This window comes from Eucyclogobius newberryi, unplaced genomic scaffold (assembly GCF_026437365.1).
Source record: "Eucyclogobius newberryi isolate DKJ021-1_F unplaced genomic scaffold, fEucNew1.0.hap1 SCAF_1, whole genome shotgun sequence".
NCBI classification, from domain to species: Eukaryota; Metazoa; Chordata; class Actinopteri; order Gobiiformes; family Gobiidae; genus Eucyclogobius; species Eucyclogobius newberryi.
In genome coordinates, this window is record NW_027315723.1 from 32191477 (window position 1) to 32308485 (window position 117009).

Here is a 117009-nt window from a genome sequence, read left to right on the forward strand (position 1 = left end):
GATAGAGACTGTTCTCTAGCTAAAGACTGCAGGAATCAAACAAAATAACAATTTGGGCACATATACGAGGTACCAATAGCACTGTAAGAAGGTTAAAAGCTCAGAAAGGTGGATTTAGCATGATATGGGCCCTTTAAATGATGTCTGTGCTTGTTGGTTTTAGCTCCTATGACCCAAGCCCCGTCACAGTCCATGATAGGATTATTCTCATTAATAATATGGCTCGCAGCTTACAACCGAAACATGTCAAGGTCATTTGTATTTGCTATTTCATAATGAAAGCTCAAGAAACGGAGGGCTGTTACTTTTTTTTTTACTATAGCTTTTCATGTTTTCGTACTCTCTCCTGTGAAAGGAGCAGTATGTAGCCTGCACTCTTACTGTTTTAAACACACAACTGAACCTGGATTGCCTGTGCCTTAACCTGCAAATAGAGGACACATCTAACATGTTCTCATTCTTAATTTATGGACAGGCCATGGCCACAGCTCATGTTCACAGCTCCTCCTCCTCCTCCAGTATGATATCACTGAGCTGCAGAAGCTGCACTAGCACTGTCATGACTGGAGCAGGTGCTGGACTTCAGTTAGTGACCATTCAGATCAGAGAGAGGATGCAGAGGTTTAAACCAACTGAGACTCATATGAGGCTCATTCTGCTTTCTGATTGCAATCAAGCAATTCTTTCCAACGTTTTTGTGATTAAACATAAATCTGTGTTACAGCTGGTATCAGTAAAATATATCTTAGATTTGAACATATTTACCACACATCTGAGGAACGATTATGTTTATGATTTTTTTTAAATAATCTTGCATACGGTTCCTTATAAATGGCACCCCGAATGAAACTTTTTTTAAATAGATGGTAAATGTAAACTGTCTGTAATGTCTATGTCTCTGTGTTGGCCCTGCGATGAGTTGGCCACTGTCCAGGGTGTACCCCGCCTAAGGCCCGAAGTCACTGGGATAGGCTCCAGTCACCCGCAACCCCGAAAGAGAACAAGCGGTAGAAAATGGATGGATGAATGGATGGTAAATGTAAAAAACTATTGATACTTGATTTTCCTCGAGGAAGCTGCATGGGCTTCTTGTTGGCTTTGGAGGCATGGTGAAACGTGATGATGTGCTGGGAAATATATATATATAGTATGAAATATATGAGGAGAGTGAACTAAAAGTATGAAGACCTCTGAATATGTGTTCATAATATTGACATGTTTACCTTTTTAAATGAGAAAAAACTGATGAAAGAACAGGTTTGGAGTCTGCTTTGTCTTTTTGAGCTTTGTACATGTACTGTCTGTTTGACACCATTACAAACTGCTAGAATAAACTATATGAAAAGAAATTAAGTTGAAATAAAATTTAATTGTTTGACATATTGGGTTTGTTACATTTTTCTGTTTCTCAGTGAATATGAATCTGATTATTCTCATCAAGCTGTGTAGAACACATATGTGGAGTCAAAACTGTGCCTTGTGAAGCATCTGTGTGTTTGTCTCTTCTACCTGATGTGGTGCTGCATCATCATCCTCTCACTACTAGTGAAAGCATTCTCAATCACAGTACGGGATGATAAACAACTACAAACACTTGGCTTGCTCTCTGTTTATTCACACCATGATGTAGCTTACTACACAATTGTGCAGGCATTCTACCGTCTGTCACGTTCTCTAACTCTCACACTTTTCCTGGTCTGGACACAGTCCACCAGATTATGTGGGCCCCCTCTAAAATAGCTTTTTGCAAACCCATGAGCTGAGAAACATTACAAGTGAGAAGACTATGGGATCCGTGGTAAGTTCTCACCTAGACGTCATGCTCAGCAGAGTCGAAGAACAGCCAAACTTTTCTGTCACTGTGAGACAAGAAGACCTTCTGTGGTGCAATCGCAATCACGTTTAGGTGTTTCAGCTCTTGAAGCAGCTACAAGACAAGAAAATGAATAATAAAATAACAGTTTAGTATTTTTTTTCTTTTGTTGCTGATCACAGATGATCTCATAAAAGTCTCATAGACGCAGCTTTTTTTTGGAAGATTTTGGGCAGGACAGTGCAGCGTGGTGGGTTGAATAGTGAGAAAGACAATAAGGAACGGAACTCACCACACTGTGGCAAATAGGCATGTCATGCATAGAGAAAATTTTACCGGAGAAGAAATAATGCATATCTTTGGTATTGTACAAATAATAAGTGTGTTAGCAAATAATAATCAATTAGATATGTAATGGTGCTATGACTATTGTATCTGAGACATGTCCCTATTAAGTGAGAGGATATAGTGGAACATCCCAAATCTACCCTCACGAGGACCATTGTTTCAACCATAATCTCTTACAATCTCATCTTAAAGTCAACAACCTGCGGCTCTTTTCATCTCTGTGCATGGATGAAAGACTTCCTGACAGGCCGACCTCTGAATGCCACGTGTCTTCCACACAGGTACGCCTCAGGGATGTGTGCTCAGTCCATTGCTGTACTGCTCAGTCCATTGCTGTACTGCTCAGTCCATTGCTGTACTGCTCAGTCCATTGCTGTACTGCTCAGTCCATTGCTGTACTGCCCAATCCATTGCTGTACTGCTCAGTCTATTGCTGTACTGCTCAGTCTATTGCTGTGGATGAAACCATTCTGATTGCCCCAGGTTAAACAGTAATGATTATATCAATGGGACAAAGACCGGACATCTTAACATCTTGGTGGTGCAAAGACATGCAGGACAAATACCTTCAACACCATAAAAAAACTATTAATACAAAGAGTAGCCATGGAGTCACACTGCCCAAACCGGTAAAGTAGGCGTGTGTTTACTGAAAAGATTAAGCTTCTTGTTGCATCAAAGGGTGGAGTAGATGATTCAGCGAGTGGTGGAGGAAGGTTACATTGTCTGGGTTGATAATAGAGCCGAGCGACCTTCACATTGACTGTTGACAATTCTGTTTTATTTTATTTTAGCCAAACAAATTCAAATGTTTCAATGTAAATTCCCCGAACATAAACACATATTTTTAATCAGCGACAGTGATAATCTAAAGAGGATTGGCTTTTGACTTGCTGGATGCATCGGTTAAAAAGTCCTAAGCATATTGACAATTTACTATCCCATTATAGAAGAAAACAACAGGGCAATCTCAAGCGAACCCTTATACTCATTGTTTTAGTTTTGGGCATGTATATTGAAAGCTACTGAAAGATTTAACTCCAGTTCATAGACATGGGGTTAAAAAATGTTGCGTAGTAAATAGAAACTGGTCAATGAAAATCTGCTGCTTGCTATGGTGAAATGCCACGTGGTAAATGCAGAGCCAGTCCAAGCTTCACGTGCAGAGATTCTGGCTCTGGCAATTTGCTGAATGTTCTTCCCTAGTCTCATCCCTGTTTCACGCTACACTGTCTTGTGTAATAAAGCCTACGGGGCAAAACATCCTTTAAAAAAAAAAGATTCCAGGGTCACAGCAGTGAATCCGTTCTGCAATTTTGAACAGGAAGTTAATGGACCCATTTCTATGATTAAACCTGCTCAATGTTGACGTTTAAAATACAGTATTTTCCAAATTATAAGTCACACTTTTTTCATAGTTTGGCTGGGGTGCGACTCATACTCCAGAGCGAATTATATGTTTTTTTCCTTCTCTATTATGCATTTTTTGGCTGGTGCGACTGACACTCCGGAGCGACTTACAGCCCGGAAAATACGGTAAATAAAATGTAAAATCATGATCTACATAGTATATGATAGTTTGATACTAAATACCAGAAAAAGCACATATATTCTTTAACAGGCGTAAATCATCCCAGCTTATCTGCCCCCAAACATCATAATTGGTATTTGAAGTGTCAGAAATGGACTTCTCTCTGCAGGCCGACCCGAGAGATCCCAGTCCCTTCAATCTTTCAGTTTCAGTGCACACTTCTCATCTTTCCTGTAGAGTGGTAAAAAAGATCATGAACTAAACTGCAATAACAATTTAAGTAAGCAGTAGGGAGTGCTTCATGAATAAAAAAGTATGCATGCTTATGTGAAGTGGGGGGTAATTCTTTCTGCTTACTTTTACGGAGATGCCAGTGAGACGGCAAGGACAGGCATTCTTGACAGTATAAATCTCACTGGCAGCTACTAGTTTTGTAACCAATGCAATTATATTTTGGTTTGGCTTTGGCTGATTATTCAGGCGTTATCTCTGTAATCAAAGTGACTCGAGGCTATCCCATACACTGCAGAGGCAAGTAGGTCAATGCAGCCCAGAGAAATGTGTATTAAAAGTTAAAAGAAGTTAAGGAGCAATTTGTTTATTTGAACCATGCCTCCATCAACAAAAAAGTTTGCGTTATTTTTTACTCAATAACGCTTCTCCTTAGTATTATTAATAATAATATTAACATTTTATAGTATTTGTTTCACGGGAGGCATTTCTTATCCGATTTTTTGTCATTCAAGGTTCTTTTATTAATATTTTTTGTGTGATTTTGCTGTTGCTTTTGGAATTCCTTTGTTTTGTAGTTTTTTTCAGAATTTGTCGTCAAATTTGTAATTCTTCGTATCATTTAGATAAGTGGTGCCCAAAGTGGGGGTCGGGACCCCCTGGTGGGTCGCAAAGCATGAGCTGGGGGTCGTGAGTGGTGAAATTAGGTCAGATAACACAAAAAGCTACTAAGATAAATCAAATTAAACCTAATTTGAAATGCTTTACAACTTGAAACTATTACAGAAATCAATTTAATTTATCTGTAGGGGTCCTGAGTTGGTGTTGTGGTTATTTCGGGGGTCCCGGTCTGAAAAGTTTGAGAACCCCTGCCTTATTTTAGTATTGCTGATTCAATTGCATTGTTTTTCATTGTTTACAATTGTACTGATTGTTCAGAGACAAATTATCACTCTGAGGTAGCTTACCTATTAACAATGGTAGAAGGCATACAAGTTCTGAAATAACAATAAAATAAAATAAATAGTTGTTCAATAATGGTCAAATCTACCTTCAAATTGAAATTATGCATGTCTATTGGCTTGAGTCGCGAAGGCTTGTGACTTTTGAAATATGGGTCCCCAGAAAAAAAGTTTGGGAAACACTGATTAAGATTGGCGGAATAGTGCACACTATTCAAACTACTAGTTAGAATAGTGTTTTAATCTGATATATTTCAAATCAAAACACATTATTAGACCATTGTGACAGGATACTCTGGAGAAAACCATTCTGCATACTCATCACACCCCATTATACATAGGCAAGATAAGTGTCATGCCCAAGGACACAATGACAGTATGCACTGGTTTAAGCAGAATGGTTTTCTCCAGAGTTACAATGGTCTAATAACGTGTTTTGACTTGAAATATATGAGATTAAAATAGAAATAATAATCTATCACACCAAAAGTGATGCAATGTTTGGCAAATGGCAAAATGCAGTGGTACAGTAACACTACGTGCTCCCACAGTCTGGCTAAAGTGAGCACAAAGCATCTAAAGTTGCTCTGCTGTGCTAATGTACGATTATTATCTCATATCGCAATTATATTGTCATAAAAAAATACAAAGTCACGTGCGAAATGACGTCACATGAGTGAAAGGTCTCCCAGCCAATCGTTGCCGTTAGAACGAACAGCACTGCGGTGATTGGCTGATACGGCTCATGACGCAGGCCCGTGTGTATAAATACACCACACCGCCTCTGCCCGGTGCTCTTCACAGTATGGCCGGCGACATTAGCTAGCACTCGCTAACGGTGTTCTCTGCAAAAGGGAAGACGGCAACTCAAGAATATTAACACCTGGATTGCTTCAAAGGACTGTACCTAATAAATAATATCTGCTCGAAGAAAACAAGATTAAGTAAAGCGTTATCATCGACTAGCGACTGATATTGTTGTTGGGTGTCTGTTGTCTCACGATGGAAGATAACGTTGCACATTTCTTCGAGGGGACTGAAAAGCTGCTGGAGGTGTGGTTCTCCCGTCAGGACGAGTCCAAAGGAACCGGAGACCTCCGCACCATCCCGAGGTTTGTTTGATTTGCGGAGGTGTTGCCGTGGAGCCGCGCGTGCACTGTAGCGCGACCCCCAGAGGACGCTCGCGCACAGCGCCTCTGGGCCACTATACGACTGTTCTTCTTGTTCCGTGGGTCTCGAGCACGCGGTGTCGGGCTTAAGGCCATCGTCACTATTTACTTGAGTAATTGTGAGCTGACAGAAGGCCCACGCGCTGTTGTGTCAGTGGACCTGTCATTTAGGCCCGTTAACAAGATGGCCCCTTCTGTGCCGCTGTTGCGTCTGTGACTGTGATCGGGCTGTTGTCCGTGTCTGTTGTTGAAACTAGCCGCATTATAACGCTCGGAAACCCGCTGTGTCGTGTCTCTTACGCAGTTGTCTTAATTCATTGCAACACATTCTTAAGTTGCCTTGTCACCTCCACGCGCACTTCCCCGCGGGGCCAGAGGCACAGGGCCTACACCTCCCCCATCGCCCCCCATCACCCCCCAAAGCTGACTAAATACAGTTTTAACCTCGTCAGTCTTTACTAATCCCGGTGAGATTGACTGACTCATTGTGTTGTGACTGAGATGGGCTCGTGGCTATCTTGACAGTCTCTGTAAATACATTCAGGTTGCTGCTGTGTTACTTCAGTTATTACTTTTATTATCAAAGAAGCCTTTTTGTGTCTTTTAGATTTGCATACAATGGCTCAGAACTTGTATCAGCCCACATTGGTTTGTTAATAACATGTAATAAATCATGTGCGCACTTGATAAAAGTTCTCTCTGGGGAAGAGCAGAGCTTAAACGGCTCACATGGCCATGGAGACGCTGCGTTTCTTTCATACTTCCAGGGAGGAGCTGGGAGACCGCGTGGTGCTCATACATTCCGGGAATTGGAGCGGGAGACTGAAACTTTGCCCCCTGCGTTTCTGTCTGGGTGACATGAGGTCACACACGAACACGTCCATGGTCGTGGTTCTGGGCTGTAACTTGCTCAGGTATTTGCTCTTGTTAGAAGCTGGTTTGATTCTTGTGCCGTTGCAGTTTCCTGCACTGGTCACGTTTGCAGCCATGAAGCCGCTTCCCTCCCTGCGCCTGTGATTGGCTCTGAGGGACCCTATTGCTGGTGCTTATTCAAATGTGCTCTCGGTCCTTTGGTTTCTTATTCTGGGCCGCGTTGACTGACACTCGTCTCTGGTCAGACATGGCAGAACGCAGTCATTTTGTGTTTCACATTGACAGCAGCTGACTGATGTATGATGCAGCTGTGATTCGCACATTCTGTGATCCTCTCAAAGGTGTGTCCTCTTACAAATAGGAGTAGAGATTTGCCTAGTCCTGAGCTTCACTGTGGCACTAAAGTCTAGAGGGCAGATTAACAGCTCGCCCGGACTGTCAGTGGATCAACCTGCTGGACGTTTGCCAATGTCCAAATAAGTCCACAAGGGCATCGGCTCATGTTACTCCTATATCAGGGCTTTTATTATATAATCTGTGAAGAACCTTTACATTAGATGTAGACTATATAGTGAAATGTTCGTTTTTCAGTTCAGTCTGGAACATGGGCTAATATTTTCTCTTTGAGGAAAATGGTATCCTCCTGAGCCTCTAGAAATAGCATGTGCTGTGTGTGTTTCTCTTGGAAACGCAAGCTGATCCTGCTCCAGTTCAGCAGCAGGTCCAGACCCAAGTGACTTCTGAGTTTCAATGAGATGCAAAGAATTCTCTTCCATCAGGTGTCATTATTTAACCTTCTTCAGTTCAGGGGGGAAACGCGTTGAAATGCACCTCTGTAGACACGGGCCTGTCAGGACGGATGATTTCTGAACCTGTTGTAGTAACTTTTGTAGACACACTTTTGCTGTTTTGTATTTGAATGTGTTGTCAGAAGATCTGACCTGTCGGATGGTTTAAAAGAGCAGTAATTGTGGTGTGTAATGTAAAAACGTTAAAGAATCTTGACCCGTAGTTAGACGCTGCTCTTACTACACAAATGTTTTCAGTGCGCCTTTGGAAGGCCAGAATGCGTGTGACGCAGCACCAGCTCACTGCAGCAGATCATGGGGGAGGGGGCACTTTGCAGCACTCTGCTCCTGTCTGTCCCAGCGACTCAAACATGCTCCCATCACATGCCAGTGTTGGCAGCCTTCTGTGTTTTCTAGACATGGGCTTTTGACTTAATCTGTGCTTTTAAAATGGGAGGTTCACCACAATAGCTTGCATTTTGTCCTTGTCTGTTTGTGTTTTCACTTCTCAGTACTACCAGAGTAGTAGATGCATTTTGTATCTCTTACAGTACAGTAAAGCACATACTACTTACATTGTAGATTAATTCAGCTACATTTTGTTTTCACTTTGGCACTCATTAATGAGTTAATCCAGTGCTAGGTTTTTATTTTTCTCTCCTCTGTTTCAGGTTTGAGTGGGACAAACTTTTGGAGAATGTGCATTGTTTGATCATAAGTGTGACAAAGACCGACAAGCAGGAAGCTTATATACTCAGGTGAGTGTGCCGTCAGTTTATTAGTGGCTCTGACACGTCAAAGACATGATTTTAAATAAATAAGAAGTTTTAGTTGGAATAATCTACCAAATCACATCATTTGTGCTTGCTCTGGTCAGGCCATGCCCACAGATTTACCTTATTCTGGGATTTGACCAATCAATGGATGGAACGTTGACCCAGATTGTCCTTAAATGTTGGAACTTGCATCTATAGACCGGTTGTTCCATAGTTAAATGAGAATTATTGTTGCCTAATGCCCTTGTGTTTTTACTAAAGTCGTGCACCAATGGCATTAAGAGTCATCTTTGTGTATTCCGCTCCACAGTGAGAGTAGCATGTTTGTCTCCAAGAGACGTTTCATTTTGAAAACGTGCGGAACCACCCTTTTGCTGCAAGCGCTGGTCCCCCTGTTGGAGCTGGCCCGGGAGTACAGTGGCTTTGATGCCATTGAGGTAAAGCCGGAGTTCCAGGAAGTGATGAACAGATTTGCATCTCTCTCTGGCATTCATTTGGACTAATACTTTCTGTTGCAGAATTTCTTTTACTCTCGTAAAAACTTCATGAAGCCAACCCACCAGGAATTCCCACATCGAAACTTTCAAGAGGAGGTGGACTTTCTCAGCGAGATTTTCCCAAGTATGCTCCATAATATGTTGCTTTTGAAGCAAGTGCCAAATGCATAGACACTGACATCTGTGTGTTTGTAGATGGTGCGGCCTACTGTATGGGGCGGCTGAACTCGGACTGCTGGTTGGTGTCTTGTTTGTACCTCTGGGTGGTGTTGTGTGGCTGTAATAACTCGAGCTGTGTCCAGGTACTTGTTCACCCTGGACTTACCCGAGTACTGGGAGAACAAGCACGCCGACCAGACCCTGGAAGTTCTGATGAGCCACCTGGACCCAGCCATCATGGACCAGTTCTTCATGAAAGACGGTGTTTCCGCAAGTGATGTCACTCGTGTAAGAACTCGGGTCACACGTTACGGGTCAAGATGGTTGGGAACTTATGGTCCCTTGTTTCTTTGCAGATGAGTGGAATTCGTGACCTGATTCCAGGTTCTGTGATTGATGCCACATTGTTTAATCCATGTGGCTACTCCATGAATGGCATGAAGATTGATGTAAGTTTCTTTTTCTCACCGTCTTGTTCGTAGTATTTTAACTTTTGACACAGCTTTGGAAGGTGGAACCACTTCAACTTCAACAGGGTTCAACTGGTTCCAGAGCCTGCTAAATGGCATCGCTACAACACATTTACTTTGATTGTTCTTTATGTGCACAGGGAACTTACTGGACCATCCACATTACACCAGAGCCAGAGTTCTCCTACGTCAGCTTTGAAACAAACTTGTCCCAGACTTCGTACGATGACCTAATTCGCAAAGTGGTGGAGGTTTTCAAACCGGGAAAGTTTGTTACAACCCTTTTTGTTAATCAGGTAATGGACATCTTGACGTAGTCATCTACCGTGCATTCTAGGACTTATTTAATAGTCTTATATTTTCTGAGTTGTATCGATCTGAGACGTAAGGTGTATCTATAATTAAAGCCTTGTGTGTGTTTTTGTGTGTTCCTTATGTGACATTGTGAGGAAGCTAAATACTGATACGATTGTGCTTTTCCCACGGTGACTCTCAAACTTTTCCACAGAGCTCCAAATGCCGCAGTGTCTTCTCTTCAGCTCAGAAACTGGATGGCTACAAGCGACTGGATCGGCAGTTGGCTCAATTCAACGATTATAACTTTGTCTTCACAAGCTACGCCAAGACGTGCCCGCAGAGCCAGAAGAGCTGAGGGAAGGCCCCCGTAGTGTTGTCCCCGTGCTGCCCCTGCTCTGCCGTCCTAATGGTGCGGCCGGGCCATAGTTCAAGCCCCACTTTGGCTTGTCGTACCTGTGACCTAGATTTATTGCATGAAAGCTCTTTTCTCTGTTTCGATATTCTAGCTCACTCTTGCTGTGATGAAGTGCATGTAGAAGATTTGGAGGTGTGCTCAGTCCACTCCTTTCCCTGCAGACGGGGCTGGACCCTGGTATGCTCGGAAAGCTGGCCTCTTTGTGACCCTCCCCATGGGGATTCTTCCTGAGCGCACTTTACATGTACACGGTCCCAACAGAACGAGTGAATGTAAATGTAGCTGTGCACTTTGGGCCAAAACCAAAGCCCCTCAGTGGCTGCTCTGCTGGGCTCGTCTGCTGCCTTCTTCCTCTGTCCTGACAATCAAATGTAGCTTTTCAAAGCCTTGCGTGTAGAGATGCATAAAAGAATTATTCTATTTCATACAGTGATCTGTATCTATGGGAATCTTCTGGAAAAGTCCCTATCCATCAGTCATATTCAGCTGATTTTTCTGCTTTCACACTAGTGAGACAAATGGAAATTTAGTCAGTCCATACCTCCAGAGAAAAGTCTGGATCTGGTAATGGCTCCCTCCGCTGGCTCTGTCTCAGTGGCACCAATTTGCTTAGCCCAGCGCTTGCCCAGCAAAGCATTTTTCTTTTGGCCGCATTATAGCCACGTCTGTGTCTTTCTGCCCCATACATAAATGTAGAGGCACAATAGAGGCCCAGCAGTCTGAGCATGCCAGGGTGATCCCGGATCATTCCACACATCACTGTTGCAAAAACTGCCGTTTTATTCCATTTATTGAATTGGTCTCATTGTGGTTTTTCTTTGTGGGGCCTGGCCTGTGACTGAGTGTCTATGCCCCTGGCTCCTGGTGCTTCCTCTGCTGTGCCCAGCGCTCCACTCCTGAAAAGCACTGAGCAGCAGCAGAAAAGTGGCAGAGTTGGAGCATTACTAAGGACCAAGACATAATGCTCAGTTTTGAAAGATGAAGTGTTTCTGTTAAGGGAATAAGCCACCACTCTTAATTGAATGCCATCTTAGGTTAGCTTCTGCATTGTTAGGGTGGCATAGGTCAATTCTTTAAAGCCATCTTCGTATGTTTACAGATTTTATTTTATTTTTTACAAATTAATTTGTATATCCACACTGCGGACCAATCCATTTGTCTGTGGGCCTTTGTGTCCAGTGTTCAGTGGTGAAGTAGGCACGAGTGAGTGAGGGAGACGCACCGCTGCAGGAGCCAGGGTCATAAATGGAAGCAAAACTTTGCTGTTCACTTCTTTTGCTGTTCTTTGGATGGTCAAGATGTGCTAAATATCTGTGTTACCACCTTGGGGCTTCAATAAAAAAGTACTTGTCAACTAGTTTTATTGGTATTTATATACATTTAAAAAGAAATGCAATAAATGGGTACTGAACACACTGGACAATAATGGAGTTCTTCTCATGCTTTTTATTCTCTGGAAGCATCGATTTCTATTTAAATGTTGAAGTTGAGCCAGAGATATCTCACGTTGAAACTGAGGAGCAGGTCTGTTATTGGCCTCTAGTATTTAATGGGCTTAGTTGGTGAGAGATGGAACTAAAGATGGTTAAAATAAAATGCAAATCTAAATTAAGGCAGAAAACTATACCCAACCGTGCTGTAGAATTATATTTTTACTAGCAATCTTACTTTAATACTTTTTTGTGAAGAAAACCATTGGATGTGTAGCCAGAGATTACAGAGGAGCATCTTGGTTTATTAATGGCAGAGTTTGTGGGACGATCAACACAGTGAGGACTTGCTTTTGATATAAACCCCTCTGCATCACACGAGCGCCCTCTTGTGGCGAGGTGTCGTGCAAATGCTGTGGAAGAAACGCGTGAGTGACGTAGAAAAGCGTAAAGAACTTAAAAGTAAACGTGTGTGGACTCTGTATCATCAAAATATTAAATTGCGATGATATTACTTAATTGTGATAAAGTACAGTGCTGAAAAACGGTGAATGGCGCTAGTTTCCTTCACTCTCCTGGGCAAAAAAGAACTTCAAACCAACAAATCAATATGTAAACACGTTCAATGACAGTAAAAATATAACTAGACTAAAGACTCATCTCAAAATAAGTGTACAGGACAATATTTTAGACATCCAAATTATCCTGGAATTAGAAGTTTTTTTTAACTCATTCCTCCAATGAATACATCCTACATTTATGCATGTAAGGATTTGCTGATAAAACAATATTAACCATTGTCAATAAGACTGTCGTTGATAAAAGTGCCAAACCAAATATAATTAAGCCAAAAAAACAGGGCATGGGCACATTCGCACTTAGAAAATAATGATCCAAATCCTCAGAATGTACAATTACCCACATCCATTTGAAATCTACGCCTTAAAAAATCATTTACCGGATACATTTTGGATCATTTTAAATTTCTTTTGTTTTGAAAAGTACAGGAAAAGAAAAAAATATTTACAAATTATCTTTTTAGCCTGTTCCTTTGTCGAATATTTGAAGAAGGGAGTTTAAGGGAGTTAGTGAGGCCATAGTCAACAGCTTTGTGTATATTTGTTATTACATTTATAATCCAATAACATTTATAATCCAATAATAAGAGATGGTGAGAGTGCTTCTCCACTGGAAAGGTTCAAGATTAAATGTGTCAATCTATAATAAGAATGACTTCCGAGTCAACCCTGTGCTGGAAAAGTACTCACGAAAAGGTTATTGTGCCATGTTGGAACAGAGAATGTAATGAAGCAGTTAAAAGGAGAGAAGAAGCTTTCAGGAAACTTCAGAACTGTATCGCTCAAGAAAATGCAATTAAATGTCGAATGAAAAAGTGCCGAGCAGTGGCCACGAAGGTTGTTAAGGAAGCAAAAAGGGAAAGCTGGAGGGCGTTTGTGGTACTTTAAGCCCTAAAGCTCCAGTCAGACAGGTTTGGTCAAGAATCCACAAAATGTAAGATGCTTCCTCAGAAATTCCAGTTTCTAAGGATGGGTGCAGAGAGGGCGTTTCCAGTAAAGAAAAGGCTGATGTTTGTGTTCTATATATCTATCTGCTATAAACCTTTGTAACAACTGGATGTAGAGGTATTGCAGGAGATTCCCTTTGCTTTTTAATTACATCTGGGAGACCGGATCTGTGCCAAAGACCTGGAAACATGCCATTGTACAGACTGCTTTAACATCAGTATTGTGTAATGGAGGATGGAGAGAATGGAGACTAATAGACTAGTTTATATTTTAGACGTGTTTTACTGTCAGTCATCAAAATGGTTTCAGAATGGGAAGGAATAAAACAGACTCTGCTGCCGTCATAAGAACATAAGACGTGCTATACTAATTAAAGATAAGATAAGATAAGATATTCCTTTATTGTCCACACATGGGGAAATTTCATTGTTGCAACGCAGGTAGATACAGAGGTAGATACAGAGGAAAAGAACAGATCACTTATAGGAAGTTTGAAAAACACTCCAATAGACAAAACCTCCCATTTCCCAACAAGGGATGGAGGGGAAAAAATAATAAAGATAAAAATAAATAAATACCATTGCATGTGATCACGACTAATTGCACATGAATATGTGTCACGACAGTAATTGCACATGAATCACAACAGTAATTGCACATATGACGGAATTGCACATGGTTAGGTCAGTATTGCGAGTGTTCAGTACTAACAGTTTTTGTTATAAAGTCTGACAGCAGCAGAAAGGAAAGACCTACGGAACCTTTCCTTCACACAGCAAGGGTGGATCAGTCTCTCACTGAAGCTGCTCTCCAGAGCGGACAGAGTGTCCTGCAGGGGGTGAGACTCATGGTCCAGCATAGATGTGAATCTAGCCAGGACCCTCCTGTCCCCCACCTCCTGCACCGAGTCCAGAGCACAGCCCAGGATGGAGCTGGACTTCCTCCTCTCCCTCTCTGTGATGCTGCTGCTCCAGCAGGCCACACCGTACAGGAGCTGATGCCACCACAGAGTCATAGAAGGTCTTCAGGAGTGGCCCTGTCACTCCAAAAGACCAGAGTCTCCTCAGGAGGTAGAGCCGACTCTGGCTCTTCCTGTACAGTGCGTCTGTGTTATGAGTCCAGTCCAGTTTGTGGTTCAGATGAACACCCAGGTACTTGTATGAGTCACTCTCTCAATGTCCCGTCCCTGGATGTTCACTGGTGAGGGGGCAGTGGGGTGGCGTCTGCGGAAATCCACCACCATCTCCTTGGTCTTCCCTGCGTTGATGAGGAGGTGGTTCCGCTGACACCAGTCCACAAAGTCCTGCGCCAGTCCTCTGTACTCCGCGTCGTCGTCGTCCGTGATGAGTCCGATGATGGCAGAGTGGTCAGAGAACTTCTGCAGGACACAGCTGTCCGTGTCATGTCTGAAGTCTGCAGTGTAAAGGGTGAAGAGAAAGGGCGCGAGGATAGTGCCCTGGGGCGCCCCCACACTGCAGGTCCGAGTGTCAGACACACAGTCCCGTGCTCTCACAAACTGGGGTCGGTCCGTAAGGTAGTCCAGGATCCACTCTGCCAGGTCGTACTCCACACCAGCCGTCTCCAGTTTGTCCCTCAGGAGAAGCGGCTGGATGGTGTTGAAGGCCAAGAAAGATCGAAGAACAGGATCCTCACAGAGCTGCCAGGCTTTTCTAGGTGAGAGAGAGAGCGGTGCAGCAGGGAGATGACGCCGTCCTCCACTCCGATGCCAGACCGATATGCAAACTGCAGCGGGTCCATGGCTGAGCTCACGGTGGAGGTCCAGGACCAGCCGTGTCTTCAAAGAGGCTGTAGTAGCAGTGTTCATTGATATTGAAGCGGTCTATGACATCAAGTGGATGGAGGGTCTATTGATTAAGTTGTATAATGTTGTGTTCAGTGGCCGGATGTTCCTTGGATTAGAGACTATTTAAGAAACAGATCTTTACAGGTTAGTGTAAAAAAGGAGAGCTTTCTGAAGTTCCAAGGCTTCTGAACGGGACCCCTCAAGGTTCAGTCATCGGTCCTGCTTTATTTAACGTTATGATAAATTATATTTTTCAAGATATCGATGCTGGATTTGGGAGATCGCTGTTTGCAGATGACGGGGCCATTTTGAAGAGAGGTAAGATTACTAACTTCTTAATAACACAGACCCAGGAGGCCAACAAGTGGGGATTTAACATATCAGTATCAAAAAAGTGATGCCATGATATTTTTGTCTGAAGAGAAAAAAGTTCAGTGTTGTCTCTGAAAAAATCCCCTTAGAAAAGTTGAAAGTATTGAATTTTTTAACAATGTGGATGGAATAAAAACGAACATGGCGCAAGCATGTTGAAAAAGTGGTCTCTTTACTTTAGCTTGGCAGGTAGTGACTGGGGAGGAGATGAAAGGTCATCGATGCTCATGATATACAGAACGATGGTCCTTGGATTATGGCAGTTTTGTTCATGACGCGGCTTCCAAAACAAACCCCCAAAATACTTGATAGAGTCCAGACAAGAGCCCCGAGAATCTGCAGCGGTGCTTTGAGGACTGGGGAGGCACCATTATATGTTAGAAGACAAAAGCTTGGGCTCCAGTACTGGGCAAGATTGACTGGATTAAAACACGATTCAGCTGCAAAGTGTCTTCTGAATGATTGTTGGGAATTTGAAGGAAGGAAGGATAAGTGATTCAAAGTGTTGTTGACCGTTTGTGGCAGAATGAGTGGAGTCAGAGGAAAGCACTATTTTAGTATCCAACCTTCAATCAGGGATAAAAGACTTAGCCTACTTGAACGTGATTGGAAAACACTCAAACGGACTTTGCAGCAGCTGTGGACAGCAGGAAACAGCCAAGCATGTGTTATTGTTTTGTAAGGAAAATGCACCTGAGAGGGAGACCTGAGACTCAAAGCTTTTTCAGTTACCACAATGATCTCTGAATCGATTGCTTCTCGCTCTATTGCTCTTTTCTTTCTCTATTGCTCTATTCCTTCTCTTTTGCTCTATTCCTTCTCTATTGCTCTTTTCCTTCTCTATTGCTCTTTTCCTTCTCTATTGCTCTATTCCTTCTCTTTTGCTCTATTCCTTCTCTATTGCTCTTTTCCTTCTCTATTGCTCTTTTCCTTCTCTATTGCTCTTTTCCTTCTCTATTGCTCCTTTCCTTCTCTATTGCTCTATTCCTTCTCTATTGCTCTTTTCCTTCTCTATTGCTCCTTTCCTTCTCTATTGCTCTATTCCTTCTCTATTGCTCTATTCCTTCTCCCTCTGTTCAAGTATTAAAGCGTTAACTAGTAGTAACTGGTCTTACCTGTGGGTGGCAGCATTGCACTTTTCCGCGTACCTGCCGGAAATGATTCAAGAAAAGAAGATAGAAAGAAGAGACACTTCCGCTGCACGTGTAAACTGAGCGAGCTGCCCACGAGCTGCCGCGTTGTTTTTAACAAACCAGAGGAAAAACGACAACAAAATGACGCAGCTGGACCAAATCACGTAAGTTTTGTCCTTTGCTTTAACATGGACAGGAAGTGTTTATAGTCTGCGCTGCACTCAGACCGGAGGCTCGCTCCAGAGCAGCCGGACTGCGCAGGTCTAAACGCACATGTTACTGTTGTGTGTGTTAGGTGTGCTAGTGTTAATGCTTGTGTTGGTGTGGTGGTGATGTTAGTGTGATGTTACGATTGTTGTTGTTGTTGGTGTTGTGGTGTTGGTGTTGTTAAGATTATGGTGGTGGTCGTGGTGGTGGTGTTGTTGTTAAGGTGGTGGTGGTGGTGGTGGTGTTAAGGTGGTGGTGGTGGTGTTAAGGTGGTGGTGTTAAGGTGGTGGTGGTGGTGTTAAGGTGGTGGTGGTGGTGTTAAGGTGGTGGTGGTGGTGTGGTGGTGTTGTTGTTAAGGTGCTGGTGTTAAGGTGCTGGTGGTGGTGTTGTTGTTGTTAAGGTGCTGGTGTTGTTGTTAATGTGCTGGTGGTAGTGTTACTGTAGTGGTAGTGTTACGGTAGTGTTACGGTAGTGTTAAGGTTAATGTGGTGGTAGTGTTAAGGTTAATGTGGTGGTAGTGTTAAGGTTAATGTGGTGGTAGTGTTAAGGTTAATGTGGTGGTAGTGTTAAGGTTAATGTGGTGGTAGTGTTAAGGTTACGGTAGTGGTAGTGTTAAGGTTACGGTAGTGGTAGTGTTACGGTAGTGGTAGTGTTAAGGTTAATGTGGTAGTAGTATTAGTGTTTTCAAACTTGGGGACATCACATTGACTTTAGAGATTATTCCTACATTGACCTTTTTATTTGAATAGATCCATGGCTAAACCATTCTAAGCATTTCCATACAGAACAGTATCAAGAACTAAGTCCCCATGATTACACAGTCCCTCATTTGTCCTAAGTCCCTCAGTCCGCCTCAGGCCATTCAAATGAAGGGTTAGCACTAGTTTCGATGTTGGTTTAGCCTGTGTTTAATTCTGCTTTAGACCGGTTTTGATTCTGGGTTAGTCCTGGTTCAGACCTTGTTACTAGTTAACTTGTTAACTTGTTACTTGTTATTAGTTTAATTCTGATGGGTTATATCCCACAAAAATCTAATCTACAATAATGTATCAGTAATTATGTTATTGTATTAAGTGATTATTGAAACAGTGTTGGGGATATTTCATGTTACATCAGTGGCGTGTTGTGCACCAGAGGCCCTTGGTCACCAAGACATGTTCCTATGTTTGAATTCTGTTCATTGACAATGAACCCTTTCTGATTCTACCCAAAAAAAAATCCGGGTTTGGAACAAATACATGAACAATGATCCTACAGTGCAAAAAAAACCTATTAACATGCCTAACCCTAACGGTCAGACCTAAATTAATCTATATTTAAGTTTTAAACCATGTCATTGATGGATTTAGGACCTGTTTTTTGTCCCATAGGCCAGGCAGGTCCCAGGAAGTAAGTCCACAGAGTACAGCTCAAGGATGAAAGGACTGTTTAAACACGTTATACACCATGTGGATAAATGTAACGAGTGATTCTGGAGCCAAATTGTTAATGCATTTTATTTATTAATTTATAGAAAACAAAATTATTATGTCCATTTGTATAAGGGGATTTGTTTTTATACTTCAATGACATGGTTGTAGACTCAAGGCTTCCATAAAACAGGATTGCCTAAAACAAATCTGTCTTACTCCTAAATATCAAATACTTTGGTGGGATCTATGGTTATCGCAAAAGTAACATTTATTTTATATTTTAGTTCATCTCCACCTTATCTGAGTAACATTATCCTCACTTTATTGATTATCTTACACATTTTATTACTTTCCCATTAATTATCTTTAACGTTTTTGTCTTTATGCTGGTGTGATGTGCATTTGTTTCAACAGGAAACCCAAGACAAAGCGCTCAAAGCGTTTTTTGGAGAGCAGAGCCTCCAAACTGAGTGAAGACTTGAAGAGTGCCATGATTATGAAAGGAGGAAACACCAGTGAGACGGTCACACAGGCTCTGAAAGACATGGTACTGTCCTCTCAGCACTTCTGCTCTTTGACATTGACAGTAACCTCAGATAACACAATCATTTATGAGATATTTGGTATAGTATACATGCGCAAGAGAAATCTGATGTAACTGTTTCATGTCAATAATCTGATGCTCCAGAAATCACATACTGACCAGAGTTTTGAGGTGCATGTAAACTGAGACACTGAAGGTTATCAAGGTTATGGAGCTGTAAATGAACACATTTTGTAATTTGTGTCCTTGCAGTATTCATTAAAGAAGCCCAATGCTGTGCTGTATAAGAAGTAAGTGAAGTCTAATCTTTTCTACGAGCACACAAAGCAGGTGAACACGGCCTAATGCGTGTCTGTTGTTTTGCAGAAAGAACATCACTCGACCTTTTGAGGACTCCACATCACTGGTGAGCAAAAGCACTGCTGATCTACTGCTGGTGCTGGATCTTTGCTAACCATTTTCTATGTTCTGTAGGAGTTTTTCTCCAAGAAGACGGATTGCTCGCTGTTTTTATTCGGGTCGCACAACAAAAAGAGGCCCAACAACCTCATATTCGGTACGACAGCCGTTACTCGGACCTGCATCACTCGACCACATCGTGACATTGTGTTTCTTTTATGCAGGTCGAATGTTTGACTTTCACGTTTTAGACATGGTTGAACTTGGCATTGAGAAGTACGTTCCACTCAAGCAATTTAAGGTATGATTGGCAGAAATCTCCACTGACGCACTAGTAAATGCATGCTTTAGAATGTAATGAAGAGTTTATGTTTCAGACTGAGACGTGTCCAGAAGGCACAAAGCCCATGCTCGTGTTCGCGGGAGAGGCCTTCAACATGGACTCTGAACTCAAACGCCTCAAGAGTTTGCTCATAGGTATGGAGTGCAAAACTACTACTAATGTATACCTATAAAGTATTCAGTTAAATAATGTATACATATGATTGTATTAATTCTAACTACTAAAATTACAAGTTTAAAATTCAAAGTTTGCTACAGTGTGACTAATTTCAAGAGCCTCTTCTTAACCCCAGGAAGAATAACTTTTATTAATGGAAAGACAAATGGCTTTCAATAAATGAATATGACTCAATGCATTAGTGTGGGCTTCAATCTGATCTCACGTAATTGCTTTGTGGTTAAAAAAGGAGGCTGGGGGTCTGTGGATATGACACACCACTGTTTAGTGTTTAGAACAATTTAAAACAATATATATTTTACTTACTGGAAAAGAGTCCTCAAAGTGTTGTGTTAAAAGAAAGCTGAACCCATCAGGGACTAACCCCTGACAAAAGTTGGGAGGCTATTTAAATGAATGGATGCTTATTGCTTCTCTGGTCTCCTTCAGACTTCTTCAGAGGTCCTAAGGTGGAGGGAGTGCGTCTCGCTGGGTTGGAGCATGTGCTACACTTCACTGCTTTAGACGGCAGGATCTTCATGCGCAGCTACAGGTGTGTAACTGTCTCTGAGCTCAGCACCTTCTGGGAGATGTGATGGAGCGGATGTGATGGGAGGAGATGTGATGGAGCCGATATAATAGGGCGAATGTGATGGAGCGGATGTCATAGAGGAGATGTGATGGAGGAGATAAGATAAGATATTCCTTTATTGTCCCACATGGGGAAATTTCATTGGTGCAACGCAGGAAGATACAGGGGTAGATACAGAAGAACAGATCACTTATAGGAAGTCTGAAAAACACTTTCAGTAGAAGATCTCCTATAAATAAAAAAAAAAAAAAAAAACTCCCATAGACAAATAAATAAATACATAAATACCATTGCATGTGATCACGACAGTAATTGCACATGAATATGTGTCATGACAGCACATAGATTGCACATGAATTTCACAGTAATTGCACATAAGACAGAATTGCACAAGGTTAGGTCAGTATTGCGAGTGTTCAGTACTAACAGTGTTTGTTATAAAGTCTGACAGCAGCAGGAAGGAAAGACCTGCGAAACCTTTCCTTCACACAGCGAGGGTGGATCAGTCTCTCACTGAAGCTGCTCTCCAGAGCGGACAGAGTGTCCTGCAGGGGGTGACACTCATGGTCCAGCATAGATGTGAATCTAGCCAGGACCCTCCTGTCCCCCACCTCCTGCACCGAGTCCAGAGCACAGCCCAGGACGGAGCTGGACTTCTTGATGACTCGGTCCAGCCTCTTCCTCTCTGTGATGCTGCTGCTCCAGCAGGCCACACCGTACAGGAGCTGATGCCACCACAGAGTCATAGAAGGTCTTCAGAAGTGGCCCTGTCACTCCAAAAGACCAGAGTCTCCTCAGGAGGTAGAGCCGACTCTGGCTCTTCCTGTACAGTGCGTCTGTGTTATGAGTCCAGTCCAGTTTGTGGTTCAGATGAACACCCAGGTACTTGTATGAGTCACTCTCTCAATGTCCCGTCCCTGGTTGTTCACTGGTGAGGGGGCAGTGGGGTGGCGTCTGCGGAAATCCACCACCATCTCCTTGGTCTTCCCCGCGTTGATGAGGAGGTGGTTCCGCTGACACCAGTCCACAAAGTCCTGCGCCAGTCCTCTGTACTCCGCGTCATCGTCGTCCGTGATGAGTCCGATGATGGCAGAGTGGTCAGAGAACTTCTGCAGGACACAGCTGTCCGTGTCGTGTCTGAAGTCTGCAGTGTAGAGGGTGAAGAGAAAGGGCGCGAGGATAGTGCCCTGGGGCGCCCCCACACTGCAGGTCCAAGTGTCAGACACACAGTCCCGTGCTCTCACAAACTGGGGTCGGTCTGTGAGGTAGTCCAGGATCCACTCTGCCAGGTCGTACTCCACACCAGCCGTCTCCAGTTTGTCCCTCAGGAGCAGCGGCTGGATGGTGTTGAAGGCCAAGAAAGATCGAAGAACAGGATCCTCACAGAGCTGCCAGGCTTTTCCAGGTGAGAGAGAGAGCGGTGCAGCAGGGAGATGACGGTGTCCTCCACTCCGATGCCAGACCGATATGCAAACTGCAGTGGGTCCATGGCTGAGCTCACGGTGGAGCGGAGGTGGTCCAGGACTAGCCGCTCCAGTGTCTTCATCAGGTGGGACGTGAGAGCCACTGGCCTGAAGCTGTTGAGGTCTTTGGGGCGCGGTGTCTTAGGCACAGGTACCAGACAGGAGGTCTTCCAGACCTGTGGTACCACCCTCAGCTTCAGGCTCATGTTGAAGACATGCTCCATAACTCCACACAGCTCATCTGCGCAGGACTTAAGGAGCCTGGGGCTGATGCCGTCAGGTCCTGCTGCCTTCCTCACTTTAATCCTCTTCAGCTCACTCCTCACCTGTGCTGCTGTGACAGTCAGTGGTTGGCAGGGGGACTGTGTGCTGGGGGGATGGGTGAGTCCAGGCGAAGTGGGGAGCTGATGGTCCGGGGCAGATAAGCGAAGAGGAACAGATGCAGGGCATTGTCCAGCTGTGGAAGAGGGAGCATGCAGCTGTGCAGGGGGAGGGGCGGGTGACCGATCAAACCTCAAGAAGTGAGCATTTAAATCATTCACCCACTGTACATCCCCCTCTGTCTGGGCAGGGGGGATTTTGAAGCCCGAGATGGTTTTCAGGCTCCTCCACACTCCCTGAATGTTCTTCTGCTGCAGCTGCTCCTCCATCCTCCTGTTGTAGCCGGCCTCAGCCTGCCTGCTCTTCCTCCTCAGCTCCTTCTGCACAGTCCTCAGCTCCTCCTTGTTCCCTGACCTGAAGGCTCTCTTCTTCTCCTTCAGCAGAGCCTTCAGTTCACGGTTAATCCATGGCTTGTTGTTTGGAAAACACCGCCGCACCTTCCGGGAGGGAACAATGTTCTCAAAACAGAAGTTGATGTAGTCCGTGATGCACTCTGTGATGGTGTTGATGTCCTCCCCATGTGGGTCATAAAGCTCAGTCCAGACAGTGGTGCTGAAGCAGTCCCTCAGAGCCTCTTCGCTCTCAGCAGACCACATCCTCACCTCACGGGACACCACTGGCTGCCTGCGCACAATGGGTTCATACACAGGCCTCAGATGTACAAGATTGTGGTCCGAGCTGCCCAGGGGAGGGAGGGGGGAAGAGAAATAAGCCTCCTTGATGTGATGGAGCGGATGTAATAGGGCGGATGTGACGGAGCAGATGTGACTGTTTGTGTGCAGGTCTATGCTGAAAAAGTCAGGCTGTAGGACACCAAGGATCGAACTGGAAGAAATGGGCCCGTCCTTTGACTTTGTCATGAGGCGAACACATCTGGCCTCAGAGCAGCTCTACCATTTATCTCTTAGACGACCCAAAGCGCTGAAGGTAAGTGGACATTAAAGGTTTACAATGTAAAGGCTCTGCCACTTGCTTGTGTTCATGAAGGTATTATTACTTCACCTGGAATCAGGTAATCAGGTACATGCAAGTGGACCATCAGAAGACATTTTTATAAAAAAATAAACTCAAATTAAATCACACAAGAATGGAATACTATAAATCAGTCTTTAATATGCTGGTAAAATGGAGTACATTTACATTTTAATTGTACATGAATACGTATGGCATTAAAATGCATTTACAGGTGTTTTTATGGCTGGAAAAAACAAAATGGAAAACATGTATTCATCCTGTGACTCGACCCTACTTCGCCTTTGTTGTTGTAGTTGACCTTCTTCTTTGGTGTCATATATGGCGGTTGGTATGCAAGTGTTGCATCGCTAGACAAGTTGAGACTCTATTCTTCAGAAGCGCAGGAGTTCAAAGCCCAAGAGTTCAAAGCACATGAGGTCCTCCCCTTCCCCCTCCCCCAACGACCGCCACAATGAGCCCCCGGAACCTGACCGCAAACGGGGAGCCCGACTGCCCGAACGGGGAACGCCCTGACTCTCCTGCAGCGCGCTTTGATTCCCACGCAGCGCGCCTTGATCCCCACGCAGAGCGCCTTGATTCCCGCGCAGCGCTCCTTGATTCCCGCGCAGCGCGCCTTGATTCCCACGCAGCGCGCCTTGATTCCCACGCAGCGCGCCTTGATTCCCACGCAGCGCGCCTTGATTCCCACGCAGCGCGCCTTGATTCCCACGCATCCACGCGTTTTCTATCTCTGCCCACTCTGAACTTTTAGTTCCAAGGTATTTCCCTGCAGCCTTAGCGATGATCCTGGTCTTTTCAGATATCTTATGCGTTTGACCAGTACAGGTAATAACTTCCAACATAAAGAGTAGAAAATCCCTCCTCTTCATAACCAAGATATCCTCAGCACTCTCGGAGGCTCCATCCTTGGAGGCCCCACTCTTGGAGACCTCCTTCTGGCTGTGAGCAGTGCTGGCATCCCTCACTGTATCCACTTTCACCTCTCTATCTGACTCTTTCTTGACTGCTTCCGCATAGTATATGCCTTGAGAGTCCTTAACTTTCTCCACCTCAGCAGCCCTTTTGCTAAACCTGCATCCGCTGTAGGCAGAGCTATGGTCTTCCCCCCAGTTACAGCACTTCAGTTTAGCGCCTTCGTCACACTTCCCATACTCGTGATCTCCAGCACATTTATCACATCTTTGCTTCCCTCTGCAGAGTGCTGCAACATGCCCAAAGCGCTGGCACTTGAAGCAGCGCAGGGGCGATGGAACATATGGCCTTACATCATAGATCATGCATCCAATGAACACCGTACTAGGCAGGCATTTACCTTCCAGTTCTATCATTACCGACAGGCTGTCACATCTTTCTCCAAACCGGGTCGTCTTCAGCCGCCTAGCATCCACAACCTTAGCTCCAGTTAAATATTCCTTTACTTCATCCACTGTCACCGTAGGAACTGTGATAACTCCTCTGACTGTGTTTCTTTCAGCATCAGACACAAGAATATTCTTTCCACCCAGACTTTTAATCTCAATCGCTTTCCTTTGCTGAGCCGCGTCTTTGCACACGACCAGCAGCGAGCCATCTCTAAGGACACTCGCTTCCTTGATCTCTCCCACAGCCTCATGTAGGCTCCTTGTCAAGGCCAACGGGTCCCACTTCCTAAAGAACTCATTTTCCTGCTCAAGCTTCATGATCACCTTACACCCTTTGCGCTCACTCACGATATTAGCAGCTTCATCCTGCTTCTCACTGCCAGAACCTTCCGACACAGATGAGCTAAAGGACATTTTACGTTTCCGGGTACCAACAGCCACAAATGTTCCTCCCCGCTGTAGATCGCTTACTGTACGCCGCATCCGCTGAATTGTAATTCTGATTCTGCTTCTTCTGCTTCTGCTGCTGCCGCTTCTGCTGCTGCTGTTGTTGCTTCTGCTGCTGTTGTTGTTGTTGCTGCTGCTGCTTCTGCTGCTGTTGCTGCTTCTGCTGCTGTTGCTGCTTCTGCTGCTGTTGCTGCTTCTGCTGTTGCTGCTTCTGCTGTTGCTGCTTCTGCTGTTGCTTCTGTTGCTTCTGCTGCTGCTGTTGCTTCTGCTGCTGCTGTTTGCTGCTGCTGCTGCCTCTGCTTCTGTTGTTGTTGCTGCTTCTGCTGCTGCTGTTGTTGCTTCTGCTGCTGCTGCTTCTGCTGCTGCTGCTGCTTCTGCTGCTGCTGTTGCTTCTGCTGCTGCTTCTGCTGCTTCTGCTGTTGTTGTTGCTGCTGCTTTTGCTGCTGCTGCTGCCTCTGCTTCTTCTGCTTTTGCTGCTGCTGCTGCCTCTGCTTCTTCTGCTTTTGCTGCTGCCTCTGCTTCTTCTGCTGCTTCTGTTTTCCAAGCGTTACATTACCGCCAGACTTTATTCTTTAGACTTTATTCTTTAGTTCAAAGCCCATGAGTTCAAAGCCCATGAGTTCAAAGCCCATGAGTTCAAAGCCCATGAGTTCAAAGCCCATGAGTTCAAAGCCCATGAGTTCAAAGCCCATGAGATCTTCTTCTTGTTCTTCTTGTTCTTCTTGTTCTTGTTCTTCTTCTTGTTCTTGTTCTTGTTCTTCTTCTTGTTCTTGTTCTTCTTGTTCTTGTTCTTCTTCTTGTTCTTGTTCTTCTTCTTGTTCTTGTTCTTCTTCTTGTTCTTCTTCTTGTTCTTCTTCTTCTTCTTCTTCTTGTTCTTCTTCTTGTTCTTCTTCTTGTTCTTGTTAGGCCCGAGCGCCACAAGCTGGCGAGAGGCCTATTAATCTCGTAAGGCCGTGCGAAGCACGGCTGCGAAAGTGCGCACGTAGTGCGGACGAAATCGAGCGCGAAGCGCTCGCCCACTTCCAAACACTCACTAACGCACTCATGCACGCCCCGTGCATACTAATTAGTAGTAGGAAAATGGAACATTACCGTTGTAAACGGGCGAAGCCCGTGCAAAAGTGCGCACTAAACAAGCACTTTACATTGAGATGACGACCGCCATATAAAGCACTCATTTGCGCTAAGTACCTCACGAATACGTTCCCCATCTCTTGCATGTTCCGTGCATATAAGCATGTAATGCAAAAAATGAACATTATTACTGTATAGAGGGCCAAAAACACAAAGTGGGCGGAGCCCACTCAAAATTAACGAAAGTACCCGTCAGTGACCAGGGACCCACACCATGAGGTAGGAAAGCGCGAGCGCTTTCCGAAAATGTATAGTTTATGACATTTGAAAAATGGGAAACATTGTTTTCGCATCGGAATATTATTCTTTCTTCTTCTTCTTCTTCTTCTTCCTCTTCTTCCTCTTCTTCCTCCTCTTCTTCCTCTTCTTCCTCTTCTTCCTCCTCTTCCTCGGGACCAACCCCCCTATTTTTCACCCAGTGAACATTGACGAAAAGTCACAAAAATGTTCACACCTCTAAAAATCGTGCCTCTCTACATTCTGGCTATTTCCCTTTTCTAAAATAAAAAAATTGGCGCGTCAGCGCCCCCAAATGTACCAAAAATGCATTGAGAGATGGGCAATGACCCAAAAAAAATCTGATCGTAGAATCATGAAATTTGGCGCAGAGGTAGATGGTGACAAGAGAAGTAAAAAATATTATTACGGCAACGCCGTCCGCCCAACCAAATGTCGGCCATATTGCTTCAAAAATGGCTAAACATGACTTCGGAGTTTTTCCAAACGTCGTACTTTTACGAACTCCTCCCAGGGCGTTGGCCCTAAAAAGCTGAAATTTGGTGAAAATGCTACTGAGGAGTGGGACATCAAAAGTTATCCAAATTACATTGATACCTCTCACGGTCTCTGTGCGGCGAAGCCGCAAACTGTAGCTAGAATTTCAGAAATCTCCCATATTTAAAATTTCTGCCGTTTGCGCAGATAAAGTCCGAATTGCGTCAAATTAGAATCAGTTGTTAAACTCTTTGCCTTAAACCTACTCGAAGTGAAATAAATTCATTTGGCGCCACAGCGCCCCCTACAGATTTTATATGGAGGTTAAATGTTTAGTTTTGCGAAATTATATGAAATTTGACACACAACTCAATTTTAGCATCCCCATCAAAAAAGTCAATGAGACCCATGTCATAATTGTTATGGCGTTGCCGTAACGATGACCGAAACCTTTCATGTTATTCCAATGGGGAAACCGCCAGAACATGTTTACACTTTAGACTTTCACAAACTCCTCCCAGGGCGTCAGCCCTATTAACCTGAAATTTGGTGAGACTCATCTTCAGGACCATCAAAAGTTATCCACATTTTCATTCAAAGAGTCACGGTGTCTGTGCGGCAAAGCCGCACATTTTGCCAAGAATTCAAAATAAAATTGCTTTTTGATGGTAAAACAAAGGGGAGAAGATGTGACAGCGTCACAGATTCAGCAGTAGGCGTAATAAAAGGACAATTGGGGCGCGTTAGCGCCCCCTCTTGCGGCGTGGCGGCGGTGTGGCGAGGGCCGATCATTGCCGCTTGCGGCTATATTTCTTGTTCTTCTTGTTCTTGTTCTTGTTCTTCTTCTTCTTCTTGTTCTTGTTCTTCTTGTTCTTCTTCTTCTTGTTCTTCTTTGCTGTTGACATTAAATGTTATAGGTAAAGAGTTATGTTTAAACATGTTGGTGTTTATTATAAGTCTTAAAACTCATTAAGTCTAAACTCAAAATGATCATCTGAACATTGATCATTTATAAACGACCAAACATGAGCAGCACATTAGTGAGTGAGTTTTACTCTTGAGCCTGTTTATTTCTGACAGTAAAATACAGTAGTAAGTGATTTAAAGTTTGCCTGTTCACTCACTTAAAGGCGCAATGGGCGATTTTTCGGCGATTTGAGAACTCAGGCAGAAGTGCGCATTCCCCCGTGTGGACTGATACAACACACACGTGCGTTTGTTTATTAGCGCGATGGATCGCATCGCGTCTCCCGTAGATTTCCGTCTACTTCTGAGTCAGCTCGAACAGTCTTTCTCTGTCTTCATTTTGCCCCGTACACTGAGGGAACTATATTATGATAGATCAATGCGCTTAGACACGTGGAAACTTGGGGACGAGCCACACGCGGCTGCAGGTGAGCGGTAGGTGCGTTTTATGATTGATACGTGGCAGGACTAATCGGCAGTCCACGCCACGAGGAAATGAGACTCAGATTTGGGCCAAAAAAAAATCGTCCATTCAACCTTTAATTCCTCTCTGTCTGTATGTTTTACCCATCGGGTACATCCAGTGCAAGTGCAGTCCTGTTACTCCAACTCCGATGCACTGTGAGCCGTATCTGACGCAGACTAGTTTAGTGTTAGTTTATTGAGACCGGGACAGAGCTCCTTAACAGGAGAGATGCTTTGTACCAGGCTGTAGCTCGAGTGCTAATTTCCACCTGTCGTCCCTGTGTAGGCCGACGTTAGTAAGTCCCACTGAGATGTAGCATCTCTTTTTCGTGGAAGGAGCCTATTGTACAAGTTTTTAGTGGTGGAGGAAACCTACACAGGCAGAACATGCAAACTCCACACAGAAAGACCCGCACCACCCGGGAATAGATCCCAGGAGCTTCTTGTATGAACCCGTCCCAAGTTACAATTATGTAACGATGTGTTGAGGGTCTCGGTATTTGTCGTGTTTACCTCTTGTTCTTTGCACAATTGGGGAAATGTTTGATGTTTTTATTGTAGTAAAATTAAGTTTGAGCTGTAGATGGTTGAATTAGTAACTTCATTGACGTATTATAGTTACAAATTTACATTCAAGTGTTCCATTCTGCTTTTTATTTATTGCAGCTCATGTTTTTTAACGTAAATGTAAGAATGTCATTACCCCTTATTTGAAATGACTTTATTACACTGTACACTTTCCATCATTGTTTTGGGTGGTCCATGTAGAGAAAACGACATTATCAAAAGCTAAACTAAACCGGCTGCGTTTTTTTTTTTTTTTTTCTTCTCATTTCAGCTTAGGAAAAAGAAGAATATTTCACGTGACGCCTTTGGCACCAAGTTCGGCCGAGTGCACATGCAGAAGCAGGATCTGACCAAACTTCAGACGCGGAAGATGAAGGGTCTGAGGAAAAGGAGGAGCGACGTAGCAGCAGCAGCAGCAGACCAGGCCGCTGCCCCAGACCAGGCCGTGGCACCAGACCAGGCCACGTCCCCTAAAGTCCTTAAAGAGAGCTGACGACCAACTGCTCCCGAGCCCACAATTCACACGGCATATTCTGGATGACAATAAACCAAATTCAAACTCTTAGCAATAGTAATTGTTTCTATTCTACTGCTGTTCCCTAAGACCACCATCTTCAGGAGATCTAACACTCTCACAGGGTCTGACCAGGGTACTACCAGGCTTTGGAGTTGTGAGATGATTAAAAACGCATGTATACATACAGTTTGATGTGAGTAAATGTATGAGAGAATATCACAATTCTTGTTCTTGACATATACAAATTAGCATATTGAGTGCATTATTGTTTATAATGAAACTTAAAAATGACAAATAAATAGACTAATCTGTCACATCTAATCTGTGTAATGTGATATTTCTCCAATTCTGGTCCATTGTGCAATAGTTTAATCTGAGACACAGTGTTCCGTTCCTGGAGCCTAAATTAATTGCTTTAATATCTTCTGAATATTGTTATTGAGACAATGCATAATTAGGCCCGAGCCCCAGCAGGGCGGAGGGCCTATTGCTCCCGCAACGCTGCCGAAGGCAGCGTTGCAACTGTCTGTGCCCGCATGTTTGGTACCCCGTCGCCCCTGGCAAGTACAGTGAACTAGCCCATGCCGAAGGCATGGATCATGCATACTTACTCCTGCTATGACAGAAATAGTCAACAATTAGTGAATGGGCTACGCCCATTCACTAATTGTTGACAACAGCAGCGCGAAGCGCTGCATTCCTCCAAAAACCCTCCTGGCATCGTCCCGTACGCGAGAATCTATGCCGCAGGCATGGGCCATGCTTGTATCTGCTCAAATCAATGGAAGTCTATGGGGAGTGGGCGGGGCATCCCGACGGAATAGGGAGTGACGAGCGCGTAAGCGCTCGTAATGATGATTCCACCCCATGGCAGCATCGGGAAGGCTTAGAGCTTTCAAACGATGTATAATTTGTTGTTATAGTGGAAACGGCTATATTGTTTTTGCTAAAAATATTATTATTTTTAGGCCCGAGCGCCACAAGCTGGCGAGAGGCCTATTAATCTCGTAAGGCCGTGCGAAGCACGGCTGCGAAAGTGCGCACGTAGTGCGCACGAAATCGAGCGCGAAGCGCTCGCCCACTTCCAAACACTCACTAACGCACTCCTTCACTCATGCACGCCCCGTGCATACTAATTAGTTGTAGGAAAATGGAACATTACCGTTGTAAACGGGCGAAGCCCGTGCAAAAGTGCGCACTAAACGAGCACTTTACATTGAGATGACGACCGCGAAGCGGTCGTCATCCCCATATAAAGCACTCATTTGCGCTAAGTAGCTCACGAATACGTTCCCCATCTCTTGCATGTTCCGTGCATATAAGCATGTAATGCAAAAATTGAACATTATTACTGTATAGAGGGCCAAAAACACAAAGTGGGCGGAGCCCACTCAAAATTAACGAAAGTACCCGTCAGTGACCAGGGACCCACACCATGAGGTAGGAAAGCGCGAGCGCTTTCCGAAAATGTATAGTTTATGATATTTGAAAAATGGGAAACATTGTTTTCGCATCGGAATATTATTCTTTCTTCTTCTTCTTCTTCTTCTTCTTCTCGGGACCAACCCCCCTATTTTTCACCCAGTGAACATTGACGAAAAGTCACAAAAATGTTCACACCTCTAAAAATCGTGCCTCTCTACATTCTGGCTATTTCTCTTTTCTAAAATAAAAAAAATTGGCGCGTCAGCGCCCCCAAATGTACCAAAAATGCATTGAGAGATGGGAAATGACCCAAAAAAAATCTGATCGTAGAATCATGAAATTTGGCGCAGAGGTAGATGGTGACAAGAGAAGTAAAAAATATTATTACGGCAACGCCGTCCGCCCAACCAAATGTCGGCCATATTGCTTCAAAAATGGCTAAACATGACTTCGGAGTTTTTCCAAACGTCGTACTTTTACGAACTCCTCCCAGGGCGTTGGCCCTAAAAAGCTGAAATTTGGTGAAAATGCTACTGAGGAGTGGGACATCAAAAGTTATCCAAATTACATTGATACCTCTCACGGTCTCTGTGCGGCGAAGCCGCAAACTGTAGCTAGAATTTCAGAAATCTCCCATATTTAAAATTTCTGCCGTTTGCGCAGATAAAGTCCGAATTGCGTCAAATTAGAATCAGTTGTTAAACTCTTTGCCTTAAACCTACTCGAAGTGAAATAAATTCATTTGGCGCCACAGCGCCCCCTACAGATTTTATATGGAGGTTAAATGTTTAGTTTTGCGAAATTATATGAAATTTGACACACAACTCAATTTTAGCATCCCCATCAAAAAAGTCAATGAGACCCATGTCATAATTGTTATGGCGTTGCCGTAACGATGACCGAAACCTTCCATGTTATTCCAATGGGGAAATCGCCAGAACATGTTTACACTTTAGACTTTCACAAACTCCTCCCAGGGCGTCAGCCCTATTAACCTGAAATTTGGTGAGACTCATCTTCAGGACCATCAAAAGTTATCCACATTTTCATTCAAAGAGTCACGGTGTCTGTGCGGCAAAGCCGCACATTTTGCCAAGAATTCAAAATAAAATTGCTTTTTGATGGTAAAACAAAGGGGAGAAGATGTGACAGCGTCACAGATTCAGCAGTAGGCGTAATAAAAGGACAATTGGGGCGCGTTAGCGCCCCCTCCTCTTGCGGCGTGGCGGCGGTGTGGCGGCGGCGTGGCGAGGGCCGATCATTGCCGCTTGCGGCTATATTTTTTATTGTTCTTCTTCAGCGCTTTGAACTCTAATTTGACCCCCTGAACATGCTCAAAAACTCACCAAACTTTGCCCAAAATTCAGAATCGGCGAAAAATTTTATTTTTTCTGGGCCATTTTTTTTTTCGTTAAAAAATGGCGCGACAGCGCCACAGACAAAAGTCAAAATACATTGCGCCTATGGGAGACGCCCCGAGGTCAACTTTGGCGTAAAGCTACGAAATTCGGAACACGCATTAGGACCAAATTTGAATCAGGTGTTAAACTTTCTAGTTTGGACCAGTTTATGATGACAAAATTGAAATGGCGACGATAGCGCCCCCTACAGAGTGACCTTTAAATTAACATTGAAGGTCAAAAATTAGTTTTACCAAAATGTTCTAAACTTTACCCAAAATTCTATTTGGCCATCCCGATCAAAAAAGCCAATGAGACAAATGCCTTAATTTTTACGGCGTAGTCGTAGCGATGACAGAAACCTCCCATGTTATCCCTATGGGAAAACCGCAAAATCTCTCAAATTACCACATTTTTATGTTTTACACTTTAACAAACTCCTCCTAGTGCGTTTTGCCCACCAACTTCTAAATTGGTGTACGTCCTCTAGACAAGTGGAGCATCTAAAGTTATCCAAATTTTAAGGATAACTTTTACGGTCTCTGTGCGACGGAGCCGCAAACGTTTCCCTGAATTCTGACTATTTGGCCTTCAGAGTGGCCTATAAACAATAGAGTTTTTCCAAATGACATGATATTTTGAACAAAATTCTAATTTGCCATCCTGATCATAAAAGTATGAGAGCCAAAGTCATATTTTGTACGGCGTAACCGTAGCGATGACAGAAACATCCCATGTTATCCTTATGGGAAAATTGCAGAATCGCTCAAATCACCACATTTTTACGCTTCACACTTTAACAAACTCCTCCTAGGGCGATTGTCCGATCAAACTCATATTTGGGGAAAATCATCTACACAAGCGGGGCATCAAAACTTAGTCATATTTTGATTTTAAGTGCTACGGTCTCTGTGCTGTGGAGCTGCAAATATACTGTCACAAATGGGAAAACGCCAAATCTTTGAAATGTTCACATTTATGCTTCACACTTTAACAAACTCCTCCGTGGGCAATAGCTCGATCAAGCTTTACTTTGGGAATATGATCTACACAAGCGCGGCATCAAAAGTTATCCATATTTTTATTCCAAGTGCTACGGTCTCTGTGTGGCGGAGCAGCACATTTGACTGACACTTGTGTTGATTTGCACTGGATTGGCCATGTTCAATGTGTCCCCGTCTGTCAAGTTCTTTTTTAATTCAACACACAATAAGGGCGCCATCTTTATCAAGTCGAAAGCGCAGAGTCGGAAGGCCGGCGGCCCGCGAGGGCCGTTGGATGCCGCTTGCGGCTTTAATTATATTTGTTTTTGTCAGTATTGGCCACTCATAGAACACTTTGTGATCATGGTCCCTCTGATTTGTGTTTAGTTCACATGGCATTTAATGAGAAGTCCCTGTGTGATCTACAAAACTGTGTTTGGTTCCAGATAGTGGATTCATCTAATTTTTCTCCTACACAACAGTGATATTATCCATTATATCTGTATTAGAAATAACCTTTTAAACAGAAGACATCCCAAACAAGGGTTTAAAGTGATATTTAGGCCTTTTTGTGGTTAATTTTACTGAATGACCCTCAATAAGACATTTTATAGCCACCTTTTGTGAAAATATTCTTGGAGAGATGATGCAAAAAATATCGAAATATTCATTTTTGTCCATGTTGCTCTCCCCTAATTAAAAAAAAAAGTAATTCTAATAAACCAAACGGAACTCGTGTAGATATATTACAACAAACTGTCAGGTAATAACGGTTTTAAACGATAGAAATGTAACTCGTTAACGGTCCATTGACGCAACTAGTTCAGTAACAGTAACGCACCTAGTAGTTATCCAGCCAATCAAATCCATGGCCACGCCTCTTCCATCTATATTTATACGTTGCCACAGCTGTTTTTTTCTCTTCTCCTTTTTTTCTTCTTTCTTTTTCTGACACTGTCATAAAGTCTGAACAGCTCAAAGTAGCGGACTTCTCCCCGCGCGCGCTTCTCTCGAGGTGCAGACTATTTATTATTAAAGAATATACACTTTAATAATAACTTTGGGCCCCGTCATTCACGCGCATAATGACAGAAGATAACGGTGAGCGCGCGGCGGAGAGTGAAAGCGAAGCCGGGTCCGCCACCACCGCCGCCGCCGCCGGGTCCGCCACGGAGGACAAGCCGGTGTCTGCCGCGGAGAATAACGGGGCGAAAAGCGCGGATGAGGAGACGGAGTTCACGCACCCCGAGGGCGGCTGGGGCTGGGTGGTCATGCTCGCGGCCATGTGGTGCAACGGCTCCGTGTTCGGGATCCAGAACGCCTTCGGCATCCTGTTCCTGTCGCTCCTGCGCGAGTTCGGCTCCGAGACCGACGAAGACCTCAAGTTCCGCACAGGTAAAACGCGGGCGTCGCCGGGTCCACGGTCCCGCTCCGCGCCTCAGCACACACTTGGGACCCCGGGGAGCGCGGCTGGGAAATAAAACGCGCGCCGCACACGCAGACCCCGTCTCCAACTAAGGACGTGTGAAATAATGTCCCGTACTGTAGTTGATATTCATATCTTAAGTGTGGCTAGGCTAAAGCCACGCGCGTGCAGACGGGTAATTTGATCACTTATTTCCTGTTGCGCGAACGTAGCAGAAACGCACGGGCGAATAAAAAAAGTTAAAATGTAACTGGTGTAGAAATGTTTTGTGAGCACATTATTATAACCACAATAACAGTTTAGTCGTGTTCTAATAATGATTTGACTGTAACTTCTCAGTGGCTCGCGCTGATTGATCCTCCACACGAGCGCACAGGCGGACGCACGCACGCGCTTTCTTGTGTCGTGTTCTTGTGGTATGAAAGTGAACCTTCTCGTGAATTGTCATGTGTTAAATGTTCCTCCAGTTACAGAACCTCTTCTGAGGGGCCGCAGATCACATGTTTCGAGAGTGTTTGTGAAAATCACGTTTCCTTGAATTGACGCGACCCCGAAACGTGCACGAGACAGAGACAGAGCACGTTGTTCCGGGGCTTTTGGACCATGCTGAGGGAGTCAAACTGGGACTGAGGGAGTCAAACTGTCACTTAGGGAGTCAAACTGGGACTGAGGGAGTCAAACTGTCACTCAGGGAGTCAAACTGGGACTGAGGGAGTCAAACTGTCACTCAGGGAGTCAAACTGGGACTGAGGGAGTCAAACTGGCACTCAGGGAGTCAAACTGGGACTGAGGGAGTCAAACTGTCACTCAGGGAGTCAAACTGGGACTGAGGGAGTCAAACTGTCACTCAGGGAGTCAAACTGGGACTGAGGGAGTCAAACTGGCACTCAGGGAGTCAAACTGGGACTGAGGGAGTCAAACTGTCACTCAGGGAGTCAAACTGGGACTGAGGGAGTCAAACTGGCACTCAGGGAGTCAAACTGGGACTGAGGGAGTCAAACTGGCACTCAGGGAGTCAAACTGGGACTGAGGGAGTCAAACTGGCACTCAGGGAGTCAAACTGGGACTGAGGGAGTCAAACTGGGACTGAGGGAAGGGGCAAACGCTACAGCTGAAAGGGACAAAAGAAGAATAATCTAACTATGCACAAAGGCTGTTGCAATATTCAGATACTGTAACCAATCCCTCTGTGGTGGATATCAAGTGATGTCACAAATCAACTGATAATTCTGGGCTGATAATTCTAATTAGCAGTTGTAGATTATGCCTGTTTTATGCTTAATATCTCTGTAATTACTGCAGTGCATATCCACAAAACATGAAACACTGCTGCAAAAATAACTACATGATTAGATTAGATTCAACATGTGTTGAATACTTTCTCTTGACACGTGCCTAACCTGCATTTCCCTGCCCTACTTCTGACATTTTCACTTCATCATTTGAGATTGTGAACGCCTCCCATTGAAGAAGAGCGGCCTTGAACCTGCTCTTCACCACAGGTTTACTTTGGTCTAAATAAACACCAGTGTGATCCAGGTTTGTGTGTTGGCACAGTCGGGACACATCACAGCAACAAAATCAAGCAAAAACAACGATGTTGACAAGAACAATCTAAAAAATGAAGTAAGTTACTAGTCCAAATTGGTAAATATAATTACAATAGACCGATTGATGGTTGGAAGTTCTGCTTGTTGTGTTTAATGTTTCTGAAGAAGCTGAAAAAGTTCTGTTATTAACTCATAAAAGTGCAGTACTGTGTGTGGATGTTACTGTGTTTTCATTTTGTTACCTGCTCTTTAATGTCAGGCCAAGAGTCCATGGGAGATCAACTGTCTATTTGAGGGCTGATTCTGGGTCAGGTGATCATAGTTGACATTATCCCTTGTGTGACTCCTCCCCTCTTGCCTGTGTGAACGGGCATCTGGAGCAGCAGACACATACCTGCACACCGGCCTCTGTGAGACCAGGTCTAGTATCAGTCGTGTCTCTCGTGTGTGACACAAAAGACTTCCTAACGGTCTCTAAATTTGCAGTTGTTTTATTGGCGTTTCCTGCTGACCCTGTGTGTGCACTTGAATATGTATGTTGATGGTGCACGTGGTTTACGTTGCACCTTGGCCTCCAGAGTACCTGCGTGTGTGATGCACTTTGAACTCCTGTGTTTGCTCGTAGTTCCGTGTGGACTAACTTTGTACACACTCGAATCATGTTTATTTCTCTTTGTGTACCAGAGGGAAGAGTGAAAAATACCTCGATCCAATGACAGGCTTGGAGTCTAGGTGTGGGTGGGGGGGGTTCAACCACATGATTGCTCCTGGTTCTGGCGTGGGGCCTATGGTTGTGGTCAGCAGGTCAGCATATCAGGGATCAGAATGTGGGTGTCACTCATAATGCAGGGCATGTGGATACGATGCCCTTTGACTGTGCTGAAGTAAATATTTGACAGTTTATTGCTGGTGTTTGCCCAGAGAGTTACATGTGACGACTCTTCACTACCCGAGATCACCTGAGTAGAATCTGTCCCCGAAACCTCCCGTAGATACAGGCACAGTTAATAATCTCACACGGATTGTTGTATTTGAAAGTATTATCGGTTTTGAGACACCCTCCTCCTCCTCCTTTCTCACAAAGCATTCACTTTCCATAGAATGTTCAGATGTGGTTTAACACCATCACTTAAGCTTGGACCTGAAACGGGGCGGACAAAGACTCCACCAATCAGAAAGCAGCGCTGCCCTCTCCCCTGACTCCCCTCCCCGCTAACAGCTCTCATCTGGAGCTCCTTAGGTCCTAACAAGAGCAGCAGCGCATGTTTCCTCCACGTTTTCAAGCAATGCCATAAATTATATTCCCCCCACCACCACCACCGTCTCATTTCTCGTATGGAGCTGAACATTCTTGTGCTGAACCGTGAGGCGCCAGAGCCTGGCCATGTATAGTGTCCCAAAGCAGATATGTCGTGATGTGCTGGGTTTCTGTTCCACTCGATCAACGTCTTCAATTTGGATTGTAAATTTGATTTTTATATGCCAGATGCCCTTTCTGAAACTCCCTTGGAAATGGCCCTGAACGACATTGGTCCGTAAATCGGCCTTTGTGACGAATGATGTAGAATTATAAAGAAAACAAGGATACTGGCGCAGTAGAAGGGTACGTTTTGAAAAACCTGTGCGTTGATGGCTCTTTAATGAAGTCCAGTTCTTTGGGATCAATATAATATTTTCCAACTTATAATGGTACGTGTGTTTAGGCTTTGATATAACGTTTGCTCTGCCACAATAAACAAAAGCGACTCTAGATATTTCACACGTTCGAACCGTGATGGATGCCTCATCATCACTGCAGAAGCGCTGTAGATGGAGCTGTCTCTGGTGTGTGCTAAAAGACTCTCCGTGTTTGCTCAGGGTCTCACTAATGGCTCAGCACCTGTCCTCCAGTAGTTTGCCCTTTGTGTTAACCTGGTGCACGGACGCTCGCATGAGAATAAGATCCACAGACAAAGCAGCAGAGGTTCCTGCGCGTCAACAGACAATCATAAAACCACTGACGATTTCAGAAGGCAAACAGCACTTTCTACTGTGTCAAGTTGTACACAAGTGTGAATATGTGGGAGACTGTTGAAATACTCATGAATAAAAGCTGTGTTGTATCAAAAGAAGACCGGGTTTGTGGTTGTAGAAGTTGAACTGAAATGGTTGAAGTTGAACTGAAATTGTTTTAGTGCCTGTGGGAGCCAAGTTTAGTTATATATTTATGTTAATTTGGAAAACTTGATATTTCGTTATAGATGTGTAAATTTACGTTTTACTAATGAATATTTTTGGTTGTTTGGATTATTCGATTACATTTGTTATATTTGTAACATTTATTAGTGGTAATTTGCCTGCCCTGGTGCGGTTGGGTTCCCGTCGCTTTAAGAGGGACAGCGCTCAGGGGGCGTGGCCAGGTACACACGCAAACCAAGGACACAGAGATGGAGGAGCCATATGGTTTTCTTATCGTAGCGTTTTGTTTTTGAGAATAGCCAGCTTTGGATTTCTCCTGTAATTTTTGTTCAACTTGTGGAATAAATGCTCAGAACGATTACACCGGAGTACGTGGGGTTATTGCTCATCTACAAGTGCACGAGTAACACCATGGACAATTCAGGACCTTAGCACCCACAGTGCCAAAAAGTCCCCGGAGGCTCATGATCTGGTAGAACTGCTGCCTATTATTTTTTTTATTGAACAAGCACCCTTTGTGTGAATATTTTTTATTGTTTATGATTTTTAGAGTACAAAGATAAAACGGGAACAAGACAAAAAAATAAGATAAAAAATAATAATAGTAATAGTAATAAATGATAATAAAGGCACTATGACAGAACATAAATAAAATGACGGCATAAAAAAGTCCAACATTTAAGTCCCTTTTAGTCCAAAGTTTTACAATTTTGTTCATTTTCCAATTAAGTCTGAATGTCTGTAATAAAGTCAGTCCAGTCCTTGATCATTGGTGATGTTTATGTCAGTCATTTCTTAGTGATGGCGTTCTTCCCTGCCGCCAGAAGTACGTTCTATCCATAGCAGGAGTTTTGAGGCCCAATTACATAGTTTTAAAATTTTGTGGGATGGAAATGTCAAAAACAGTCTGCAGTGCATTGTTAATTTCAGTTCAATATCTTTGAGCCACAGGACAAAACACGTGATAGTGGTTTGCCTCCGGGCTGCCACAGTTTCTCCAACAGTTAGTATTTCCTTGTGAATAATGGGCACTTTGACAAAAAAACTTGTGAATAAATGTAGTGTTTTTAATGGTAAATGCTATCAACTAAATATTGATCACCGCCCCAAATCTGCTTGCCCGTTCATGAAAGTCACTGCACAAGATGTTTGCGTTTGTGCACCAGCCGCCACTGTCAGATTGCACTCTTTTGTGACGCTGCTGGTGTGTGTCTATGTGCAGCCTGGGTGGGTTCTCTGTCCATGGGCATGATCTTCTTCTGCTCTCCGATCGTGAGTGTCTTCACCGACCTGCTTGGCTGCCGGATCACAGCTGTGGGTGGCGCCGCGGTCGGATTGGTGGGACTCCTCGCCAGCTCCTTTGTCACGTGAGCCACACACATAAATTATCTGTCTCATATTTTGCATGAAGAATATTAACAGTTTTATTTGAAATTAAGGAACAGTATTCCAGTGGGACAAAAGTAGTTCTACCCTGCTAAATATTTGAGAATGTCCAACAGAATGTATCAGCATCTGTGTGTTAGGATTGGATCACTGACAGCCTCATAAGCCTCTGTCAGCCCTGAGACTCCAGTCGTTTAGCACTATCTCCTCATTTCCAGGGATTCTGTACATCCTTGCTTCTACATGTCAGAACGCCCTCACACAGCACAGGCAGCTCCTGTAACGCCCTCACATAAATGCTCAACACAAAAATGTGAGACATTACAGCTAGAATTCACTGTCCATCTCCTGGTCCTGTGTAGTTCAGTACAAAACCAAAACTTTGCGACCTCTAGGCAACCTCTCAGATGCGATTGAGTCCTAGTAAAGGTGTTTTTCATTTTATCTCACTGTTATGCTACAGCATGTTTCCAGAAATGTGCAACCCTAGAAGTCTGTGTGTTTTTGTGTCTGCAGGTCGCTGGGCGCCATGTACTTCACTTACGGCATAGTGTTTGCATGTGGCTGCTCATTCGCCTACCAGCCAAGTCTGGTGATCCTGGGGCACTATTTCAAGAAGCGCCTGGGCCTGGTGAATGGCATAGTGACAGCAGGCAGCAGCCTGTTCACAATCACCTTGCCGTTTGCTCTTTCTGGGCTGCTGGAAAAGGTGGGCCGTCAGAACACCATGAGAGTCCTCTGCATCCTCATGTTTTTGCTCATGTTAGCTGGCTTAACCTACAAACCCCTGATACCTACTAAAACCAGGAAGAACACTGGCAGCCGCTGTCCACGCATGGGCCAGCTCTTCAATGTGAACATCTGGAAGTCCCTTGGTTATCGGATCTGGGCCTTCGGAGTGCCTGCTGCACTCTACGGATACTTTGTGCCATATGTTCACCTGGTAAGCTACATTTTATTCACGCCGTAGCTCATGAGAGACCGGGGCAGGTTTTGAGTTGGGGAACGTGGCGGCTTGGCCTCTGCCAAACAGCAGCAGGTCAGAGCAAACACTCTGCTCTCCAGCTGTTCGTTCCCAGTATCTCAATATCATGTTTTGGATTTTCTCGATGGTTTACAGATGTTTTGAAGACAGTGGCAAAGGTCACCAAAAGCTTCACTACATTCACTGAATCAAAACAAACAAGAGGAGCTTCAGTCAGCCTCACAGCAGTGTTCATGGTCCAGGACACACATGTCTGTGTGTACTAGGGCTGGGTATTGCCAAGACCCTCACGATACGTATCCCGATATTTGTATATTCCGATACAATTCCCTCATTACGATACATTTCCCGATACATTTTTGAAAAAAGGGTCTTAAAAATGTACCAAATGGGTAATGTTTTTACTCTGAATAAGAAAATGCATGAAATTTCATGTTTATCCACAAAGCACTTATTTATAAACCCATTATGCTCTAATAACTTTATACATCCAACCAACTGATCCAAATATAAATATAAGGAACACATCCTAGTAAAGTCAGACCTGTTCCCAGTGCATGTTGGACTCCGCCAAGGCTGCTCTTTGTCACCGCTTAATTTTTATGAACAGAATTTCTAGGCGCACAGACCACAGGATGCCATCTCTGCTGTTTGCAGACGATGTTGTCCTGATGGCTCCATCAAACCCAGACCTGCAACATGCACTGGGACGGTTTGCAGTCGAGTGTGATGCGGCTGGGATGAGAATCAGCACCTCCAAATCCGAGGCCATGGTTCTCGACCGGAAAAAGGTGGCTTGCCCTCTCCAGGTGGGTGGGGAGTCCTTGCCCCAAGTGGAGGAGTTCAAGTATCTCGGGGTATGGCTCGGGCATCTGTTCCAGATGCCTCCTGGGCGCCTCCCTCGGGAGGTGTTTCGGGCATGTCCCACCGGGAAGAGGCCCCTGGGAAGACCCAGGACACGCTGGAGAGACTATGTCTCTCGGCTGGCCTGGGAAAGCCTCGGAATCCCCCCGGAGGAGTTAGAGGAAGTGTCTGGGGAGAGGGAAGTCTGGGAGTCCCTGCTCAGACTGCTGCCCCCGCGACCCGGCCCCGGATAAAGCGGCAGAAAATGGATGGATGGATGGACATCCTAGTAAAGTATTGCATGTTTCTTGCCAAACAATTGGCCTGGTCTGAACAAGCTGCAGCAGCATCTTCTGCACAGATCAGCTTCTGATCAGGTCCACAGCTCCTTCTCACCTCGGCCGAGAGGAGCGCAGCACAAACAGCAGATCAAAAGTACTATTCCACCTCGTTTAAAGCCTACGGGCCACACAAAAAAAAATATATATATATACATATATATATATTTTTTTAAAATTAAAAACAATATCAATACTGTATATGGAGTCCGTGACGATATATCGCCGTATCAATATTTTGAACACAGCCCTAGTGTGTACCAAGTTATTACACTATACATATAACAATGATACAACTGTTTACCATTATCTTATTAGGCCCGAGCGCCACAAGCTGGCGAGAGGCCTATTAATCTCGTAAGGCCGTGCAAAGCACGGCTGCGAAAGTGCGCACGTAGTGCGCACGAAATCGAGCGCGAAGCGCTCGCCCACTTCCAAACACTCACTAACGCACTCCTTCACTCATGCACGCCCCGTGCATACTAATTAGTAGTAGGAAAATGGAACATTACCGTTGTAAACGGGCGAAGCCCGTGCAAAAGTGCGCACTAAACGAGCACTTTACATTGAGATGACGACCGCGAAGCGGTCGTCATCCCCATATAAAGCACTCATTTGCGCTAAGTACCTCACGAATACGTTCCCCATCTCTTGCATGTTCCGTGCATATAAGCATGTAATGCAAAAATTGAACATTATTACTGTATAGAGGGCCAAAAACACAAAGTGGGCGGAGCCCACTCAAAATTAACGAAAGTACCCGTCAGTGACCAGGGACCCACACCATGAGGTAGGAAAGCGCGAGCGCTTTCCGAAAATGTATAGTTTATGATATTTGAAAAATGGGAAACATTGTTTTCGCATCGGAATATTATTCTTTCTTTCTTTCTTTCTTTCTTTCTTCTTCTTCTTCTTCTTCTCGGGACCAACCCCCCTATTTTTCACCCAGTGAACATTGACGAAAAGTCACAAAAATTTGCACACCTCTAAAAATCGTGCCTCTCTACATTCTGGCTATTTCCCTTTTCTAAAATAAAAAAAATTGGCGCGTCAGCGCCACCAAATGTACCAAAAATGCATTGAGAGATGGGAAATGACCCAAAAAAAATCTGATCGTAGAATCATGAAATTTGGCGCAGAGGTAGATGGTGACAAGAGAAGTAAAAAATATTATTACGGCAACGCCGTCCCCCGAACCAAATGTCGGCCATATTACTTCAAAAATGGCTAAACATGACTTCGGAGTTTTTCCAAACGTCGTACTTTTACGAACTCCTCCCAGGGCGTTGGCCCTAAAAAGCTGAAATTTGGTGAAAATGCTACTGAGGAGTGGGACATCAAAAGTTATCCAAATTACATTGATACCTCTCACGGTCTCTGTGCGGCGAAGCCGCAAACTGTAACTAAAATTTCAGAAATCTCCCATATTTAAAATTTCTGCCGTTTGCGCAGATAAAGTCCGAATTGCGTCAAATTAGAATCAGTTGTTAAACTCTTTGCCCTAAACCTACTTGAAGTGAAATAAATTCATTTGGCGCCACAGCGCCCCCTACAGATTTTATATGGAGGTTAAATGTTTAGTTTTGCGAAATTATATGAAATTTGACACACAACTCAATTTTAGCATCCCCATCAAAAAAGTCAATGAGACCCATGTCATAATTGTTATGGCGTTGCCGTAACGATGACCGAAACCTCCCATGTTATTCCAATGGGGCCAGAACATGTTTACACTTTAGACTTTCACAAACTCCTCCCAGGGCGTCAGCCCTATTAACCTGAAATTTGGTGAGACTCATCTTCAGGACCATCAAAAGTTATCCCATTTTCATTCAAAGAGTCACGGTGTCTGTGCGGCAAAGCCGCACATTTTGCCAAGAATTCAAAATAAAATTGCTTTTTGATGGTAAAACAAAGGGGAGAACATGTGACAGCGTCACAGATTCAGCAGTAGGCGTGATAAAAGGACAATTGGGGCGCGTTAGCGCCCCCTCCTCTTGCGGCGTGGCGGCGGCGTGGCGAGGGCCGATCATTGCCGCTTGCGGCTATATTTCTTTCTTCTTTCTTTCTTTCTTTCTTTCTTCTCGGGACCAACCCCCCTATTTTTCACCCAGTGAACATTGACGAAAAGTCACAAAAATTTGCACACCTGTAAAAATCGTGCCTCTCTACATTCTGGCTATTTCCCTTTTCTAAAATAAAAAAAAAATTGGCGCGTCAGCGCCCCCAAATGTACCAAAAATGCATTGAGAGATGGGAAATGACCCAAAAAAAATCTGATCGTAGAATCATGAAATTTGGCGCAGAGGTAGATGGTGACAAGAGAAGTAAAAAATATTATTACGGCAACGCTGTCCGCCCAACCAAATGTCGGCCATATTGCTTCAAAAATGGCTAAACATGACTTCGGAGTTTTTCCAAACGTCGTACTTTTACGAACTCCTCCCAGGGCGTTGGCCCTAAAAAGCTGAAATTTGGTGAAAATGCTACTGAGGAGTGGGACATCAAAAGTTATCCAAATTACATTGATACCTCTCACGGTCTCTGTGCGGCGAAGCCGCAAACTGTAGCAAGAATTTCAGAAATCTCCCAAATTTAACATTTCTGCCGTTTGCGCAGATAAAGTCCGAATTGCGTCAAATTAGAATCAGTTGTTAAACTCTTTGCCCTAAACCTACTTGAAGTGAAATAAATTAATTTGGAGCCACAGCGCCCCCTACAGATGTTATATGGAGGTTAAATATTTAGTTTTGCGAAATTATATGAAATTTGACACACAACTCAATTTTGGCATCCCCATCAAAAAAGTCAATGAGACCCATGTCATAATTGTTATGGCGTTGCCGTAACGATGACCGAAACCTTCCATGTTATTCCAATGGGGAAATCGCCAGAACATGTTTACACTTTAGACTTTCACAAACTCCTCCCAGGGCGTTAGCCCTATTAACCTGAAATTTGGTGAGACTCATCTTCAGGACCATCAAAAGCCAAGAATTCAAAATAAAATAGCTTTTTGATGGTAAAACAAAGGGGAGAAGATGTGACAGCGTCACAGATTCAGCAGTAGGCGTAATAAAAGGACAATTGGGGCGCGTTAGCGCCCCAATTGCCGATCATTGCCGATCATTGCCGCTTGCGGCTATATTTATTAATTATTGATGTAGCTCACATCACAATCACATACATGCTAACTGTCAAAAGCAGCATTAGAATCTACTGCCCCGCACTTATCTTTGATTTATGTCTCAGGCTCTGAAGGTAAATAACTCCTGACTCAGTTATAATATGTGCCAAAAACTAAGCTCCTGTACAAAAGCAAGATTAAGCTCCAAATTTCCAACCAAAACCTATGGAGTTCAGCAGAACCAGCCCACGAGAAAGGCAGAAGTGAGAGTGTACTACTCATGAAAACAAGACAATGGAAGCTCACTTTATGTGGCACTCTGATCGATGTTACTCTGTAAAAGTAGCTGGGTTTGCAAGCAATGGATTACCACCACTAGAGCTTTTCTGTCATTACCTTTATTTATATATGATATATTTATATTATATTGAATATGCCAAAACAGTAACTTGTAAGTAGCTCTATATAGTGACGAGTCAAACTTAGGAAGGAGCAGAGGCAAGAGGGAAGGAAGCCCAAACACATGCACTACTTGTTTTTGGCTCCTTGACGTTTTCTGAGTGCTTCCTGTTGAAGTGCTGAGCTGTGCAGCTCTCAGCCTTCCTCTTTTCATACAGTCGGTGGTGGTACGCAGCTGGCAGGGGCAAAGTCCTGTAGGTCTATAAGCACACCTTTCCAGATACTGTTCTAAACTGATACGGCGTGCCTTATAATGCATGTGTTGGCTCACCAAGGTGAACTGGACGGTTCAGGGCGGTTTCTATCCACTGACTGCAGAAGAGCAGACACATAGTAGCATTTGGACACATTTTTGTAATGTCACTAATCACGTAGGCTCTTTGTGTTCACAGATGAAGCATGTTGAGGAACGTTTTGGCAAAGATGCCAACAAAGAGGTGCTGCTCATGTGCATAGGCATCACGTCTGGAGTGGGTCGGCTCATTTTTGGGAGAGTGGCTGACTATGTGAATGGGGTCAACAAGGTTTACCTGCAAGTGAGTGTTTGTAAAACCATGCTTTTATACATTGTGCTGTGGGATAAAAGTGAACAAAAGGCAATATCCATACTGTCTCATCAGCATCTTGATATACCTGTGAGGGGGATGGATTATGTGCTCACTAACATACATTTTGACAGATTTGTGAACAACATTTGAATGAAATGGGTCTTTTGTGAACAATGTATTTATATTTTTGAGTCCAGCCCATGGAAAATGAAAACAACACACATTTTGTGTATTTTGTATTACAGTGTAATTTGCTTCACATTCTAAAATTGTATTATGTCATAATTTCAGATGGAGTGCAAGGGAAAGTTTAATGCTGGCACATTTACTGTTTTCTGAAAGAAATATCTTATAAACATATGATCCACAAAAGCTGTCCCTTTGTGAAAGATGTAGACCGGAGTGGCTGGGATCTAGTGAGCAGCATAAGATGAGACTGAGGCAGGATTCGCGTTTTCCACGTCTTTTAAATAATTTTCCATACAAAAGTATCAAAGTACACAACAAAAAGTGCAATGACGTGCCTGGAGGATCAAGAGCAGATCTTCTCTCCAGCAGCAGAACACTGAATGTTCTATTGGGTAAAACCAAAACAGGTGTAATTTTAACACTCCACAAACGTGTCATATTTTACTTATGACTGACCATTCATAAGATGTCTATTCAACTGACAACAATTATCACCTCTTTGGGGTTGAGCATGGGCACCGCTTGCTTTGGCTATTGTATTACAAATATTTTTTAAAAATAAATGTTTATTTATGCTGAGAGAGAAGATATTCAACTTTGTGCCAGTTTTTGTTTCATATGAACCATAAACCAGGTCAACAAATCTGCATTCTGACATTGGAACAGCATATTCTATAAATGTCTGATGTCTCCAGCTCAATGTAAAACTATAAGGATTCTTGCCACCTATTGTGGAAACATTCATGATTATATAATTAGTCCATTTGAGCTAAACCAGGCTTACAGGTTGTAGTTAACCAGACTAACTTGTAGTGATATGCACTTGCAGCACAGATGCTAAAACTCATACCTAATGACATGCTAGACTGTAATATTTGCTAAAGTACGTGCTAAACAAATACTAACATGTGCCGCAGGTCTCATCTTTCCTGGTCATTGGGCTCATGTCTATGATGATCCCTCTGTGTGACATCTTCGGGGGGCTCATTGCCGTCTGTCTCCTCATGGGCCTCTTTGACGGTTGCTTCATCTGCATCATGGCACCCATCGCGTTTGAGCTGGTGGGAGCGGATGACGTGTCCCAGGCTATTGGCTTCCTGCTGGGCCTCATGTCAGTGCCCATGACTGTAGGACCCCCCATAGCAGGTAACCTCACTGTGGCTGTACTGCTGTACAAACAAAAACAATTTTGTTGATCTGATCAAACCATGTGTCTTTTCTTCCCCACACAAAATGGGATAGCTGTTTTTTTGCAAATGGGTGACCACTATTTTTCAGTATATTGGGAAGGCGTTTTCAGTATATTGGGAAGGCAAAAATATAAATCTGAAAGTGTAAATATCTATAGAATGTTTCTATGTCGTTACTGTGCACAAATACGTCCCCTGCTATATTTGCCAAATATAATTTTTCTCTTAATACATTTTGGATGCCCTGGAAGGTGAGAAGTTATATTGAGAGAGTGGGACAGGGAGCGTGTTCAGCGAGAGCGCTCTCTAAGCACGTATTTAGAAATGTTTTCATAAATATTCTTGCTCTCAGAGTAATATTATTTTTTTTATTTTGCATAATATTTAAACAAAAATAACGGAATGCTATTTGCAGTGGTGGAAAGTAATAAAGTACAACATTATTTTCTTATGGTTTTAGACCTGCTGAAATTGGCTGAGGAGTTACTTTTTAGCATGTTTATTTTAGAGTTCCAAGTATTGTCATTGAGCAAACAAAAATAAAGGTCATACATGACCAGGACACTGTTTCCTCCTCTAAAAACAACACATAGAACAATAGAACAATAGAAGAGGAGCCTCGAGTGTGGTTGGGTTTTGGTCAAGACACTAGGTGAAGCTAAGATGATTTTCTGTGTGCCCCAGGCTTTCTTAGGGACCGACTTAAGAGCTACGACATGGCCTTCTACCTTGCTGGCATCCCCCCAATGGTGGGCGGGGCTGTCCTATGCCTCATCCCATGGGTGGAGGCACGTCGCAGACGACAGGAGGCCCAAGATCAGGAGAAAGAAGTCACCCAGAATATGCTGGACTCAGAAAAGGCTCAGAGACATGGTGACCCCAGAACAGGCGAGTCTGTCCTGTAGACAGACAATAACTGGGAAAACACAAGCGTTTTATGAGAACATGATTTTAATCACATGGAAGAAGTCTCAAAATGACTGAAGGTGAACGGAGAATTGTACATTTAATTTGTGTCCAAAGGGAAGCAGCTCAGTTTAAGTCCTGCACCATACTGGCGTCTGCTGGACTCTATACCAAAATAATATGATTGTTTATTATATATTTGTGTAATTAATGAACTAACTGCATTTTATGTCAACTTAACTTATAAGCAAGTTAATTTTTTTTACTAAATTGTATTCTCAATACATTAACCTTTCTATATAGCCCCAACACTACAAGTACAGCTATAGTATTAAGCTGACAAAGTGCAAAGGTGCTCTGAGTATAGGACTTGACTTTTGGATTCAAATATCGTGTATTCTGGAGTAATAAGTTGTGTTAATACTTTGTTACAGAGCCTTATTTACATTGGGATCTTCTCCATGGGTGGCCTACTTAAATATTTAAGAGACAGGCATAGCCAGCTGCCCCATGCCTGACTTTCAGGCTATTCTGTTCTATCCTTTAGTTAGTTTCCACTTTATGTCAGAATACCTCCAGTACAAGTCTGTGCTTTGCAGTCCATCATTTGGGAGAAAAGTGAACTAAGCCCAAATACATATGGATATTGTTATTACTCAGAATCTGATATCTGGCCATTTAAAAGTACAGTCACAACACTATGAGCCCTTTATTTAGGTTCATCATCTGTTGGAATTTTACCACCACAGTATTTTCACACTAATGTGTATGTGCATATGTATATTAGATGTAATAACAGCCTACCTTTGTCTGAAAAAATATACATTGAAACACACACTGTGCCTTAAATCACATGTTTGTAGAGTCTAGACTTGTGACAAACTGGTAGTTTTTTTTATTGTGTTAAAGAATAATTTGCCCTTTAATCTTAAACACATCTTATCTGTACATTTGATTGCTTTGTGTTTCTGTGAAGTCCAAAGTGCTGCAGGCTGTAAGCAGGACTGACATCTGTCTCGTCTGCTGGCCTGGGAAAATCTTGCCTTTCACATGTTGCCTTAACTTCTTTTCTTCCGTGTTGGAGTTTACTTGACTGTGCTGTAACCAATGTGCCTCATGTCTCTTCTGATTCCGGAATGCTGGAAGTTCAGAGACCTCTATTTGCGTTGTGAATTATGTTTTGTTTTATTGTAACAGTGTTTGTAGAGGCTTACTTTTTATATCTTTTCTGAACATATTTCTTAACATATTTTGAGCCCAGTAAAATGATTTGCATATAGTGTCTTTGTCCAGTTATTATAGTAGTTTGGACTGGAGGGGGGCTCACAAAATCTACAATGCATATGCAGAGCCAAGGGTGGGCCGGGTTCACATGAACCACAATATGAAAGTCTGCTGCCTCACGCAGGACAGTACCAGCTCTACACCGCCACTGACACCGCTGGTGCCCCTTTAAACGCAATGAGCAGGTGAATTGTTCACATTCTCATGATTGTTCGACAGAGTGTGCACTTACTATACGACTACCCTCTCTCCTCTCACTCTCTTACCTACTCTTATAGAGTTTATGCAGAGCAGCCAAGATGCTTTAAAAGAAACACTCTTATTTACAGCAGTTATATGGACGGAGAATATTGCTTATGATTATGTCAGTATTGCACATGATTATATCGGTATTGCACATGATTATGTCAGTATTGCACATGGGTATGACAGTTACACGTGTTCAGTACTAACAGTGTTTGTTGCAAAGTCTGACAGCAGCAGGAAGGAAAGACCTGTGAAACGTCTCCTTCACACAGTGAGGGTGGATCAGTCCCTCACTGAAGCTGCTCTCCAGAGCGGACAGAGTGTCCTGCAGGGGGTGACACTCATGGTCCAGCATAGATGTGAATTTAGCCAGGATCCTTCTGTCCCCCACCTCCTGCACCGAGTCCAGAGCACAGCCCAGGATGGAGCTGGACTTCTTGATGACTCGGTCCAGCCTCTTCCTCTCTGTGATGCTGCTGCTCCAGCAGGCCACACCGTACAGGAGCTGATGCCACCACAGAGTCATAGAAGGTCTTCAGGAGTGGCCCTGTCACTCCAAAAGACCTGAGTCTCCTCAGGAGGTAGAGCCGACTCTGGCTCTTCCTGTACAGTGCGTCTGTGTTATGAGTCCAGTCCAGTTTGTGGTTCAGATGAACACCCAGGTACTTGTATGAGTCACTCTCTCAATGTCCCGTCCCTGGTTGTTCACTGGTGAGGGGGCAGTGGGGTGGCGTCTGCGGAAATCCACCACCATCTCCTTGGTCTTCCCCGCGTTGATGAGGAGGTGGTTCCGCTGACACCAGTCCACAAAGTCCTGCTCCAGTCCTCTGTACTCCGCGTCATCGTCGTCCGTGATGAGTCCGATGATGGCAGAGTGGTCAGAGAACTTCTGCAGGACACAGCTGTCCGTGTCGTGTCTGAAGTCTGCAGTGTAAAGGGTGAAGAGAAAGGGCGCGAGGACAGTGCCCTGGGGCGCCCCCACACTGCAGGTCCGAGTGTCAGACACACAGTTCCGGGCTCTCACAAACTGGGGTCGGTCTGTGAGGTAGTCCAGGATCCACTCTGCCAGGTCATACTCCACACCAGCCGTCTCCAGTTTGTCCCTCAGGAGAAGCGGCTGGATGGTGTTGAAGGCGCTGGAAAGATCGAAGAACAGAATCCTCACAGAGCTGCCAGGCTTTTCCAGGTGAGAGAGAGAGCGGTGCAGCAGGGAGATGACGGCGTCCTCCACTCCGATGCCAAGCTGATAAGCAAACTGCAGTGGGTCCATGGCTGAGCTCACGGTGGAGCGGAGGTGGTCCAGGACTAGCCGCTCCAGTGTCTTCATCAGGTGGGACGTGAGAGCCACTGGCCTGAAGCTGTTGAGGTCTTTGGCGCGCGGTGTCTTAGGCACAGGTACCAGACAGGAGGTCTTCCAGACCTGTGGTACCACCCTCAGCTTCAGGCTCATGTTGAAGACATGCTTAAAATGAACTTTGTTAAGTATAAGTCTAAATAGTATTTATAAAGTAAACTAAAAGTAAACTATAAAATTATTAGTTCAAAAATAAGTATACTTAAAATACACTTAGACATACTACTTTTTGGTAAGGGCACAGCTGCTCTCCCAGCAAGTAATAACAAGTTTAACTCAGTTGCACAAAAATACTGTACATCCCTACTAATAAAACTCACATTTAGGACTATATCCTATAATGACGTATAAAGGAAGGCACACAGCAAACTTCAACAACACATGTTTACATTGATTAAACACACAGAACACAAGACAATGGAAAGAATGATCCAACAAGCATTGGTTACCTCACTAAACTAAACTTTAGTCCAACTAATCTAATCCAAGCACTAGAGCGAACTTTATGCAACTTCTCTGAACACCGTCTGACTCTCTGAGCTCAGCCTGTGATCCGGGGGAACAAGGGGGAACACAGCGGATCTGAGGCCATGTGGATCCGGGGCTTCCGCCCCCGATAAACATGCCTGGTGACGCCCATGTTGCATCTGTTTCTTTATTTTTAATTTAGCTGCTCTGAAATCTAATGTCTTGTCACCCTGAACAAAACATCAAAACGCAGCAGTTACATTTAATTATCTATATTTTTTAGGGAGCAAAGTGCAGGTATTATTACATCGTGCGTCATCTGATCAAAATATGAGCCTTTTGGCTTGCCATAGTGTCTGATGGCGAGTGACTCGGATCTGAAGCGCGTACGCTTCTCCGTCATGGAGGACGATCACGAGGAACACGGGGGCGACACGTTTGACAGGTGTGAAGAGAATGACAGGAGACTTCACACTGCGTTGAAGAAGCCCGGGAGAAGCTCCAGAGGCGCGGGCAGAGCAGAGGAGCCCTCCGCCGGGGAAGGTCGCTGGCTCACCACCGCGGCGCTGTGCTCTTCTTTCCTGGGACTGGTAACCACCGCAATAATAGAATAGAGCCATGTTTATATTGCGTTTTGCTGTCATTTTCTGTGAATGGATAAAACCACAGGCCAACCCAACTTTCATGAAGGAAAACGACCTGAATTAACACTGGTTCAGCTCTACATCAGTGATAAGAAGTTATTATTATAGTGCTATTATGAATTACACCAGCATGTCACTGTCTGACAGGGAGTTCCTTTAACTTGTTTGTGGAGCTTCCGCGTGTAGCTTTAGGGTCATCTGAAGGTATCAGCGGGTCCCCGGTGTTTATGGTAACGGATATTGAAACAATACAACCATCACGTGTGCAAGTGTGACAAAATTAATATGACAAGAGACATTGTCATTTGTTGTGGTTGGTGTTCCATTAAAAACATACTCAATTAATCTTGACCTGAGATAGTAATTTAATTCAGTTTAAGAGACAATGCAATGTATATATATGTAGTATACATGAAACACATGATGCAAACACGCCGGATTAACCATAGGCTATTGTCGTCCTCTCTCTCACACACATATTTTTATTGGTAGTTTATGTGGCTGTTAAGAACATGTCGTTTTCATTCAAATTGCAACAAACTTGAGTGTTTGATATTTTAATGTTTTAAGTGAAATTATAAGTATTTTACATCACGTTATCTTTGGGAAAGTGCTGTGAGAAATAACTCAAAAGAGTGTGAGATGCTCCGCTGCTTAGTGCTGCCCTAAAAATCAGTTTGAAGTGCTGTGTTGTTGTTGTTTTTTTCAGGGGATGAGTATTGCAGTTATTGGCCCCACGTTTGAGGATCTGGCTCTGAATGTCCACAAAAACATCAGCAACATCTCATACATATTTGCGGGCCGCTCTGCTGGGTACATAGGTGGGTCCCTGCTTGGGGGTACACTCTTGGACTATTTGGACCCGTACCTGCTGCTAGGTAATGCTGTATGCACAGAGCACCATGCTTGCCCTCTGTGCCCATTAACGTGAGCTGTGTGTTCAGGGCTATCCATGCTGCTGACAGCACTGGGGATGTGTGCAATCCCTCTGTGCAGACAGGTGCTGCTCCTCACCGGCTTCATGGCCTGCATCGGCATCTCCATGGGCGTCCTGGACACAGGTGGTCAAGTACACAACTCTTTCACCCCTGCAAACATTTACCTCACTAAATCTCTTTTGTATTGAAGGGAAATGCAATACAGGCTACAATGAAAAACACATCTGTTGGCCAAAGTGAAACATGATGAAATAGATGTAAAATGGTGGCTATATAGTGTTTAAGTGCATATTTTCTTGATTTCATTTCATTTAAATTATTAGCTCTGATAAATATCATAGTTTCACATCAGTCAAGTGGCAGTTGGTGAAGAAAATGTGAAAATGAAAGGAAGTTGCGCTGAATTTTAAAAAGGAATTCCTCAACGTCATAAAGTGGGTCATACAGTCTCAAAGACCCCTTTACATTTTCCACTCCGTTCCGTTCCGTTGTAGTCATCTGGACTCTCATCCTCCGGGCAGGGCCTCCTGATAAAGGGAGTGTCTGGTCACGTGACACGGCACAGTTGCTTGTTCCAAATGTGCTGCAGGTGGCAGGACACTTGACTCTGCTTTGGAGGAGAGCTGCAGAGTGGCCTTTAGATGAAGGATCCTGTTTGCAGACCATTGAGGATGACGCCGAAGACTCTTGACCCACTGGGTGGGATGGATGGTGGAGTCGAAGGGAATAGATAGAGAAGCTTTTTGGTGCATGTGGACTAAGTAAAAAAGTATAGAAAATCAGATTCTCTTTAGAGCAGGTATCAATACTGGGGGGAAATACTGTCCTTCAGGCAGAGGGCGATTGGGGAAGAAGGGTCAGAGATTGGACTAGGTGTCATCTAGGTATCAGTGCAAAGGAGATTGTGTTTGTGGAAGGTGTGAGCAGGTGGGAGGATGTAGATGAGTGTTGGGATCACACCAGTAGAGAAAGGGAAAGTTTGGGACTTAAACTGGATAAAGCTGAGGTGTGTGGGAGATACCAGTGGACGCTGAGCTCGGTTAGAGGATTAAAATTGAGGGAAAACAGAGTCAGATTTGGAGTTTGGAGTTAAGAGTTACCATCGCATTGTTAACCTACTTTGCCTCTGCCCAGGGACTTGATTTTCAAATAAGCTTATAGCCATTTTGGTTTATGTAATACATTTATTGTGCAATGCCTCTGTCAAATACATGAATAAAAATAAAATTATATATTTTGGTCTTGAGCAATCCAGATAATACAAATACTGAATACAATATCAGAATTACCCATGAAGGTACATTCTAGGAGTATTGAATAATGAGTACTGTTTGTTGTCCTTAGGAGGGAATGTGCTGGCCCTGAACACCTGGAGAGAGCAGGCTGGCCCTCACTTGCAGGCGCTTCACTTCAGTTTTGCAGCCGGAGCCTTGGTGTCACCCATCATTGTGCAGCTCCTGTTTGGAGCTCCTCAAAACTGTAATTCAGAGGCTAAAAATGTGACAGCCCAAGAGCACAATCTGGTGCAGGAGATCAAAAGCTGGACTGACCTGCGCACCATGTGGGCTTATGTGGTCATCGGTCTGTTTGTTTTCCTCTCAGCACTGCTTTTTTTCTGGATGTACTGCTGCTCTGCCGGGTCAAGGGACAGAGTCCACTCCATGTCAGAAAAACCCCAGGTGGCCAAATACCACACAGCTATTGTGATCCTGCTGTTTTTATTCTTTTTCGCCTATGTGGGGGCAGAGGTTGCGTACGGATCTTTCATCTTCACCTTCTCCAAAGATTTTGTGGGCCTGGATAAAGCTGGGGCAGTAGGAGTCAATACTCTGTTCTGGGGAAGTTTTGCAGCATTTCGTGGCCTGTCCATTCTGCTGGCGACATACTTGTCTCCAGGAACACTCATCACTCTTAGTCTGGTGAGCTGCTGCATATCCTCTCTGCTGCTCAGCCTGTTCCCTCTCCACCGAGCCGTGCTGTGGGCTGGCACTGGTCTGTATGGTGCATCTATGGCAGCGGTCTTCCCGAGTGGTTTATCGTGGGTGGAGCAGTACACACCTGTGACTGGACATACAGCAGCTGTGCTGGTGGTGGGTGCTGCAATGGGGGAGATGGTGTTACCTGTTCTCCTGGGTTTCCTCATGGGACAAGTTAGCGGTGAGCCGTTGCTAATGTACCAAGCTCTTGTCTGTGCCATCTTCTGCGCCATCCTCTTCCCCGCCATGTACCGGCTGGCTGTAGCCTCTGGACCTCGCGTCCAGGGTGATAAGGAGAATGAGTTTTGCCAGGCACTGCTGCAGCCTGAACCAGAAGACGTTGATGTTTTTGAGATGGACACTTCTTTTAGCTCTCCTCACTAACAGAGTGTCTTATCCTATTCTGCATTCCCCAAGATAGTACACTTTATGGAGTATAGTACTAGAAATTGTGCAATCATTTATTTGTTGTTATTTAATGTAAAGAATGTATGTTTAAATACTTTTAAGTTCTAAAATGTGATAAAAGGATAGAATGTTCTTTTTGTATTGTACTGATTAACAAAATTAAATATCTTTGATAATAAGTTTGAGTCTTGTTTAAAGGTGGTATGGACGATTTTTTTCAGCAATTTTTTTTATCATATTTCCTCGTGGCGTGGATAAATCATTTGTCCTGCCACGTGTCAATCATAAAACGCACCTACCGCTCACCTGCAGCCGCGTGCGGTTCGTCCCCACGTTTCCGCGTGTCTAAGCGCATGGATCTATCATAATATAGTTCCCTCAGTGTACGGGGCAAAATGAAGACAAAGACTGTTCGAGCTGACGCAGAAGTGGACAGAAATCTACGGGAGACGAGAGATGCGATGCGCTCCGTTGCGCTAATAAACAAATGCACGTGTGTGTTGTATCAGTCCGCACGGGGGAGTGCGCATGCGCACTTCCGCCTGCGTTCTCAAATCGCCGAAAAATCGTCCATGCCGCCTTTAAGGTACAAGTTATCACACAAATGTGAATGTTTTTTAAAAACTTGCTGAAAGGCACATCAATTATTTAAAAACTTGAAGTCAGAAATAATGTCTGATTTGCTGTGTCAAGCCCTTTGGATTTTGCTGTAGTTGTAGTTTTTTTTAAGCCTTTTCTGGTTCAGATGTTTGCTCAGGACACTCAATGTTTACCTGTGTATATTAGTTAGTACAAATTAGATTTTTAAAAGACACCCGACTTTGCTACACTGGTTGAAATTCAAGGCTCTACTTGTCCGTCTAAACGTATGATGTGACATAACTTACAAACTATATCTTTGTCAATTTATTACTTCTCTGCACACAGTGCCCAATACAAACAAGTCCTTCACAAGTCTTTGTACATTGGGACTCCTCTTCAAACTGAGGTTGTTGAGCAGAAATGTCTTTTACAGAACAACTTACGCACGCACAGTAAAATAGTTGTTTTATGAGAAATTATAGGCATTATTGCAACAGTCCCAGGCTTAAAAGTTCTTTTCACGTTCACATGTCTCCTCCACATGAACAATATTTACAGAGCACAGTTAGGTCCAAGCACCATTCAATTGGTTTATCATGATGCGAGCTTCTCAGAATTGTTCCAGCAGCTGTCGGAGGTATGGGGCCCTTGACAACAGTCTGTTGACCCGGGCCAGTTTGTAGAGGACGGGACAGTCCAGAGAGACGCAGGGCATTTGTCGCTCGGCGCAGCCACTGCAGTTCCGGCACATCTGAAGGACAGAAGATTAGAGGTTGTTCAGACCCTCAAACATGAGGAATACAGTAACTCACCTGCAGCAGTCCGTCCTGTTTGCTCTCACTGTCTCTCAGGTCAGAACACAGAGTGACTGCAACACGCTGAGGCTGGCTTCTGCAGCTGGAGCACACGCCCAGCTGTGTGAGCTGGTCACACACTGGACAGTGCAGCGTAGTGAAGTACTGAGAGATGGTGCCTTTCCTCCCGGCCTCTATTGAGCCGCCTCCTGCAGATGAGCACCACGCCTTCTGGACCTACACAGAAGCCACCAAGAGACGGACGATGATTTGGGAAAAGCAGTTTTTATACAGAATAAGACAGGATATTTTGTTGTTAATGGAGAAAATGACGGTCCTTGAAAAATTGCGCCCATTGAAATTGCAATTTTGATTTGATTGGGATAATTTTTCAGGCCTACTCTTGTATATGTTCAGTGTGTGGAAGTTTTGTTCGAGAGGTTAGTGCTTTGATCGAAATGTTCCACAGGATGGCATTAAACTAAATTACAGGCATTTTTATTGCTCCAAAACACATTGAGCGAGGTCACCACTCCAATCTGTCCTGTAACCTGGTCTGTTGGCATCCCCTGCTCGTCTCCATCGAAAAGGAGACAGATAAACCCATACTCTGGAACATTCCATGCAAAGTAATCGCATCCATGGAGACAAACCAGCGGCAAACCTTCCACTAGAAAAGTTACATTGTGCACCTTTAAGCTCCAGTGTTGCTAGACCACTCCACTACATGACTACTCACAGCACAGTTATCCTACGTGGCTGCTGATTTGCCAGAAGAGTGAGAGAACAGCCCTCTGAAACCTGCAAAGTTATTAACAATGACTTTATAAACCACCACATGAAGCGAGCCAGGTCAGGATGTACAGACAGACCAGGTGTGGGCTGTAGTGCTTTGGCAGTGGAAAGACAGCTTTGGTGTGTGAGGGATCGTGAGGTTGTGTGAGCTTCTCACTCGTGGCAGCTCCTGGTACCAGCTGAACACATCTACACCAACAAGCTGAAAGATGCGGGCGACGGGAGGCAGAATCTGTTTGGTGATGTAGTAGGTGGCATTGGGGCGCAGGCTGGGGTCCTGCAGCGCCTCCATGGGCCGTCGGACCAATTGGATCAGTGGCAAGCCGGGCATGCCGTATACAATCACATAAGGCACGCGCTCACCCACTCTCGGCTCACGCCTTCGGTCATAAGCCATCATTCTCCTGCACAACACAACAAGTTTCAACTCTTTGCACTTATCATTAATTATCTGTGACTGTTGCAACCTGTTGTGCTGAAATGGTTGTAATATTTGCAATAACGAGGCTTAGCTCCTGAAGTACATTCATTTTGCATTGAGTGTGTGAGCTGTTATTTTATATCATATGCTTTGTATGCAATAAGCAGCTGAAAGCTTAACTGTCCCACAAGGTTAAATAAACCTGTGTAATATGCATCAGTATTGGTATCAACATTTTAAAGCTGAAAAAGTTGTATATATTTATGTGATTTTGAGCATACAAAGTGCAATGACACAAAGGAATGAAGCAGATTACTAGAGTTGCTGCAATTTTACAGTTTTGCAGTTTTACAAATTATAAATTCTCCCTGATTACACAGTATAAAATGACTGACCTGGTGAGCTCCAGAGCAGGCACACAAGCCCCAGGGCGGTATGCCCCAGCCCCTCGGTATTCTTTGGCAAAAGTCAAGTCCTGGACACTGGCTTGGCCTTCAAGCACTTTGACGCATTGCCGCTGGACAAACTGCTTGACCTGACTGATGTCCCGTGTGTCAAACAGCAGCTTAATGGACCGCTCTAAAATCTACAAACATATGAACCAGAGACATTTCCAGATCAGTCCAGTCTGCACAAGAAATCCCCATTTGCGTTTCTTTCCACTGAAGTGAATACGAGTGCAAGATACCTTAGAAACAGCAGGACAGCCATCTCGGCGCACTGTTTCTATGCCTTTGGCATCAAAAACAGGCTTCGTCTGGTCCAGGCTCTCGTACATGTATCCAACGTAGCGCTTTTTGGTCTGAAGCACGCAGGGGAGATAAACCTGCTCACAAACTCAGTCAGTTCCATCTCACGTTCCACGAAGAGCCCAAAGCAAAACTATTACCTTTTCAAACTTCAGTTTCACTGGTTTGGGGTTGGTGGCTGTCACAGCCTCTGCAATCTCATTTCCAATCTTAAATGCTTGTTCTTTAGTGACTCCCTTCAGCAACACAAACATGCTGCAAGATCAAAGACATTACATTACACTTTTCAACAATGCAGTCCGTCTACGTGCAACACCAAAACGAGTCCTCAATAACCTGGATAACACTAGATGCACTTGGGCTTTAAAATAACAGCGGCAATTATATAATTATCAACACATTAACATCATGGCAGCAGCTTCCTTTGTCCTGTGAAGTCCAATTGAGAAAATGTTGGCCCCTGGGTTACCTGTCCGTATCTCCGTAGACCACTCTTGCGCCCCACTTCTTCGTCTCATTCACCATCTTGATGGCTCTTTCCAGCGTCTCTCTGGCTTTGTGAACAATGCTATCCCCAACCTAAAAAACCCAAAACCCACCATCAATGGACTTCTTCTCTCATAGGGGCCATGAGAAGAGACACCTACCTCCACGCTGGGCATTCGTCCAGAGTAGTTCGCTGCAGTGTAACCAAAGGTGACGTTGGCAATAAGTTTGAGGCCGAGCTGCCGTGCGTCCAACAGCTTCAGCAGGGCCTTGTCGTTCTTATGAGTCTTCATACATTGTTTGACCATGATACGAGTGTTGAGGATCTCTTCTAGCATGCTGGGCAGGATGCCTTTACGCACCGACGACTGCAAAAAACCAAGCTCATTAATAAGCCGAAAATCAGAGACTATCAGATGTAGAGCTCTTACCTTGACAAAAGCAATCCCATTGGGTGACACAGTGATCTCATGACGTAACTGGTGGAGGAGATCTGGAGGAACTCTGAGGGATGTGCAGCCAAACTTAAACTCATCAGGCCTGAAAAGAAAACTTCATTTGAGGGCCGTACAAGTGTTTCAGACCTGTTGAATGGTTTGCCAGGAAAATTGACATGTTTCCATCTAGTGTCCTCACATAAACACTCATTTATCCACTGGTGTTTTACCCAAAGATACGACAATTTATTTGACTGTCACATCAATACCTTGAACCATGAAGACAACACACACTATGTTCATTAATTACCGTACACTATTACACCAGTGGTGAAATGCTGCAATAATTGAAGAAAAAAAATAGAAAAATAGGCAAGAGTCTTACGTTCCGAGACTGTCCATGTGTCCTAAACATGTGGAGTAGCAGTAGTTGTATGCAATAACAATAGATGGGTAGAGGGACTGGAAATCCAGCACCACCACAGAGTTACTGTAGAAGCGTGACTCTGGCTCCATCACCAAAGGAATACACTGCGGCGCCCTCTGCTGGGCTCGCTGCTGCACACTTGGAGTCAAAGGGATGTAATTAAGAGGTTTGGCCACTCGCAGCATCATGGACTCCACCCGGTACTGTGACCACACCAGGACATAGCATCAGAGCAAAAAAGGTTAGGTACAAGTTCAGACAGTTATCTTGCATATAGTGTTTTTGCCTGATCGAGACCTGTGAGCCGCGGGTAAGGACATGGTAGAACTGGATACCAAAGACTCGTGCCAGCTCGCTGGTGCGGCCAATAATGTCCTGCTGCTGGAGAAGCTGCATGGAGCCTCGTACTCGACTAACATAGTGATCCACCATTTTCCACCTGTAAGTATACACAAAGAATTTCAGTTAATTACACATACTTTATCCACTGGACTGTGTCACTGCATGCCCACACCTGTGGAGTTCAGTGTTGTGGTCAAACCAGTCTGACAGTGTGCGATGACTGTACAGAGGGAAGCGCTGGTGCAGTAAATGAAATGCCACATTCTCAAAGGTGTAGTTATTCAGTGCCGCCTGCAAAACAGCATATAGACATTAGCAAAATGAAGAAGCTACGAGTCCACAAGGATTTACTCTAAAAAACGATATCCATTGCTAAGGAACCTACCTGGACAACTTAGGGATTACACAGATACATGGCTAATAATACAGTTTCATTTAACATCTTAACATTGTGAGACAAGTACACTAAAGTTGGGGTACTCAATTTTCAAACCGTGAAAAGCCATGGGATGTGGATACAAATTGAATATGCTACTATAACTTATTCCTAGACCTCTTATCCCCAAACATAACATAACTGTATATCAGCCTCTTTCTTCTGTGTTGGAGATGAGAATTAGTTGAGTACCCCAGCTTTAGGGTGCAGCAGGTGCATTGGACACCTACCTCATATTTCATAATCCTCCATAAATTCAGCGTGACACGCCCCACAATGTGGATTTCTGACATGGTGTCAGCGCCATACTCATCCCTTTCTGCAGCAAAGCGGTTGTCTTTTGAGTCACCTAAAGACAACGAGAAAATAATTCTACCGAGTCCACATACACAATCATGTATACATAGGGTCCACCACAAATGGAGTTTGGGAGTACCTGGGATGCGGGACAGCTGCTGACACAGGTCTACTCCCAGTGCAGAAGAGCGCTGTAGGAGGTAGCCCCAGGAGTGCATCTGAATCTCATACCCCAGCAGCATGTCTGGGTCATACCTTAAGACAAATCACACAGTGAGCATAAGTCATGGCACCCACCTACACCATTCCAGCTTCAACAGTGATTGTATATGGCTTTTTATGGGAAGGCACCTTCTGACAACAGTAACAAGCTCCTCAAACAGCTTCAGCTCGTTGGACACGTAGGTGAGCTGGAGACCTGACACTCCCGAGCGTACCAAGAGGGGCGCACGCCCTCGCCGGCCTGGATACACATACATGTACAATGTTAGTTTTCTTGTCACTCAAATCAAATCACAGCAAGATTATACCACCTTGTGTCTGCTTTGGGTGATCTGTGTCCACTACAATAGCCCCGGTCACCTGGGTGTCCGAGGCACTGGGCAGAGGGGCGTCCGAGCTGAGGCAGTAGAACAAGGCACAGATGGGGTCAAATTCTGGATCAGGCTCCAGGTCCCGTCGCGTCCGAGCATGCAACTCCATGCCCATCAGCGTTATGTACTGCACCTGGATAAAATGCATACCAGAGGTTTATTTTAGAGTTTACACAAAGGTGTTGGCTTGGGGCCATGCATTTATAAAGTACTCCAAAATGTTATTTTTGTGTGCTTAGAAGTGCAATGCTGCCCTCTACAGAAAGAAATTAAGTAATGAAAGATATCACCACCATATAGATGTACAAGGAAGGGCTCAGAAAAGTTTCAAAATAATTGAATTCACACACAAAAGGATGAAGTTTAATGTGCAAATAAGTGCTTGAATCAAATTAGAGTTATCTTAAAAGGTGCAATGGACGATTTTTCGGCGATTTGAGAACGCAGGCGGAAGTGCGCATGCGCACTCCCCCGTGTGGACTGACACAACACACACGTGCGTTTGTTTATTAGCGCAATGAAGAGCATCGCATCGCTCGTCTCCCGTAGATTTCTGTCCACTTCTGCGTCAGCTCGAACTGTCTTTCTCCGTCTTCATTTTGCCTCGTACACTGAGGGAACTATATTATAATAGATCCATGCGCTTAGGCACGCGGAAATGTGGGGACGAGCCGCACGCGGCTGCAGGTGAGCGATAGGTGCGTTTTATGATTGATACGTGGCAGGACAAATGATTTATCCACGCCACGAGGAAATATGATAACAAATTTGCTGAAAAAAATCGTCCATTCCACCTTTAAGAAAAAACAGCTTGTTCCATTGGCAAATCTTATTTTATTACCGTAAGTGCAGTATCTTTTATGCTTTTTTCATTGGCAAATAATAATCTAAGACTAAATATCCTCAAATCACGATAAATACTGCTCAAATCAGGCACTAATTTTTCTTAATTACAATTTTTGTCTAGTGTAGAGGCCAACTATAGTTAAGTTATTTGTAATTATACATGTAAATTGTACATCAAAATTACATAGAGCAGATCGATGGTTTGTTCTGATTCATAAAATGTTCAACCGCGTGTTCCCGTTAGGAGTCGTGGGTGACTGGAGCCTATCCCAGTGACTTTGGGTATGCATTTTTATCAAAAACAAAACAAATAACACAACATAGAGAGCACACAAACAGAATAAAGACATCCAATAAATAAAACAAAAATGACGGCACAGTTTGTTCATCAAATGAGTTTTCTCCAGGCCAGAGTTTGTCTAAAAGGTACATTTTGTCGGTTATAATTTGGTTCTAGCCCTTGATTGTTGGTGCAGTTTCAATCATCAATTTTTTCCCCTTTCCGCTAAAGTATATTCCAAAAGGTATCAATTTAATGTGTCCATGGCAGGGGTTTTTAGGACCGAATACATGGTTCTGAAATCAAGTGAGATGGTGGTGTCAAAAAGAGCATTTAGCACTTGATCTCAGTCCAATATCAACAGGACAGTTAGAAAAACATGGTAATGGTGAGCTTCCTGGCAACGACCGTTTTAAAATTGATATTCTCAATAATCATTTCTCTATGTATATTGGTTTTCTATAGATAAACTACAATTGAATTCAAGGCGATTCAAGTTTGCACTGGAAGGATGACATTTTACACTTCTTAATGTGTCATTACATCCCAACTTCTCACCTCGTGTAGAGCTTTGGCCTCCTGCAGGTTCTGCATGCTGACTTTGAAGCCGTAGGAATTTGCGATGCTTGGACCTTCAATTTGTGAGCTCATCTGTTGAGGTATATTCAGACCTGCAAACTGGTTCTGCCAAAAACGCACAACGGTTGAATAACAGTTCAATCTGGAGCCGGGGAGCTAACAAACAGTGACGCACCTTGAGCTGGGAGCTGAGGATGAGCCTCCGCAGAGGTCTGGCTTGGCCCTTCCTGCCCTGCTGCCCTTGCACACCGACAGCTTTCACTACACGGAAGGAAAATCAGAGTTGTGACCAAGGCAAACATCACATCAACACTACACTAATCTTGACTACAAACTGAGTGGGCCATATCAAAGTGCCCCGCAGACGGCTTTATGGTATTTCTGTCTTTATCACTCTGCGCAATACACACGCCCCACAAAGCACAACAGGGCCCTGCGCATCATGTGTTTTCTGTGCTGCTGTTGTCAAGATGCATAGATAGACTATTCACTTTTCAATGTTTACAAAAGATACACGTGAATGGCATTTACACGTATCACGTTTATGTGGTCGGTCACTCTAAAAACACCCTTAAAAACGATGTAAACAATGGCCAAACAATCTGCAATCTGCACTTCCATGTAACGGTATCAGCTCATATTTGTTGGGCCCTAATATCCAGGACAACATGGGCAGAATATGCAGATCATCAAGAGATAAATGGCCTTAGAATTAAATGTCATTGTACTTTCTTTAATGGCTGTAGACGAGTCAGTGTTTATAGAGTGCTCTTACCCTCAGAGATGGGCGTGCTGCAGATAGGTGGGGTCTTCATGGCGAGAGGGCTGTCCTGGCTGTGAGGAGTGGCACTGACCCGACCTGGAGAGCTGGTCCCGGTAAATGGACGCCCTGAGCTCGGGGGTGACTGTTGGCTAGTGGGGCTGCTCTGATTTGGCTGCCAAGGAGGAAGATCAGGGCTGTCAGGAGAAATTACTTCCATGTCTTCTTCCTCCGAAACCAGACCAACTTCTGAAGATTCTGAATCCAGAGAAACGGGTGTAGACGGGTACGGTTTCCCATCCTGTGTCCCAGGAATGGGGTTGATACACAGCTCGGGTTCCTCTGGTTCTTTTGAAGCCCTTTCCTCTTTTTCCAAATGTCTGGGACGTCTGTGTGCCTCAAGCCAGAGTTGCACACGCTGCCGGCTCGGAGGGATTTTACAGGGCAGCAGCATAACCGGTTTGTCGCCATCTGAGGACTGAGTTGATCTTCTGGCCTTAAGACCCACTGTGCCACAGGATAAGCTCATTGCTGAAAAAGCGGTCTTCCAGAAATGCAGGCCTTCCATGGACAACTCGCCAGTGAACTCTGAGAGCTCCGAGGTCAGCCTGGTGCCAACAGTCAGCTTACGGCCCCCAACTTCCCTGAAACAGCCATTTGCAAAACTGCTTTATATTTATTACCATTCAAATGTGTGCTTTTGGTGCATGTAGACTCAGTGTACTTACATGGATTTTCCAGGAGCGTCAGAGGGATTGCTGCAGAAGGGCTCCTCAAAAGTGGCCTCTGAGATCTCCAAGTCTCTAAGAGTTCCACAGAGTTCCTCTCTGCTGGGTGGCGACATGAGGGGCTTCAGAATGTTGGTCCCTCGTGGGCTGGCTCTGGCTTGGGAAAGAGAACTGACAGAGCAGGGTGAGCTGCTGGGAGTGCTGGAGGTCAGGCCATCAATACCCTCCAGGATGTCACGGGTGGGAGAGATGTCGGAGAAGGACACAGACGTAAGGGGTAATGGATCCAGTGATGAGAACAGAAGCTCTTTTCTCTCACAGTGGAAGCCCTGGAAATGGCTGTGGGCCTCTTTTGATGCCAAGTCCCACTCTCTGCATTTGACTTGATTAGAGTCTGAGGAGACAGTGGTCCCAGACTCTAGGTGTTCTGGTCGGTCAAATTCATCTGGACTGACACTAACTTCGTGAAGCTCCTCTCCAAGACCAAACACCCTATTTCACAAAAATGCACTTTTTCATTACTGTAGTACAACACGCTGCTTGAGGAATACATGATGTTAAAGAAGAACTCTGTAGCCTTCCTCAGAGGTGTCACTTTATGTTATTGTGATGTGTCTGGTCAGCTGATTTAAAGAGAATTTTGTGCAGTCTTCCTACTAACATCAGTAGTCAATACATCAGTACTACAGTCAAACCATGCACAAAACTATGGCAAGCACAAGTACAAAATAGACCAAGACTCAAACTGCAATGTAATATACGAAATCCTGCTGTCACAGTTAACACCAAGAGACACGTTGGAAGGCTACAAAACTGTCAAGGTATGATATAAACAGAGATCTGTTCATAAGGAAGTAGTATATACCAAGCGTTTGACAAAACTACAAATTTGTTGAATCCCCAATGAAAGTTATATTAAGCTAAACAGAAACAGTTGGCTATGCAAGAAATGGTCCAAACACACCAAGAACTCACCTGGCGTTCTTTTTTTCAGAGATTGGAGTCTGGGGTGAGAGACCATCCTGAGAAGCATCACTCAGGAACTTGAAGGGAAGGTTCTTATCGGTTAGGACAAATTGACTGCTGCTGTATGGGCAACAGAGGTCCGCCTGGTCTATGGCATTTATATCAAAGTTGTTGTGTGGGAGCTCTGGGGACAGACTGTCTTCAATGAACTTACAACTGTCCAGATGTGGCTCTGACAACGTGGGGCTCTCGGTTTGTTTGTGTTTTTTTCTGCCTTTCTTAGACTTTTTGCACTTAGGAGCAGTAGATTTTTCTGGTTTAGATTTAGATAGACTTGAAGAGCTTGCCGTTTTGGACTGCAAGTGCAGTAAGGCAGTGCCATGTTTATCATTCAGTAACAGGTTCTGTTCTTGGGATCGTTTCTGCAGCAGTTTTTTTAGAACAACTATGCCATGAGGGCTTGTTTGACCCCCTTCTGACAGAGGAGACAATGCCCCTTTTTCTTTTGACTGGTCTGCTTCTACACAAGTGGAGCATTCTGAAGGTTTGATTTGATCAGGTGGGAAAAGGTTACTGTTCACCCCCATGATCAAGGCGTCACATTCTTCAGTTTTTGGTTCTATGGATTTGGATGCTGGGCAAGTTGCATTCAAAGAACAGGTGTCTGTACCAACTGACTGCATAAATGGAGGTAAATTCTGTGAAAATCTTGGAGAAAGAGCAGTGTTCTCTTCAAGTGAACGAGGCTGGGAGCTGTTTGCAAATTCTGTTTGGTCTTTAGGCACTTGTGTCTTCTTTTTGCTGCAAGTTCTAGGTCTACCGAGGGCCTTTGCTGTGTTTTCAACTTTTTTTCTTTTTGTTACATTTTTGGTCTCAAAATCAGAAGACTTACCTAAACATCTACTTGCTCTTTGAGCTGAGGTTTTCATGGGCTTCGCGGCTGAACACTTCCTTGGTAGAGTTTTGTTGGAGTACACAGAAGCTGAACTAAGACATGGGTCTCTCAAGGGGTTGATCAGATGCTCAGGAATGGGGTCTTCTAACATCAGCGGGTCACTAGGCGACCAACATCTTGGAGGCGTTGAGTCTCTAGGGCTCAGAGATGCATCTGAGAGGTAGCCCAGCTCCACCATGACATCAGAATAGTGGGAGTCATGGTCCTGGGACAGCTCACAGTAGCAGGGTCCAGGAGGGGGCAGTGAGGGGAGAAACAGTCCTCTCTGACAGTCCCTTTCAGCCAATTTCAATGGTGGTTTGCTCAGGTTTTTGACCACTTTTTTGACAGGTTTGGTCTTTCGCTTTATGTATTTTTTAGATTTTGTCTCAATAATTGGAAACCTCACGGCTGGAGATTCTGGGACTTTGGGCCAAAAGTCTTTGAGCGGGGCCATTTTGCTATAAAGTTCCAACTTGTCTTGTGTTAGCATGACTCTCTGCTCCTCTGCTTGGATTTTTGACACCTTGACCAGCATATTCTTCTCTCCTTTGAATCTGTTAATGATAATGTACTTTATGATAACTGGCGGCTCTTTTTTGCAACGCTTTTTGCTTTTGTGGACTTGTGGTGAAGTGCAATTGTCTATGGGGCACTCTGTGTTAGAAGTAAGGTTTTTACAAGTTTGGCCTACACCTAAAGGTTCCCCATTCTCTGTTTCACGGCTCATTTTACGTTTACCTCTTAAACCATACTTGCTTGCTGGAAGCGCATTAGTCGCTACAGAGCCAACATCTGCTGGAACATTAGGGTCTTCAAAGCAGCTGGGGGAACTGGGAGGAGGGGGTTCTATTGTAGCTTCTATTTGTTCAATTTTCTCATCAGATTCTTCCTGGTCCCATTCAGTGACTGTCTCTGTTGTTGTTGAGCAAGGTTTACTTCCTTCTGTATCTGTTGTTTGAGAATCCTCTGTATGCAATGTGTTTGAATCAAGAGAAACTGCTGCTGACACTGAGCCCAGCCCTGCAATAACATTCATTTTCACAAGAGAACAATCTACTGGGTCCATTGTTACATTTTTTTTGTTCAGCTTTAATCGCGATCTTCGTGGTGGAGTGTCTTCAAGCTTGCCGCAGGGCTCAAACACCTTTTTGCTTCCAGATTTCTTCCTACTGAGACAGTTGGAGAGGATGACACTAGGAAAAAACTTATAATGAGCTTCTTGTTGTGCCACAATTGTCTTTTCAGTCTTGTTCTCCCGATAATCTTCATAACAAATTTTGAGCTCACCCACATGGCCCTCCTTACTGTGGTGTCCTGTGTTCATAGTAGAATGGACCATAACCTTCATGTTGCCCTCCTTCTGACTAATCTCAAGATCTCCTTTAGATGAACAGTTTCTCAACTCGGAATAACAAAATAATGCCCGGTGGTTTTGGAGCATAGGAACACAGTTTGCCTCCACACTCCTCCGACTGTCATATGCATTACAGTTTGTTGTAGTTTTTCCAGGGCCAAAGGGTAAATCTTCGAGATCCGTCTTGTTCAAACTAACAGAGGCGTTTTTGACCAGCATTCCATTGCCCTCTTGACTGAGAGTGTTGGGGGAGGCTCCAGCCGCTCGAGCAGATTTAGAGGGGATCGGGTGTTTGACTGGTGGGATGTAGGGAACCTCTTTATTAACCCTCGATCCCCCTGGAAGATCACTGCTGGTGTGAGCGCTGCCCGTGAGTTCAAAGTGCTCGTTGAGGGCAGGCTCAGTGTCCTGCAGCTGAGGGTGTTTGCAGTCCAAAAGAAATGTATTCCTATTACTGTGCATCCTTTCTGAGAGTGACGACTGGCTCCTGGAGCTGCTGTCAGTCAGAGATGAATCTGCAGTACAGAGAGATTATTTTTACACACTGACTTCAAGTGCATATGACAGGTTAGACTACACATTTCACTAAAATGTCGCGAACAGGACTATATTTCAGATTTGACTAAAGATTTGTCCCAGTTGTCTCCAGTTTGTGCTACTTCTTGGTTTGTCATGGGCAGCAAATATGACGTAGATGTACCATAAACCTTGAGGTAGAGGTAATAATTTTAAAATAAGTATTACCTGATAACAACTTTATTTTGTTGGTGTCATTTGCATGCAAATTGTCTCTGTATTTTTGTTGCATATTGATGACATACTGTAGGTAGAAGGATTCCATTTTAGAACTCAGCATGACTTCCTATAAGTTTTATCTTTCTTTAAAAACTTTAAATTTAAGTTTTCTGGTGGAGGGTCCAAAACTCTGAAGTATTTTGTTTGTCTGAAAAGTTCCATTGTAAGGCATTACTGGATCATTCTAGATCATTATTGTTTGGTCTGAAACATCTTTATTTCCTAATGAGAAGCGTACCACTTTTCTCATCAGCGGTTCCGTCCACTTGTGGAATGAACAGGTCAGTCAGCTCAGAGTTGTTCCTGCCCCACTCCATTTCTTCATCTGATGCTTCTTGGGGCTCTTCAGTGGAAATACTGCAAGAACCAAAGACACTAGGCTTCAAGCACCAGCATTAGGCTTTTAAACAAGTGGAGGTGTTGACACACATTATACCTGTGTCGGGCTGCATCAGTGTGTATGTCACGTTAAGACTGAAGACTGGCCTATTCCTATGTGTGGGATCATCCAACACAATAAGCACGTATCCTACTGTATTACATGATCATTTTCAAAAACATTATTTACCTTGAGTCACTGTATCACTTAAAGCAGGCATGTCCAAACTAGGGCCCGGGGGCCAAATGCGGCCCTCCAGCTTCCTGCTATGTCGGCTCAAACAACAAAAAGTAGTACTTTTTACTGTAAAATTGAAAAAAAAATCAGGCAGATTGATGTTATACAAACCTAATATTAATGTTCCAAGTCTAATCAAAGGTGTGGACGCTCATCGAAATGACGTCAAATGCAACATTTCGAATGATTCACTTTGTCATTCAACAAACTCGACATTGTTAGGTTGTTTGTGGCCCTCTGCCCCATTTAAGTTTCAAAATGCGGCCCTTATTGAAAAAAGTTTGGACATGACTTAAAGAATAATTTATTGTGCAATATGCTGTTATTGGTTTTTAATTTCACAAGTTTACATTAACTTCATCAGGTATTTCTCATTTGTTAATGTATTTTTATTGTCGTAAGCATTTTGAATTCTGTGTTGTATAAATGTTACATAAATATATTTTGATTTGATTTGTGTGTTATAAGTGTTAATTCATCACAATTTAGAGTTCACATTTTGAATGCTTAATGGGCTCCAGTGTTATGTTAGCATTAGGGCAAACACAGGAGGTAAATGTGTGACGAACACCTCGAGGCCTCATCCACCCATCACTAGCTCACAAATGCATCAGTACCTTGGATGAGGGGCAGGGTCAGACGACTGACTGTCCCAGCGTTGTGACATGACAACACTAAGCTCTGCATCCTCCTTTTCCACATCTGGCTCCACCTCCTCTTCATCACTGTTGCCCTGGTAACTCCGGATGCCTGAAAAAGGCTTTGGCGGGGCACATTGCTGACTCCTGCAGAAGCTGTCATTCTCCAGGCCGGCCAACAAGTTGACGATGCCGTGATCCTGGCTGCCATCTGCTAATAATCCACAGATTCAGTTTATTTGCTTGAAAACTACAACCAACATTACGTAGTAAGAATGTACAGTAAATAACTGACGGATTACTTCAATTATAAAACTGTAGGTCTTGCAAATTTAGGTATTTAACCGTTTCAGAGTGAGACACAATGTTTCTTGACATAGAATAACCTACCATCAGGGATTTGGACCGAGTGGTTTGAGGTCTGGGTGAGTTGGAGGAACTCCTGACTGTTTTCGAGAAGATTTAAGATGGCTTCTTCATCCACAACAGCCTCCTCTGGAAACAAAGAACGGCTCCTGGTCGAGTCTAGAAAGAAGGTTGAGCAGGTCAGAGCTGAGAAGATCATTGCTGATGGAACAGCAGTGTCATACCTGGCTGGGGGTCCTGGTGTACCTCCAGCACATTTGCAGGTGTACATGGAGGCAACTCTAGAGTCTCTGAATGGATGGTGAGCTCAAAGTCTTCCTGCTCTGACTCAGACTGCTGTGTTCTGTGCAAGTATCAAAAGAGAGGATACACATATTTAGCACACTTTTACAGAGCTTGTATAATGGAGATACATTACAAGTTACTTTCGCAATAGCCTGCGACATCAACCTACTTTATATAGTATTTTAGCAGTGATAGAAATGACAGGAATTCCCGCTTAACCGGAAACGCAGAAGCAGTCAGAACTGAAAGTGGGTGAATAAGGTGAATACTGCCAATATAGTCATGGAATGCAAATCACACTCACATATCAAAGTCATTCTCCTTCAAAATCTCCCTCAATCTCTGGAGGAAAATCCTCTCACAGTCTGTCGATGTGACCAAACCACGGTCTGCAAAACATGCCACACAAGCCATATTACTTTCAGTTGATGGATAACTTATTACTCATGTGCAGCAATGTTAAAAATGTCAAGCAACAATTTATTTAAAAACATGTTCCATGTCCATCATATTGTGTAAGTTTTATTTTCCCCACAGTAAAGGGAAAACAATAGACATCTATGCATTCATATAGTTAAATATATTTACAATGCATTCCACCTTTTGGTATGTGTAAGAGTATCATCTTTATATTTCACTTTATTTCGAAACAGAAGGAAACAATAGTGTAATAGATTAAATGCCTCTTCTCAAACACATGGAGAATGTATCTTAATGGAGGGAAATGCAGTAAACACAGGAATGAAGGCTCAAGACAAGCAACAGTTAATCAAACTGTATTTCATAGTTTAGAAGGACCCTTCTAAGGAAATGTTAAGAAGCCATTGATGAAGATTAAACAGAGTTCTGAGTGACCTTGGGAGTGAAGAGGCTCCATTTGCGAGGGCTGGTCCCGCTCTCTCCGCCGCTGCCTCTCGTCTTCCCAGATGGCCTGAAGCCCAGGGTTTCTGCCAATCTGGTCTGAACAAAAACACAACAGTAACAGGTTTGGACATTCACTATGCTGATTTAATTTTGTTTAAGTGCACCATCACTAAGATATCTTTCTCAATACCATTGAGAAAGAAGTGAACAAACTCAACATACTCTCAATCTCAAGGCGATTCAGGACATCCACAGCCACGGCATCTACCTCCAGCTCACAGGTACTCTGCTTCTCCAGGTCTGGCAGGACCAATGAACTGCCAACAGCACACAGTACATATGAGTACACCTCAGCAGTGACTGTAAATGTGTAGTACTTGTACTTACCAGGGCAAGCAGCCCTCATCCCAGCGGCCCAGCATGCTCTCATTCACTCTGGAGGTGCAGGGGCTCTTCCAGGGGCTTATACCCAGTATAGACCCAGTGCTGCTATTGTGTTCACTCAACTGTGCTGCATCTGTAGAGAGATGCCCAAGGCAGGCCAGAGAGCAAAGCTCAGCTTTTGAATGTTCCCAACAATAAACAAAAATGTGACGTAATCTCTGATACTACACTACACCCGAGTATTGGTCAGTATTCAGATGTTTACCTTGCAGTCGGACTGTCGATAAGTACATGAATATTGATGGAGTTACCTTTGCTGATGCGAAACTTGACAGCCCCCAGGTTAATCAGGTTCATGCCATACAGGTTGTAGTCGATGAAGAGCTGCAGCAGGTAAGGAATATGACCCTCGTGTGGTTGATGCATTTTATTCATGACTGCTCCACTCTGCAGCAGCTCACATACTCTGCAACAACACAGGTCAGAACGTCAAATCCTCCAGCAACAGTAGTCCTGACCAAGCCTCGCTTAAACATCTGGAGATTGGTTTCCACCACTGCTCCTGAGGAAATGTCCCAGAGGCATTGAAGGATGGGTCAAATGCAGAGGACCGGGGACAATAAAGTGCACCATAACCTTAGCTTGACCTTAAGTTGCACTTTCCTTTAGTTAGGAAGTTAGTCGATGCCTTCATACAGTTTATTTTTATAAGTCTTCATGAAATTCCCAAAAGGTTGGCAGTATAATTGTAGCAGACTCACCGTTTGACCATCTGAGGATTGTACAGATATATTTTCAGAAAGTACTTCTCCTTGGCATGGTATCCATAGAAAGGCCTAAAACAAACAAACAAAAATAATAATGGTGAACAAGTACAAAAGAATAGCACAAGGAATGTTTTTGACAGTGAAATCTCAACACTAAATCACAAACAAGGAGCATAAACTGCATGTTTGATTTCTGGATGAATCCAATTGTACATTATGTTTGATAAAGAATAGCAGTGAGCTGAGAATGCTTTTGGACTGTAGAAGGAGAAAACTGAGCCGTACACAACAAAGAACCTACATGCCAGAGACCAGCACCACTTTGAAGACATGCTGCACGCTGGAGCTGGGGTTTCCCATGGTTACATTCAGAGCTCTGTCGATGCTGAAAGCCAACTGCCTCAGATAATGCTCCGACTGCTGCTCCAGGCCATTGTATGGTACGTAGATGTAAGGAAAGATGCCATGAAGGTGGAGGCAAGTCTTCTGACCTGTGAAACACATGGATTGATTTAATTTTAAGAAGGTTTATGGTACAACTACCTAAAGCATTAAGTTAAACTTTATAGATCTCCATGGGGAAATTCATCCTTCGCATTTGACCAATCACTCAATGCCATTGTTGAGGTATTTTGATATATTCAATGTAATGTAATAATATCACTGTATACCCTTAGATTTTACTGTAAGTTTCTGTTCTTTTTTTATTCATTAAATCAGCTTTTTTTTTTCTTAAAAAAAAAATAGATAATAATTCTTAAAAATATACTCAATGTTGAAACGTTTCATACCTCCAAAGTAAAGATGGCAGCCTTAATTGATAAATCATTTAAAAGTTTGCTTTTAAACTGACCACTGCAAATTGCTTATACCTCGACATGTTTCTGATGCCTTGTGCATCCTTCCTTTGATGTCTTGTCATGTAATGCTTTTTACACAAATCCAATCCAACCCTTTATAACCCTTTTAAAAAAACAACAACTCACAAACAGTTTGCAATCTGAGGATTGGAAAGAAGGTTTAGACATCATTGTCAGCACGAGAACTCAGTACATGCTCAAAATAACCTTTGAGCATGTACTGGTAAAATAAATTACATAAATTGTAAATGGCATTTTCATGATTATCTCTAGAGTTTAAATTGTGGTTAATGCTTTAAAAAAGGTTCCCTAGTAAACTATTTATAAAGCATTATTAAGCACTAGCTATTTGTTTATAAGCACAATGCAAAGGCATTTGTAATTATTTATCACTTGGTTATTGAAAATAGTTGAATAACCATTGTATTAATTTTCTTAAAAAACTCTTTGTACAGAGTTTAATAACCTTGGGGGAAGGATGCAGAAGGCATTCGAAACACGTCAAGGTACGAGAAAACATTGCCCTGGTCTGTCTAAAAGACCTTTATCTAAAATGTCTTTCAAATGTGTTCCTGATACTGCAGGCTTCAGTTTTGCTTCGGAGTGGAGAGAGGACGAGGTCTAAAACTGGAGTTTGGCAAAGCTGTTGCCGGGCACTGGAGTTTTTCCGTGAGCCTTTGGGTCTCGTGCATTATTTCCAGCTGGATCAAAATGCATGTATTGGAATCTGTGGGTGTTTTCTGTTGCCTGTGACTTATTGGTTGTTTATGCAAAATATTGATTTAAATCTTGTATTACTTTTGATGCACATATTAAGTTTTAAGAGTGAAGACATGGACAGTTTTAGCAAATTAGCCACGTAGCTAGACATGATAACAAAACTGTTAATACGGTTTAGTTGAGATCATTCATATCATGGAAGGTCAATGCAATAAGATCAAAATAAGATCCATGTTTTACACACTTGATGGCGCTCTTTGTTATTAAAACTACTTTTTCTTCTTCTTTAAACATATAAATGGGTTAGAAATAATGTAACGAAACAACGGCTCAGAAGGTTCCATTACCGGCAGAGGCTTTTTCAGTGGACGGTCAGCTGTTCTTGGCTCAGATGTCATTGTGTCACTAAAAAAGAACAACTGGCTCTCCACTCAAAAAAAATCCCCTTTGTTTGTTTTGTTTTATTATTTCACAGTGTAGGGTTCAAACTTTACAATAATGACATATTACATAGATATAATTAAATAGTTTAAATTGTTGTCATCATAATGGTCCGACTTTCTCACCATTCTGAAACCCACGGATTGGCATATTTAAGTGTATTTTAAGTTATCGTAGTAGTATTTTATTAAGTAACCAATATTACAACGCTTAGGCTATATATTTTATTATAATACATGTGCTTATGTATTTAGTTAGAAAAGTAGTTAAAAGCAACATCAAGTGCATGAACCCGTATGACTTTATCTTATAGTACTTCCATGGCGTGAAAATATGAATGATCTCAACTCGGCTGTCGTCCTGTTATTGAAAAAAACAAATCAAACAGAAGGTGTCCTCAATTTCACCATCAATGTTTTGAAATGAACATGTTTTTGAGGTTTAAAAACTGCTGTTCACGGTAGCTATGATGCACTGGCTACTATCCACTCAGCACAAAATTAAACATAATCTCTAAACATAATCTCTCAAACACTAATGGAGGGACAATGAGCGACCGACCCACACTAATCCCTAATGGATCCCGGGGGAATTCTTCTGATGGCATTAAGGCTTCCCACAGAGTTAAACCTGGGGCCCCTCGAGCATGCACACTTCAAAGCACACGTCCAAAACAAGAACCAAAATGCGTCTGCTCCAGTCCAAATTGTCCAACAAAGTGCTTTAGTATACGTTATATCTTTGCCAGTAATCAGTGGGTACTTTTACATAACCGGTGTATTCAAAACAATGTTAAAATAACTCTTTCACATCTTTAACACTTTCTCTTTTGTTTTGTCTTTATCATTTTCTGCAGTTTTCCTTGTCAAAACGTGTACATGTGTGAACTAGGGACGGCAAAGATTATTAGGTTAATCGATAAGCAGGATTATTTCAGTCACAATGTCATCGTAAATACAAAAAAATTATATGACCATGACATTTATAGAAAAAAAAAATCAAAAATTAAAAAATAATAATTCCAATGAAAGTTTTTGACTAGATTAGGCCTTTTTTAGTTGTGAAATGTGATGATTTTAGAAGCAAAATGACATCCTTTCTGCTCACACTATCCTCATAAAACAGGTCACATACTGAGGAGCGGTAATATGCGAAGAAAACCAAAAAGGAAAGAACATTTTGGATTGTATTGCCGTTTTATTGCCGTTGTGGTCATGATATTATTAATCGTCAAATCGCAGTGTTTATTCTCACAGTAATCGTTTTGAAATGGTGACATTTCTAGTGTGAACAATCGCATCAGATGTAACTGTATACGTGGCATTTCAATAATCTGATCACTCCAGAAATCAGATAATGATCTCATTTTGGGTGTGTGTGTAAACAGAGCTCTATCTGCCAATTACTATCTAGACAAGTGAGGAACGTCAGCTCCAAATATTATAAACCTGACTGTGGTTCACAATGTGTGCAGTTGGACAGTAAACAATTGCATGCAAATGTCACAGATAAGACAATATTAAAGACAATATTCTGTTCATTATCTGTTAAAGTATGCGTGCAGGTGACAATGCAGGCTGGTGCAATATTTTCTGTCCATATAAAAGCTGTAAATAAGAGTGTTATTGTTGGTATTTTTTTTTTAAAGAGTGTAAGTTTATTTTATAAGTTATCCATTTTTTTCTAATTATTATACTTCTGTGCCTGTTTCTGTACCTAATCTTAGGAATCTCTGGAATTTCCCCATTGTGGGACAAATAAAGCTTATCTTATCTCGACAGTATCTGATGTGAGCAATCTGTTCACATCTGTGGTTATCATTATTTTTTTTGAATCACTATACTTTGTTTCCCAAACACAACACTTATCCTAATAATCCTCTGTTTCGATGATCAGATTTCTCTTGCGTATGTAAATCACACCAACAATCGGATCTGGCCATGGTAGTTATCCGATTTCTCTAGTCAGTGTCCCCCCCGGGGCCGTGTAAAGGTGCCCGGAGGTGGGAGACCGACCACCAGAGCCCCTGTCAGCGGCGTCGTGATGGAGGGCAGTGAAAACAAAGCACACGGCGAGGAGGGGGCCCCGCAGCAGACCACCACCACCACCACCGCCGCTATGGCCCCAACACAGCCGAGCCCACCGTGTCAGCGCCCGACAACCCCCGCGCTCCAAACGCCGCGTCCCGCAATGACAACATTTCATTTGCACGGTCACGTTTGCAGCCGTGTTTGGCCCGTTAAAGCGGCATGTTCACGTGGCCCGCGGTCGCCCCCACGTTCAGACAAGACACAAACATTGCACCGCCGCCGTCGCCGCTAACCTGCGGGGGTGGCTCCGAAGATCCGCACCACGGGCACCCGCTTCACGTCGCTCTCCCGGAATCCCGAGTAGCACACGTCCAGGTCTTTGACGGGGCGGGCGAGGTAATAGTCCGCCGTGACAATGCGGACAGCGAACATGGTTTTGACCGGGGTTTGGTGCCCGTGCCGGAGAAACAGCTCAGAGGTCCAGTCAGAGAGGTGCCGCTGGTCCCGTGTCGCTGCGGGTTTCCTCCGTTACCCGGTGGCATGAAGGCGTCGGTGCTGTTGGGACGCCGACATGTTCCGCACACTTCCGGTGCTGAACGATTTAGGCAAATCCGCTTTTTGAGGCGGGAGATCAGCGTGGAAAAAAGCCCCACTTCTCCGGGAGGCTCAGGCTTCCATAATCACAAACAGGTTAGCTCACTATGCTACATGCTAATTCTGCACGGAAATGCTCCGTCAAGTGGATGGTTAACCAAGCCACTTCCGCAAGTCACTTTCAGAATAAAGACCAAGGGTCAAATATAACTACTCCCTTCAACTCAAAACAGCCCAAAACCTAACAATGGATCTATTATGGAACCTAACCATGGATCTATTATGGAACCTAACCATGGATCTATTATGGAACCTAACCATGGATCTATCATGGAACCTAACCATGGATCTATCATGGAACCTAACCATGGATCTATCATGGAACCTAACCATGGATCTATTATGGAACCTTATCATGGATCTATTATGGAACCTAACCATGAATCTATTATGGAACCTTATCATGGATCTATTATGGAACCTAACCATGGATCTATTATGGAACCTTATCATGGATCTATTATGGAACCTAACCATGGATCTATTATGGAACCTTATCATGGTTCTATTATGGAACCAAACCATGGTTCTATTATGGAACCTTATCATGGTTCTATTATGGATCCTAACCATGGATCTATTATGGAACCTTATCATGGTTCTATTATGGAACCAAACCATGGTTCTATTATGGAACCTTATCATGGTTCTATTATGGATCCTAACCATGGATCTATTATGGAACCTTATCATGGTTCTATTATGGAACCAAACCATGGTTCTATTATGGAACCTTATCATGGATCTATTATGGAACCTAACCATGGATCTATTATGGAACCTTATCATGGTTCTATTATGGAACCTAACCATGGTTCTATTATGGAACCTTATCATGGTTCTATTATGGATCCTAACCATGGATCTATTATGGAACCTAACCATGGAACCTAACCATGGATCTATTTTGGAACCTAACCATGGTTCTATTATGGAACCTTATCATGGTTCTATTATGGAACCTAACCATGGTTCTGTTATGGAACCTAACCATGGAACCTAACCATGGATCTATTATGGAACCTAACCATGGATCTATTATGTAACCTAACCATGGTTCTATTATGGAACCTTATCATGGTTCTATTATGGAACCTAACCATGGTTCTATTATGGAACCTTATCATGGTTCTATTATGGAACCTAACCATGGATCTATTATGGTTCCTAACCATGGATCTATTATGGAACCTAACCATGGTTCTATTATGGAACCTAACCATGGATCTATTATGGAACCTAACCATGGTTCTATTATGGAACCTAACCATGGATCTATTATGGAACCTTATCATGGTTCTATTATGGAACCTAACCATGGTTCTATTATGGAACCTTATCATGGTTCTATTATGGAACCAAACCATGGTTCTATTATGGAACCTAACAATGGATCTATTATGGAACCTAACCATGGATCTATTATGGAACCTTATCATGGTTCTATTATGGAACCTAACCATGGTTCTATTATGGAACCTTATCATGGTTCTATTATGGAACCTAACCATGGTTCTATTATGGGACCTTATCATGGTTCTATTATGGAACCTAACCATGGTTCTATTATGGAACCTAACCATGGTTCTATTATGGAACCTTATCATGGTTCTATTATGGAACCAAACCATGGTTCTATTATGGAACCTAACAATGGATCTATTATGGAACCTAACCATGGATCTACCATGGAACCTAACCATGGAACCTAACCATGGATCTATTATGGATCATGGATCTATTATGGACCCTAACCATGAACCCTAACCCTGGTTCTATTATGGAACCTAACCCGTCAGGCACGTTCTGTATGTTTTCGACCTAAACACAGCAGCACCGAGATCCAAAACATGTATTGGCCACCTCTAGGGGGCGCCAAAAGTGGCCAGAACAGTGGCCAACAGGGAAAACTGGCCAACCACGAGTTTGGCCAATGTTTATGGCTAAAATGGCTCATTATTTTTTAATGTTAACAATAAAATGCCATGTGCATAATTGTCCAGCGCCGACCTCCATTCACTCATGCTTCAGCCCCAGAACATTTCCAGGTTTGCTCTGTTCACACTCAACCTGGTACTTGTCTCTGTGTTCTGTCACTGCAGCAATGTGCGGCATCATTTACATTAAATGGAATGTAGCCTGCTGTGCACTTTTTCAGCATAGCCATAAAAAGGAGAGTTTCTGTCATCGCGCCAGCCACACCATGAGACAGTGGTTCCAAAAGTGGGGGTCGCCCCCCTGAGGCAGAGATGGCTTGGAAGATAGTATAATGCGCTTTTTTACCTTCAAGGCACTCAAGGTGATTTACATCAAGGAAACATGCTCCCATTATTTTATTATGAAGGTTAAATATATTTCTTTTGTTGTATGTTCTGATTTGGGGCCTGATGGGAGCCTGTTGTAAAAAGGGTCTGTAATCTGCTCACACTGGACAAACAAAACAACAAAAATATTTAATTAATGGCGCTGTTTGCGCAGAAGTTGGTGAATTCTTCACATATTAAGCTGAAGAAAAACAAAGAACAAGAGACACAGAGACTTCAGACATTTACCCGTGTCCATATTGAGCCATTCAGAGTTCAGGAGGTAGCTATGAAAGAGACGTAGACCTACCATCTAATTTGTTCTAACAAGAAAATGTATCTGAAAATAAAGATGTTAAACAATGGTTTAACTTTGATTAAACATCTAATACAATAATGTAAGCCTATGTACATTGTTTCCAATAGTCTCCTTCTCTCCACCCTCAGATTTCCTGTGGAGGGATTGAGGAATTAAGGTGGCAAGGAAAGACTGGAGAAAAGTCTATCAGTTGACATAAAATGTTGATTGAAAGCCTCTCAGTCAAGTAGACAAAGCAGTATTGACTGTAGCAGGCTTTACCCACAGAGCCACAAATCTAGGCTTGAGTCATTGGTCTAATTAATATATTAATAGTTTACTTTAAGAGACACAACACGTATCAACGAGGTCACATCTGAAATGGGTTTCCTTTTTGCATTTCTGCTCAGATCATGGCATTGCCCTTTCCCCATATTTATTTAGACATCACATGGCAAACCATTGAAACAAGGGAAAACATCAAGTAAGAGAATCCACACAAAGCTTAATTTGTCCATTGGAGTTTTGTTGAAGTTGATTTCAGAGTAGACATATCCTTTGATCCTCATTCTTTCAGTGAGACTTGGTTTATTTCTATTAAAATCCCCAAAAATATTCCCAGACACCCCCAATACATCTAACACAGATGTATGGAACTGCCTCACACAATCAGGTCTCAGAATGATAAATTCAAGTAAAGTGCTAAAAAACAGAACACACAGCCTTTTCATTTAAGGCCATTTCCAGCGCTTGACGATCAGAGTGATGCGTTCAGAGCGGGCGAACAGACAGGGTCAGTCCATTTCCAGGCAGTGGGACGATGTAGCGTTCCATCCTGAAGAGTCGCAGCAGCAGGTCTGGGCCGTCCTGGGGCCAGCGGTACAGCTTTGTGCTCTGGAGCCAACTGGGGACATGTATCTGCAACACAGGAAACACAGGTCTAATTCTCCAAGTGACGACACCATGAGAAGTTCTGCCCAACGTACCATGGAGGCTCCGGGGAACAGCACTGGCACCAGCCGGAAGTTCAGACATCCCTGCTGGATGAACTCATTTTGGATCTACAATGAGGCATCATAATGGCAATTTAAAATCAACCGATTGTGTGACCAAAAAGGGAGACAAAAGTGCCCCAGACCAATGTTCAGCACAAATACTGAGGCCTCAAACTACATACAACCACAAACCAGATGGTGCTAGTGGCCACTGGTAGTAAATGGTTAAACCTTTGCATACATTACTTCTATGAGGATTCAAACAATAACTGAAATTCTTACTCTTGAATCTAAATCAATTGAAGTGCTCAATGAACAGCATAAATATGTATTTTGTCTACATGCTTTCATAAACTGCTCACTCACTTATAATTTAAATGTTGTTACATAAAGGTGGAATTACATTTTGATACATAATATTTAAAATCTCATATGTATCAAAATTGAATTCCACCTTTTAGAATTTGACCAGACACAGATTTACGGCATGTTTTATTGCTAAAGGTTTCAACGCACTTTTTAATTAGAATAGATGTTGGTGTAATCCCTCATTCGTCCAGGCGTGTTCCATAGTAGAAAAAGCTTCAGTTGTAGTCATCTGGACTCAGTTAGAAAAAATAGACATTTCGACTCTCATCCAAGACTCATTGTCAATAAAAGAATTTAGATCGAGAACTCCGATATTTATACTATTCTGTGGTAAGTCCAGCCCATTGGGAGGAGCCTTCCTGAAGAGGAAAGAGTTGTTTGTTTCAACAGAAACTTACCCTCTTGGTATCTACCGAGCCTATTCAACCCTTTAATGGGCTATTAGTCTCCCCTTTGTCTTTGTGAGACCCTAATGTACTCCAAATGTCCTGGTACTGGTCCTCTACCTCTCCAGGGGTTCAGAATACCATTGTAGACTACAGGAAGATTGAACCTTAGACCTCCGTTTCTGTTTAAAGAAGGTTTTTCTTTTTTAACAAAAATAGCTTCCTTGACTCCTCTTTCAAACCATCTTTTCTCCCTGCTTAAAACCTTCACCTCACCGTCTTCAAACGAGTGATTAGAGGCTTCAAGATGGAGATGCACGGCGCTCTGAGGTCCTGAACTTGTATTTCTTCTGTGCTGATAGAGCCTCTTGTGTAGAGGCTGTTTAGTCTCACCTATGTAACGTTCTTTACAACTTTCTTCACTGCATTGGATCGAATAAACTACATTGCTCTGTTTTTGAGTCGGCAACTTGTCCTTAGGATGAACCAGTGTTTCCTGGTTTAAAATAAACAGGGACATCGTGTTGTCTAAAAATTCTCTGCAGTTTTTCCGACAGGCCAGACACATAAGGGATAGAGACACCCTTCCTTCTCTGTTCAGTTTCCCTTTTGTCCTGCTTCTTGGTTCTCTTCACTCTGTTGAGGGCCCAAGCGGGGTAACCACAGGCTGAGAGGGCATTTCGGACATGTTTTTCCTCTTTCTTCTTGCCCTCTGAGCTGGTGGGCACACCTTGAGCTGTTGTAAGGTTCTGATCACACCCAGCTTGTGCTGTAGTGGGTGGTTGGAACCAAAGAGCAGATACTGGTCCGTGTGTGTAGGTTTCCTATATACTTCTATTTGGAGTTCCCCGTCCTCTCCTCTGATCGTGGAACAAGCAAGAAAGGCCAAGCAATTCTCCTTAGCGTCTTCTCTTGTAAACCTGATATGTGGGTCCACTGCATTGATGTGCTCTGAGAAGGTTTCCAACTCTTGTTTCTTGATTGATTGCTGGAAACCTTCTCAGAGCACATCAATGCAGTGGATTAACAGAGCTGGGTGTGATCAGAACCTTACAACACAGAGCTCAAGGTGTGCCCACAGAATAGTATAAATATCGGAGTTCTCGACCTAAATTCTTTTATTGACAATGACTCTTGGATGAGAGTCGAAATGTCTATTTTTTCTAACTGAGTCCAGATGACTACAACTGAAGCTTTTTCTACAATTAGAATAGATCACATACCTGAGCTGATATTGTTTAATAAGGAATAACACATATCCAAATATCTTCATTAGAAAAGAAAAGCACAGCACACAACTGTATTGAAGAGATTCTTTATGTCACTGCACAAAAGCTGTTTGGAGGAGCCGGCTGCAGCGCACCCACCTGCCCGTCTGTTAGTGCAGCGCGCCCACCTGCTCGTCCGTTTGTGCAGCGCGCCCACCTGCCCGTCCGTTTGTGCAGCGCGCCCACCTGCCCGTCCGTTTGTGCAGCGCGCCCACCTGCCCGTCCGTTTGTGCAGCGCGCCCACCTGCCCGTCCGTTTGTGCAGCGCGCCCACCTGCCCGCCTGTTATTGCAGCGCGCCCTCACCTGCTTGTGCAGCGCGCCCTCACCTGCTTGTGCAGCGCGCCCTCACCTGCTTGTGCAGCGCGCCCTCACCTGCTTGTGCAGCGCGCGCTCACCTGTTTGTGCAGCGCGCCCTCACCTGTTTGTGCAGCGCGCCCTCACCTGCTTGTGCAGCGCCCTCACCTGTTTGTGCAGCGCGCCCTCACCTGCTTGTGCAGCGCCCTCACCTGTTTGTGCAGCGCGCCCTCACCTGCTTGTGCAGCGCCCTCACCTGCTTGTGCAGCGCCCTCACCTGCTTGTGCAGCGCCCTCACCTGTTTGTGCAGCGCCCTCACCTGTTTGTGAATGTACTTGGTGTGCAGACAGTGCTCGTCAGGCCCATGCCCCTCCACGTCCTCCTTGTACTGAGGGCTGATGACCACAATGATCAACACGGATTTCTGTGTAAAAAGTTAGTGATGTTACAATGACGTAACTACAGCACTATGTCATTTATGGGCTTTGCTTTCTGCTATTTTTCTCTGTTGCTTCTTTTCTGTTAAAACTATCAAATTGAGTGGACTCCAAACATACACTTACATCATTCAGGAAGCGGTCCATCCATTTAGTGGTGTCCATGCTTCTGATTGGGCTGTCAAAGATGTCGATCTGTAGTACAGAGGCAGAATAGTTGTGTTCTTAGTGTGTCTGTGCTTAGCTTTGTGGATGTGGGTCATCGCAGGGGTTTCCTACTGACCGCTGGTTGGAATCCGTTGGCAAGGAGGAACTTGGTGAAGGGAATCATGTCTTTGGCCGTGTCAACAGAGTACGTAATGAAAACTGTCTCTGGAAGAACATAACGTTTTGTTGGTCCAGCCTACTCTGTTGCTCCTCTGTTCCAGAAGTGGACTACTACTGTACATATGTGTATAATATGTGAATAGCATGAGCGTTCTGCTTGGAACTCACTGCACTCTTCAGGGAGGTTGATGGTTCTCCTGATCTGGCCTGGGTCCACAGGAAGAGGGCAAGGATCACAGTAGACCTCCCTCATGACCCCACTGGTGACCTGCGGACTGCTCTGTGGGACCTGACTAAGAGGCAACAGCAGTGTTTTTACAGTGTAAAGAGATGATTCTCCTCCATGTAATGTACTAATAGAATCATTTAGCAATAAAAACACACTCACAACACATAAGTGCAAAGTAAAAGAAGCATACAGTAACTGAGCCACTTTTTAGGTCATGCAGCACAAGAAACCTTAAAGTTTGTCTGTTTAAATCTAAATGATTATCACATACTAGAAAGATATGTAAGGAAATGTGCTAGAGAGAATGGATGAAATTGAATTAAGACTTTGACTACATTTTGTTAATAGTGTCATAAGTATTACTATACATAGTATTAGTGACAACAATAAAATCTTAGAGCGCAACTATAGCAACACTAACATTTGATTAACACAAGACTCACACATCTCATGGCAACATAACAATATGAACAAAAGGGAAATGTGAACATATCCATGCAGTTTGGGTTATTTGACTTTTGAGTGATGAGTTTAGAAAAAGGAACTTTTGAAAGTAGCAAAGTCGTTACTTAAGAGACAACTCGGTTCACTGCAGACAGATACAGTGAAGACCACACTAAGAGGTTTTATACAAAGTTTGTTCAATCTCATGTTTCACTTGAAAATCTCACATTCCAAATGTTTTACTGTGAAAGTGGATGTAAACTGGAAAAACACACCTGGCAGGAGCAGGCTGTGGAAGCCGGCGGGGACACTGCGTACCACCTGAACACAGTAGTTTAACATACATATTGAGAATAAAGAAATATTTTATCACCCCCGTATATTCATGAGTAAATGATGGCAGATACCAATGGTTTCATAATGACCTTCTAGTCCACACCGTGGGCCCACAGCAGCGGGGACAGACTCCAAACAAAAGGGTTTTGTCAGTGGGACTTACCCGGAGCAGGAGCATCAGGAAAACATTGTGCCAGGGACATCTCAGATCTCAAGGGGCCGGGGGCTTCGAGGCTCCCCTCTGGAGAGGGCAGCAGGTGCCGGGGGTCATAGAGCGGTTCTTTCCAGATGGGGAGTCTGGGGAACTCAGAGGCCAAAGCTCTGAGGGGCTCTTGTGTGTGCATCTCAGCCATGTCCTGGTTCTCATCCATCTCCACTGGGATACTAGGGTGAGGAATGAACTGCTCATCTTCAGAGCACCTCCTCGTGCCTGTAGCAGTGGCTCCCAACATGCTGTGAAGGACAGATTGCATGTTGTTCAGCAGTTTTTATCTCCAGAAACGCTCTGGTCCACTGTTGTTGAGACGCACACTCCATAATAAATTATTTCCATCTTTTTAAATTTGCAAATTGCTGTGTCTCTGGTTACAGGACATACAAATTTCCTTATTTTCACAATAATTACGTTTTGGGGAAATTGACGTGTTCTTTATTGTACGGTATCAAGACATAAAGTTACAAATAATAAGAACATTGGCTTAACAAACAGAAGTCAAGTCTGCAAGAGTAGATTATAGCACATTTGTATTATAAGATAAAGCAACAAAACATTTAGTATCTGCCAATAGTGACCACGTTTGTGTTTGAATAGACACGAAACAGTCTAAACAACAGCGGGAGCGTGAAAGTGTCAAAAGTAAAAGAAAAGCGCAGAAAAGCTGTAGAGGTCAAACAAAGTGGCTTCGTGATTAGTCTGATCACTGACACTGAACTGGAATATTCACCTGCGGCTAGAAGTGACAATAGGTCTTCTTTTGTTCGAAAGTCTTACCTTCCGGAGGCTCCGCGGCTAAAGGGACACAGCCCAAACCTGTTCTGTCCCAACAGGAAATGATCCCGTCCCAAGTTCCATATCCACCGCGCGCGCCTCGCATTATGCAAATAAATCAATAGTCTGCACAATATTAACGATTATCAATCCTTTTTATTCACAGAGCAACTATTTGCATTTTTAATGAGAAATGAAAGACTTCCAATGAAATAGATTATGTTTTAGTACAAAACGGGCCACTTTTTAATGATCATCCTCATTGCAATTCTACTTTACACCACTTTGGGGCGGAATAGTAGAATATAAGCCATTATAATATTATAATATAAAGAGCCATGGTAATGATACAGTAGTCCTCTGGTTTGCTGCCTATAGAAGAGTATACAGCAAAGATTTAAGAGAGAATGTTGTTGTGAATGTGTTTTTTTTATGTTCCCTGGGGTTAGATATAGTTCAGGTCATTGTAGTTCAGTGAGTTTTAGCTGAGTTAACACCACGCTGACGTTGCCAGTAGGAGGCGCTCTGCGCTGGGCCACAGAGAACATCTTCATGGTGCTGTAGGTGAGCACAGACACGTGTCGTCGGGCCTTGGCAGAGCAGGTCAGCGTGCTCACCATCTCCCTGCGGAACCGCCGACTCACCATGCAGTACAGCAGGAAGTTTGTGGTGGAGTTCAGGTTCTGCAGCATGTTGGCCACGTCCCCGGCCACGTTGATGGGGATGCTGTAGTCGTTGCGGTCAAAGTCTTCTTCGTTGTACATAGTTCTGAGGATGCAATAAGTGACAAAACGAGGCAGGCTGAGGACCACAAAGGTGACGGACACAGTGCCGAGCAGCAGCAGAGTCCTCCGGAGCACCCCCCGGCTACGGCCCTGCATCACCCGCCGCTCCTCTTTGCTGAAGAGGTTACTGGCCCTGGACAGGTGGTACCCGATCAGGTAGTTGAAAATGATGACCAGCACAATGGGCGCTCCTCCAGACAGAAAAGTAGTTATCCACACAATAACAGTGCTGTAGGTGGCATCCCGATAGTGGCACCTGAGCGATGACGCATTCACCCCGTCTGCTGTGAAGTTCACCGTGGACACAATATTTATCCACCCCAAAGGTATAGAGACCAGGTGTGATGCCAGGACGATGCCCATGCACATCAGCTTGGTGAGGCCGGCTGTGGAGAAGTGCTGTTTAGCACGGGTGCTGCGGAGGACCAAGAAGCGCTCAATGGTGAAGACCACCACGATCCACGACGAGCTGTAGAGGGAGCCATACTGCAGGAAGCCCAGGATGGCACACCAGGGGTGGGAGTGCCAGAAGGGCAGCGGCACCCAGAAGGAAAGGGTCAAGTCGATAAGGATGACCCAGACCAGGTAGAAGATGTCTACGATGGCCAAGCAGCTCAAGTACACCATGGCCGACTCAGACATGCCACACTTATGGAAGCGGATCATGTAGAACGTGAAGAGATTGGCTAGAAAGAAAAAGACAAACACACAACATGAAAACTGGTATTATTGAAGCTGAAATGTTCAAGGTGTGATGCCTCATTTGCACTGAATGAAGCCACATTACTGCAGCATCATAGCCTTTTCCAATGATATGTCTTTTGTCAAACGCCTGGGCCTGGGTTAGAGCATCCAGAATTGGGCAGATTTTTTCCTTAAAAAATAACTTCAGAACAAAATCTTTCAAATAAATGTACAGTGCAGAAGTCAGCCTTTACTTATAGGAGCTATAGCCCGTGCGGCTCACTCCCTTCACAGTGTAGCATTAAACTTGTCAATCACTTTGAAGACAAACGTGATGCCACCAGGCCAAGTAACAGATCAGATCTCGTGGTAAGAATTCATGTTTTACAAGGTAATAAAATGAAAATATAGAAACACTTGCAATTGAAAATGCAAGATGTTTAATGTCATACTGTGAAATATTGCAGCTTTAAAAAAACAAAAAAACAAGCCTAAGCAGAGGATCAGACTGACCTGGAATTCCCAGCGAGCAGAGCAAAGGGTAGTAGACCTTCTGCACTGTCACCAATGCAGACATCATCTTTCCTCAGCCCCCCAGAGCGCTCATCATCAGGACATGTCAAACCATCTACAGAAACATCAGAGGAGCAAACACACATGTTCACATTTTATACTTACTGATTATATCCACAAAATTATAATCAGTTCTAGTTGTCATGACCCCTTATTCACCATCGAAGAAAAGGTGTAGTCATTTGGACAGTGTTGACTAAAACTGAATCTTTTTCTGTTCAAAAACAACTTCAATTCAATTGTTTAAGTATGTTGAATAATCTGTTTTTAGGAATAAACACAGAAATGAATTAGTGATGTAATATACTTTCCATGTTGCAGCTGCTGAATAGATGGTTCCTGCTCCTGAGGCTGGAGGTTGTGTCTTCTCTCCACTCAGTTCAGAGATAAGGACCAGGTCACATGATCACCATCATCTGACTGCCTGGGATTTGGTTATCACTTCGCCAGCTTCAACAACTCTTTACGATTACATTTCTCTCATTCGTGTCTAATGCATATTTTTTATCATATTCATTACATTTGCATCAACAAAGAGTAAATATACCACTGCCTTTCAGCAAAGCAGCCCTTCTCTCATGTCTGACTATAAGTTTGAGTAATTATATGTTTAATTTTTAGAGTACTATCATTACAAGAGCCAGACTACTTATTTAATTTGCATGTGACCCTAAAATTGAATATTATCAATGGACCCACCAGGGACCAGGGCTCTCAGAATCTGACCCTGGGGTGGGGTCTAATGGGAAACTTAATGATGATGAGTGTCATTTGTGAGGATCAGTTTGGAGCTGCGCTGTAGCTTGGGATGCTGCTCCTCACAGCATTTTCTCACAGAGGAAACAGTTTGTTTGCTGCACATCGATTTGTCCGAAGGATGGTGGAGACTTTCCACACCGGATGACACTGATAAGAACTGACTGTTTGCATGAGGTAGTAAAAGAAAAGATAAGAGGGGCAGGAGTGCGCAATGCCCAAGGTGCATCATCTAGGCTTGTAAAAAAGGTCAATACTGTGGCTTGGAGATTTGTTGTTGCTGTTTAAAAAAGGTCAATGAATTGTATTTGTTAGAAGGTTAGGAACATCATTAATAATGTGTAATGTAATAGCACAATTGTATTTCTGCACAGTTGCCGACAGAACAGCCAAGGAATGAGTAACTGAGTAACTAAACCCAGCAGCCATAAATCACCCACTTTCTCCACGAGTTTTTTTAATTTTATTTTGTCAGTACAGGCCAAGTTCTTCAACCGGGGTTCTAGCCACAGGTTCTAGAGTCTTAAAACAAAGGGCTGAAATTACGGTGGTAACCAGCTCCAGAAAGCATACCACTGGAAGCTCTGTGTTTGTCAATGGGGGATGGTTTAGGGACGTTCATCTACCCGGTGGAAAGACCCTAGACCAGCACCACATTCATACATCCACCTGGTTTAGGTCCAGGAGGAACAAGCATCTGTCACAATCCAAGTGTCCAATTCCACAGAACAGCCAGTATCTTTATCCACAACTGGTGCTTACACTAAAGGAGGCGCTGTACAGACTGAATGGGGAAGTATTTTAGCCCATGTCTTCTTTCATCCACAGGCAGAGGACAGCAGCCTTCATCCAGTGGGTACCCCCCAAAAGACACCCAGCAGCTTCCTTCTGCTTTAGATTTAGGATCTCCAAGTCTTGTCACAGAGGGGGGAATGGGGCGTAGAAGTACTGGGTCACTGAGGGAGGAGGGGGGAAGGAGGAGTGGGCCATGTGCGTCTCTACACAAATATTTCCTTTCTACATGAGGGTGTTTGTGGAGGACACAGAGTGTGCTTTGTGCCCTCAGAGCTCTGTTTTGACCCCGCCCCTGGCCCCTCGTCCTGAGACCCTCTTCTGGAACTCCACAGACCACCTCACATCAGAGATGCTGCTGCATTTCTCTGTGGTGCTCCTCATCCTTTCTCAAAAGGTAAGAACATTTTATTCATTTGCTGAGATTGTACTAAAGTAATGGAGGAAAATGTGATATGTTGTGTTAAGACCACAACATCTGTGTGAATCTGGCAGACTATGAAGGCTTAATCACTTGTGAATGGACCTGCTATTTTCACACACTCCCCATAACTCACTCCATAAAGCTGGCACACAGGCTCCAGATTTTTGGCATAACCTCACGTGCCTCTACAGCACAGATTTTGACTTGAGTTGTAACTTTTTCAAGCAATCAAAATCGGTGTACAAGCCCAAATTGTTGTTCCAGACAAGGCTTCTAATCACACAATGAGTAATTATCAGTACCCTCTCTTTGACTAGAATTGTATTAGAGAAGCTGCAGCTTCATGTTGCCTGTCCTGTTTAAGCTGTACTGTGATAGTGGACCGCATCACACTTTCCCATATCAAGTTTATCAAGCCTTAGATCACTAACTTAATGTGGAAAATCACTTAAGCAGGATTTATAAAGAATCAAGGTCGTTTCTGTTAATAAGAATAATTATATGTCTACTATGTATCACAAGTACTCCCTATATCAGTGAACCTAAATCTATGTATTATTCCAATTCTATGTCTATGTCATGTTTTCCATCTGTTTCATGTGTATTTATCGGTGTGTGGCAGCCTGTGAGTCAGAGGAAATATGTTGTATATTTCCTACAGGACAAATAAAGTAATCTTGATCTTGAAGTGTATGTTATACCATGGCCTATGTGTTCCTCAGGGTTTTTGCAGAACGACCAACAATGGGCCATATGTGTCAGGTCGGGACGATCGGGTGGAGCGGCGTCAGTTCTGCCAGTGGCCCTGTAAATGTGCCCCACGAGCACCGTGTGCCCCAGGCGTCAGCTCAGTGCTGGATGGATGTGGCTGCTGTAAGAGCTGCGCTCGTCAGATTGGAGATGGTTGTAACGAGAGGGACGTGTGCGACCCCCATAAGGGCATGTACTGCGACTTCTCCCGGGACAAGCCCAAATACGAAGTTGGTCTGTGTGCTTGTAAGTATTGTAGAGGGTACAAGTATAGCTGAACAAGCACATCCCATAGTCTTGTTCACACGTCACCCAAACACATTTAGAAATAAATCAATTATTAAAGTCTTTGTGTACTAGTCAAGCCATTCAATTTAGGTGGTTTTAAGTTTAAAAAGATTCAAACCGTGCTGCCCGTGGTCGAGTGGTTATGGCACAGCACACGTATGCAGGCTCCAAGTGCAGTACAGTGTACAGTAGTGAGTTTGAATCCTGACTCTGACAGTTTACTGCATGTCCTCCCTTCTCTCTCATCCCCATTTCACACTGTCCTTTCCTGTCTAATAAAGAAAAAGATTCAAACCTTCAGAGAACATTTGAACTTAAGAATTGTTGAGTAGGCCTAGAAAACAAGTTGGATGTATGAATCTATGTAAAAGCGTAAACGGAAAGAATAACAAACAACTACAAAACGTATGTAAGAATCTTTATATATGGAGCTGAGGAAATTCCTCTCAAAAACAATGCGCTGAACCATAATGTGATGAAAGTCTCAAAATGAGAAAGAAAATTAGGCAGGAGTCAGACCTTAAAGATACCTCACTGCATAAAAATGTGTGCTCCCTAAGATATGATGGCTGTGGGTTGTGACCTGAATGGAGTCCACTATGAAAACGGAGAGGCCTTCCAGCCGACCCCCCGCTACAAGTGCACGTGCATCGGTGGCGCCATCGGCTGCACTCCCGTCTTCATCCAAAAGCCCAGTGCTCTTTTACCCGCCTCTTTGATGGCTCGTGTCCCAGCAAGACCCCGGAATCCTCCCAGTCCTAAAAAGCACCAGCAGGACACTACCTACATGTCAGGTGAGTGCGAACTATAGCCCTCGTGCGATCTTCAGTCTGAATGAGCCACAGGCGTGTGTAGTGTAACACCATCTCCCTCCACAACATGAAGAAGGGTTTTTGTCCCTGTTGTTGTGTTTTATGTTTTAATCCACACACTATCTTTGAGGGTAATATGGTAGGGTTAAAAGCATCATATGCCTGGGTAATAATAAAATGATGCAGGCTGCAGAGTTTTAAAGAAGCTGCAGTTTTTGGAGGGATTCGAAGACCAAAGAGGAGAGAGTAATTGATCCGGGAGGTGACGAGATTGTGGACGAGTATGGCTGTGGTGTGAGGAGTGAGAGATGAGCAGAGACAAGAGATGTTACAGTGGTAAAAGTAAGCAGAACAGAGGATGTTATTGATGTGGGAGAATATACTGGCAGATATGGCCAAAGTTATGCACCCTCTTCCAACAACTTTGAATAAACTATAAAAAAATAAAAGCTTTTATTTAAATCCGCTCAAATCTTATGCTGTAGGATTTAAACTACAGCATTTAAAAAAGCTTGCTTAGACTTTTCACAGCTTCTTAGTAGTATATAGTTGTACAGTAGATGGTCTGACATTGTTATCATCCCAGCACAATTATCAAACATACTCAAATCCATCAAAAACATGATGTGATTCTTTTATGTTTTTCACACATTCTGAGGTGTTTGGGTCACTTACCTTTGCTGGCAAGTCATGCAGGCACACTGAAAAATGTACAAATGTAAATAAAATAGTGTGAGGAACACGTGTTGAATATGGGATCATGAGGAAAGATCAGATGGATTTGTAAGTCCGGTTTGGATGCTATGGTGATGACACTTGCCTTTAACTGTAACACTGAAAGCTTACAGGGATCCTCCTTTAGTCTGGAAGAAGAACTGCCTGGTCCAGAGCACATCATGGAGCCCCTGCTCCAAGAGCTGTGGTTTGGGCATCTCTGTGAGGATCAACAACAACAACAGCAAGTGTGAGATGAGGAAGGAGCGACAGCTGTGCCTGCTGCGGCCCTGCGACAAGAACATCCTCAAAAGTATCAAGGTGAGTTCCCAAAGTCAGAGTTGTGACTACTATGTTCAGACAAACAAGTAAAAGGGCTTTCTTTTCAGCCAAAATCTAAACTAGTTGCGTAAATACTACATTAATCTTTGAAATGTTTTCGGCCTTATAAAAGTATAGCACAATCTCTTCTATAGGAAAAGTTCATAAGAAGAGAATCATTAATTTGAATGGTGTATAGAGGACATGAACTGGGCAAATAACTATAAATATTTTTTGTGACTTATTTTACTGGATAGGTTCCAAATGGAAAGACATGTCGGCCCAAATTCCAGGCAAAAAAGGCTGAGAAGCTGACACTGTCTGGTTGCACGACCACCAGGAAGTTAAGGCCCATGTACTGCGGCGTGTGCACAGACAAGCGCTGCTGTGTTCCCAACAAGTCACGCATGATTCAAGTCAGCTTTTTGTGCAAGGATGGCTCCAGCACACGGTGGAAGATGCAGTGGATCACGTCCTGTGTGTGTCAGAAGACGTGCAGTGAGCCAGGAAACATGTTCTCAGAGCTGCTCCTGCTCTGAGCACTCGAGATCACTGCTTAACATCTATGAGATGAACACAACTGAAGCTGAACACGATGAGATGAACACAACTGAAGCTTAACACGATGACATGAGCACAACTGAAGCTTAACACGATGAGATGAACACAACTGAAGCTTAACACCATGACATGAGCACAACTGAAGCTGAACACGATGACATGAGCACAACTGAAGCTTAACACGATGACATGAGCACAACTGAAGCTTAACACGATGAGATGAACACAACTGAAGCTTAACACGATGACATGAGCACAACTGAAGCTTAACACGATGACATGAGCACAACTGAAGCTGAACATGATGAGATGAACACAACTGAAGCTTAACACGATGACATGAGCACAACTGAAGCTTAACACGATGACATGAGCACAACTGAAGCTTAACACGATGACATGAGCACAACTGAAGCTTAACACGATGAGATGAACACAACTGAAGCTTAACACGATGACATGAGCACAACTGAAGCTTAACACGATGACATAAGCACAACTGAAGCTGAACACGATGAGATGAACACAACTGAAGCTTAACACGATGACATGAGCACAACTGAAGCTTAACACGATGACATGAGCACAACTGAAGCTGAACACGATGACATCTTCATCCATGGCTCTGCAAACCCTGAAACACATTTTCATCTATAGAGGATAATAAATACTGAATATTGTCGAGATTTATCATGACTTTATACACCCTGTGTATAAAGAATATTTTTATAAGCAGCATTTCAAATTATCCATCCACCTTTTTTCTCAACTGTATGGAAAAATCTATTTGTGAAAAATATTAGGTTTAAAATGACAACACTGCTCCTTTTCACAATATTTATTAAAAACATTTTGAATTGATGTGTTCTGGTGTTTATAGTCACTCCAAAAAGAGAATACCAAAGCCCAAAGTGATGGGAAGGTTAAGAGTTATAAAAGGTCCAAGCTGCCAGGAAGGAGTCTTATATTATGGACCAAAAAGAAGGGACAACAACAGTTAAGATGGTTTAAGTAGTGTGGAGGACAGAGTTAAAAGCACAAACAAAAGTAGCAGAATACAGCAGGAGTCATGTGGCAATAGTGAGCCGAGGAGCATGAGGCACTACTTTGTCTTTGGTGATGTCTAGCTCTTGGTATTCTGCGATGAGTGAGCTCAGAGAGGACACGGCTTCTGAGAAGGTGCTCTGCTCCAGACCCTCCACATGCAGGTAGTGATGAAGATGAGCCTTTATAACAGAGGAAATACCACATTAGAGCAACAATAGACCACAACTATTGTAGTAGTACTACAAGTTGTGTACAAAAGTATTAAGAAAGCATAGTGTAGTCTGTCCCGTACCTTCTTCTTGTAGAGCTTCATGAAGCGCTCTTTGAGTCTGCTGAAGGTGAATTTGAGGCATGTGTTGTTGGCCAGAGCCAGCAGGGAGTGTGCATGTCCAACAGGGGGCACAGAACACAGTCCCGCTTTCCAGCCGTCCAGGTTCCACCAGACGAAGGGCAATGTGGGCCTCAGTCTGTCGAGCAGCCAATGAACACCATATTATAATATGCTGTTGTAAAATATTTTTTATAAATTCTTAGCAGAAATAATCTTTTTCCTTGTCCATCCTTCTATCTCTTTCCTCTTATCCTGGGCCGGGTCGTGGGGGCAGCAGTCTAAGCAGGGCCTTGCACAATTCCTCGCTCGGCAAACTCCTTCGCAATCGCCTCAAATCCCGCCTCAAATACCACCTAAAATACGCCTCAAATACCCCCCCGATTACGGTACAAACCCTCTATTTTAGCCTGAATTGATTTGCCCGTATACTGATTAGTTCACAAACTTCTTCCACTGAGAATTTTCGGCTCTTTTGACTGCCATTTCGCTCCACTTTTTTATCCCGGAAATGTGGCCTATTGATTACGTTCAGGTCGGATCAGGAGACCTGACCGTTCAAACTGAAGTCGCATTCTAAAAGTACAAATACATATCGGATTTATTTCCACATACGAAAGTGGCAGATTTAAAAAAAAAAAATCTGAATTGTGCTGTTCACACTGTCTTGGAAAAATTGGATACAGGTCACATATTTGACCTGCAGTGTGAACGTAGTCATAGTCCCTAGAGGAGCTTGGAGTAGAGCAGCGGCCTCCCATGTGACTGAGCTCTTCACCGATGAGAATGAAATGGGGGAAGAGAGAGAAGGGAGGACATGCAGTAAATAGTCGGGAATCAAACTCACGGCACTGCGGCCAGCTGCACATGGAGCCTGGCATACGTGTGCTGTGTCTTAACCCCTCGATCACCGGGGAGTGAGAACTCCTCATCCTATCTCTAAGGGAGCGCCCAGCCACCCTGTGGAGGAAACTCATTTCGACCGCTTGTATCCGCGATCTTGTCCTTTCGGTCATTACCCAAAGCTTATGACCATAGGTGAGGGTAGGAACCTAGATTGACCGGTAAATCGAGAGCTTTGTCTTTTGACTCAGCTCCTTCACCACAACAGTCCGAACATGAACAACCCTGACATACTTAAACTCCTCCACTTGAGGCAAGGACTCCCCACCAGCCTGAAGCCCCCTTTTTGCACCCCTTTCCCTTGTATTTATCAAAAATACTCAATTCAGGACAGAATTGATTGTCTTGTTTTATCCTGTTTCCTCGCTACACCCCCATCATGTGTGACTGTGAGCATTTAGGTGACCTCTCGGACCTCTGGATGTTCCTCTGCAGATCCGACACTCCCACGTCTCCCCGCAGCAGAAGGGCACAGGCCAGGTACAGACTCCGCCTGGGCTCAGCTTCAATCAACTGCTGCTCTTTACTGAAGGCATCACTGAACATCTGGTCCAGCCTAGGACACAAAAGCATGGTTCTCTACAAATGAACATGCCGAGTGCAGCTCTGCATTTTTAAAAAGAAACAGCAGTAGTGTAAGCAAAACTTTCTAAAATATTAGTATGTTTTGGTTACAATTATTTCACATGATGACATTAAAATACTTTTTTAAATGACTCCAACAGTTTGAGAATAGTGGCAGTAGAAGACTGCCACTACTGGTCACGTTTGATGAAATGATAGAGCTCTACTGTAAGTGCAGCAGCAGCATCTGAGGTCTGAGCAGAGGCAGATGGAGGCCACAGGTGAATGTGAGCCTTGTGCGACAGGGCGGTGCTGAGTAAATACAGCACAGTGAGAGCCTTTCAGAGGCCACGGGCCAAAAGGCAGCATTATATGCACAGAATAAGGCCTTTTGATGTTTCATCATTTTTATAATAAATTATATGCATAAAGCAAATCCAATTTGAGGAAATTTGAATTCCCAGAAAGCCCCAGAGTAATTCAAGCAAGTTTTGCTTCTGTCCACATAGTGAGTCCAGAATGTTGTAAATCATCTTGTTTTCTCTATAAATAAATACACATAGTTTTTGTTGGGACCCTAACTTACAAGCAGAACAGAACTAGGATGGTTAGGTAGTAGACTTTACTTCAACACAAGCGTATACTCTTTTCAATCAGAACAGTAAAAGGGAGTGCACGGTTCAGGAACACTTCACATTACAAGGCTAGATTGACCTCTATGTTTATATGTTTGCATTCTCTGAACATTTAAGCACATTTGACACCCAGTAGTTGTAAAACTCACCAACGTAATATGAAAGCATACACATGTTAAGATTACTGGATAGTATTTGGTTATATACTTCACCAAACACGTTTCTGTATAGTTACTAACTAATTAAAATAGCTATTTAGAAATATTAGATATCTGCTAAAAAAATGTAAATAAGTAGAAAGTTGAAATGTTCGTTAGGTCTGCAACATGGATCTAAAATCAGATGCCAACTTGATTATCAGCATCATTATTAATTGTATATATTAGTGGCCACTTCATGGACTTGCAGCAGAAATGGCCATGTGGTCTAATAATTCAAATCACTACTGTAAATTTATTGTAGTGCTTAAAATGAGTCAAGCAGTAAATTAAGGCAAATAATATTATATTGGTTGCTCTAATCTGTCACTCATCTCATTAGTCAGAACAAATCTTGCAGTAGAAGAAAGGAGCGTGCATGCTCAAGGGTCTTGTACTGAACACATTACATTAAGTGTTATGCAGCTGTAAACTAACATCCGGCACAAGACATTTATTGTGTTTATTTCATCATAATTTCAATCAAATTTGTCTTTTTGCGCATCTTTTGAGCTGCTGAGGTTCCATATCGACATACATATATATAGATAGCCTTTGGAGCACCAGTGTAGAGTTGTGCTGACCTCCTGGGGGGAATGTTCACATCTGCCAGGCTGTAGAGGGGCGTGAGACTGGGGACCAGGTAATGCAGTCGTGGGAAGGGCACCAGGTTCATTGGAATCTCGTTCAGATCCATGTTGAGTGAGCCCGGGAAACGCGCAGAGCTGAAAAACACACAGCAAATGTTTATGTATTATTTGTCCGGGAGATACAGACTTTTTAAACCGCCCTTGTTGTGCTCAAAACTCGATACACACACAGACCATTGCAGGAAGAAAAACATTTATATTGTTATCATATTGACCCCGTAACAAAGACGTTCTATAAAGTGACATGACCAATTCTAACCTGGTCATATGTAGCAGAAGGTTGGCCACAATGTTGTTCATGGCGTCAAAGGGCTTCTCACCCGTCGACAGCCCCCCGCAGCCTGAAATGACCGAGCTGTCCATTCTCACGCCTGCTTTTCCACTGCCGTGTCTGATTCTGTTCACTATATTCACCAGAGACTTGTAGGAGAAATGAGAGAATTGAGAGGGGCTGAGTGCAGTGTTAGGGATGTAAATGTCATTATATTTTATTCTCTAGGTTTCAGAAAGACATTTTATTATCAATACCTCAATTATAACATTTATGATTGTAGTACTTTTGATACCACAATGGATCAATGGAAATCAAATGTATGCATTAAACACAAAGAATCTACCACAATGATTTTAAGCACTCCCATTAGACAGCAGAATGATGACAACCTTGGATATTAGTAAGGAAATCTGTTATTAAGCAGGACATTATTGAACCGATTTAAAAAAGACTGTCACATTTTTGTATTTGACTTTAATTAAGAGAGGGTTGGACTACACCTGGTATAAATATAAGAGTGTGATACAGCGCTGTGATGGGAAAACCGACCTGGTTCTCCACAGGCAGGACACAGTTGGCATGCTCGCTCAGCTCCCTCATGGCCAGGACACTGTTGTAGGGAGAGGTGACCACGTCGTCAGCCTCCGACGGGTAAACAGACGTGACTATTCGACACACTTCTGGAAACTCATCCTCCAGAAGGCGTAAGACCCTGGTACCGAGGCCCGAGCCCGTTCCTGAAAGTAATCATTTAAACTTAATCCTGATGTTCTTTTTCTGTATTTATGGGACATTGGTCTTACCTCCTCCCATTGAGTGGATGAGGAAAAAGCACTGCAGACAGTCGCATTGCTCTGCCGCCTTTCTGAGCTGGTCTACAATCTGTTCCCTGTATGCAGAGCCGTAGGTCATGTAGCCCACTGCCCTGTACAAACAAGACCTCTCATATTAGAAAAGGGTGTATAAATGAGACTAGTTTAGCTCCGACAGCCTGTCCCGTCACATCCTCACCAGTTGTTGCCAGAGCCAGACACATCTGTGAGGAGCTGTGTGCTGTCAAACACGTCCCTGAGTGGCCCCTGCAGGATCTGATTGACCACGCCCTCCTCCATATCCACCAGCACGGCCTGGACATACCACTGCCAACTTTGTACTCGTTTCATTCACTTTATAAGGTCCTTTTTAATTGAGTTGATTGAATTTGATTGAGCCCTAGTGGGGTTCTCTTGGGGACTTACCCTGGCCTTCAGCTGATGGATTTTCTCACCGACACTTGTTCTACAGCTCCGCCTGAAAAAACGCCACGACAGAAACAGTTTAAACATCTAAAAAAGGATTAGGATCAGAACTACAGACCAACCAGGCAGGCCATTTACCTGGAATCCACATTTCGGAAAAAACTGCTTATAGCCTCATCATATTGTCCCTTCTGTACAAGCAAATTAAGGTTAGTGTCTGACTAAATATACTAAATCCACATGAAAAGTGCTGTCTTTTTACCACGAGTCCATTCATTTATTACAAATATGTGATTCTAAACTTCTGCTTGTAATCTTACTGTACTGTAATGATCTCATTGCTTTATATTTTTATATTTTATAAAAACATGAAGAAATATCGTTTAAAACCAACATCAGCAAGACAAACATAAGATCTTACTTTGTTGACATGGGCGTGTTCTCTCAAGGCCAAATCCCAGAATCTGTAGCCGACCTGGTTTCCACACTGTCCCACTGCAACATACATATTATACATAATGTATAACCGTGTAACAGGATGCAACTGTGTGTGTGTCTGCTTTTTAATGACTGAAAGAAGCATAGCTGCCCAGATTAATGTTGTGTATCATGATAAATATGTAAAGAATGGCAATAGGTGAACCATTAGAAAATGAATAACAAAAATCATAATAAGAATAAGCAGTGCACTCACCCTGGACAACGACAGACTGCGTCATGTTTTCTTCTTCTTCTTCTTTGGTGTTTGCTGTTATAATCCAAGTGTTACATTACCGAAATACTTTATTCTTTAGACTTCATTCTTTAGCCTTTATTTTTTAGTTCAAAGCCCACTTAACTCACGTTCCTGCGTCATGTCAGCGCCATAATAATACTGATACCCTGGCAGAAGCAGAAGCGCGGGCAGAAGGATGGGACTGTGTTGTTACCATGTGTTGTTTGTTTACTCTTTAAACAAAAAGTTTTCTTCCGCAAACTTCTTCTTCTTCTTCTTCTTCTTCTGACTTTCGGCAGGCTGATGATGTCATAGCGTAATGCTGCCCCCTCTGATTTGTGTTGAAGTTTAACGTTAACTGATTATTATTAATAGATCAATGTATACTTTCTGCAAACTTCTCCACGCTTAGGAAAGTATTGAACATATATTTGTAGAACATCGTCTAGAACAGGAATGTAGAGTCTGGTCCAATTTACACGATTATTTGATAGGGATATTTGGGGAAAACATTGCATACATTATAAAATGGAGTGGAAAAAGTGCCCTCTTAGTATAATTTTAAGATGACAGCCCATGGCACCAGACACAGATAAAACAATAATCTGCTAAACAAAAAATAAAATTGACATTGACTTAGAATATAAAACGGACAAAAAACTAACTTTGTTGACTACTGTTGGTACTGAGAGAAAAAATTGCTTTGTTTTTTCTTTATAATCATGTCTTAACTTCATTGTGCAGCTTTTCTGATCTGATCTACTGCACTACAGCGCCCTCTGGTGACACTTCAGAAACTTACACCAAAAACAAGATAGTGTATACAGAAAATGAATAGAAATGAAAAAGTGGCATTAACATTCCCACAAAATCTCACAGATCCTTGATTTATATTACTTAAATAAAATTGACACAGAGTATGAACATGAAAATAACCATGAAACCTGAGTCTTCTTCAAGCAAAACAATAATCTTATGTATCGGTCGATCAAGGGAAGTTATCTTGGTTGTAAATTTACCATTTTTATCATGGGTGCTTTCACTAACCAAAAGTCTAACCTTCTTCACTGTATTATCTGCCTCTGGGTCGACATGTGTGACTTTGACTAGCTTCCATTCATTGCGTGGTGCCAGATCTGATTGTAGAAGCACTACATCATTAACCTTCACATCTCTTTCGTGTGTATTCACATTTTTGTTTTGTTTGCAAGATGAGCAAATATTCTTTTCACCAACGAATCCAAAACTCGTTGGTCAAATATTGTACCCTTCTCCATCTCTTTTGAAGGTACAGGTCTTCTTTCATAAACCGTCCTGTAGAGGTTGAACAGTGGTTGACTTCATAGTTAGAATGTGGTTAGGCGTTGATGGTTCAGGGCCTGTTGGATCATTCAGATGTTGGACAGAATGTGGTCTGCTGTTGATAATCGCCATAGCTTTTTTCAAGAAGGTTCTTAAGGATGTACTGTAGAGTCTCTTTCCTGACTGGTCTAGCTAAAAGCACTCTATGGATGGTCCTTATCTGTCTTTTCCACACTTCGCCCTTGTGACTTGCTGACTGGGGATTCATGAGAAATTCACATCCAAGTATCTTCTTCTGATTCTCATCTTGTCAAGGTTGAGAATTCTCTCTGGGCACAAACAGAATTGGTTCCTTTATCACATCTTAGTTGTCAAACATTTCGTCTTATAGAAATAAATGCCTGCAAAGCATTGATGAATGAGTCTGTACTTGACTCGTCTACTACTTTGATTTGTATGGCTCATGAACATAAATAAAGTTAATATGATATTAATATAATATCTCTTTCACATAAATCCGCCGATAATAAGAAAACAGGCAAGAACAAAGACTCGTCGCATTCCATTCCATGGAATGGCTCGAGCCAATAATAAATATACCTGCAAGCGGCAATGATCGGCCCTCGCCACGCTGCCGCCACGCCGCACAACAGCACAAGAGGAGGGGGCGCTAACGTGCCCCAATTTTCCTTTTATTACACCTACTGCTGAATCTGTGATGCTATTGCGTCTTCTCCCCCTTGCCTTACATATAAAGGAAGAAGGTTGGGGCTACACCGCACAGAGACCGTGACTCTTGGAATACATTTTTTATAACTTTTGATGATCCACCCCTGAAGATGAGTCTCACCAAATGTCAGGTTAATCGGGCTAATGCTCAAAGAGGAGTTCGTAAAAGATTTGGCCATTTTCCCATTTGAATAACATGGGAGGAAATAAAGAAATAAACTAACATAAACTATACATTTTCGGAAAGTGCTCGTGCGTCATGCTGTGGGTCCCTTGTCACTGACGGGTACTTTCATTTCAATTTTGAGTGGGCTCAGCCCACTTTGTGTTTTTGGCCCTCTATACAGTAATAATGTTCAAGTTTTGCATTACATGCTTATATGCACGGAACGTGCATGAGTTGGGGAACGTATTCGTGAGGTACTTAGCGGAAACGTTTCTGTTGTGTGTTTGTATTTCAATTTTACTTCCTGTCTGTTGATTGTCCTGATGTGTTTTATCTGTTGTCTCCTATATATTAAGCGTCATGTATCACTGTCTTTGTCTTGTCCATTTACCTGTAAATTCCTTTGAGGATTTATCCCTGGATTATTTTGACCGTTTTTAAAAAAATATAATGTTTTTGCAGTTTTGCATTTTGGGTCGTTCTTTTGATTTCTCCCACGTGACAGAATGGACCAACGATACCAGATCCAAGCAGACTGTTTTTTTATTTTTGTTTATCTCCCACCTGTTTGGTCACCATGCATGTGCCTGGCTGGCCCGGACTCTATTCTGTCTGGAGCCTTTTGTGGAGCTTTTTGACCTCCACTCTCGCCTGCTTCTGCCCCCCGGTTCCTGCTCTGCCCGGACATTCTGAGGTTGGAGCAACCAGGGCCGGCTCATTTGCCTTGGAGCTTTTTAGCTGAGCCTTCTGTCCTGACTCTGAGCCCTGGATCCTCCCGACTGGTTCTGGGCCTCTCAAGTTATATCCATTATCTTTTTGAGTAAATCATTTTTAATATTGTCTGGTAAGGTGTTTTTACTGGCTTTGAACACAAATTGTGCAGTGCTGAACTTAACGAAGTCTTGCTGTTTTAAAAAGTTGAATTGCAAATATAAAACTGGTATGATCAAGATAACCTACTTTGTTAATGGTTCTTATTGCACGTTTGTAGTGAACTTGTATAAGTCTTACACCAAACCTCAATGCCAAATGTCAGTAATGGCCCGTTCAGACTGCGGCGGCCAATTCGCGCTCGACGCAGAAGTTGGACGCCTGTGTTTAAGGACCATTTTAATGAGGAGGGAGCAGTGCCATGGCAGCCAAGAGAGTAGTCATGTCCTCCACAGGACTGACCCACAACGGCCCTTTTAAGAGCCACCCACTAAACAACAAAGAGCTTAATTTGAGTCTGTTTAGGTAAATTTGTTCACAGTCTGTTGTATGTTTTTTACAAAGTGTTTTTCATATTTATAGACAACGTCAGCAAAGACCACATGATCACTCAAGATTGAGCCAAAATATATATGTATATATATATATATATATTCAATATATATAAGTATATATATATATATATTCTTATAAGTATAAGAATAAAGTTAAATTAATAAAACAGTGATTAGCTCAGCTCTTGTCCTTGGCTGTTTTTGTTTATTATTTAAAATTTTGGAAAATGAATTAAGTACATAATTAAATAGTCAAAATTTAACTACCCAGTATTATATATATGAAAAAGGTGCCGAGGTATACAAGAGACACGTTTTATTATATCAACTAATTTATTTTTACAAAATATAACATTAAAGAACTATATACAAAACATTTTTAATAACTATATAAAAAAAAAAAATGTAAAAATAAATAACTATGTACAGAAAAGGAACAGGAGCAAGAAGGACCATAGCCTGGAGGAGAGTTTGAGGGACACTTTTCGAGAAGAAAAAGGGGTCTCTTTCCTCTCCTGCAGAAGGTTCCAGCTCATGTATAATCGACATACTCCAATGGTTCCAGATTCAAATTGAATGGAGGAGGAACCTTCTGCAAGAGAGGAAGGAGACCCAAAAGAAAATTCTCGTCCGGACAAGGGATACAAGCACGAGCAGGAGGAAGAGGGGGAGGAAGAGGAGGAGGAGGAGGAGGAGGAGGAGGAGGAGGAGGAGGAGGAGCAGATCGAGCCATGAGCGCCTCCAGCAAATGTTCTTCATACGAGCGCTCTTGCTCCCTGGGCCTCTTCCTCCTCCTCGCTGGGCCTAATAAAAAAAAACACATAGCAATTTAGATGACACAGGCTAAAAAAAGCGAATTGTTATTTTGTCCAACCAAATGCTTTCACACACCTGTGGGTGCAGCAGAAGGGCCAGCAGCAGAAGGGCCAGCAGCAGAAGGGCCAGCATCCCCAGCAGCAGCAGCAGAAGGGCCAGCATCCCCAGCAGCAGCAGCAGAAGGGCCAGCATCCCCAGCAGCAGCAGCAGCAGAAGGGCCAGCATCCCCAGCAGCAGCAGCAGTAGGGCCAGCATCCCCAGCAGCAGCAGCAGAAGGGCCAGCATCCCCAGCAGCAGCAGAAGGGCCAGCATCCCCAGCAGCAGCAGCAGCAGCAGCAGAAGGGCCAGCATCCCCAGCAGCAGCAGCAGAAGGGCCAGCATCCCCAGCAGCAGCAGAAGGGCCAGCATCCCCAGCAGCAGCAGAAGGGCGTCATCTCTGATTGGCTGCTGCGCCGCAGAAAAGCTGAACAAATCTGAACTTTTCTGCGGCGAGCAATTTTGACGCATTGAAGCTTATACGCCCGTCAAATCGTCTAGAGCGGAAAACGCAAAAACGCCCCCGACGCGCCGCGCTCCACGCCGAAAAAGCAGGAATCGCGCCGCAAAAAAGCAGGAATTGCGCCGCGAAAACGCAGGAGGTGTTCGACGCGCGTTTACATAGACTTTGTATGTAAACTGGACGCTTTTGACGCCGCGGTCTGAAGGGGGCATTAACGGAGGAACTAATGAAACTGCGGAGAACAGTCGTCTTACCCGGAGATCGTCACGTTATCCCGGCGGACATCCTAAGGAAAACGCAACGAGGCAGACGGGCTGGACGTAAACTCCGAGAGAAGAGAGGGACAAACAGGAAGTCGGTTCCTGCCGTAGTCATGGGTAACGTGAGGTCCCTTCAAAATAAAATGACGGAAATAGCGAGCCTCATGCGGTCCCAGAGGATTTATAGGGACAGCAGCGTCTTGATTTTCACAGAGACCTGGTTAACAGCAGAAATGCCATCTGCTGCGGGCGGACAGAACGAAAGAATGCTTGAAGAAAAGAGGAGGCGGTCTGGCGGTGTATGTGAACACGAGCTGGTCCAAACCCGAACACTGCACAGTGAAGGAGCAGCTATGTAACAAGGATATTGAACTATTGGCTATTGGCATGAGGCCATACTATCTGCCCCGGGAGTTCTCACATGTGATTTTGATCGCAGTCTATGTGGCCCCGTCTGCCAATGCTGAAAATGCTTGTGAAGCACTGCTCTCCTGCACTTGTAGGCTGCAAACACAGCATCCACAGGCTCTCTTCCTCATCTCTGGTGACTTTAACCACGCTTCTCCCTCTTCTGTTCTACCAACATACACCCAGTATGTTACCTGCCCCACCAGAGAGAATAAAACATTGGACTTGTTTTTTGCCAACACCAAGGAGGCTTATTCCTCTTCACCCCTCCCTCCCCTGGGCAGCTCGGACCACAACCTTGTACATCTGAGGCCTGTGTATGAACCCATCGTGCGCAGGCAGCCTGTGGTGTCCCGTGAGGTGAGGATGTGGTCTGCTGAGAGCGAGGAGGCTCTGAGGGACTGCTTCAGCACCACTGTCTGGACTGAGCTTTATGACCCACATGGGGAGGACATCAACACCATCACAGAGTGCATCACGGACTACATCAACTTCTGTTTTGAGAACATTGTTCCCTCCCGGACGGTGCGGTGTTTTCCAAACAACAAGCCATGGATTAACCGTGAACTGAAGGCTCTGCTGAAGGAGAAGAAGAGAGCCTTCAGGTCAGGGAACAAGGAGGAGCTGAGGACTGTGCAGAAGGAGCTGAGGAGGAAGATCAGGCAGGCTGAGGCCGGCTACAAGAGGAGGATGGAGGAGCAGCTGCAGCAAAAGAACATTCAGGGAGTGTGGAGGAACCTGAAAACCATCTCGGGCTTCAAAATCCCCCCTGCCCAGACAGAGGGGGATCTACAGTGGGTGAATGATTTAAATGCTCACTTCTTGAGGTTTGATCGGTCACCCGCCCCTCCCCCTGCACAGCTGCATGCTCCCTCTTCCACAGCTGGACAATGCCCTGCATCTGTTCCTCTTCGCTTATCTGCCCCGGACCATCAGCTCCCCACTTCGCCTGGACTCACCCATCCCCCCAGCACACGGTCCCCCTGCCAACCACTGACTGTCACAGCAGCACAGGTGAGGAGTGAGCTGAAGAGGATTAAAGTGAGGAAGGCAGCAGGACCTGACGGCATCAGCCCCAGGCTCCTTAAGTCCTGCGCAGATGAACTGTGTGGAGTTATGGAGCATGTCTTCAACATGAGCCTGAAGCTGAGGGTGGTACCACAGGTCTGGAAGACCTCTTGTCTGGTACCTGTGCCTAAGACACCGCGCCCCAAAGACATCAACAGCTTCAGGCCAGTGGCTCTCACGTCCCACCTGATGAAGACACTGGAGCGGCTAGTCCTGGACCACCTTTGCATATCGGTCTGGCATCGGAGTGGAGGACGCCGTCATCTCCCTGCTGCACCGCTCTCTCTCTCACCTGGAAAAGCCTGGCAGCTCTGTGAGGATTCTGTTCTTCGATCTTTCCAGCGCCTTCAACACCATCCAGCCGCTGCTCCTGAGGGACAAGCTGGAGACGGCTGGTGTGGAGTATGACCTGGCAGAGTGGATCCTGGACTACCTCACAGACCGACCCCAGTTTGTGAGAGCCCGGAACTGTGTCTGACACTCGGACCTGCAGTGTGGGGGCGCCCCAGGGCACTGTCCTCGCGCCCTTTCTCTTCACCCTTTACACTGCAGACTTCAGACATGACACGGACAGCTGTGTCCTGCAGAAGTTCTCTGACGACTCTGCCATCATCGGACTCATCACGGACGACGATGACGCGGAGTACAGAGGACTGGCGCAGGACTTTGTGGACTGGTGTCAGCGGAACCACCTCCTCATCAACGTGGGGAAGACCAAGGAGATGGTGGTGGATTTCCGCAGACGCCACCCCACTGCCCCCTCACCAGTGAACATCCAGGGACGGGACATTGAGAGAGTGACTCATACAAGTACCTGGGTGTTCATCTGAACCACAAACTGGACTGGACTCATAACACAGACGCACTGTACAGGAAGAGCCAGAGTCGGCTCTACATCCTGAGGAGACTCAGGTCTTTTGGAGTGACAGGGCCACTCCTGAAGACCTTCTACGACTCTGTGGTGGCATCAGCTCCTGTAGGTGTGGCCTGCTGGAGCAGCAGCATCACAGAGAGGGAGAGGAGGAAGCTGGACAGAGTCATCAAGAAGTCCAGCTCCGTCCTGGGCTGTGCTCTGGACTCGGTGCAGGAGGTGGGGGACAGGAGGGTCCTGGCTAGATTCACATCTATGCTAGACCATAAGTGTCACCCCCTGCAGGACACTCTCTACGCTCTGGAGAGCAGCTTCAGTGAGAGACTGATCCACCCTCGATGTGCGAAGGAAAGGTTCCGTAGGTCTTTCCTTCCTGCTGCTGTCAGACTTTATAACAAAAACTGTTAGTACTGAACACTCGCAATACTGACCTAACCTAATACTGATGTGCAATTATGTCATAATATGACATAATGTGCAATTGCTGTTGGAATTCATGTGCAATTCATGTGCAATCTATGTGCTGTCGTGACACATATTCATGTGCAATTACTGTCGTGATCACATGCAATGGTATTTATGTATTTATTTATTTGTCTATGGGAGTTTTTATTTATTTATAGGAGATCTTCTACTGAAAGTGTTTTTCAGACTTCCTATAAGTGATCTGTTCTTCTGTATCTACCTCTGTATCTACCTGCGTTGCACCAATGAAATTTCCCCATGTGGGACAATAAAGGAATATCTTATCTTATCTTATCTTAAGGCAGAACTAGTGTGCAGTGCAGTCTAGCATCTAGGAAGTATTTGGTTTTGTTTATTATTGAGATCTTGGATACCTTGGTCTGCACGTGTCTGATTTTATGGGGTTTTCAGGTTAATTTGTCATCCATAATTATATCCAAGAATGTATTTTCCGACATTTATATTGATCAATAGTTCTGATTTTACTTTATTATAAACAAAGAACATCAAAGAAAGTTTTATACATAATTCCTTATTGAGAGTAGCAATAAGTTGATCATAATCATCATTACAGTAGAATTTGCGTGCTGACCTGATCTTCACAAAGAAGCAAAAACCTATCCTAAAGTTACATAAAACATTAGTTCAGACGTCCTGATGCAAGTTTGTGAAGCCTGGAGTGTTTAGGGGCCACTTTAGACCACCACCGCTCACTGCTGCGCACCCACGCCCAGAGACGCAGAAACGTTTTTGATTTTTATACCAATTAACCTGTTACCATCCACCTATTTCGCCCTGTGCACAATGGTTGGACATACCAAAATGGCATTGCTTTTTAAAAGAGGATCTTACAGCCCACATGCAAGTGTGATGCATCATTAGAAAGCTTAGGCCTTTTAGTTTCTGCAGATGTGCACATGAACACTGTCAGGGCTTCAGAATTTACACTACAGAAGCCCAAACATAAACAAAACATCCTTGTTTTAGTCTCGCCTGAATATTGTTAATTTGTAATGGTCCTGAGCATGACATACTTCATTGTGTGCATATGCTGTTCAATGCACATGATGTTTATCTTATTGACAACAACTGTGTAAAGTTTCAGATCTCTAGGAACAGGCATTTTGGTGCTGTTGACCTTTTTGTATCAAAAAGTATATTCGGAACAAGTTATCCAAATAATGTGCCAACTGTGCCAAACTGCTTTATTACAATTTTAGCTCCTCTATGATCATAAAACATACATTTTGATGTTTTGTAGGCCACTAATACCCATTATAACTGCTAAAAACAATGTATGTGAAAATGTGTAAATATGAGTTTACCCATGAATTTCCCATATCGAGGTAAAAAAAAGAAAAAGAAAAATTATAATATTTTTTATTTTATTTTTGTGTTGGTATAATAATACATATATCTAACAAAATGCGTGTCCAAAAGGCTAATAAAATTAGAAAACGTGATGCGTAAAATCTAGTCGCCTCCTGCCGAAAAATCTAGGCTCTGACAGCCTTTACGCACGTGAATATAGACGATTCTGTGTGAAGAAGCCCTAAGTCCCACCCCGCATTCGAAAGCTATTCTTATTGGCTAGAGTAATATTTCAATCAAAGTGTTCTACGTCATCTCAAGCACTGCATGTCAACAAAGATGGATGCGCGCGTCCGAAGCGGCGCATTTTTTTTTGCGGCGGATGTAGAAAACAAACCCGTGGACAGAAAAATTCGTGGATGGTCTCATTCTGTAGCTAACAGTGTGAGGAAAAGATAAGTCAAACAGGTAATTTGTTATGGACGGAGAAATGTGCCAGACAAGCCTTCATCCTGAATATCATCAGAGAAGAAAACTTTGTTTACTTGACAATATGTGGATATTGTTTTTCAATGGTTTCTTATGGACAGACTGAGTACAAGGATGTACAGATTGAAAGCCATTTCGTCCGTCATAAACAGCAAACAGACTTTCTCACAAACTATTGACAATTGCTTATTGGGGCATATTATTCAATGTAAATCAACAACATATTCGTTTTGTTGAGAAAATAACCTTTAAAAGGATGTATAACTTGCTGGTATTCACCACGGAAATATAAGTGATGATGTAATGTATGTAACTTTTCTAATTTGGAAACTGCGCCAGGTGGATGGTAACAGGTTAAAAATCAACAGTTACATTTTTCAAGCATTGTTTTGTTTTAAAGTTGTGATGAAGCCTGCGTAAATTCAGCCTGGAAGACCTAACTCCACCCATCTACATCAAGGCCACCTGCTCCCCAGCTCAACCAACGCACCCAGTCTGGCCTGTCCGTCTGTGAGGGTTCAGATCTCTCCTTCACCACGGAACTCCTCCAGGTTTCTACTTTTTCCCAATGGAGATTTTTGTAGTTTTTCCTGGCCGAGAAGTCCCACAGGGGATTCCCAGGACATCGCCCCTCGCACCTGCTCCCCATCTTCAATCAACGCACCAAGTCACTCCTCTGCGTGGCACGTCGCACCTCTGCTCCCGATCAGCGCACAGCCGGTCCGATATTAACCCTCACTCAGTTGGCTCGGCTGCTTCAGAAGTTCAGAACGTACTGCCGTACGGCCCTGGGGGGGACATCTAATTCAAATAGATTATGGAGTGCCCATGATCGCAATGTCTTCCGCCGGGGTCTGAGCGCCAAATAACCCATGTAATAAAGCTTGCTATACAGTCCTTTCTTTGTCATCTCTGCGTCTCTCCAAGCATTATTAAGACGATCTAAAAACCGAAAAGCACACCTGTTTTGGACCAAATCCTAGCAGTTACATTGGAATTAGTTTTAACAAAGATTATGTTAGTGAGCTTATCCTATTGAGAAGATCAGTTGTGAAAAGAAAAAAAACGAGTCCACGGACAATTTTCTGGTTTATTATCAAACGCAAGCGCAAAACTTTGTGGACTGATGTCAGCGGAACCACCTCCTCATCAACGCGGGGAAGACCAAGGAGATGGTGGTGGACTTCCACAGACGCCACCACACTGCCCCCTCACCAGTGAACATCCAGGGAAGGGACATTGAGAGAGTGGACCTGGGTGTTCATCTGAACCACAAACTGGACTGGACTCATAACACAGACGCACTGTACAGGAAGAGCCAGAGTCGGCTCTACCTCCTGAGGAGACTCAGGTCTTTTGGAGTGACAGGGCCACTCCTGAAGACCTTCTATGACTCTGTGGTGGCATCAGCTCCTGTAGGTGTGGCCTGCTGGAGCAGCAGCATCACAGAGAGGGAGAGGAAGAAGCTGGACAAAGTCATCAAGAAGTCCAGCTCCGTCCTGGGCTGTGCTCTGGACTCGGTGCAGGAGGTGGGGGACAGAAGGGTCCTGGCTAGATTCACATCTATGCTGGACCATGAGTGTCACGCCCTGCAGGACACTCTGTCCGCTCTGGAGAGCAGCTTCAGTGAGAGACTGATCCACCCTCGCTGTGTGAAGGAGAGGTTTCACAGGTCTTTCCTTCCTGCTGCTGTCAGACTGTATAACAAACACTGTTATACAGTGCAATACTGACTAACCATGTGCAATACCGTCATATTCATGTGCAATTACTGTCACTCACACGCAGTTAATGTCATTCATGTGCATACAACTGATGTAAATAAGAGTGTTTACTTTACCATTATTATTAGTATTATTTGTCTTATGCCAGCTAATTTTATTTGTATTATTATATTTTTATTTTATGTTTCTTTTTATTTTCTGCCCTCCTTTCCCTATTAAGATATGAGAGGACCTGTTTGTTTACAGGAGTTTTTGTTTAGAAGAGTTCTTCTATTAAGAGTGTTTTTTAAACTTCCTATAAGTTATCTGTCCTTTCCCCCTGTATCTACCTGCGTTGTAACATCAAAATTTACCCATGTGTGGACATTAAAGGCATATCTTATCTTATACAGGTGATGTGCTGCTGTTATTGATTCACCTGCTTTAAACGTGTCACGTAAAAACCCTGCACACATTAAACGCATCCATGTCACTATAGCTGCAGTCACTGACAAATCAAATGTCTTTAATCAGAGTTCTACAAGTGTGGTGGCTGGATCAATGCTCGTTTGGGGCGTAGAGTGTAGACAAAGGATTCACGTTGACAAAGCTCTGCAAACTTTTCAAGGTAGTTTATTTACAGAGAAAGCAGTGTCAAATACAGGACAGCAGAAAACAGCGCCCTGGGTCCGCTGGTGATCAGGAAGACGAACCTCGTCCCTGGGCGTACCTCGCCTTTATATACTGAAACCGCACAAAGACCGATAAACAATATCTGACAGGTATGACCCTATCCATGTACCAACGGATTAGCCAATGAGAGAACAAGATGTAAAGGTATCCTTATTTGGGTAGCACCAGGGGAAAGTTACAGAAATGAAGTCATGCGTGTGTATGCCGATGTTCAAACCTATATCTCCTTTTTCGGCCTATAGCTTCGCCTGGTGTACTAGCAATAAATTACAACAGGCCTCAGTACTCCTAACACCTTGTAGAGGAGTTAAACAAACCGAGTGGGATGGAGAGAAAAGAATGTACAGTTTAGATACTTCAGATTCCTCCCTTCTGAGTGATTACGCTCAGATCAATTAATTAATTAGACACGATCAGCGACAAGCGAGAGCAAAAAACTGCTTGTCGATGCTTACTTTTGTTTAGCCGGAAAAATTCTCGCGGCACCAACCGTCAGTTGTTCTGACCGATCTTGGCTACCACCCCTTCTGGCTGTCCTTGATCGTGTTATCTAGCGACCTAAACAGCCTCACTTCTTTGATTATCATTAACTTTAAGAGTAAATTTGTATTTAGTCTTAAGTTATTATCCAATTGAATCAATCCTTAATCGCTACTGTGTGAGGATATTCGTGTCGCCGCACAACCTAAACATCAGCACTGGATTATCAACAATACATCAACACAGGAGTATAATTTATTTCATCAACCCTTTACTTATTTAACCAAATCATTTATTTAACCCTTTTAACATTCTATTATAACTCTTTTCACCACTCCTCTCAGCGATGATTATGTTGTCTTCACGGCGTTGATATGTTGTGATGTTTGGCTCCAGCGTTCTCCTCTGATATTCTCAATGTCCACTCCAGTTATTGTCCATTGTCCATTGTCCCTTTTAACAGCATTTCAGCAGCATCCTGGAAACAAAAATAACTGAACAGTATCTTGTAGCTTGCAATCTTTTCATGTAAAAACATCCTCTAAAAAGTATTTTTAATGTGAACAGAATATATATATATATATATATATATATATATATATATATATATATATATATATATATATATATATATATATATATATATATATATATATATATATATATATAAGTGTGATAATATAATGGTTAACCAAATTTAATAAGTAAATCCATGGAATGTATACAACAAAAACAATAGAAAATAAATGTAAAAATGTATGTAATGTACTGTAATGTACTCTAATGTACTCCTCCCTTAAACCAGAATACTCCTTCTATGTGAGCGATAGGCTAACCATCATTCATGATCATACATCCCCTTTAAGGAACCATCACCATGAATGATAACTCCTGTTGAGTTAAGCTAATTTACTATTAACTAATTCTAAACCCCATTTCCATTTTAGCTGTTGATGTAATAGCCAATGTTCTTGCTGTTATAACAGACGACTTCATCTTTGCTGTTGTCCTAGTTAATGTTGATGTCAACGTTGACTCTCACTCACAGAGTCATCTTGTACTTAATCATTAATGTAATCATTAATGCAAATATTTCTAAACAGCACCAATCTATAATTTTGTCTTCCCCTATAATTTTCTTATGCAAAACGCTGTTCCTAATTTCTTCTAATCTAAATATTTCTCCCATTATTATAGAGAATATATCTTCTCTGATTATTTCCTCTTCAGTATTTTCCCTAAATTCAAGATTTCCCCTTCTTAGTCACTACTAAATTTAGCTTCCTATTTAGTTTTGAACCCAGTTATCAATCATCTTCGTCAGTGGAAGTTGCTTAAACCCTTAGTATAGAGATTAATTTCTGTTCCAATTGTCACCACTGTTTTCCCCCTTTCAGACCGATTTGTCTGCAATGTCTGTAGATAATTTCTCGTCAAATGTTCCATCATATATTAACATCTGTTTGCATCTTGTTCTCTAATAGCTTTAAACTATGGTTCATACCACTAGTGCAAACTCTGCGTTAACATATATGTCCCCGTCACCGCTCATGTGGTTTCATTTGAAATCGTAAAACTCACTTGAACGTTGTCAATGTCAGTGGAAGCTCTTCTCCCAGTTTAAACCTCTATTTTGCTAGATGATTTTCCAAAACGCTATTTCTAATTAATTTCCCACATTAATCTAGTCTTTAATCTAGTTTAATCTCTTTAAATCCAATCGAACCCCAATTTGATCTAATTTTATTAAATTTCTAAATTTATTCAGTTTTTTATTATTCACAAATTCTGTCTTTCTCCAGAAAGATTCTGTTTGACAGGCTCCACCTCCTTATGATTGTCTACACAAAACTTCACTACACACAAACTTGGCAACAGATTATGCATCTCTTCTGTTCAAGTTTTGTAAGTAGTTCAAAGTAAATATTGTCTCTGGTTGGTGTCTAATTGTCTCTTAACCTCCTCCTTGCACCATGCGCTAAGCCATGTGCTTCATGAATAATTAGAACCAACAGTCTAACATCAAATATTTAACCTCTTTAAATCAAAATCATCTTTAAAATGTAATGTTTTCTTTCAAATTCACCTGATGTGTGACTTAAAGAACTTCACCTCGCTGCATTTTCACCGGTCACAAGGTTTGCAGCTTCTTCGGCTGTTCTGTTTACTTTGTGAGACTTTTAGCACTTAATTTATGTAGTACATTTAGCTATTGCTATTTATTTATTTATTATTATTATATAATCCAATTCTTCTTGCAGTATGGTAACTTCTTTTGAGACTTTGTCTCCCTCTTTCCAATAGTTTCTGTAACACTTGATAGAGTCTTTATGACACATTTCTTTATTCAGTGAATAATTATCATGTCATCCATGTCTTTGAATAATCGTCCTTTTCAGATTCTTGTTCAATTTCAGCCAAATTCTTTCAAAAATGTTCTTAAAAATTTTTAGACTCCGTTTTAGTCCCATGGCCAGTCTTTCATCAATTGTAATCTTCATGAATCCTTGATCTTCCTCTCGGATCTTCAGGGCATCTGTTAAACCCCAAACCCCAGGCCCCTGTAAGGGTTTACCGGGCCTCTCTGTCGTATGGCTGGTCCGTTGTATCTTCCTACGAACCCGCTTCTGAAACCTCCTCTGCATTCTCCTCTGAAGCTTCCTCTTTCTTTCCTGCACTCACGGGCGTAATGGCCAAGCCGTCCGCAATTGTAACATTCTGCTGAAGATCTCTTCGGGTTTCCTTTATTGAAATTACCTCTGTTGTAGTTTTCTCGGCCTCTATCTCCCCAGGTTTGTTGCTGGTTAAAGGCTGGTTTGGTGAAGACAATCTGTGGTCCCCATGACCCTGTCTGTGGTCCCCATGACCCTGTCTGTGGTCCCCATGACCCTGTCTGTGGTCCCCATGACCCTGTCTGTGGTCCCCATGACCCTGTCTGTGGTCCCCATGACCCTGTCTGTGGTCCCCATGACCCTGTCTGTGGTCCCCATGACCCTGTCTGTGGTGGCAGATTCTGAACCTGGTTTGGTTGTGTTTGAGGCAATGGCTGGTTCACTTGAGGATGATTTTGTATCACCATCGCTTGTCTCTTTTCTTTCTTCTTAGTGTCAACCAAATGCACTTGATCTAGCTTTTCCATCACCTCTTGGTCTTGTACCTTTTTCCGATATAGCTCCACGTGATGAGCTATGTGGTCTGAATAAACACTAATTGTCATGCTTCCAAGGCCAACCACTTTTTCCAGTTTATTTTTTACTGGTATCGGCAAGCCTTTTTGAATTTTAGCTCGCAGAATTGATTTCTCCATTTGATTCAACTCTGGATTGTTGCCAGTGACATTTCTCCACACTTGATAAGCTTTTGACACGTATACTCTTGGATTCTCCTCCTGTCCGAGCGGTTGTAGAATGATGTTGTCGGGATGAACGTTTGTTGGAAACATCTCACTTAATGTTCTCCATATTGCTCCTTTACAAGCAACGAACAGCTCTGCGTCGTACACTGCTGTATTCGCATATTGGTTCAGTCCTGCTTTTGTCAAGACTTCTTGCATCCCTGCCATGCCAAGAATAGTTGCTAGTAGTCTCTTCATATCTCCCATTGCTGCTTGTGTCCCCACTAGCATTTCCTCCAGTTTAGCTATCCAGGGGTGTGTCCCATCTTGGAGTATGGGCAGCTTTTCCATCAAATCTGACATATCGACATTTTGCCATGGTTTGTATTCCATATTTTGTCCTTTTATTATTATTGGGCACATCTTCTGGTTTATTCCCTTTGTCACTGTTCTGTCACGCAGTTCATAATGCGAAAGCTCTGAGAACGAAAGTCCATGTTTACTAGATGCTTTCGGTCTGTTCTCCATATTTATCCAGGATGTTGAATCAGAATCATCGCTCTGATCTCGAGTCTCCTTATTTGAATCAGATCCATCTTCTGACTCTTCATCGCTGTTCTCTGTTTCAGTGTCATTGTTCTTCTTTTGTGTTTTGCATATCACCTTTAATGACTTCTTGCCTTTCTTCTCCGCGGCAGCCAAAACTCTCTTCACAGCTGGATCGTATCCATTCGCTGCTCCTTCTTC

General features: G+C 43.5%; 9 protein-coding genes across 10 annotated transcripts; 5 read left to right on the top strand and 4 right to left on the bottom strand.

Moving 5' to 3' along the window:
• The first annotated feature begins 5660 nt into the window (after positions 1–5660).
• amd1 (adenosylmethionine decarboxylase 1) lies at positions 5661–11683 on the top strand. Its single transcript, XM_072444237.1, has 9 exons — positions 5661–5997; positions 8387–8473; positions 8802–8928; positions 9010–9112; positions 9184–9226; positions 9291–9435; positions 9504–9596; positions 9758–9913; positions 10126–11683. Exons 1-9 carry the CDS (start codon positions 5888–5890, stop codon positions 10267–10269), a joined length of 1008 nt encoding a protein of 335 aa, XP_072300338.1. The 5' UTR covers positions 5661–5887; the 3' UTR covers positions 10270–11683.
• Positions 11684–16720: 5037 nt separating this feature from the next.
• rpf2 (ribosome production factor 2 homolog) lies at positions 16721–29285 on the top strand. The gene is made up of 11 exons (XM_072444348.1): positions 16721–16758; positions 18628–18760; positions 19010–19047; positions 19124–19163; positions 19232–19313; positions 19381–19457; positions 19534–19633; positions 20106–20208; positions 22874–23018; positions 28992–29120; positions 29163–29285. Exons 1-11 carry the CDS (start codon positions 16736–16738, stop codon positions 29211–29213), a joined length of 921 nt encoding a protein of 306 aa, XP_072300449.1. The 5' UTR covers positions 16721–16735; the 3' UTR covers positions 29214–29285.
• A 4830-nt stretch (positions 29286–34115) lies between these two features.
• On the top strand, positions 34116–48507 carry slc16a10 (solute carrier family 16 member 10). The gene is made up of 6 exons (XM_072444161.1): positions 34116–34440; positions 39422–39566; positions 40102–40528; positions 45730–45873; positions 46992–47220; positions 47949–48507. Exons 1-6 carry the CDS (start codon positions 34131–34133, stop codon positions 48167–48169), a joined length of 1476 nt encoding a protein of 491 aa, XP_072300262.1. The 5' UTR covers positions 34116–34130; the 3' UTR covers positions 48170–48507.
• A 3357-nt stretch (positions 48508–51864) lies between these two features.
• Positions 51865–55513, top strand: mfsd4b (major facilitator superfamily domain containing 4B). Its single transcript, XM_072444131.1, has 4 exons — positions 51865–52112; positions 52876–53044; positions 53111–53230; positions 54452–55513. The coding sequence occupies exons 1-4, from the start codon at positions 51882–51884 to the stop codon at positions 55462–55464; spliced, it is 1533 nt and encodes a 510-aa protein (XP_072300232.1). The 5' UTR covers positions 51865–51881; the 3' UTR covers positions 55465–55513.
• Positions 55514–56381: 868 nt separating this feature from the next.
• On the bottom strand, positions 56382–77525 carry rev3l (REV3 like, DNA directed polymerase zeta catalytic subunit). Of its 2 annotated transcripts, none has more exons than XM_072443933.1 (33): positions 77357–77525; positions 73314–73503; positions 73007–73081; positions 72557–72711; positions 72249–72378; positions 72084–72178; positions 71853–71957; positions 71302–71386; positions 70937–71055; positions 70737–70871; positions 70326–70557; positions 69331–69449; positions 66016–68812; positions 65041–65532; positions 64328–64956; positions 63728–63813; positions 63532–63657; positions 61788–61980; positions 61606–61717; positions 61394–61509; positions 61188–61306; positions 60694–60812; positions 60477–60618; positions 60138–60382; positions 59747–59855; positions 59477–59683; positions 59299–59408; positions 58970–59084; positions 58769–58906; positions 58476–58666; positions 57817–58063; positions 56883–57101; positions 56382–56821 (listed from the first exon to the last, which is right to left on the bottom strand). In XM_072443933.1, the coding sequence occupies exons 1-33, from the start codon at positions 77493–77495 to the stop codon at positions 56681–56683; spliced, it is 8232 nt and encodes a 2743-aa protein (XP_072300034.1). In that variant the 5' UTR covers positions 77496–77525; the 3' UTR covers positions 56382–56680. The 2 variants fall into 2 exon arrangements, with proteins under 2 accessions (XP_072300034.1, XP_072300027.1); XM_072443926.1 differs by having other exon boundaries at positions 70326–70560.
• Positions 77526–80823: 3298 nt separating this feature from the next.
• traf3ip2a (TRAF3 interacting protein 2a) lies at positions 80824–86500 on the bottom strand. The gene is made up of 9 exons (XM_072444249.1): positions 86396–86500; positions 85568–85857; positions 85344–85389; positions 84564–84688; positions 84352–84440; positions 84195–84263; positions 83951–84055; positions 81305–81379; positions 80824–81236 (listed from the first exon to the last, which is right to left on the bottom strand). Exons 2-9 carry the CDS (start codon positions 85854–85856, stop codon positions 81090–81092), a joined length of 945 nt encoding a protein of 314 aa, XP_072300350.1. The 5' UTR covers position 85857; positions 86396–86500; the 3' UTR covers positions 80824–81089.
• Positions 86501–86853: 353 nt separating this feature from the next.
• Positions 86854–88478, bottom strand: LOC140363766 (probable G-protein coupled receptor 139). The gene is made up of 2 exons (XM_072450317.1): positions 88375–88478; positions 86854–87863 (listed from the first exon to the last, which is right to left on the bottom strand). Exons 1-2 carry the CDS (start codon positions 88439–88441, stop codon positions 86854–86856), a joined length of 1077 nt encoding a protein of 358 aa, XP_072306418.1. The 5' UTR covers positions 88442–88478.
• A 1659-nt stretch (positions 88479–90137) lies between these two features.
• ccn6 (cellular communication network factor 6) lies at positions 90138–94316 on the top strand. Its single transcript, XM_072444224.1, has 6 exons — positions 90138–90379; positions 91129–91402; positions 92005–92238; positions 93098–93291; positions 93549–93854; positions 93886–94316. Exons 1-5 carry the CDS (start codon positions 90179–90181, stop codon positions 93828–93830), a joined length of 1185 nt encoding a protein of 394 aa, XP_072300325.1. The 5' UTR covers positions 90138–90178; the 3' UTR covers positions 93831–93854; positions 93886–94316.
• A 358-nt stretch (positions 94317–94674) lies between these two features.
• On the bottom strand, positions 94675–100466 carry tube1 (tubulin, epsilon 1). The gene is made up of 12 exons (XM_072444174.1): positions 100383–100466; positions 100110–100183; positions 99827–99879; positions 99689–99740; positions 99462–99577; positions 99254–99375; positions 99000–99187; positions 98436–98596; positions 98111–98251; positions 96546–96686; positions 95192–95366; positions 94675–95078 (listed from the first exon to the last, which is right to left on the bottom strand). The coding sequence occupies exons 1-12, from the start codon at positions 100405–100407 to the stop codon at positions 94920–94922; spliced, it is 1407 nt and encodes a 468-aa protein (XP_072300275.1). The 5' UTR covers positions 100408–100466; the 3' UTR covers positions 94675–94919.
• Between the last annotated feature and the right edge of the window lie 16543 nt (positions 100467–117009).

What these genes read in the sequence shown, in the direction of transcription:
- rev3l (XM_072443926.1), bottom strand. Translation starts at nt 77,495, where the DNA reads ATGTTCGCTGTCCGCATTGTCACGGCGGACTATTACCTCGCCCGCCCC. An exon ending in TCACCCAAAGCAGACACAAG is followed by an intron (nt 61,718 to 61,787) that starts GTGGTATAATCT and finishes ATGTGTATCCAG; the next exon opens with GCCGGCGAGGGCGTGCGCCC. An exon ending in AACAGGACGGACTGCTGCAG is followed by an intron (nt 56,822 to 56,882) that starts GTGAGTTACTGT and finishes TCTGTCCTTCAG; the next exon opens with ATGTGCCGGAACTGCAGTGG.
- amd1 (XM_072444237.1), top strand. Translation starts at nt 5,888, where the DNA reads ATGGAAGATAACGTTGCACATTTCTTCGAGGGGACTGAAAAGCTGCTG. An exon ending in CCGCAAGTGATGTCACTCGT is followed by an intron (nt 9,436 to 9,503) that starts GTAAGAACTCGG and finishes GTTTCTTTGCAG; the next exon opens with ATGAGTGGAATTCGTGACCT. An exon ending in TGAATGGCATGAAGATTGAT is followed by an intron (nt 9,597 to 9,757) that starts GTAAGTTTCTTT and finishes TTATGTGCACAG; the next exon opens with GGAACTTACTGGACCATCCA.
- traf3ip2a (XM_072444249.1), bottom strand. Translation starts at nt 85,856, where the DNA reads ATGTTGGGAGCCACTGCTACAGGCACGAGGAGGTGCTCTGAAGATGAG. An exon ending in CCAAGTACATTCACAAACAG is followed by an intron (nt 81,380 to 83,950) that starts GTGAGGGCGCTG and finishes GCCTCATTGTAG; the next exon opens with ATCCAAAATGAGTTCATCCA. An exon ending in TGTTCCCCGGAGCCTCCATG is followed by an intron (nt 81,237 to 81,304) that starts GTACGTTGGGCA and finishes CCTGTGTTGCAG; the next exon opens with ATACATGTCCCCAGTTGGCT.
- mfsd4b (XM_072444131.1), top strand. Translation starts at nt 51,882, where the DNA reads ATGGCGAGTGACTCGGATCTGAAGCGCGTACGCTTCTCCGTCATGGAG. An exon ending in GCTCTTCTTTCCTGGGACTG is followed by an intron (nt 52,113 to 52,875) that starts GTAACCACCGCA and finishes TGTTTTTTTCAG; the next exon opens with GGGATGAGTATTGCAGTTAT. An exon ending in GGACCCGTACCTGCTGCTAG is followed by an intron (nt 53,045 to 53,110) that starts GTAATGCTGTAT and finishes CTGTGTGTTCAG; the next exon opens with GGCTATCCATGCTGCTGACA.
- slc16a10 (XM_072444161.1), top strand. Translation starts at nt 34,131, where the DNA reads ATGACAGAAGATAACGGTGAGCGCGCGGCGGAGAGTGAAAGCGAAGCC. An exon ending in TCAACAAGGTTTACCTGCAA is followed by an intron (nt 45,874 to 46,991) that starts GTGAGTGTTTGT and finishes CATGTGCCGCAG; the next exon opens with GTCTCATCTTTCCTGGTCAT. An exon ending in TGTAGGACCCCCCATAGCAG is followed by an intron (nt 47,221 to 47,948) that starts GTAACCTCACTG and finishes TGTGTGCCCCAG; the next exon opens with GCTTTCTTAGGGACCGACTT.
- rpf2 (XM_072444348.1), top strand. Translation starts at nt 16,736, where the DNA reads ATGACGCAGCTGGACCAAATCAC. An exon ending in GCCCAACAACCTCATATTCG is followed by an intron (nt 19,314 to 19,380) that starts GTACGACAGCCG and finishes TCTTTTATGCAG; the next exon opens with GTCGAATGTTTGACTTTCAC. An exon ending in TTCCACTCAAGCAATTTAAG is followed by an intron (nt 19,458 to 19,533) that starts GTATGATTGGCA and finishes TTTATGTTTCAG; the next exon opens with ACTGAGACGTGTCCAGAAGG.
- ccn6 (XM_072444224.1), top strand. Translation starts at nt 90,179, where the DNA reads ATGTGCGTCTCTACACAAATATTTCCTTTCTACATGAGGGTGTTTGTG. An exon ending in TCCTCATCCTTTCTCAAAAG is followed by an intron (nt 90,380 to 91,128) that starts GTAAGAACATTT and finishes TGTGTTCCTCAG; the next exon opens with GGTTTTTGCAGAACGACCAA. An exon ending in ACATCCTCAAAAGTATCAAG is followed by an intron (nt 93,292 to 93,548) that starts GTGAGTTCCCAA and finishes TTTACTGGATAG; the next exon opens with GTTCCAAATGGAAAGACATG.
- tube1 (XM_072444174.1), bottom strand. Translation starts at nt 100,407, where the DNA reads ATGACGCAGTCTGTCGTTGTCCAGG. An exon ending in TCTGGCTCTGGCAACAACTG is followed by an intron (nt 99,376 to 99,461) that starts GTGAGGATGTGA and finishes TTGTTTGTACAG; the next exon opens with GGCAGTGGGCTACATGACCT. An exon ending in TCCTGCCTGTGGAGAACCAG is followed by an intron (nt 98,597 to 98,999) that starts GTCGGTTTTCCC and finishes TTCTCCTACAAG; the next exon opens with TCTCTGGTGAATATAGTGAA.
- LOC140363766 (XM_072450317.1), bottom strand. Translation starts at nt 88,441, where the DNA reads ATGATGTCTGCATTGGTGACAGTGCAGAAGGTCTACTACCCTTTGCTC. An exon ending in CTGCTCGCTGGGAATTCCAG is followed by an intron (nt 87,864 to 88,374) that starts GTCAGTCTGATC and finishes TTTTCTTTCTAG; the next exon opens with CCAATCTCTTCACGTTCTAC.